General features: G+C 41.1%; 1 protein-coding gene and 2 non-coding genes across 3 annotated transcripts; 1 reads left to right on the top strand and 2 right to left on the bottom strand.

Moving 5' to 3' along the window:
• Positions 1–3,400: 3,400 nt before the first annotated feature.
• Positions 3,401–116,136, bottom strand: Susd1 (sushi domain containing 1). The gene is made up of 17 exons (XM_027942975.2): positions 116,024–116,136; positions 105,255–105,368; positions 102,266–102,421; positions 93,132–93,284; positions 91,980–92,159; positions 74,850–75,029; positions 65,021–65,118; positions 64,271–64,457; positions 57,310–57,419; positions 54,728–54,920; positions 33,857–33,948; positions 32,812–32,998; positions 20,481–20,577; positions 16,829–17,087; positions 13,969–14,008; positions 3,811–3,904; positions 3,401–3,488 (listed from the first exon to the last, which is right to left on the bottom strand). Coding segments are annotated over exons 1-17 (2,247 nt in total). The 5' UTR covers positions 116,130–116,136; the 3' UTR covers positions 3,401–3,487.
• Positions 47,226–47,338, bottom strand: LOC114098825 (small nucleolar RNA SNORA36 family). Its single transcript, XR_003583795.2, has one exon. It is a non-coding gene; the product is annotated as a small nucleolar RNA SNORA36 family (small nucleolar RNA).
• LOC114098831 (U6 spliceosomal RNA) lies at positions 50,805–50,909 on the top strand. The gene has a single exon (XR_003583800.1). It is a non-coding gene; the product is annotated as a U6 spliceosomal RNA (small nuclear RNA).
• Positions 116,137–135,388: the final 19,252 nt, after the last annotated feature.

The raw sequence follows: 135,388 nt of genomic DNA on the forward strand, positions 1-135,388 counted from the left end.
AACAAATAAGTAACTTTATTCCATAGTAATGTGGAACTTTGAAATCATTATTGCTGTTCTGGTCTCAAGCCCTCAGCAGCAATCCTGGGTCTTAGATCACAGAAAAAACTGTTAACCTGCTTGGTTGTTCGTTGTGCCTTCTAGAAGTGATGGGTGAAGGTACCTTACAGTGAAAAGATAGTTATAAAAGACACATATGCTATATACAAAGGAAATAGTTTAAATATATAAATTGATGCCCATTTACGCTATCAGGAGCAGAAAGCCTCAACACCAAGGTGCATATTGTTTGGAAATTTAAAGGTCTGACAACCCTCAGATCCAAAAAGTCTGTATAAATATTAGTTCAGTAGCTAATTCAAGGGCCCGCAAATGCCAAGAAAGAAAACTAGACCTGGCCTACAACTCAAGTCATGGATCTGTCTGAACCTATTTCCCCATTCTTAAACGGGGACCAACAACCCCAACCTTCCTACCACACAAAACCATTGTGAGGATGGAATGAAAGACCATGAGGAAGTGCCTTTTGTACCGTTGATAGAAACATAAACTATGGACACAAAAGAAATCAGCCCGGGCACATCCCCATGCCTGGGCAACCCTACAGTTTTGAGTCCTGATCTAGAAGGGAGCTCATGTATCACCAGCTGGCCAGACTGGCAATATGAACTGGGTTCAAAGAGCTGGCTGTATCAATAACTAAGAAAACGGTGAAGAAACCACGCAGCACACGAATATGTTTCTAAGGCAGGATGGCTCGGCTCGGTGACCCCAAGGGTCAGCTCCAGCGCTGGAAGAAGCAAGACAGCAAGCACACCAGAAACCTTCAATTTATTGGGGAAAAGACATTCCAGAAAATTCCACCCAAATAAGGCAAGGGAATCAGGTTTCAAGGGGCTGCCCATCCCCATTAGGTAACGCTCACGTAGGGCTTGAAGGAGGCTCGGAGGCCACTTGCCCTGCACAGCTTTTGCATGCGTGCTAGACCAGTACCCCCATCATTCCAGGCAGGGGGAGCAAGCTCAGCCTGGGGCAACAGGTGGCTCCCCACACTCATGGGCTCATGTGTTCCCCTTCCCACTGTCCTCAGACAGTTGTGGACACCTCAGGACCTAGCTGACTCTCAAGCCAGGTTCAATGCCTCAGTCCACAGGGTGCTACCTGCTCAAAGGACCCTGCACTCTCCCCTTTAAGAACCCATGTAAAAAAACAACAAAAGTATTATTGTAAAGCTACCAGACAAGTTTACAGACCTGGTAATAAACAAAGCAAGGAAGAGAGTAAGGGCTCAGATTCTGTCTTTTGATAGAGATGGCCTCTGAGAAAAACCCTTTCTCATCAAGGCCCTGCCCTACACTAACCACAGTAACTTGTAATGATTACAAATTGAGATTGGAAGCAGCAAAAATAGTGCAAGTTTGAATGGTTGCACTAAAAATCAAAAGTAGAAAGCTATTTGGGAGTTCTACTCTATAATTCACCTTAGATGAAGGGGAAAGGGTTTTAAACATTGATCTTACGTTGGAGTCTGGGGCAGTACCTCACAGGACACAGATGAATTTTTCCTAATACTGCCTAATACTGGCAGGGGCCAGGGGCCAGGGGCTAGCAGCTGACATTGAATATCCAAGTATCAGAATATTATCTCCAACTCTCTGTCTTTTCACAATTGAGTGGAACACTTTTCCCTCTTCTGCCATACTATGGAGCAGCTTTTATGGACAATTTCTGCCTATTCCTATTGTCTCCTCATCTGCTCACAAGCCCAGGTGTCTTAGTCTGTTTTCTCTTACTATCACCATATACCTGAGACTGGGTGATTTATAAAGAATAGAAAGGTTTATGTTGGATCATGATTCTGGAGACTGACAAATCCAAGAGCATGGTCCCGGCATCTGCTTGGTTTCAGGTGAGGGCCTCCTGCTGCATTAAAGCATGGTGGTACCCATGGAAGGGTAAGTGGGAGTATGCAGGAAGAGACAAAATACGAGGTGTGGCCTCACTTTATAACAATCTACTCTCATAGTAACTAATCCAGTCTCACAAGAGTGAAAACTCAATCCTGAAAGCAAGTCATTAATCCCTCTTAACGATCTAATCAGCTCTTAAAGATCTCATCCCTTCCAACACCACCACAAATGGCAATCACATTTCAACATGAATTTTGGTGGGGACCAACCATACCCAAACCATAACACCAAACCACTCAGATTTACCCACCAATTCTGCAGAGGACACCCCAGCCTCTATATTAGAAAGACTGTCCCTTTTCCTCAGGACCAAAATGGAGCACAATTCCAGAGACACAATTCTGTATGGTCCACCCTGTGATTGTGCAATGTAACTGTCATCTATGCTGTTCATTCTCCAGGAATAGCAAGGGAGGGAGAATCCACAAGCCTCTATTTCTTCTTCACTCATTTCTTACTGAGCCTTGGAGTTGAGTTACCTGATAACTCAATGAAGAAAGCTAAAGAATATTGATTAAAAACTTTAAAAATCAAATTTACTATGCTCCATCTGTAAATTCAGCACCCTCCCAATAAGTCTAGGACTGCTAATATGTAATGTTTCGTGGTCCACGACACAGTAACTGTCATGGCTACTGAGGCTGTAGATAAGGCACATTACCTGCTGTCCCCTCCATTCCTGGACTCTGCTGGCCAAGGGCTTGATAGTGCATCAACCTGTTCTTACTACACTACCACCAGATCCAGACTCTAAAAGGAAGCATGTTTATGAAATGCTCTGTAATTTAAAAAAAAAATTAACTAGGGGAAAATAACCTAAATTACAGAATATTTTCACTGGCATGTAGATATTACTTTTGAGCACATACAGGACAAATTGGAATTGTATCAAAGAAATGCTAACTGTCAGATATTGCAGGGAACTTCCTGGATTTGAGAGGCTAGTATATTTTGTCGTTAGTATATATCAATTAATTGGAAAAAGGACTGATTCTTCAATGCTTGAAACATATGCCCATGTCAATATTCTCCATCCCTCTCAATGACCTCCTTTGTAAAGTCAAATTCTAGCCCAAATGTAAGCCCTATCTCATTACATATTGTAAAAATATATATACATATATCTGTTCTGAATTAATTAAGCGATGCTGTAAAGGAGAGTACAGAGACTCTCTTGCATCCAGTGTCTATAGAAGCTGACTCACAGGCATCACTCAGACCAGACTCTCATGATCTGTAGCCTGTGATCAATATGGCATTGGACATCAGGGGTCTCAAGTTCATAAGACACAGAACTGGTCCTGAAGCAGGAGAGACGTCAACAGTTCCTGAGTTTTCTCCCTTTGGGGGATTCCACAGAGATAGCCACCATAGTGAATCCAGGAATGGAGAAAGGTGCAGGTCCACACACCCGTCTGGGTGGAAGCCACACAGGGCCTTCATGCAGACACCTGAGAAGCAGTTAGAACATCTGCCCCAGCAGCAGGGCATCGATTCCATGGAGCACCCATCTGCAATCTAGATATGGAGGAAAAAAAGAGAAGAGACAAATAATGAACACCCTTTGGTTTTCCCACTGTGCATCTCTGCATGCACCACACACACACACACACACACACTCAGGGGAGGTGGGGAAAAGCAGCTTCAAGGCAGGCCGGCCACCCCACTCTGTGAGCTACAGGGTAGGTCATACCTTTCACCCAATGACTGCTCTGCTGAGCCCGGGACAACCTCCACCCACATCCCCTCTGACCCTCCTCATCCCCAGCTGTTCTGCATGACTCCCACCTCACCCTCCCCTCCATTCCACTCATTTCTCAAAAACGACAGTCCCACATACCACACTGCTGAGAAGGAGAGGAATGCAAGAAGGATCACAAAAGCTATGGAGCCCAGTCCAACACCCACCATCTGCTGCAGTGTGAGTGACGAATCTGTGGGATAAAACCACACACTGAGCCCGCAGCACATCACAGCCCTCCCAGGAGGGGCACAACCCAGAGTCGGGCCCCCTTTAAGGAAGAATCCCAAGAATGCCCCACCATGGCTTTGTGGCCCCTGAAATGGTCCTGCAGACGTAGGGCTTTGGGAAACCACAATTTCAGGGCATTTCTGAAAATCAAGTGTAAGATAGACTATATTAAAGTGACAAGGGAAAAAAAGGCTGATCTAGTGAGCATATAAATTCTACACTTTGTATCAGACCTCTCTCAGGAGAATTACACTGGATAAATTTTTATGCACAGTTATCCTTTGTATGGAGGAAGAAGTCATTCTGACATCATCTGAATTTTTGGACCAAAAATGTTAGCTCCAGTGGTCAAAGAGAACAGAAAAATATCTTGTGTTAAATAGAAGATATTTAACATGTCATTTTCCCTATACCTCAACAAGGATAATACCACTCCACTCTGCTCAGAAAGTTGCTGTGTGGATAAAATAAGAAAAATTGATATAAAAGCATTTTGAAAGACATTCATTCTATTTGGGGAACATTACATGCCAACTCCAAGGAGATTACTGGTTTCAAACTCTAAAACACCCACATTTGAGTTGCATATTTGGGCCAAGTGACTGAATCAGAGCTTCATGTCCCAGACCACAGTGAAAACTCTGGTTGAATTTTCAAACATTTATTTAGTACCTACTATGTGCCAGACACTGTTCTAAGCTTCTCACAAATGTTAAATCATGTAGACAGCCTTCTAACCTCATTTTACACTGGATACTATTATTATTCCCTTTTTATAGATAAGGCAGGGAGTGGTTAAACACAATTCTTATCTCTACAGCTGGGTTAAGAGCAGTTTGATTCTACTATAAACTCTGTAAGGTACCTGCACCAGCAAGAGCAAGCATAGAACTCACCTCTTGCTAAAGAGGCTTACAAAACCTACTGCCTCCAAAAGTATTGTCAGAGACTTTCTAGAAAAACATGGACTACACTGTCTGGTTGCTTTTAGTATTCAGAAGAAAAAGACCTTGCCACTTTTAGAAGCTAGATTGTAAAAAGGAAGGAAGAACAGTGATTAAATTTGAAATTAGGAAAATGACTGGAATTACCAGATATGAAGGCAGTACAGACAGGCGCCATGGTATATGCCTATAATCCCAGCAACTGAGAAGGCTGAGACAGGAGGATTACAAACTTGAGGCCAGCCTCAGCAACTTAGTGAAGCCCTAAGCAACCTGGCAACATCCTGTCTCAAAATAAAAAGAATTGAGGATGTAGTTCAGTGGAATAGCATCCCTGGGTTCAATCCCCACTACCAAAAAAAAAAAAAAAAGAAAAGAAAAAAAAAGAGTCCAAGTGCAATATGCAGTGGGGTTAGGGCTGGGTGTAGCAGCACACTCCTGTAATCCCAGCTGCTCAAGGGCCTGATGCAGGAAGATGATGAGTTCAAAACCAGCCTCAGCAACTTAGCAAGGCCCTAAGCAACCAGAGAGAACCTGTTTCTAAAAAAATACAAAGGGCTGGTGATGTGGCTCAGTGGTTAAGACCACTGGATTCAGTCCCCCTACCAAAAAAAACATTGTTAGGGTTTAGATCCAGAATATCCCCTGATGATTGATGTGTTAAGGGTTGGTGCCCACAGCAGCAATGTTCAGAGGTGGGACTTTTAGAAAGTGATCGGATCATGAGAGTACTGACCTCATCAATGAATTAGTTCATAACTGAATGGGCTATTAGGAGGTAGGTCCCAGCTGGAGGAAGTAGGTCACTGGGGACGTGCCTTTGAAGGGTATATCTTATCTATGGCCCCTCCTTCTCTCTCTCTCTCTCTCTCTCTCTCTCTCTCTCTCTATATATATATATATATATATACACACACACACACACATACATATATGTATGTATATATATACACACACATGTATGTATGTATATATATACACACACATATATATCATACACATATGTATGTATGAGATATATGTGTGTGTGTGTGTGTGTGTGTGTGTGTATGTATGTATGTATGTATATCACCCCTTTCTGGCCACCACGAGGTGTGCGGCTATACTCCATCATATCCTCCCTGCTATGATGTTCTGCCTCACCATAGGCCCAGAAATAAAGGAGATATTTAGTCATGGACTGAAACCACTGAAACTGTCAGGCAAAATAAGTCTTTCCTCCTTGAAGCTCATTTCTTCCAGTATTTTGTCATAGCAACAAAAAGCTGACTAATACAACCAGCATAGAAATGAATACACTGGAACAAAAAAAGAACACCTAGAAACAAAGTCAACTATATCAAATCATTGCAAAGATGGAATACTGAAGTCAGATTGTCCAAATTTTTTCTGAACATCATACCTCACAGTGTGACTTTGGGCAAGTTATTCAGCCATTTTGTGTCTCAGTTTCCATACTGAAGAATGTTATAATGACATAGAAATGACAACAAAATATCCACCAGAGAAATAAATGAGGTAATACATGTTAGAATAGTGCCTAGCACAGAGAAAGCAAAAACCAAAGTTATATTATTAATTATTGTTGTAACTATTGTTTTGTTACTATTGCAAATCAATGAGAAATGATAAATTATTCATAATTAGTGTGGAGAATGTTCATTAACCATTTAGAATAAAGAAATTTTGATCATTAGAATTTATACCTTATACCAAAATAAGATCCAAAAGGATTAAAAACTTGAATTGAAATCTGAGTTAGAAAATGTTGGCAAATATTTATATAATATTAAACTGTGTAAGAATTTTCAAAGTATACCTATTAATGCATGAGCCTTAAAGAGAAGGAGAGATTTAACCACATTAAAAGGTATACACTTCATTTACCAAAACTTACCATAAGCAAAATTAAAAGATAAATGGCAAACTGGGCAAAATATCTGGGATTATAGTCAAGAGGTTAATACATAAAGAGAATTACAAACTAAAAAGGAAAACACAAATACTCCAATAGTAAAATAAGCAAATTATATGAAAAAGTAAATCATACATAAAACATGATCACAACATCAATAAACCTTTGGTTAAATGCTCTCTTGCAAGTAATGAAAAGGTAAAGAAAAAAACTGAGATACCATTTTTCTGAGATAGCATCTCACAAAGTTATTCAGGCTGGCCTCAAATTTGTGATCCTCCTGCTCATTCTCCCAAATCACTGGAATTACAGGCATGCATCACTGAACTGGGCTTGATTTGTTATTTTAAGAGAAAATATAGCATTGGATATGGAGGGTGTGCAATGGGGGAGCTGGTACTTTCCTGCTCTACATGTTTCATTCAATCTACCCAGTTTTTGTCCTAACTTTCACACATTTTTAAATTTTGATTTTATTTTTTTGTGGTGCTGGGCATTATGCACCCTAGGCAAGTGCTCTACCAATAAGCTACATCCCAAACCTCCTATTTTTTTTCCTTTATACTTTTTATTCCATATATTTCTAACTTTTGATTGATGAAAATATTGAACTGACGATGATTTCGAGATCCAAGTCATGCATATTCCTGGATTTGATAACTATTAACTATTAAGGAATTGATGGCCAAATCTGCAGTCATTCAGTTTGTCCCTATACCTATATATGACCCCATGTCCCCACACCATCCCCAATGGGGTTGTTAAGTGTTTGCTGAAGTCAAAATACATATGCCTGCCATATTCCCCTGATCAGTGAGGAACTCCATGCAAGAAGGAGAATGACCCAGCCTCATCTCTCGGAACTCGCATGCTGCCTTGCGGAGGAGACTGCTGTTGCCTCTCCCAGAAAGTCAGCTCTCCCTTGAAGACCTGACCCAGCCTTGACTTCAAGTTATCATCATCTATATTTTTGGTGGCTCCTTCTTTATACAGAGATTCTTGTTCTTTGCTTATCTCTAATCTTGTTACATCTCTTCTCTTCTTCCAGATTTCTCCAAGATCACTGCAATGGTTTATTCATCCCATTTGAAAGTTGCATGAGCCTGCTAGAACGTGCATCATCTACATTAGGAGACTTTAATCTATGTACAGCAGTTAGATCTTCCCTTGCTTTCAAATATCCTCCCACAAACCAACAGGATGAAAGTCAGGTTCCTCTTGACCATCCCTCAGCAGGATTTATCCTAAGTCATAAAAACAACTATTCCTTACTCTAGATATAAATATAGAAAAAAAATGACCTTTATATATTTTGCATAACATGATTTAGATTTTGGCTCCCAGTATGATTCTTGCTGGTGGGACAGTTCTTGGTTGTATGTCGTTTTTGTCTCCATTGCTTAGCACTCTAAAAATCTGCAAGAACACTTGTTTGTGTAGTCACACAGGCTTCTTTAGGGACTCACTCCACGAATTCCTTACTAAAAAAAAAATTTGCAACAGGCCAATTTGAATTGTTTTTCATAGCTTTGCCACACTGGGGTGACCCTCCCTTCCATGGTCTCATGCCATGGAATCAGGCTCATTTTTCTTTTGAATCACCTGTAGAATATTATTTTAGAAACCCAAGTGAGTGACTCATGCAATATGTCCCAGATTGATTACTCCTTCTTGGAGAAAGCAAATCCATTAGAACTATACTTCACCATTTCGGCTTATTTTAGTTCTTCCACTGGTGGAAACATCACAGGTACTGAAGAGTAAGTTAGAAAGGACTTAATAAAAAAGAAATTTAAAAATTAAAAAAAAAAGAAAGGACTTAATCCTACTCTCAGAATTTGTGATAACTTGAGGACTTCCAATCCTACTCTCAGAATTTGTGATAACTTGAGGACTTCCAGTGGGTGAGGACATTTCTTTTTTCCCACAAATTTACACAGGCCTGGACATTTATCAAAAGCAGCAATTCTGTTGACCAACTAGGACAAATAATTAGCACCATTAGTGTGTTCAATTTTTCTTTGTATTTTAGGGTCTTCTCCCTTCAATTTCCTGCACCGCGGGACACAGCAAAGGAGATCAAAGGAGAAAACCAATTTCGACATAAGTAAGCAGTGCTTGGTAAGTCAGCAATACTGCTGTCTGCATTCATTTTTTATTGCAGCTTAAATTACCAGACATTTAGGGAGCGATAACTCATTTATTAGCTCACAATCCTGTGGTTTGAAAGTTCAGGCACACTGTAACTGCTTCTCTGTTCCGAGGTGGGACTTTTGGACGGCTGAAATCAAGGTATCAGGGGGTTTCATTTCCTTTCTGGAGGTTCTGGGGAAGTGTCAGCTTCCAAACTCATTCAGGACATCAGCTAAGTTCAGTTCCTTGCATTTGGAGGACTGAGGTCCCCATTTTCTCATTGGCTGTCAGCTGGGGTGGGTGGTGAGGCACTCTCAGCTTTTACAGGCCACTTGCATTCCTTGCCACATGACCCTCTCTGACTTCAAAGATAGCAGGACAATGTCTCTGTGTCAAATCCATCTTACCCTCTGAATCTCTAACTTCCCCTGTCTCTGACCTCTGCACTCAGATTTAAAGGGCTCATGTGACCAGTCGGCCCCATTGGGATAATCTCCCTACTGGGGACTTTAATTACTTCTTCAAAATACCTCATCAGCAACATGTAGAAGAATGTAAATGAATAACTGAGAGAAGGTGGGTATACAGCAGGGTCCAAGAATTCTAGGGAGCTACCTTAAAATTCTGACTGCCACAACTGTGAAGGCTTAAAATTAGTCTCTCTCTCTCTCTCTCTCTCTCTCTGTCTGTGTGTGTGTCTACATAAACAGTATATACAGTTGTCCCTCAGTATCTGCAGGGGATTGGTTCCAGGACCCCTTGAGAATACCAAAATCCACAGATGCTCAAGTCCCTTATCTAAAATGGTGCAGTAATTGCATGTAATCCATGCACAACCTCCCATATACTTTAAATCATCTCTAGATTATTTGTAATACCTAAATGTACATGCTGTGCAAATAGTTCTTATAATGTATAGTTTGTATAGAATAATGACAAGGGGAAAAGTCTCTACATGTTCAGTTACAGATGTAATTTTGTTCCCCAAATATTTTTTTATCTGCAGTGGTTTGAATCCATGATGTGGAACCTGCAGGTCCAGTGAGCCAACTCTACATGTGTACACATAGACTCTTATATCTTGATGCGAATCTTCTCTGGCTTGTTTAATAAGTATTGCACTTACTATGCTTCACTTCCCATAAAACTGCAGGATCCCCAGTAACCACTGACTCTAATTCAGTACGTTCTGAGAACCAAACCTGTGCCACAGTGTCCCAGCTCTTCAAATGCTCTCCCTGAAGGGTTTGAAATTATTAAGAAAAGAAGAGCTCACCAGTTGCTCTAAGGTATACCAGAATGGCTAAAGAGAAGGAGAGAGGGAGATCTTCTCCTGTTGAGGAAACTCAAAAAGCTTCAGGAAGGAGATGCCTTTTGGTTTTAAACTTGAAGAGAAGTGGGACTGTAATAAGAAGAGTCACAGACAGGGTATAGGGCAATCCAGGTGGAATTCATCAAGGCACCATGCAAGCAAAGACATTAAGGAGAGAACTCTTGGGCCATATCCAGAAAACAGCAGCAGGTCAGTCTGGATGGAGAATGAGAGAAGCAATTAGAGAAAACGCTGATATCAGACTGAGAGGTCTCAGAAGCCAGGCTAAAAATTAATGGAGGGCCAGAGAATAATTATCAGAGGAAACAATAAAACTAGTGCTGCTGTTTAGAAATATGAGTCAGGTGGGGGCATGCAGGCTGGAGGAAGAGGGAAATTCTGAGCTCTTCTGATGGAAGATGAGCAAGGAGGCTTTGGCAGCCATCTACAGGATGAAGGCTTGGGCTGTGCGTGAAGGCCATGCGCGCAGCGTGTGGATTGGGAGAATGAGGAGTGGTCACTAATGACTCAGAGGACTTCATGCCTGTGATGGAGAATGCTCCCTGATTACACCTTATTATCATCTCCATGACTCAAGAAACCAAAGCCTTTGTGGCTAGAAGGGATTTCAAAGGCCCAGACAGAGGCAACTGAGGACTAGCCAAGTTAAATATCATTTCAAAGACCCTTGGCTGACTCAAGCAAGGAAGCCCAGGTCTCTGTATTTGCTATTGGATGAACTACTCCCTGGTAATCATCTCAAAGTTCTTTTAGTGGCAATATATAAAAAGTAAATTATACAACCTGTCACTGGGTAAAAGGCCAGAATGGGGCTAAGGGTTGACACGGTGAATTGGAACATTTTCGGCACTAATTTGGATCCCACTTCTCTCCAAACTACTTTATGAAAGTCTCCAAAATTTTTTGAAAAACACTTCCAGAGAACAGTACACACACATGTGAATTTTATACACAGATAAATACATACTAGAATTGCCTTTAGAAGTTCAACATAACAGTGGGTTTTCTATTACCTTCTAGAGCTTTCCAGTGGTTTGAATTCAAAGGATCAAATTCTCTTTCAATATTAGTTCTTAAGTTGAGGAGAAAAGGGCATTGCCAAAAGCCACTTGGATATTCTCACAGTGAAATCCTTCCCATTAGCTAACCCACAGCCGAATGCCTACAGCAGCTCTCTGGTTATTTCTTCTACCCAGTTTGAATGTTTTCCAATCATATCAAACAGTTGCTGAGTGGATTCTGGAAGCTATTGTTTCTGTGACCACTCCTCATTCTCCCAATCCACACGCTGCGCGCATGGCCTTCACGCACAGCCCAAGCCTTCATCCTGTAGATGGCTGGCAGAGCCTCCTTCTCATCTTCCTTCAGAAGAGCTCAGAATTTCCCTCTTTCTCAGCCTGCATGCCCCCACTTGACTCTTATTTCTAAAAAGCCACACTAATTTTATTCCCATCCCTAGAATTTCAGGGAATGGACTGACAGCAGTTTTTCCAAAAGTTGGAATGTGTGACTGCTTCCTGTGTCCTGCATTAAATACCTGCAGGAAAGGGAGGTTGGCCCATCTTCATACAAACAGAAAAACAGTCATCTTAATATAGTGTCCCACACTGCCAGCAGCCAGCAATCCAAGACTGCTTGCCCAGCAGTCTTGGATTCACCTTGCCCAGCTCACGAGCCAACACCTTCACTTTTGTTGAAGTTTGAGCAGAGATTTTTTTTTTAAGGAAAATAAGATTGGGGAGTGGGGGAGCAGACCAATGAAGGAAGCCTAATTCCCTGGGCCCCTCCTAAACATTTCCTGAAAAATACACTCGACCTACAGGATAACAGACACCACTGAAAAGTGCCATCTTTTCAAATCCTCCTGAAAGCAAAAGGATTATGCTGCTCTGAGGCAGGGGACAGGCCACAAGGGGTTAAACTGATACTGTGGGCTGAGGGCAGAATTCTTTAGCCTGTTGTGAGGACTCATAAACCATGAGGAAAAGGTCCAGATTCCAAGGTCATAAACTTGTCAAGATTTCTGGTTTTAACTACAAACTAATGGAATTCCTGGGAATCAAATCCACTGGCCCGCTGCCTGGTGGTTTTAAAGAGATGTACTGCCTGGGAAGTCCCGAGCCTGGCAAACAGGAAACCTGCAATTGCTCAGTCCCTGAGGCAATCTGCCTCCCTTCCCCGGTAACTCTGCCAATGTGCAGAAGGCTAAAGCTGTACAGCACCCAGCCTAGCAGAGACCCTTCCCACTGCATCCCTTAGGAAGGTTCGGGAGGAAATGTACAAGGGGCACTCTCCCATCAGGCAGACCCTAAGGTAGCCAAACTGACCAAGTGTCCCATTCTGCTACCATGGCAGGAGATGCCTGCTTTACCTGTCCAGCAGGAGGTGGGCCACTGTCATGGCCCCCAACCACTACATATTGCTTTATCGTTTCCTCCTTTCTAAGTGAGAGTATGTATTGTGGTTACCCAGTTTTCCCTATCGTGTTATACACTGCTATTTGAGAATGGTTAAACTTTCCATTTAATCACAGATGATTAAGTGGATCATGAGAAGCACATCTGGATCTGATCAAAAAGAAAATATCATCCCCAAGATTCCTGGTCTTGGAACTGGATGCATAACCAGCCTTTGAGTTGTATTCCCCTAGGGTTCCATTGTTTTTTTATGGTAGGTGGGATAGTTCCATTCTGTTAATAGAGGACATTTTTCTTAATATTACAATGATGCATGGCATATTGACAGAGATACATTATGAGAAATGCACCACTAGGTGATACCACTATTATACAAGCATCCTAGAATACGTTTGCACAGACTAAGATGGTTATGCTATCTCAGGTGATAAAAGCTTATGGGACCACCATTGTATATGTGGACCATTTTGACCAAAATGTCATTATGTGGTATGTGAGTGTAAATGTATATGTGCACATGCCACACAAACAGTAGTAGTTAAGAGACAGCTGTAGCTATTGTTTTGGTCTGTAAACATGTTTTTTCTTGTGCCCCCTTTTATTCCCTAAATATTTATTTTTTAGTTGTAGTTGGACACAATGCCTTTACTTTATTTATTTATTTTTATGTGGTGCTGAGGATCAAACCCAGGGCCTCACACATGTTAGGCGAGCGCTCTGCCACTGAGCCACAACCCCAGCCCCTTGTGCCCCTTTTCTAGGTGGGAATTTCATCCCCGTCTTAGTACAACCCAAACAGAGCTACGGATCACATTGCTCTGCCCCCAAGAAGCCACAGGAGTAAACACAAAACACAAGAAAAGCCAATCATAGCTCCCTATCTTCTATCAACAGTGACTTATCCAACAGATAGATACCCTCCCTGAATTAAAAACCTTTCCGTTCTCACTGAAGTTGTTCAGCTGGGGCAGCAGGGACCCATCTCTCCTACAGTGGGGAAAACTAAGACCACTGACATGGAGATCAGGGACAAGAGGCAGAAAGAAAGGAGGAGCCCCACTCATGGTGTCCCTGGAGGCCTGGGCTTAGAGCTCTTTTTACAATGCTATAAACTGCCCCACACACACATGCATTCTTTTCAATTGTGGTTTTTTGCTTAAGATAGTAGGAGCTGGGTTTCTGTCATCTGTGACCATTTAAAAAGAGATCTTAACATAAACTTGATGCTACAAATTGAATAGGGAAAAAATCAGGACAGCGTTCATAGGCAGAAAATAGTTTTACCTTTCACCTGAGCCCAAACTGCACAGGAGTATCTTCTCACCTGTAAGCAAAAAACAAAGTAGCACATTTAACTAGGTGGCACATAGTGTCTGTTTAAACAACAGAGCTGGGAGGCTGAAACCTTTGGACCCTCAGCTTTTTTATATCTCAATTTGAACTGGAAGATCTCTAGAGTCCCGTCTAGCTTTTCTACTTTATGATTCAGCCATATATCACCATTGTTCAGGGGACTAATATGGGTAGCAGGCACAGAAGTAATCCAGAAGATCACTTCTATAGGTTTCCAAAAGATCTCAGGAAGGACATGCTACTGTAAACACGAGAATGACAAGAGCTTCATTTCGCCACCAGCTCCAAGCTCCTGGTTTTAACTGCCTTGAAGAACTATGTTGAGGATTCTGAGGTCACAACCAAGTTCAGCAGAACTAGTGATGCATGTTATAAGCAAGGTTATGACAAGTCCTGATACATAATAATTCCTCGCCTGTCTGAATGACACATGGCAACATCAGTTACCCAAAATGAATTCAAGAACAAGGAAGAAAGCCACAGGAACACACATGGAAACTCATCCATGGTAGAAGAAACCTACAAACCACTGGAATGGAATGCCTTCCCTTCTCTTCATCATTATTAGTGCATATTTGTCAATCAGGACTGCTGGGATTACTGAGTATGATAAAACTCTAACATGATAGACCCCAGAGGAAGTTGAACAGCAGGAGTTAGAGAAGGAGTCCTCCAACCTCTTTAGGAGATTCAAGTGTCAACGGCTGGCATTCTTGTTTTCATTTTATTAGAATATTTTAAAAATATATTTAAACTGAAAATTTTCTTGGAAAAGCTGAAAACAGTTGTACGGTTTTGAATGTGATTAAATTTCACCTTGAGGCTAAGTACAAAGTTAGGAAGGAAGGACAAGAATAAGTAGAGAAGGATGTATTTCAAGACACTGGAGAAGCAAAGGAACTGCAAATAGCAAGCTAGTTACTAGGGAAGTAAAAAATGTTCAAGCAAAGAAATGGGTGGAAGAGGAGAGCTCTTTACATTGAGAGCCTTGATCAGATGTGCATTTTAGCACTCGTCTTGACAGCAGTGTGGGGCACAGAGATGAGTAGAAATAAGAGGCAGGAAATGTGAGTTAGAAAAGAGATGTACAGAGAAGACAACGGCTGAACAATGATGGTGGAAAAGGAGAAGACTGCACGATTTCAAGCAGCGTTCAGGTGACAGAGGTGATAGACTGATGTGATGTCATGAGAGACTGGACAAGAGGTAAGAAGGAGAAAGAAGAATTACTCCTAGTTTTCTGCCTCAGTGACTAAAAGTATAGTGATGCTACTTTTTAGAACAAATCCATAGAAGAAAAAACAAAATGGGAGATTTCAAAATGCACTGTAAAGCTACAGTAATCAGGACAGTGTGATATTGCTCCATGTGGTGGCATATGCCTGTAATCCCAGGGGCCTGGGAGACTGAGGCAGGAGGAGTGCAAGTTCAAAGCCAGCCTCAGCAACTTAGCGAGGCCCTAAGTAACTTAGCAAGACCTTGTCTCAAAATATAAAACAAAAAAGGGCTGGGGATGTGACTCAGTGTGTTCTTGGGTTAAATCTCCAGTACCAAAAAAACCCAAAGCAAACAAACAAACAAACAAAAAAACACTGTGATACTAGCATAAAGACAGATGTATGGATCAGAATACAGAGCTCAGAAATGAATATTTACATATATGCCAAATGATTTTTTTAAGTTATAGGTGAACGCAATGTCTTTATTTTACTTTATGTGGTGCTGAGGATTGAACCCAGTGCCTCATACATGCTAGGCAAGCATTCTACGTCTGAGCCACAATCTCAGCCCTCTGCCAAATGTTTTTTGACAAGAGTGTCAAGAACATTCACTGGTAAAAAGACAGCCTTTTTAATAAGTCGTGTGGGAAAACTGGATATCCATAGCAAAAAATAATAATAATAATCGGTTGGATCCTTACCTAATACCATACGCAAAAAGTAACTCAAAATGGATCAAGGTACCCCCAGATTTCTTTGCTAGTTGGACATAGTCTTAAAAGTAACCATTGGTTTAATATCTTGTCCATTGCACATTAGACTTGTATTCTATCTAGAATTTAATAAAGTGTCTCTGTTTTAAATATGTATTAAACCTTACACTTGAGATGGCTACATATTTTGGCCTCAAATTTACCAGTCAAGAGATGTTTCACTAGCATTAATATAACTTTGTTTAGTTTCCACTACTAACCCATGTGCATTTACACCAAGCTTAGGGTCTCTAGGTCCTTCCAGATCCTCTGTCCCTGACTGATACTGAATAGTTCTTGCTATTCTGCTAGTCCACCTCCTTACATTTACTAATTATCTAATGAATATTTACTTCTCTGTCTCATGACAGAAACACTGCTGGAAGAGCAGAGCCTTCCTGAGGACAGGGGACGGGAGAGTGGAGCCCACTCTATAGCCAAGGAAACAAGGGTAAGGATAAAGTGGGGCAGGGCTGTGCTTAACTGCCCCTCCCTCCTTCTTTGCAGGATGAGTGGAGGTAGCAACACAGGAGCGGTATGGGGAAGTTGACAGAGAGATCTAGATGGTCCTCCCGACTTCTCAGATGTCAGCAAGGCAATAGAATGCAGTTATTCATGAAGCTTAGGAATAACCAAGCCAGATCAACCCAAATGCAGATCCATCAAGGTCTCAAATGCAATGTAATCCTCCTGGTGCATTTCAGTGGTCATTACATGGACTATACACCTCAAATACTGGGAAGACACGTATTCAACCAAGTAAACTTCATATGAAGAAGAACATTTAGAGTTAACAAGAGATTTTTTAAAGAACTATACCTTATTCCATTCACTTGTGATTCGTAATATAATGCAGTAATCGTTCCCTATTTTCAAGGGTGCATTATAATATTTGCCATAGTATAGCCTGTCTCCAATAGAAATATCCATGGTATCATCTGCAACATCTCTGGCCAGCAGTTCTGCAGCCACATATCCATTAGCATCAGAGGTGTTGTTAAAGAACAAGGTAGCACCTTCGGAATCACAAGAAAATGTGTTTTGGAGAGCCAGAGGAAGCACCACCACCTGATAAGTACTGGAAGGAAAAAGAAAGCAGAGAAATTGGCAGGGACTCATTACACTGGAGTGCCTTGATCAGATGTGCATTTTATAAAACTCACCTATTGGACCCTTGCCTGGAGGACTCATGCATTCATTCATTCATATACATTGAAATCCTACTATAAGATGAAGTACTTTTCAAGGCACTGGGGACACAATGCCAGAAAAGAAAAAGCTCTGGCCCACATGGGATTTACTATCTGAGGGCTCAAACAGTTGTGGAGCACCAAATTGACCTTGAGTGCGAATGCCAGATAACACTGGCTGATAACCTCTCCAAGCTCCAGCCAAGGACATCTTCTTTAGCTGGGAGAAGTCTTTGGCATGTACAACTGCCCTGCCGTGTCTGCCATAAAGTTGATCTAATCAGTGATTTTTCACATGGGCAAGTAAAGAACAGCAGTAGAAAGGGTTTAGCAATCACATGGAGGCCAACTGCCCAAAACAGTTAATGTCCTAAGTCTGAGCAAAGGCTCCAGACAATCATGTGGCAACTTAAAACAGAACTCATGTGATTTATATTCCCTACAGTTCACAGGCTGATACCAAAGTTCATGTGAAATAAACAAGAAGCCAGGAGTGCAAAGTCACCATGAGTTAATCTAGGCTCATAAGGTCTCAAAATGGGAAGAAAGGTAAAAATGACATTTTTGCATTCTAAAACTGTTCCCTAAGTGTGCACACAGAGACACGCTAACAGTCAGGGATCATTGTGTCATGTATTTTGTTATTATTTATCCCACCACATAGAAAACCTACCAGGAAGGAAATAGAACATAAAAATGCACCACGGGTGAGTCACACGATCCTTTCCATTTCCATCTACTCTGTGCTTCTCTCCCGCCTCTGGTGCGGTGCATGTTTGAACATCTGCTTCCTTGATCAGACGCAAGAGCAGGGATTTGAACACCTTACTCTTGTATCCTTGTAAATCCTTGCACATTTCTTTGGCTATGATCAGCCCCCATTAATGTTTCATGAGCTGAACTTTCAGTAAAGAGGAAGAGACTGTATCATCACCAAATGTAATTAGTGTAATTTCCAAAACTCGTTTAAGCCACATAATTCTATTTTACCACCAAATCTGCATTTCCCTCTCCATATTCCTAGTGACATCTCCCGTTTCCTAAAAGTTCATGGATCACTAAATTAAGAAGAGGGAGCCAGGCTGGGATTGTGGCTCAGTGGTAGAGCGCTCGCCTAGCACGTGCGGGGCCCAGGGTTCGATCCTCAGCACCACATATAAATAAATAAAGGTATTATGTCCAACTACAACTAAATAAATAAATAAATACTTTAAAAAGAAAAGAAAAGAAGAGGGAGCCCTCCCTAGCAGCAGGTGTTGTATTTGGAAAGTCTCCAGCCACCCATCAGGTTCAAAAATATTTTAGGTGTCCTCACGGCTCTGATTTCCACAAAGTCTGGGCTCACTTTCAACAAAAGGCTTTCTACAAAAGAAACAAAATAAAACCTGCAGGGCAGTAAGTAGTAGTCATCTCCACCACCAGTAAACATTTGCTGAGCATCCACTCCTACAGGCAACCCCTCTAATAACAAATTTCCCGGAGATCTGAAATCATCCCTATGAATCATGGCTGCAAGTGAGAAAGGAAACGAGGCTGCACCATGCTGTCCATAAGCACATCTTCACATCCCTCGCATCTTTCCGTGCAGGTGGTGGTGGTCATGTACAAGTTCAAGTCTCACCTGCACCCATTTGGTTTTGTACATTGCCTACTAAAGGCATCATTCACAGGACAGGAAGCAGCTCCCCACTCAGCTTGAGGATTATACAAATACTCAGACTCCATCCCAGACCTACTAAATTGAAACCTCCAGAAGAGCTGGGAATTCCTATTGCTAATAAACCAGCCCAGTCAGGTGATTCCTATAACCTGGCAAAAGTGAAGACAGTAGAACTAAGGGAGCCTAGCTACAGAACGAATCTTTGGCCTAAGATCAGCAAATTCAACAAGGGGGATTTGGTGCCAGGGTCCTTGCTCCACTATGTACCCCAAGTCCCACTGCTCCCAAACAATGCACCAAGCAGACTCAGGCCTTGCAAAAGTGCTAGCCCCAGCTCAAAGCAGGTGGTCAGGTTGAGGAAATCAGCCCACTGGCCTGAAGTAATGGGCCCTGATGACGTCAGGGAAGCAGTTGTGGTGGCCTGAAACCCAACCCTTCTGGAAGAACTTCTCCCCTGTGTCTCACCACCACCCTCCCCTGAATGACTCACAGACCTCCACTTCCTGTTTTGGAAGCCCTGACCAACCCAGAGCCACAAGGGTAAATGGTCATTTGGCTTTTCTTTTTGCTTTACGTAATTATTTGGCTGAAGTCACATTAACTCTTGCAAATTCACTCAGCCAGTGATGTCATAAGTTCTGCCTTCCTTGCAGCAACAGAATTACAGTGCCTTCCAGTAACTTGTCAGGAATCAAAAAACAGCAACATTTATGCAATGTCCATCCTGGAAAGACCCTGAACTTAAACTAATATAGAAGCAGGAAAGCTCTAAGTTTCATTATAAATGGACCCACAGATAATAACTCCAGACTTTCTTTTTCATAAATTTACAGTATCTCATATTTATTTTTACCTTGCTGGCACTGAGGGGTCACTAGACTGAAGAGTCAAGAGAGACATGAAGTTACATGGGTCAGGCCACACACATTGTCATCTCGACCTGGTGCTGTGGGCAAGCTGCTCCTCTCTCCAGGCCAACCTAATCTTCCTCTCTATCCTAACTTGACCTTTGCAAATAAAATGCAAAATTGAACACAATGTAGTCTTCCAACAGAAGTCAATTAATGCCATCCTAATTACATCTGGAATTTAGCAGCAGTCATTAACTACACAGTATTTACCCATAACTCAATTCAAAAGTAGATAAAAAAAAAAATTACCCAAATGACCTTTTCACGACACAGTCTTACATGAAGACAAACATGTTCTGTCTCTGGCAAATGAAAGGATGCTCCTGACCCACTGTCACTAAAGGATGCACTACAGGATGTGAGTACAAAGGGCCAGTGCCTGATATGGCCAGCCAAAGCTTAATATCTGGAGCTAAGCTGCCCAAGTGTTTGAGCCTGGTCACTTAAAATCTCTCTCTTGCTGGGGTGATACCATATACCTGTAATCCCGGTGACTCAGGAGGCTGAGGCAGGAGGATCATGAGTTCAAGGGTCAGCCTATCTGGAGGGCTCTTTCGGACTAAAGGCCAGTCTGTGCCCAGGGAAGCAAAACATTGCATGGTCCCAATGACTCCAGTCTACTGACAGAGTCTTCTCACCCAAACCAGGGCTTCCGGAACACTCTATGGGATTCCCTGAACAACCCCCAAAGACAAAAGACAACTACTGACCTGATAGGTCCATTTTTATCTTTGACTTTCCTCAGTCTGAGGCGCGGCAGAGGCCCTCCATGCACCATGAAAAACTCTACTTCTGGAAGTGGAGGCTCTAAAAATGTTGAAAAGAAGGAAAGAGATACGATCAGAACAAGGAAAAAGCACAAAGTGGTCCTCATGGAAGCCGTTAAAGTTTTAATTTAAAAAGTGATCAGCTTATTCTGATGCATCCTATGACATGGATAAAGCTTGAAAACATGATGCTCAGGGAAATGACCAGAGGCAAAAGGACAATAGTACATGTCTCCACTTTTATGAAATTCCTAGAATAGAACAATTTCTAGAATAGACAAATTTCATAAAGACATTAATCAATGAGAGTTTGCAAGTGGGAACTTCTTGCTCAGTGACCAGAGGTTCTGTCTGGGGTGACGAAAAGTTTCGGAAACAGTAGTGATGGTTGCACAACACTGTGGATATATTTAGTTCTGGTAAACTGTATACTTAAAAAGGGTTAAAATGCATATATGTATGTATGTGTGTATATATATATATATATATATATATATGTGTGTGTGTGTGTGTGTATATATATATATATATATATATATATATATATATATATATGCAATTTTTTTTAAGAGTGATGAGCACGCTCCATCGCTGACAGGATGGACACTATGGGCATTACCATTTGCTTAGTGAGCAGATCCTTGTTCGGTGGGTGCTATGATTTGGATATGGTTTCAGTGTGTCCCCAACAGATTCATGTGTTGAAAGCCTGGTCCCCAATGTGCTGACGTGAGATGTAGTAGAACCTCTAAGAGGTGGGGTCTAGTGAAGGTAATTAGGTCACTGTGGAGGGAAGGGATTGACACTGATCTCATGAAGTCAGTTCCCAAGAGAGTGGGTTATCCTAAGAAGAAGACTGGACCCATCTCATCTCTGCCTCCTGCCTCACCATGTGGCCTCTTCCACAAGCACCATATTATGGATGCTGTCTGCCATGAGGACCTTAACACAGGAAAAACTGATGGGGCAGTTTCATCTTGGACTTTCATTCTCTAGAACTGTGAACTAAATAAACCTCTTTTTTTATACAAAGTACCTAGTCCTAGGTATTTTGTTATAGCAATAGAAAATGGACTAATACAGTGGGAAAAACCAACATATCAGACTTCTAGATCCTTTAAAATCACAGAGCTATCTGTTCTTATTTTGTCCTCCCCTTCAACCAGATTTCCCAAATAGGTTTTTCCCTGGGAGAGAAATATTATGGCTCGCTGATACCAATGTTCCAACATCTCACTAGGAGTTACATTCACAGCACCAATGCATCAGCTGCCAGTCTGCCTGCGTGTGCCATGGTGACGACATACTAGGCATTAACCATACACTAGATGTGTCCTGTACATGCCTCGCCTCATTTAATCTCTCCATTGCTATCAAGTGGATGGTATTTATGGAAGCAGTCATCTTCTCCCTCTCTTGGTATTCCTACCTTTGCCTGTGCACTACAAACTTCTTTCCTCTCAACTAATTGGAAAAGAGCTCCCAGCTGCCCTTCTGTATATTTGATTTGTGGGAGAGCTAGAGTTTGCCTGTTGTGGCCACATGCCCCACATTTTTTCTTCTTCTTTTTCTTTTGTGGGATGGGGGCAGCCTGAACACAGGGCAGATGTCCCCACCTCCTGTTCCCATAACTAGTGCACCAGGCAAACCCTGAGTCCAGACAGGTCTGAAGCCAGGTCTGCACATGGCCTACAGATTCAACTTCCCCACAGCTGGGTTGCAAGGTTCAGATGTGAGAGGAAGTTCAGGAAGCTTTCTTTTAGCCCTGGGCCCAAGCCAGTTTCAGCAGCAACCAAAGTGATAACTGGATCCTTACCTTACTCTTGTGTATATTTCTCAATTTTCCTAAACTTGCAGGTAGAACAAGTATGATTCTTACTTTCCAAAATCTCATCTTATAATTAAGGTTACAGATTCATGGAGAAGCGAAATTTTTGTCCAACAGCACACACAGTGTAGCACAGCTAGGATTTGAACTCATTCTCTACTCTACACCTTTCTCATTCACTTTGGGGTGACTTGAATGTTTGGTTCCACCAAATGGATCTAGCAGGGTTTCCTCACCTTTGAGCGAACTAATAAATCCACTTATTACTTTTATACACTGAATCTGCAAAGACTTTAGAAACATGTTAACTCCAGGGGAATAATCCATTTGCTACAATCAGTGTGGAGTCACAGGTCTGTCCAGTGTGGCTCACATCAGAGGGGCTGGACTCCAGGTAAGACGCAGAAATAAACACTTGTCGTGTTGTGGGTAAGACCAGGGGCTCTGGGTTAGTATGCTGGTTCTAACACATGCCTCCAACTGCCTCATCTATAAAATGGGAGTAGAAATAACCCCCAACTCATAAGCATGTTGAGGAAACTCATGAGTCTATTAATGATAATTAACAATTATAGTTCACTATTCAGCATACACACAGAGAATAGAACAGAGCCTGTAACACAGAAGCCCTCGGTGTATGCTGGCCATTTTCAAAATTCACTGGAGTTACAACTACTGGGTGCTGATACTGTGCTAGGCATTTTGCCCCTGCTCTTTCAAGTCCTCACAGCAGCCCAAGTGACCATCACCTTTATTTGATCAATAAGAAAAAAACGAAACTCAGTGTTTGAGACACAGCACTGAATACAGCGCTGCATAGAACCCAGGTTAATTTGACTCCAAAGTCAATTTTGTCATATTGCCATGTGAGGACAATGCTTTTGTTCACTTTGCCTGAGATTCAATAATGGCCCAGGAATAGAAACCTAGAACCACAAATTCCTGACACATGGGGACTGGGGTTGTGGCTCAGTGGTAGAGCGCTTGCCTAGCACATGTGAGGCTCTGGGTTTGATCCTCAGCACCACATAAATAAAACAAATTCTTGACAAATAAGAAGCCCCTGTGCCTTCTCTAGCCGGAGACTATAAGGAACAGAGGTTGAGAGGCTTAGGGATAGGAAACCCCAAGGATCTCTTAATTAGCACAAGTTCAAAGGGAAGAGGTGAGTGGAAAAAATCACTTGGGAATGACCCCAGAAAGGGAAGCTATAATTCAGCTCTTTCCCAGCTCTGGCACAAGGGAAATGTCATTCAGGCCACTGTAAATGAGGTATTTAATATAGTAAGGGGTCCCCCAGTGGAAACATAAGCCAGAAGGAGAGGCAGGATCCCTAAATCAGGGCTGGAGAGGATTCTGCAGAATGAACAGGGGGCTGAAAGAAACCAAGCCTGGAAGAGACTGAGGAAAGCTATAAACCTGCAATTGCAAAACTCCCAGAAGATGGGACACTTATGTCTGAGATTCTCCAAGTCTATATATGTTATCTTTTCAAATCTTATATACTCTGTTGATTGTGTGTTCAGTGTCTCTTTTTCTATGGAGAACAGCCCTCTCCCTCCATATGGTTCTTATGGGGCTGTCACAGTGTCCCAAACCCCCTCTGGACTAGGCTTTGATGATCATGGATGCCATGCCCCAATGACAGGACTGGTCAGGGAGCAATTCATTTAAGAGATTATAGGGCCTTATTTTTCCTCTTAAATTATAGCTATGAGCCAGAAATATGATGCCTATCCCAGAAAGAGCTCAGCAGAAAGCAGGCAGATGGGCTGACAGAGAGAGCCACAGGGCTCTGGAGGACCACTTGTGGCTGGATCTCGTTGTGCTCTAAGCAAGATCCACTTGTGTTCTTCCTAGTTTTGATTTAACGAATTCCACATACTCAAACTGGTTTGAATTGGATTTCCATCCCTTGCAACCCCCAAAGCCCTAACTAATTATAGAATGCACCTAGCATCCTGATGGTCTGCTGAAGGGCAGATCGCACAGCTGTGCGCTTGAGGGAACCCTGGCACTGGGCCAGATGGAAGCGATTCTTAAGCATCTGTGTGAAAAGAATGCTATGAATCCCAGGAACATCCCCGGACCCTCTGGTGGCAGACACAGTGAGGACAGCAGGAAGAAGAGCCCTAATTAGACCCTACACTAAGCCATCTCTTCTTTAGATTCTACCCCTGCATCAACTCAGTAGAAGGGAGAAAGGGGGACATGGTGGGAAAGAGAAAAAGAAAAATACACACATGAATGTCTCCCTGCTGCTGCCCTCCCCCAAACCCCAAACCCTGCTACAGTGAAATTTAAGATTAGGAAGCCAAATAGACACTCAAGACTCTATTTACTGGATTAGAAAATAGTTTGGGGGTCGAAACCATCAGATCCTAAATTATAATAAACTTAGGCCTATCTGAACCTTCTCAGTTTTTGAAGCCCTATGGCATGTGTTATTCCTACATCAACAGACACTTTTCGGCTACCTGATGCAATAGGCTCCATGCTAGGCTAGGGGAGACAGCCAGGGAAGACAGACTTTCTGCTCTCTAGGAGCTCAGAGCCTAATAGTGGGGACAGTTTTGCAAACAGGTAGCACTTAGAGCTACAATAAAGTTAGATGCAGGGTGCTCTGCGGTGCAGAGGAACACCCGACCAAGGACAGGAGGATGAGCCCATCAAATACAGAAATACATTCATGCAGAGGCATGGGGTGGGGTGGGCAGTGATGGAACTACTTGGAGCTCATGACTGACAGGATGAGTTCTGGCGGCAAAGAGGCAGATGATAAGGTTAGAGAGGGTAGGTGTAGGTCAGATCTGAGGACCTGGAAATAATAAGTCACTTAAAGATTTTTGACAGATTCATATGTCAGAAATATGATTTAAAGAGCTATTTGGAGGATGACTAGAAAAAGAACAGAAGATGGGTCATCCCCTAATCTAGATGAGGAATGCTTGAGGTCTGAGGCAAGCAATGGCACTGAGAGCAGAGAGGGGACAGACAGAAGGGCTCCTTGGGGAGAGGAGGAACACAATGTACTGGGAGAGGAGCAAGGGGAGAAACCTGGATTTGGGTTTTGTCACCTAGCAGGTAACGATGCCCTTCGCCAGGTCTGGAGGGAAGATGGGAGCAGCTCACTTATGGACCTGCCTAGGTGGAGTGCATGTGGAATGTTCCAGAAGTGGCTGGAAACCCAGCTCCAGGCCTAGAAGCAAATTCTATGGGGGAGATTTGGAGTCAGCTCTTAAGTAGGAGTGGGCATGGCTGCCGGGGACACCGGATAAAAGAAAAGAGGAGGGCAGAGGGTGGCCAGGGAACAGCCAGGTGTAAGTGAGAGAACCCTATAGTTTCTATGAAACAGGGTTAAATCTAGAATTTCTTCCAAAGTCACCCAGATTGGTGACACAGATCCACATATCCTGTTTTTCATAAACCTGCAGGACTGTCAGGGACCCTGGAGCATCACCTGGAACAGCCCCAGCTTATGGGCAAGGCCTCACATAACACCCTTGTTGAAGGTCTATGTTACTTTGAAGAGGCGCCCAGAAGAGATTCCATGACACACCTGAGGAAAATCTGGCTAGGTTCCTGCAACAGTGCCCCAGGGAAGAAGGATGCCTGACCAGGACAATGCACCCCTCCAATCTGAGAATTACTGCCCTCGGGCCTTTCCGCCATTGTGTCATTTTTGATGCTTTGTTGTGACAAAGACAGAGATGAACTGTCATTCTTCTGTGTGAGAACCCTTAGGCTCTTTTAGATTATTCGGTTGTTCTTCTCCAAAATACATATTTCTAGTTTCTCTAATCTTTTGACTAACCCTCTGAAACCCACTTAGTTTTTTGCTATCCTCAGTAACAGAACAAAAATGCTCGCTCAGTGGGGAGAAGGCAGGTCCAGGCCACTCAGGACATCCCCTGCTTGCTCCAAGCCACACTGCCCTTTTCCAGTCCCATGTGGTTCTCATACTTTTAAAGGTGCCATTGTCACCTGGTTGATTCAATCAACTTGGGATCTCTAGGCTTCTTTCTGCCCTGCTTCCTGAAGCCTTGCCCGCTTTATATATTTTTCTCTTGAATGTAGAAGCTTAAACCTCAGTAAACTGGTTCTCAGCCACAATCTGAAGTGAAATGACCTTGACTTCTTCTTCTGTTTCCCAAGGTGCTGTTCCTTGTCTCCCAAGCTGCTGTCCCCGGGCAAATCTGCAGTCCTTTCCCGGAACCTTGTGACTTGACTCAGGCAAGACCTCAGGCAAGAAATGGGTCATGACTAGGCTAGAAAATGTAGCTCTTTTACCCTGAGCATATGACAACCAGAAGGCATACCATTTCTATGCGTCAACGATTTCAATTCTCCATAACAGCAAATGACAAAAGAAAATCCAAGGTCACCATATAAGAAAACTTTGAAGAATAAGGAGAAAATATTAAATATGTTATAAAATTACAATAATTGAAATAGTAAGGTACAAACAGCAGAGAGGCAAAGCAATGGAAGGTACTAGGCAGCCCAGAAAGAGACCAAAGAAATGGAGAAAATACTGTATGACATGGCCAGTATTGTGAAAGGTAATAGGGAACTTGCTTATCAAAGTTGGGGAAAATATTAGCACGTAAGTTGAGGCTCATGTAACACATCCAAATGAATTTCAAATGGGCCTACATTTTAAATGCAAAAGGCAAAACTATTAAGAAGCATAAGAAAATATTGAAGAACAAGAATCGATCTGATTTCAGGGTGGGGAAGGCTTCTCTTGGCATGATCAGAGACAGAAATTTTAAAGCCATGAATAAAAGTGATGACATAGAAAATTCAAATAAAATGTCTAAATATCAAAATAACACTGAAAAGAAAATTAAATAATAAATAACCTTGAGGTAGGAATTTGTACTATGTATAATAAAAGATTAATTTTGTTAATATAGGCAAAGTATTACAAATAATCCCAAAAAGGAAGAAAATTAAGGAGTAAATAAACTTAAGGCAGTAAAAATAAGATGAACATTATTAATATTGGCAAATTATTAAAGATGAACAAAAAAGAAAATTTTATCTACCAAAATTAAGCAAAGATCCCAAGTTTATACCATCAATTGCATGTAAGTACAGGAGCTGAATTGAAATATAATTCTGCTGTCTGAGAAACTGGTATCATCTACTTTTCTGAATTTTCTATAATAAAAAGCAGGAAGAAAATTGAAGTCACCAAGATAGTTTTTCCCTAAACCTCAAGCACCTCTCCAGATATATCATACAACCCAAAGGAAGAAAAATTGAAATTGATAGAACAAAAGAAATGGGACCTTCCACCATGAGTCATCAGCTATATCAAGGTCAGACAGGTCTTCCCAGTCAATGAAATCATGAAAGTTGACTTCATGGTCATCAATAAATATTTGCTGAGTTAGGTTGTTAAATCTCAGCATGACCCTCCCTGGCTCCTACCCCCAACACAAACTCCAGTTTTTAGGTTTCTGATCTAAGGAAGCTTTTTATACATATTTTTAAAAAGCTAAAGTTAATATAAGGAAATGACCCAGCCAGTCCATTTCCCTCTATGGTGGATCACCCATCTCAGTGATGACTGACTGGGGTTCAGATGGCTTTAGTGAGAGGATACAATCCACACACAGCCATTTACCTGGGGACCTGGGATTAGAAAGTAGTCAGGAAATTTCTAGAAATGGAAGAAATGTGTGGATCATAGAAGTTTGGAGGGGATTATGAGCCACTCCTGGCCTGACCCAGTGTTAGGTCTCCTGATACCAAAGAGCCTTTAACCACAAAAGGCTTGGAAAGGAAACAACTGGGGTGAAGGCCAACCTCTATGGACCCCTGATGCAGCTTCAGCCCCCCCAGGAATGCCTGTGAGGTCCTGGAACCAGCTACAGGGCACAGGGATCTCACCAAGGCCCTAAGGATGTCTTTAGATGACTTGTGAGTAGCCAACCATGAAAGGAAAGCCTACAGCAGAAGAAATCAAGAGAACCAGTCCTGCACCGTTCTCCCCAGGGACACCCAGCAGAAAGAGAGGAGGCAGGGAGAAGCAAGGCAACCCTGGCTGACAAAGTGACAGTCCGATGATGCTTGAGACATACCTGTGTTTTCCTAACCATCTGAAAAGCACTCTCCCTTCTCTTCTTGTTATGAATGCAATTAGAGATGAGAAAGGCCCCAAGCAAGCTGCCAGCCCCGGTACTGAGCGTAGAGATGGGATAATTTCCTTTCCGTCTCTTCTTCCCTTTTTACCTCCAGCATTCTCCATTCCACATACTCATTTGACCTCAAGTGACCACGACGTTTGTGTAGTACACATTTACACACACATCACATGTTTTCTTCCTCCCTCCCCACCCCTGCCCCAACACCACCCTCCCTTTCTCCTCTCCAGTTACCTTCTTTCCTTATGAAAAGAAAAGTTTGCCTACAAGCTTTTAGACTATGCCAGAAAATAGTATAATCAATTCATGAAAGCTCTTCATACTCTTTGGGGTTTATATCAAGGATGAAAGTTTGTTCTCTACCCTGCCCTAAAGGGATATGAATGCTGGGAATACTCTGAAGAACTCAGTTCCATGGCCACCCAAGCCAGCACATTAGCAACCAGCCAGGAACACTGGGACAGAACCTCCACCTCCCCACCCCCTCTCCAGCACCCTCTTCCCAGCTCACTGAAACACTTGCCTCTGTCCCTCAACATTCCTACAACTTTCACTCTCCTCTGAGGTCAGCAATATATTTAAAGCATTTGCTTTCATCCTGTTCCCATCTGTAAGACTGAGTTTAATGGAAGATACACAGAAGGGAAATTCCACTCGCTTTTCTTCTGGGAAGTCAGCCGGTGCATTTCCAAACCCAAATCCTTAACTAACATTTCTGGTAAGATTCAAAAGTTCATGATTTTACTGAAATAAAGCCACATGCATGTTAGGTGAGGAGGAGGAGTATCTCTTTACATCAACACATGAGGATCTTTCTTGCCCCTTTTATAAAATGAAAGAGGGGTCTTTTAAACTCTTTAATAAAGTCTTAACAACTTGAATTTTTATGCTTTTTTAAAAATGGCGAATTCTCCAAGTTAGGAAACAGTCACAATCTCAAAGACCTTGAGCAGCCTCCTGGTCTCAATGAACTTGAGCAGCTCAACAGCGTCCCCTGGTGGCCTTGAATGCAGACACTGGGAGCTTGAGTGACTAGAGCTATGTTTAGTCTACAAAACAAGGTAGAAATGTGTCTCATCAAGAGGAAGCCCCTACCTCTTACTCAAAAAGTATGAAATATTAATTCAAATCAGAAAAGTAGTCTACCCAAATATGACAAGAACAAAAGAGTAGGAGACTAAATAGCTATTCATTTTAATAAGTCACCTTGGGAAGGAATAGCCAGATGGAATACTACTTGTCCCTCCAGCCCAAACTGTAATGAATTCTTTTTTGGTGTAAAATATTTATTGACTGACCAGGAAGGTCCCCAACACCAATACCACCCACCCACAAAATCATGAGGCCACTGTTCAAAAAAGTATTTGTTGTGGTCTATCAGTACTGTCCTTATAAGCTGTTCATTCAATTAAAAAAAAAAAAAAACACAGACAAAACCTTTGCCTTGAAGAGTGCTATTTTAGTAGGAGAGAAAGAAAATAAGCAAACCAAATTTTTCTCAGAAAACAAGTTCTTTGAAAAAAATGTAGGCAGGGTAAATGAATGGAGAATAATAGAGTGGACGTTGAGGAGGATACTTTTGAAGAGGCTTCTCGGCTTCTTCAGGAATTCCATGGTTTGAGTGTGTCCCCCAGTTTTCATGTCTTAGAAACCTACTCCCAAAATCATATGTGAATGGTATTTGAGAGGCAGGATCTTTGAGGTGAGTGGGTCAAGACAGCTCTGCCCTGACGAACAGATTAATCATTCTAGGACGATGGGCTCTGGAGGGAGTGGCTTCAAATAACAGCAAGCTCCCACCGGGTCACTCTGCTCTGCCTTGCTGCTCTTTCATGTCCGGACCCAGCAGAAAGGCCCTGACCAGATCTGAGCAGATGCTGGCCCCGGGCTCTTGGACTTAGCAGCACTCAAACCCACAAGCTAACTAATGCTGTATTCTTTTACAAATGATCCAGTCTGTGATGTCCAGGTTTAGCAACACAAAATGGACAAAGGCAAGAGTGATGGTGTTTGACTAAGATACCTGCATGATTGTGTCCCAGGAAGCACTGACATAGCAAATGAAAACATTCAAGAGCCTGGATGCAAAATAAGTGTGACCTATTCAGGGACTATCAAGAAGGCCAGGGAGAGAGCTGGTGCTTGATCAGAGAGGAGGAAAGCAGGGGAGAGGAATTCAATGAGGTAGGCAGGGGCCAGTTCACATGCTCCATGCTAAGGAACTTGGCTTCTATTCTACCTTTAATGAAAACTCACTGGAAGGTTTAGAGCGGCGCTGACATAGTCTAGTACTTATATTTAAAAGCATGCTCTGGCTGATGACCAATCTTTTTAAAGGTACGGTGAAGATGAAGACTGTGTCGGGGTGGAGTGGAACAGGCAAGAGTGAAAGAGGAAAACAGGAAACAACTGCAGCTGGTTGTTGCTGGATCAGGATGCTAGTGGCAAAGGCAAAGGAGAAGATACATGGCTTCATGCAGAATACATTTTGAACAGCAAACCAATAGGCTTTCCAATAGATTAGAAATTCGGGAGTGGAATACAGTCAATTAGTTCTCCTTTTTTTTTTTTTTTTTGGTCTTACCAGTCAACTGGGTGAATGTCAATAACCCAGGTAGAGAAGTCTAGGTGGAAAACAGATTTAGGGGTAAGGGAAAAGGCGAGAAATCAAAAAACTTGTTTGATTTACCTGTTAGGTGTTCAACAGGGTATGTGTAGAAGATGGGGGGATATATGAGTTTGGGGCCCAGAAGAGGTTGAGACTAGAAATACATATTTGGAGATCATCAGCCTGGAGTCATTACAGCTCTGAGATTGGTGGTGATCACCTAAGAAGAGTAGATAGTGAAGAAAAGGGAAGAGGAGGAAGCCAAAGAGGGATCAATAAAAGCAGATGAGCTTATCAAAGTAGATGAGAAGGTATCGCCAGTTAAACAGAAGAACCCAAAAGCAAGGGGAAAGATGTCTTGAGAAGAAGCATCAAATACCATAGAGAAAATCAGAGAACAAAATTACCCACTGGAGCTGGCAAGATGGAGGCTGAATGGAGACCCTTTCTGTAAAGCAGTAAGTCAGATGCCTCCCAAGTGGGGTGAGTGAAAGGAGAACAGGAGATAAGGATGCAGAGCCCATAAACCAGATATTCCTTTAGGGAATTTTAATACAAAGGGAGGTTGAGAAGGCAGAACAGTTGGAGGGGAACATGGGCTCTGTGGGAGTGTGTGGACTTGTTCCATTATTTTCTTTAATAAAGGAGATAGTTGGCTGTGCTGGGAATACTTCTATACTGGGGGAAGGGACGACTAGACAAGAACGGATGGGATCCAACACCTAGCGGAGGGAATGGGAGCTTTACATAGGAGCAGAGACAGGAGGGAAGGCAAAATATATGGGTGACAGGTAGGAATGGGAGATTTGAACTGGAAAGTCCTCACCTGATGACTTCTAATTTCTCAGTGAGACAAGAAGCAAGAAGCTAATACTTAGCCTGGTACTCAGGAGGCTGAGGTAGGAGGATCCCAAGTTCAAAGCCAGACAAGGCAATTTAGTGACTTTTTTTTAATAGTCTTGGGATGCAGCTCAGTGATAGAGAGCTTGCCAGGCATGTGTGAGACCCTATGTTCAATCCCCCGTAGTACAAAGAAGGAAGGAAAGGAAGAAAGAAAGAAATGGAGGGAGGGAGAAACGGGCTAATAATCTTAGTAATAGCTTTGGCAGCAGGGAAGCAGGATTCACAGATTTAAAGACAGTAGAGAAAATGAAAAGAAAGTTAATTTACTAGGTGTCTGTGGTGACACTGCTGATCACTCTCCCCTGATAGTAACCTACTCTTAAGGTGCTTGCAGCAGAATTCCAACTGAATATGTTACTAAGAAAGAGTAACAGGAAATCTTTAGTAGGACATATTTTAAACATTCCCCATATAATTTAACCAATACTCATGAATACACTACCTGGATTTAAATCACACTAACATTTTGTTTGAAATAGATTTTTAGGAAATAAAACATGTGGTCAACAGTTTCAAGCTGCTTAACATCTCTCTCCAAGTCCATGTCCTTCTTCCTCCCTCTCTCTCTCTCTCTCTCTCTCTCTCAGTTCACTGTATAATGAGAGAAAGCAACAGTGTTCCTCCTTTTTTTAAATTTGTTTATTTATTTATTTTAATTAAGTATATATGACAGCAGAATGCATTTTGATTCATTGTACACTACAGTGTTCCTCTTTACCTAGGCCTATCAACAACTCTATGGTGACTTGGTTAATCCAAATGCTGTTATTCAAGATTTACCTGCTATCTGGGTTGTCAGGGAGATGACCACAGGAAGTTCTGAAGACAAAGCCCAGAGGCTGACATTGTAGTTGGTACCCGGATACAGGTCCAGGCACATCTCAGGAGCTTGGCTGCTGGTAGTGGTATTAAAGATCATTTCCTGAGAAAATTCCTTCTGATACCATCTCTGGCCCCAAATGTGAAACTAAAACATAAAAAAAGTTCACCGGGTAAACTGCTGGATTGAAAGGCTCTGGGTGCCTTGATACCTGATATCTGGCATGAGCTTCCTTCCTCTCCCACCCTCCCAACTGTGCTTCTTCAAAACATAAAATGTAATAGTAAGCAAACAGTAAAGCTGCAATACTGTATATACTGTGCTTACAATATGAGGATTATACATCAGTATTTAAATAAAAATGCACAAGACTGAAGCCTCAGTGCTGGCAACGTGCTGTTTCTTGGCCTCACATATCTAGTGTGCATGCCTGACACGGAAGCCTGTTGGTAAAACAAGAGCAAGGCCAAAAACATTTTCCTGGAAATCAAATTAAGAATCTGAACTAAGCAGAACCTGACTTAAGATACACCTAGCAGGTAAAAATCAGGAGAAAATTTTCTCCTCTGCTCACCCCTTTATGGTGACCCTACACTTTCCAGTGGTATCCAAGCACGTAGGCCAAAGGACCTTTTTCTTCCTAATTTCTTCTAGTAGCAGCTTATCCCATGGTTTCTCAGGTTCTTACTCACTACCATGTCTAGCTTCAAAGGTTCCCTCTGAGTCTCCAGGCAATGCATCTAGATTCTGCTCAGACACACTGGTTTGAATAGACACAACTGGATGCTTTTCAAGGACAGTCACTGCCTGAGCATCTACACCAGGATGTATGGACAGAGGAGCACATGATTTTTCTCACCATCCTGCAAGGGTTTCTGCCTTTCAGGAGAAGTGCTGTTTTCTTGCTTCTTGGTGCAACTATTTCTATTGATGATGGAAGCTATAGAAGTAGTTTTTAGGTTTACAGGACAAGCATCTATAAACAAGTAACATTCAGTAACTTACTAAATACATCTCTTCTGCATCATCTGTCTTCAAACTTCTCCATCTCAAACAGGTTTCATTAAATACTGAAATATTACTGATGATCTGTTTTTCTGCAAGTGGAAAGGTGAGAGAAATCAGTTTACACCCTATACAAAAAAAATACTAACTTTTTAATTGAAGCATTTTCCAAGAATAAACATTTGCATAGGATGAATTCAACAGTATTTTAATTTATAAATTAGTGGTAGAAATATTCAAGAGACACTACTTTTATATTTAGGTAAATCAGTCCTGATAAAAGAGTTAAGATCTGAAGATAACCAATTAGAGAAAATAGCTCTATTCACTGCAGATTCCCTTGGTTTACTAAGTTTAAATTACAACTTACTGTCCTGGGTTTTGGACATCTTTATTTATTCAAATAAGCATCAATTTGAAATCCTGAGATGAGAGGTACATCTAAGCAGAGAATTGCTCCTTGAGGAATTGAAAACACTGTATTTGGGGCAGTTGGGCTTTTCATGATGAAAGGGCAGTTCTCTTGAAGAGAGGCTTCCACCTCTCTTATGATCATAGAAGGACTTCCTGGCTTCTGCTCAGTTTCATGGCAATCAACATACAGCTTAGTCCAAATTTGGTACAGTTTATTGTAGCGGCACACTCTTCAAATTTTTTTTTTGTTATTGTTGTTTTGTTTGCTTTTTGCCATTTTTTAAAATTCTAATTTGTTATATATGACAGCAGATTGCATTACAATTCATATTATACATATAGAGCACAATTTTTCATATCTCCGGTTGTATACAAAGTATATTCACACCATTTGTGTCTTCATACATGTACTTAGGATAATGATGCCCATCTCATTCCACTGTCTTTTCTACCCCCATGCCTCCTTCATTTCCCTCCCACCCCTTTGCCCTATCTAGAATTCATCTAATATTCCCATGCTCCACCCCCAATCCCACTATGAATCAGCCTCCTTATATCAGAGAAAACATTCAGCATTTGGTTTTTTGGGATTGGCTAACTGCACTTAGCATTACATTCTCCAACTCCATCCATTTATCTGCAAAAGCCATGGTTTTATTCTCTTTAATTGCTGAGTAATATTCCATTGTGTATATATGCCACATTTTCTTTATCCATTCATCCACTGAAGAACATCTAGGTTGGCTCCACAGTTTAGCTATTGTGAACTGTGCTGCTATAAACATTGATGTGGCTGTGTCCCTGCAGTACGCTGTTTTTAAGTCCTTCGGGTATACATGGAGGAGTGGGATAGCTGGGTCAAAAGGTGGTTCCATTCCCAGTTTTCCAAGGAATCACCATACTGCTGGCACCATTTTGCAATCCCACCAGCACTGTAAGAGTGTGCCTTTTCCCCCATATCCTCGCCAACATTTATTGTTGTTTGTATTCTTAATAGCTGCCATTCTGACTGGAGTGAGATAAAATCTTAGAGTAGTTTTTATTTGAATTTCTTTAATTGCTAGAGATATTGAACATTTTTTCATATATTTGTTGATTGATTATATGTCCTCTTCTGAGAAGTGTCTGTTCATGTCCTTGGCCCATTTATTGATTGGGTTATTTGTTGTTTTTTGTTTTGTTTTGTTTTGTTTTGGGGTTTTTTGTTTGTTTGTTTGTTTGTTTGTTTGTTTTGGTGCTTCGCTTTTTGAGTTCTTTATATACCCTAGAGATTAGTGCCCTATCTGATGCATGAGGGGTAAAAATTTTCTCCCAAGCTGTAGGCTCTCTATTCACTGATTGTTTCTTTTGCTGAGAAGAAGCTTTTTAGTTTGAATCCATCCCATTTATTAATTCTTGATTTTAATTCTTGTGCTATAGGAGTCTTATTAAAGAAGTTGGGGCCTACTCCAATATGATGGAGATTTGAGCCTACTTTTATTTTCTATTAAACACAGGGTCTATGGTTTAATTCCTAGGTCCTTGATCCACTTTGAGTTGAGCTTTGTGCATGGTGAGAGATAGGGGTTTAATTTCATTTTGCTGCATAGGGGTTTCCAGTTTTCCCAGCACCATTTGTTGAAGAGGCTATCTTTTCTCCAGTATATGTTTTTGGCACCTTTATGTAATATAAGATAACTGTAGTTATTTGGGTTAGTCTCTGTGTCCTCTATTCTGTACTATTGGTCTACCAGTCTATTTTGGTGACAATACCAGGCTGTTTTTGTTACTATAGCTCTGTAGTACAGTTTAAGGTCTGGTATAGTAATGCCACTTGCATCACTCTTCTGCTAAGGATTGCTTTAGTTATTCTGGGTCTCTTATTTTTCCAGATGAATTTCTTGACTGCCTTTTCTATTTCTGTGAGGGATGTCATTGGGATTTTGATTTAAATTGCATTAAATCTGTATAATGCTTTGGTAGTAAGGTCATTTTGATAATATTAATTCTGCCTATCCAAGAACAAGGGAGATCTTTCCATCTTCTAAAGTCTTCTTTACTTCTTTCTTTAGCTTTCTGTAGTTTTCATTGTAGAGGTCTTTCACCTCTTGTGTTAGGTTGATTCCCAAGTATTTTATTTTGTTTGGGCTATTGTAAATAGGTTAGTTTTCCTCATTTCCCTTTCAGAGGATTTGTCACTGATATATAGAAATTCCTTTGATTTATTGGTGTTGGTTTTGTATCCTGCTACTTTGCTGAATTCATTTATTAGTTCTAGAAGTTTTCTGGTGGAATTTTTTGGGTCTTCTAGGTATAGAATCATATCATTGGCAAATAGTGCTAATTTGAGTTCTTCTTTTCCTATCTGTATCCCTTTAATTTCTTTCATCTGTCTAATTGCTCTGGCTAGTGTTTCAATAGAAATGATGAAAGAGGGCATCCCTATCTTGTTCCAGTTCTTAGAGGGAATGCTTTCAATTTTTCTCCATTTAGAATGATGCTGACCTGGGGCTTAGCATAAATAGCTTTTACAATTTTGAGATATGTTCCTGTTATCCCTATTTTTTCTAGTGTTTTGAACATGAAGGAGTGTTATATTTTGTCAAATGCTTTTTCTGCATCTTTTGAGATGATCATGTGGTTCTTATCTTTAAGTCTATTGAAGTGATGAATTACATTTATTGACTTTCTCAAGTTTTTTTAAACAAAGACTACCTATTCCAAACTGATATCAGAGGTTACTTCTGTTAACAATGATCTCTGCCCCTAAACTAGAAATAATATAGCAGACCTGCTAGGAAGTTTCATAGGAACACTGAGATGATTAATGCTTAATAAAGACAATATCCAAACCACCTAAAAGTAAGTCCCATGGGAGGCAAGGCTATACTGTATACCTCTCTGGCCTGACAGGTTTCTATTAATGAAGCTAAGTTGGTAGATGTGACTCCCTATCTGTGCATTGAGCAGTTCTGCACAGAGAAAACCTATTGCCCAGGTCACAACTATATTTAAAGTGTTCCAGGGCAGAGCAGGTGAAGAAGTATAGACGATCCAGGGCAATGAAACCACTGCTGGGTATAAAAGATGGTTGTAGAAATGAGTGGTGGTCCATGAGCCCCCGTGTTTTGGAAACATTCAAACACATAATGTTTAATATTATTAATACTATTATTATCAATATTATTTAAACAGTTTCAGATAATACAAGAAGTGGAAAGTTTCCCAATTCATTCAATATGACTAGATCATTCACAATGCCCAAGAGATACAGAATAGCACAATCAATCACTGAACTCACTATGCCAGACTCACTTGTCAATATACACACAAAAATCCAAAACAAAATATGAGCAAAGGGAAGTCAGCAGTCCTTTCAAAGAACAATGTTCCATGACCAAGGAAGACTTATTCCCAGAATACAAAAGGAACATTATTGGAAAAGCTATTAATAAGCTAAAAGAAACCATATGGTTACTTTTATAATCATAAGGGTTAATACATTCCTGATTTAAAATCTCAATTAACTTGGACTTGATTTGATAAAAACTCCTTAATTTAATAATGTTTATTAGAAATTTCCATACTCAGTGGTAAAATAATGAAGCAATTTCTTATACAGTTAAGAACAATGTAAGTTAGAATATGTGATAAAGAAATCATCCCTAGTATGCACATTTGATATAAGGTTTAATTACCAAAGAATAAACCTGGACCTTAAAGGACAGAACTTTCTCTTGTTTAGCCTTATTCCATTAAAAAAAAAAAAAGAAAAAGAAAGAAAGAAAATGAGAAAAAACAATTCAAGGATGCCTGGTCTCAGCTGTTATCTAGCATTAGTCAGGAGATTCCAGGCAATGTAGAAAAAGTAGCAAGAAAACTGAGCCACAAATACCAAAAACAAAGGGACAAATGATGTCACTGCCAGTAAGTCTAAGAGAATCACTGGAAACCAAACATGGAATCGTTTGAAAATAATTGAAAAACAAATACAAAATAACAGGAGTTTGGCAAGTACACCCCGCTCAAAGAAATATACAAAACCAAATCATTTTCTACATACCTACAAAAACAAGTATGGAATTCTGAATGATGAATCCCCAGTCCCTGGAACCTATAAATTTGTTCCTTTATGTGGCAGAAGGATTGGTAGAGATGATTAAGATATGGAGGTTACTTTGGATTAGCCAGATAGGCTCAAGGTAATTTCAGGGATCCTCACAGGAAGGTTAGGACAAAGAAGAGGTTCACCTGCTGAGATTTAAAGACGGAAGTCAGGGCTACAAGTCAGGAATGTAGGCAGACCCTGGAAACCGGAAGCACAAAGGAAAAGGCTTCTCCCCTGGAGCCCTAAAAGGAACACAGGCCTGTGAACACCATCCCAGTATCCAGAGACTGACTCCAGACTTCTGACCTCCAAAACTATAAGACAGTCAATATGTGTTGTTTTAATCCACTAAGTTTGCACTAATTTGTCAAACCAGCAACAGGAAACTAATATACATAACAAAATACAACAGAAGAATTAAAAGAGCTCCATTCAAGAGAAGTCGCCATAAACTTCAAATAGTTAGAAATAAATCGAACTAGCGATGTCAAAAACAAACATGAAGGTTTTACTTTTTTTTTTTTTAATGTTTCTAAAGGACATAAAAGAAAATAATACAGAGAGAAATGCCATGTCCTTGAATGGAAAGACTTAAAAACGAAAAAATATCAACTCTCTATCAATTCATCAAATGTAAAATATTTCCACAGGCAATGACAGTGGGCCTTCTGGGGATTCATTCATTCACTGAATATTTTAGAAGTTCTTACTGTGTGCCAGACGTGCTCTAGGGGCTGAATATCTAAGTGATGAGAAAAGAAAGTCCCTGCCTTGATAGGATTCATTCTAGCAAAGGAGGCAAAAACTAAGTCAAAAGTTTTATACATGTATTAATATCATATGTGGAATTTTGTGCACTGGTAAAGGCTGTGAAGAGATGCAGGGAGCAGGAGACACAGGATGGCTGGGGAAGGCCCTCTGTGGAGGTGACAGATAGGAGTGAGTGAGTCACCATGGTCTCCCTCCCTCCAGGAGGAGGAGGAGGAGGAAGAGGAGAGGTCAGGGAGAGAGAACCGCAGGGCAAAGTCCCTAAAGCAGAAACCAGTGTGACACACTCAACAAACAGCAAAACAAGACTGCTAAGTTTCTTTGAGAAGATTAATGAAAAAAATCAAGAGGAAAAAAACTAGAAAGAAAACTATTGAGAGGGAAGGTAACCAGACACCCGTATGTACCTACTATTAAACCTGCGCAGTGTTGCTCTACTCTCTTTTGTTTTGGCCCCTACAGGGGACCTTCTGAGAATGTTTTGTTTTGTTTTTTCCTGATTGCTCTTCTCATCCCCTGTAAAACTGTAATACCACAGACATGCTGTATGTCCCCTAGGCACTGCACATTAACCTAGACTTCACGCACACAAAACAAATTTCCTTTACCCCTCAAGAAGCAATTTTTGCCTCTTTGTGGGTGATTCTGCCCCCTACCCCCAGTGATACCCCCCCCCATGGGGAATGCTAGAGTGATTAAACATTGTGTTATACAAGCAAAGGAAATAATAGATCAATGGAGTAGAATCCAGAAATAGACCTAACTCTTTGTGGGAATATATAAGAATGACACTTCAGTGGGGAAATAAGTTGGAACATAGCTAAAAGGATTCCAGCTGGATCAAACTTTTGGGGTGTTTTTTGCAGATTTTACAATAAAGTTTTATTAACTGTTCTCCTCTTTCTCATATATGGAATGGATAGTGTGGCTACTTCTTTACAAACCAGTACCCATTCAAGAAATTCTAATGAGGAGGTTGTCAAAAACCTCATATTTTAATAAACAACTCCAAAGAGCAATGGGAAACCAAATGATATTAATAAGAAAAAGGACCAGAGAAATTGATTTCTGAAGTGATTTCTACCTTTCACTAATATGTCTTGAAATTGCTCACCATGACGATCTGGGCAGCTCTAGTGCAGAGCAGCTACATAGGATGAAAGGTGTCTGAGGAGAAAACTCACACATAGATTAGGGGTTTTGCCTGTTTTCTTATTCATAAAAGGAGGAGAACTGGAAGGAAAGGCAGAGGACCAAAATCCAACCCAATGACAAGAAAAATGACAAAACAAAAACAAACACCCCCTTCCCCTGGGAACCTTTTGCAAACTTCTGTACAAGAGGAGAACATGCTCATACTTTTACTTACAGTCTAATTTTCCTAGAGGCTTCTCCTCACAACCACTGTACTCCTGCTTTCAGTTCCCATGACTAAGGAAGATAAGTTTGATCAATTTATATTTAATTTAAAAGCCAAACAAAAAGTTAGGATTAGGTGGCAAAAGAAAGATATATTTTAAATATACATGTTTGTATGTGTGCGCAACTATATAAAGAAAATAATTCCCATAGTTACTGTTTAGTTAAAGAAAGTTATATATATATATATATATATATATATATATATATATATATATACTTTATTATAACAAAATAGGCAGTTATTGTGGGTAAAATATTCATTAAAATCGACCCTTAAGAATACATTTAAAGTTTTTGGACTATGAATTGGACTCCTTTTCCATCACCCATAATGATTACTACATCTCCACTGTAAGGTCTTGTCTGCATTTACATCTACGATGTTTTCTCAACCTTCTGTACGGTAAAAGGTGAGCTCCCCTAGCACCTAAACATGGCCTTAATTCAGAAAATGTGATGATCATTATGTATGAACAATTTCTGTAAGAAACTAAATAGTGTTGCACAAGTAGATTAAAAACATTTGAACATGGTTATTCCTAGCAAATGTACTGGGAAAAAAAAAAAAAAAGAAAGCCTCAAACAATAAAAGACGTTAAAGACTTATATAAAATGAATATCCCTTGTGAAATTATGAAAGTCAACTCAGACATTTATTTTGAAATTTAAAAAAAAATTTCTTATTTATCTATAATGAAATAATTACTTTGATGACAGAAGTCAATTGAGAAAAGGACTTGAGAGCTAATAACATTGGCCTGGATCCAACTTTTAAGTATAAGAATATACTACAAAAGGGCAGGAAGAATAGTTCAATAATCTTGGGAAGGAAAAAATAATAAGAAAAAAACCTATGTTTTAAAATTTCACTAAATAAAGTCTTAAAGAGGCTGGGGATGTGGCTCAAGCGGTAGCGCGCTCGCCTGGCATGCGTGTGGCCCAGGTTCGATCCTCAGCACCACATACAAACAAAGATGTTGTGTCCGCCGAAAACTAAAAAATAAATATTAAAATTCTCTCTCTCTCTCTCTCTCTCTCTCTCTTTCTCAAAAAAAAAGGCTACATATCTCAGAATTCTTACTGAATTTCCACTGTTTAAAAAAAAAGTCTTAAATTTTCTCTACAGCAAAAAGAAATGTGTGTATGTACATATATGTATATATGTGTGTGTGTGTATATATATATATATATATACACATATATAATATATATAACCAATTTTGAAAGACAAATCACAAACCATGGGACAAGGTGGGGGAGTTAACATATTGAAAAGTCAATTGTCCTGATAGCTAGAGTATCTATGATGAAGAAAAAATACCAGTGACAAAATCTTAAAACAATGGGCATGAAGTAGAATAAGTGATTCATAGGAGAACTATAACAGATAGGCCTTTAAATAGTCAAAGAGTTATATATTAAAACAAAATGAAATGTGTTTTTATTAGACTCTCAAACATTAAAAATGACCATATCGGTGTTTGTAAAGGTTGGTAAAGGGAACTGGCCTTTATACACCATTGGGGTGTGTGTAGGCTGATGTAATCTTTGCAGAAAGGAATTTATGAGAATCCTTCTCTTGGCAGTTTCACTCCCAAGGCTTAATTTTATAGAAATACACTCCCCAAGGATGCAAAGGTACAGCATATTTCATTAAATCTTATACGATAACACCAATATCTTATGAATTATTAAGAAAGAAAAAATTCTGCCACAGAGACTATGTCACACAATAATTTTTTATCTCATAGAATTATTTTATATTGGTTGAAAGAGTTTTTTAGACCCATGTGGACACTAAATTTTTATCACGTATCCTAAAACAAAAATGTAATAAAAGTTGATTGAGACATTCTGAAAATGTCTTCATATTCTGTATCTAACACTTCTCAAACACTTTTTTTTCCTTAGTACCAGGAATTGAACCCAGGGGCACTTAACAATTGAATCACCTCCCCAGACTTTTTTTATATTTTATTTAGAGATAGGGTCTCACTGAGTTGCTTAGGGCCTCAATAAGTTGCTGAGGCTGGCTTTGAACTCACAATTCTCCTGCCTCAGCCCCCCAAGCCTCTGGGATTACAGGCGTGCACCACCACGCCCCAATCAATCACTTTTTAATTGAGTTACTAGTGTCTATATTTTTCCACACAGCATCCTGTGTGCCTTTCACAGTCTTGATGAGGCAGTGTTTCTTTAAAAGGTACCCTACTAGGCTTTGGAAGTAGCTCAATGGTAGAGCATCTGCCTAGCAAGACAGAGGCCCCAGGTTTGGATTCCCAGATCTTCTTCCAAAAGCCACCGTAGCTATTCTGGTGCTGACACTTGATCTTACACCTTGCTATTGTTTTCTACAGACATGATAACTTTCTGTCTCAATGTCAAATCACAGTATAATCTTTTCTGAAAAACGTTGTACCAGGCACAGTGGCGCACACCTGTAAACCCAGCAGCTTGGGAGGCTGAGGCAGGAAGATTGCAAGTTCAAAGCCAGCCTCAGTAGCTTCATGAGGCCCTAAGCAACTTAACAAGACCCTGCCTCTAAATGAAATATAAAGAGGGCTGGGGATGTGGCTCAGTGGTTAAGCGCCCCTGGGTTTAATCCCTCCTACCAAACAACAAAAAAGTTGTAATGGGCAATTGAACCCAAGTAATAAACAGAACCACAAAACTCCATAACTAAATAGATATGATGGCGCATTAGGTAGCTATGACCAGTACGGTACATACATGGGCGATGACAATTATATTCATGAAAGTCACCTGACTCTACAACAATTGTAAGATTTCCTATCAAAATGTGAAAAGATGAGCACCTGAGAATCAACGAAACATAATAATATATTCATCTATATTAACAGCTTCGTTGTTAACAAAAACTTTAAGGGGAAAAAAGCGCAAATATCCTTCCACAGTGAAGTTAATAAATTAGTGTACCTTCATACAATGGAATACTATGCTTCCCTCAAAAAGAACTACATGACATTACATGAATTGGTATGAAAGTATGTCCTTAGAATATTGTAAAGCCAAAAATTAAACATTTTTTTTTAAAAAAGCAAGATGAAGAATGGTTCAACATATAATGACTGCATTTAACACGTAACTTGACAGTAGTGGTGGGTCTGTGGTGCTTCCTCAGAGATGTCCCTCCGCTTCTTGATTGGGGAATGACATTCTCACTCCAGGTCACCTTCCTCCATTCAAGGGGCTTTACAGTTTGAACCACAGGTATCATGGACCCAGGATTCTGAGTCTTTTCCTCCTGCTTTCGGATCCTTTGCTATAAAAACCCTTTAAATGCCCTTGTCTCTCATCCTTCACTGGCTCACTTGCAGTGGCCACTCTTTCTCTACCTCCCCCACCCACTGGGCTAACCCTAAAGTTGAAAAAACAAACCTGCAAGAAAGTCTCAGAGAAAATTGGGCTCCTAGTTAATCAAATTATTTGGCACTTTGTTTCTGCTTCATTTTGTGGGAGAGTAACTCTGAACAAATTCAGTCATTACTTCCTCTCTGCCCCTGAAGTATCCTGCAAATACCACTTTATGCATTGTATTATTGTTATTATCATTATTGTTTTGGTACTGAACTGAACCCAGGGGTACTTTACCACTGAGCTACATCCCTGGTTCTTAAATTTTTTTTTTTTTGAGACAGGGTCTCACTAAGTTACTCAGGGCCTTGCCAATTTGCTGAGGCTGGCCTCAAATTGGGATCCTCCTGCCTCAACCTCCCAAGTCACTTGGGACTGTGGGTATGCATCATCACACTTGGCCTATGCATTGTATTACTGACCCTTGTCTATCATCTCCATTGAACTAATCTTTGTGTTCCCAGTGTCTAGGACAGTGGCAGTCACAGCATTCCTCACTGTTTAAATGCAAACAATGAGCAGTAAGAGGAAAGCAAAAGGCTGGGGTTGTAGCTCAGTAGTAGAGCACACATGCCCCGCATGTGTGAGATACTGGGTTCGATCCTCAGCACCACATATAAATAAACAAATAAAATAAAGACATGCTGTCCATCTACAACTACAAAAAAATTTAAAAAGAGGGAAGCTAAGCAACTGATATTGTATTAACCCAATGGAATAAAGGTACTTGAATAACACAATTTCGGCCCTTAAGGTGCATTTAATCTAGAAGAGAGTCCTACCCTATACTCTGAGTACAGAGAAATGGAAAAAAGTCAATGGTCATCAGGTAGCATTTTGAGAAAGTCATTGCTTTTGTAGAAAAAAGGGCAAGAAGAAAGGACTATGTGTCTCTGGAGACCAAGTGGTGATGGAGAAAGAAGCAAAGGTCACTGCAAGACCCTATAAGGTAAAAAGAGAACCCAAAGCTACATGAATACACAATGCACCCCCAACCTTACACCAAAACAAAACAACAAACCCTTTAAAGAAGCTGTACTTTCCTCAATGACAGAAGAGGGCAGTCTTAACCCAGAAATCCTGTTAGTCACCTAAACCACAAATTCTGCCCAGAGGCAATAGACAAAAGCAGTCTTCCTTTACAGACCCAAAATCAGACTCAAAACCTCTCAGCTTGTGAAAAGCTCTACACTTTTTAAAACCCACAGAACTAGGGGGAACAATCTATAACAAAATAAACATCTGCCAATAAGCATCTGAGGGTATGAAAGAAATACCTTTAGTCAGAAAATTAAAAACTAAGAAGAAATGGACACAAAGCAAAAGGAAATGGAACAGAAATGACTAAATTCAGGAAAGAAATGAAAGGAAAAGAGAACTCAGGTCAGAAATAAAAACTAAATTTTTTGATGCCTTAAAAAAAGATTACAAGGAAACTGAATAAAGGACATTTAAGAAATACAGAAAAAAACAATAAAAAAACATGAAATTAAAACAACTAAAAAAAATAATAAAGTGATTGAAATGAACTATACACAAAGATCCAACATATGTATAATTAAAGTCTCTGAAGAATAAGAAACATTGAAACAGAATTAATATTTAAAATATAATTCAAGATAACTTTACAAAAATAAGACCGAAGAGTAAATTATAAAAGGGGACACCAGATACCTAAGAAAGCAGATCCGGAATAATCATCCCTAAAACCTTTCTAAGTAAAACTAGGTTAAAAATCCTCAGGAGCTCCACTCAAAGAAATAAATAAACAAAAATCCAAAGACAAAAAAAAAAAAAAATCAACCTTCGTCTGATTTCTCAAAAGCTACATAAAAAGCAAGAAGGAAAATCTGAACATTTAAAAAAAAAAAAAACTCAAACCAAGTACATGGGAACTAGGATTTTTACATCCAGCTACACTATCTTTCTAGCCTCAAGCCTGGGTTCACTTGATGCTTTGACTATATCCCTTGTGGCTTTGAAACTTCACTTTTTATTTTTTTTCTTTTCTTTTTCCCAATCTTCCTCTTCCTGATCTTCTCTTCCCTGGTCTTCTTTTCTCTAACCTTTTCCTGATTTTCCCTGATCTCTCCTCCCTAATCTCATTTTCTCTGAATCACCTGTTTAAACACCCCCCTACCACCCCATTCTTGCTGATGGGCAGAATCACAGCCTTTGGGACAGGAGCACCCTGTGTTTCTCCTTTGCTAGCAAAGCAATAAATCTTCTTTTTCTTTTCTCTGGAAACCATGTCCTCATCATTGGATTGGCACTGGGGCAAGAACTGAGCTTTCAGCAACATTAAGGCAACAGAGAACTGTCTAAACATGAGAGAACTCAGGCAATACTCCTGAGAAGTTTCTAGATGATCTTCATCCAAGAAATAACTGAGGAATTTCAGTAAAAGGAATGATGGTAAACATTAGATACAATGAACTATGACTCTTAGACTAAAATAAAGATAGGGCAGGGTGGAGGAATAATATATAAATGGTATATGTTCTGATATTGATGCAACTGGAAAACAGAGAAGGGACAGCAGAAAACGGAAGTAGAATAAACTAATTGAATGTCATAAGAGCAACAAATGAGAGTTAAATATGCCATTAAAACCAGTAAATCATGAGCTGGGATTGTAGCTCAGTGGTAGAGCACTTGCCTTGCACGCATAAGGCACTGGGTTTGATCCTCAGCACCCATAAAATAAATAAATAAATATATTGGGTCCATCTACAACTAAAAAGAAATATTTAAAAAAAAAAAAAAAAACCTGGCAAATCAGCTGGGCATCACTTGCCTATAATCCCATCAACTTGAGGAGGCTAAGGCAAGAGAAGCACAGTTTGAGGCCAGCCTGGACAATTTAGTGAGACCCTATATCCAAAAAAAAAAAAAAAAAATTTAAGGAGCTGAGGGTGTGGCTCAGTGATAGAGCACCCCCAAGCTCAATCTCTAGTACCACTCTCCAACCTTCCCCGGACACACACACACACACACACACACACCAAAAAAAAAAAAAAAAACTGGCAATCCAGATGTTTAAAAAGTTAAAGGGGGTGTGGGGACAGGAAAGATGCTGGAATGAGGTGGACATCATTACTCTAGGTATATGTATGACTGCACATAGAGTGTGATGCTACACCGTGTACAACCAGAGAAATGAAACGTTGTGTACAATGAATCAAAATGCATTCTGTCATATATATCTAATTAAAATAAATTAATTAATTTTTTTTAAAGTTAAATGATATAACAAGAGATAGGTGTTTTGTTCTGTTTTGTTCATTTTTTGTCTTTTTTTTTTTTTGTAGGCTGGGAGATAAATAAATAGTATAATACTTTTTATCCAATAATCTCTCCTGGCCTATTTCAGTGTCCCAAAGTTTATTTAAAAAAACAGACAGGGCATTTTAAAATGGCACAAATACAAAACAACAAAGAAGCCACAGAAAAAGAAATACAAGAACTGTAACATAATACACACAGTAATTATAATATAAAGTAATAGAACAGAGTTGAGGCCAAACATATCAGTCTATCAGTAGTAACTAAAAATGGGTTTAATTTACTAATTTAAAGGTTTAAAAGATTTTCAATTTGTCTTACAATGGAAGATACAACATTAAGCTATAGATAAGAGGGATACTTAGAATGAAGAGATTCAGAAAGGCTAAGGATGAAAGCAGTGGCAACAATTTATCAAGACAAACAGAAACCATAAGAAAGTTGCAATCCTGCAACTGAGTTGCAATCCTGATACAAGACAAAGCACAATTTAACCTGAAATCATTAAATAAAACAAAGGACCCATTTTAATGCTAAAAGCCACAATTCACAATGAAGATATACTGCAATCACCTTTATAAAGCAAACAAAAACAGCAGTTTAAGAAAGAATATAATAATTGTAGCCAGATAACATGGCATACACCTGTAATCCCAGTGGCTCAAGAGGCTGAGACAGGAGAATGGTGAGTTCAAAGCCAACTTCAGCAACTTAGTGAGTCCCTAAGCAATTCAGAGAGACCCTGTCTCTATATAAAATATAAAAAAGGTGCCCCCCCCGGGGGGGGGGGGGGCAGGGTATGTGGCTCAATGGTTAAACCCCCCTGGCTTCAATCCCTGGTACTTTAAAAAGAAAAAAAAAAAAGAATATAATAATTATGAAAGTAGAAATTAATGACATAAAACAAGAATCAAGATTTTTTTTTCCTATAGTAGACCAGATAATTAAATATATTTGGCTTTCAAGGCCAGACCAGTCTGTCACAACTACTCAACTGTGCCTTTGTTCCAATAAAACTGCTTTTATGGAAAAAGGCAAAAGACCTGATTTGGCCTGCAGGCCGTAGTTTGCTAATTCCTAATGTTGAAAGAGCAGAGAGAAAAAGAGAGGAGATCCAATTAACTAACCTAACTCTTGGACAGTCAGGCCTTTGTATCCATGGACTCCAAATCCATGGATTCAACCAACCTGGGATCAAAACTATTTGGGGGGGAAAATTAGGTCAGTACTGAACATATTCAGACTTTTGTTCTTGTCTTTGTTCCCTAAACAATATAGTACAAAACTATTTTCACAGAACTTGCATTATGTTAGGTGTTATATTGTTAAGCTAGAGAAGACTTAAAACATACAGGAGGCTGTGGGTAGGTTATATGCAAATCTACACATTTTCCATAAAAGACTTCAGCATCTTCAGATCCTGGTATCAGTGGAGTGCTGGAACAAATCCCCTATGGATACTAAGGGACAACTGTATTAACAAAATAGACCACTAGCTAATTTAATCCAGAAAAAAAAGAAAGAAAATAAAAATACAAGGAAAGATAATCTTCGAGAAAGAAGAAAATCCAAACAGTTAAACAGAACCACTTTGTAGGCCATTATGCAAATAAGTTTTAAAATTTAGATGAAACAGGTAATTCTTAGGAAAATCCAATTTACCAAAATGGACCCCATTCAAAAAGTTTAAACAGGGCTGGGGCTATAGCTCAGTGGCAGAGCACTTGCCTTGAATGTGTGAGGTACTGGGTTTGATCCTTAGCACCACATAAAAATGAACAAATAAAATAAAGGCATTCTGTCCATCTACAACTACAAAAAAAAAAGACCAGTTTCCATAAAAGGTGCCCCATGCCCAGATTACTGCATAAAATTTGATGAATTCTACCAAACCATTCATTAATTTGGATAGACCAAATGAAACATGAATTGTCCCAGGGCATAACCAATAAAGAAAGCCTTTCAAATTATTATTAAGAAGCAAGGAAAATATTGATCTTTAAATCTGATAAAGATAGCACCAAAAAAAAGAGAAAATTTTAGACTAACATTATTTATGAATATTAGTGCAAAAATACAAATATATAATATATTTATTTATTTATTTATTACTAAAGAGGACCTGGGGTTGTGGCTCAGTGGTAAAGCACTTGCCTAGCATGTATGAGGCACTGGGTTCGATTCTCAGCACCACATATAAATAAATAAAATAAAGGTCCATTGACAACTAAAAAAATACTTTTTAAAAAATATTACTGAAGAGAATTTTCAACACCACATAAGGAACAATGCACCACAACCAAATGGGATATATTTAAGGGAGAGAGAACAAGAGTAAGAGGGATAGAGTTCATGCAAGTGAAAATGGAAATTTTTTGAAATTACAATAAAATTTAAAAGTTACAAGTGAAATTTTAAAAGAATATCTTATAGTTACGGTTCCTCTGCATTGCATTAATGGCTATTGAATTTGTCTGTTTTCTGTTGCTATAGCTGACTAACATAAGCTAGATAATTCCTAAGGAAAAGAGGGTTTACTCGACTCGGGGTTCTGAAGCATGGCACTGCATCTGCTGAGCATCTGGTGAGGGCCTTCCTGTGGTCATGGTGTGGAGATCAATGGCACCACAAAATGAGATACAGCAAGCATGCTAACTGGGTCTCTCTTCCTCCTCTTATAAAGCCACTAATCTAATCATGGGCTCCCCACCCTTATGATCTCTTGTATTACTAATTATTCTCAAAGGTCCCACCACCAAACACCATTAAGATGGGACTTAAGTTGGGAATTAAGTTTCAGCGTGAGTTTGTGAGGGAAAAAACACTGAGACGCATGTTCAGTCTTGGAGCCTCGTGTTTATACAGATGATTAAGAATGAGATGAACTTGTTGCCTTCACAGCAGTTAGGACCATTTAGTGGAGGGCTCCAATTCTAAATAACTTATTCATCTTTATGAGTAAAGATAATATTTTTAAAATGCCAATTTCTGTCTTGACCAATTGCAGGTACGATTTTTCTCAAGCTAATGGGTCCTAAGAGAAACAAGTAGACTGCAGATGTGACTCTTTCATCACAGATTACTGGTATACCATCTTTCAATTTATGGAAAAATATCAAAAACAATGTTAAATTATTGATGGTCTTTATTATCTATTGTTTGAACCTGGATAATGAGCACAGAAATCAGTCACCAGGAAAGATTTTTCAGGTCAACATGGATCTTAAACTGCACATTTATTAGAAACCCTGTATCATAAATCCACTTTAAGAGTTATGATTGTGGGGCCAGGGACATTGTGGTAAAGGTTTGCCTGGTATACATGAGGCTCTGGGTTCAAACCCCAGCACTGGAAAGAAAAAAAAAAGAGTTATGATTATGCCAGAAGTGGTGGCAGACACCTATGATCTCAGCAATTTGGGAGACTGAGGCAGGAGGGTAGCAAGTTCAAGGATAGCCTCCGCAACTTAGCAAGACCCTAGGACTTAATGAGACCCTGACTCAAAATAAAAATAAAAAGGGCTGGGGATGCAGATCATAGAAAAGCACTCCTGGATTAAATCCCTGGTACTCCCCCCTCAAAAAAAAATTATGGTTGTGCTTACTTTGGCAGCACATATGCTACAGTTGGAATAATAGAGAATATTAGCACAGCTGCTGTATAAGAATGACATGAAAATTCATGAAATAATCCATATTTTATTATAGTTAGAAGAAATAAGTTCTGGTGTTCTCCAGCACAGCAGGATGAATATAATTAAAATGCATTAAATACCTCAAAATAGCTAGAAAAGAGAACTCTAAATGTACTCAACCTAAAGACATAATAAAATTTTAAGGTGATAGATATATTAATTACCCCAGGTGGATCAATCATTACTCAATTATTACATGAATCAAAACATCAAATTGTAGTTCATAAATTTGTACAAATATGTGTCAATCAAAAAAAATGAAAAGAGTGTGGGATTTCTAGGGCTTTATTCCCTTGGAAAAGTATTATGTTCTCTCTTTTCATTTTTTTTTAATTTATGAAAATTATTTTAGAAATATCTAATTGCATGCAAACCTTTGCTAAAAGGAGCTAAAAAACAAACATGGTTTTATATATAAATGATAAGGTTCTAAAATCCCTAATTAGAAATAGTCTAAATAGAGAGTTGGCTTTGCAATCTAAATATTATCAGAAAGAATGGCTATAAATCCACTATTCTGAAAGCAAAGTTACTATTTTTATTTCTGCTCTATAAATAGCAGTTATCATTTTGGTTATCCTCGATGTACATTTTGGGAGCAGTTTATCTTAGAAAGAACAAGAAGATAGAACACTGTCAGAGACTGGGAGTTTGTTATTTTTTAAAAACTCTTCTTTAGACAAATTTGGTATCTGGTTAGAACCACTATGAAATTTTTCAAGCTAAAATTACGTGACTACATTATTATATGGAGACGAATTTGGGGGGCTCAATCATCCATTCACTGGAAGATAATGCCCTGGGCTCAACCTTCCAACACAAGCAGGTAGCCTTCTACTCAAGCTCAAGTTCTTGCTATTCTTGTGCCACACAGAATAATGCTCCCTGGGGATTGTGAGAGGGAACAGAATGACTCAACTTCAAATCTCAATTAAGAGAAACAATATTTAGGGAACACTGATTGAAAGAAATGGCTTCCAATCATACCCTCCAGTAGTCTAAAAGCCCTGGAACTGGTCCTGGGTCAAGCCGGATCTGTAGGGGGCAGGCATTCCCAGCGCATCTTTCCTTGAACACCCACGCTGAACTGTGCTTTCCCATAATATAATGAGCTATGTGGGCGGGCAACATAGAAATCAGACATATAAACCCCTCACAAAATGCTGTTCATGCATCGTCCTATTTATGAGACCCCCTGAAATCAGAAACGCCTATCTGATCTTCGTGTTAGGAAAAAATATATATACTTGTGAAAAACACTGCCATGTTATAACATTATGGACAAGGTAGCAGCTCTCTTTCTGACCAGACTGGTAGAAAGCTTACATCCAAATATGTGAACCACCAATGAACAAGCAAATGGGTTATAAGGATATAAATTATTCTTAACTTGTTCTTACTTCTTTTATGTTCCTGCCATTTTTTACCTTTTTTTCTTTAGCTTAGACTTATAACCTATTATCTTTTATGTTATATACTCATACGAGTCACTTAAAGTTTTTCTTATAAGTAGATGGGATTTAATTATTCTTTTATTTTTAAAAATTACACATTTAATATTAATGTAATAAATCACAAAGGAAAAGATTAGTAGATTTGATTACATAGAAAACTAAATGATTGGGGCTGGGGTTGTGACTTAGTGGTGGAGTGCTTTCCTAGCATGCATAAGACACTGGGTTCGATCCTCAGCACCATATAAATGTAAAATAAGGATATTGTGTCCATCTAAAACTTAAGAATAAATATTTTTAAAAAAGAAAGAAATCTAAATGATTTATATAAAAAGTATTGTTTATCAAAATTAAAAGAAACTGTAAAACAGTGTTTGACATATAAATAATAAAAGATTGATGTTTTAGTACATGAATAAATAGTATGTTACAATAAGAATACAACATTTGATAAATGAAATAAATACAGTAAACAGATCAATCAAGAAGTCTGGATGTTGAAAGAAATGAATTGAAGGAACCTAAAAATAATTTGAATTGCTTTCCTAACGTAGACTCCTGGGACTAAAATGGATCCTTCCTGGTCCAACCTCCACATCACAGAGGTCAATTACCTTGCTCCAGTGTGCTCAAGGTCGCTTACTTAACCTGTCTTCTCATTTCCATAAAGGAAAGGAAAATTCCCTACTCATTAAACCTCAAGGAAGGAACAGTAAATATGTAAGCTGACTGATAGGAGGCTATCAGTGGGTAGAGTCCATATATCACAAATCACTGCCCAAACAAGACACAGACTCTTGCTCTCTAGAACTTGCCTTTTCCCAAGTACAAGGGGCACTGCATGTATCTCCAGTCTCCAGGAAGTAACAGTCTGCCCACTGTCCCTCTCTCTGTTGTTCAGCCTAAGGCTGGGTGGGAAACCTAGCCAAGGCTCCCTTGCAGATTCAATTGCCCATGTACTTAAACCTCCTCCTTCTCCAATGTAGCTTTTACCTGAAATCTGTATTGGGGTAGTTCTTGAGAACTCTCCCAGATCAATGAAGCGGATGCTTTACTTCTCATCTGTCTGTCTGTTCATCCTGTGTAACCTCAGTGAAAGGAGGGTTAAGACTCAGTTTCTCCCTGTAAAAATGTGGATATTCTGACCAGTATGTGGAATGTAAGGACAAGAGATGCCACGGGAGAGTGGAACACCCTGGGAAGAATTGGGGACTCTCGGTCTCTGCAGCTGGAATGCAGGAACTGATGAGGTACATATCTGACTATCAGGAAAACTTCATCAATCAGGCAACACAGTTATAACATGCAGGCCTCTTATACATGAGCAGGTAGAATTATTTAACTACCACTTTTCCCCCTGCCTTTTTTTTTTTTTTCATCATGTTCCTGCCCATGAAGGCCTTTAAATTGCCCAGAAGGAGCTAAGATCTATGTGGTTAGTTCAATGTTGCTCAAAATGTGGGCTAGCAGTCTCAGCAAGGTCTGGAAGCTTGCTAGAAATGAAAATTGGGGGTTCCCACCCCAGACCTGCTGAATCAGAACTTCTGTAATGGATCCTGGGAACCAGTATCTTAATAAGCTACTCAGACAACTCTGCTTACTAACACATGAGACCCCCATGGAGAACATTCGTGTCTCATGCCTTTCAGAGTCTTCTGAGTGCAAAGACCAAACTGTCCACCCGAGAGCCATCCAGAGCTGTGGCAAATATGAGAGAAGGATTCAGGATCAGAGCTGGTCCTGCACTATACTGCTGTTTTCCTTCAAAGGGACAGGCTCTTGTGGCTACCTGGAAATTTATTTGTTATACCCCAAGATTCAAGAACAGGAGAAATGGTAGAGATTCTTTGTCCCACTAGGGGGAGCTGTGCAGTTAACACAGCCGGCCTCCAAGCAGCTTCCTCAAAAGGCCACAAAAGAAGTTTCCAAGGTGCCTGACCTTCAGGATCTCTATCTATGTTGAGTAAATGTGCTCACTTATGGCCCAATAAGGGAGCCTCTTGGTTCTGCTGGTGCCAGGCACAGTAAGCTCACATTTTTATCTCCTGGAGGTTGGTTCTAGTTATACACCCCTGAGGTGAGGATCATCTTAAAGTTAGGGTGAGTCATAAAAGGCTTTACAGAATTCTCAATCGAGGACTACCAGGGATCCCTGGATAAAGTAGTCTGTTCCTCTATAAGCCAGAACCCTGTGGGGAAAGGGCTAAGTGGTAGGGTTAAGGTATCCTGAACCCCAGCCAAAGCTGGTAGCTTGTTAGAACTAGAACACAAGTCTCCTGACCCCCACCTCCAAGCTCCCCAACACTGTACAGTTCAATTTACATATTTACCTTGTCCTGAGGTACAAAAACAGGAAGTCATCTCCACCTACCTGTTGGTGCAGTTGTTATCATTATCTGTACTGAGTGCTGCTCAGGAGAGCTCAGGAGGGTGATATTCACTGTATACTGGGTTGCCGGGTACAAATCCAAACACACTTCCAGAACTCGTTCCTTCGTTGTGAGGTTAAAAGATGTTGCATGATAAAAGTTATCCAGATACCATCTTTGACCCAGAACTTTAAACTGCCATGAGAATAAAAGAAAGCGCTGCATTAAATTTTCTGTTGGCTTGCAGATGTCTAGACTATACGCAAAATGGAGACAAAACATGAAAGTTTCATTTATCTTTACCTATTGAGAATTATTTTTAATACTACAGTGAGCTAAACTGGGAATGTACTTACTAGAGTTATCTTACCTTACCCATTGAATTTCTCTCTCAACCAGGTATAAGACTACGACTAAATTGCATGACAGACAGACAAATCTTGGATGAATAAATACATTGCAGAATAATAAAATCCCTTGATGCCCACTCAAGTGAAAAGGACTGCACTGGAGCTATTGGGCAAAAGTCTTTTGCTTTCTTTTCACTGTAAGGAATCCATAGATGAGCTTCACAGTCCACAGTACTTAAACTTTTTCAGGATACCTCAGATTTTGCAGTAACTGTACAATGGGACTTCAGCTGCTCCTTCCCATTAGAGCTCTAGTGAAAAGCTTTTCATCCACAGAGTCACCACACATACTGCTAACCAATCACACTCGACCCACCACCACTCAAGCAACAGATACAGAGAGTTACAGGGGAAGATCCCAGAAGTCAGATGATTGGCCCCGGATCAACCAGTGCATTTTATCTGGTGGAGACCATGGGTTTAGTGTTGGCATTGATGCCAATATTCCTGGCTATCCTACCCTTCATCCCTCCCCATCCCTGTCAATCACTCTCTTACCCATCAGTCTTCCAGGTCATCTAAGACCTTGACCCTTGGTTCATAAGGATTCCTCTCTCCCCCAACTCCTTGAATTCTCCTAAATAACTTAAGTGTCCTCATAGATAAGCCATCAAAATGTGGTCTCAGAGTTCCTTGAACTTGATGCTATGAACTTCCTCCACTCCACTTCAGTCACCCATATCCATGGCCAACCCCTAGACTAGGTCATCCTCAGAGCTGCTCCCCCAAGATCTCACAGAACCCTTCTGGACCATTACTGGTGACATATAACATGTATTTATGTGTGTTTTGACAATAAGTATATTGTCTTGTGCAAATTGCTTGTGAATGTTTACTTTTTTCCTTTGGACTTAGACTGTTTCACATATTACATAAGTTAATCTTTGTCTAACACATTAAAAACAATCTTGAAAAAATTTTACTTTTCAAGGGCTGGGGTTGTGGCTCAGGAATAGAGCGCTCAACTAGCACATGTGAGGCACTGGGTTCGTTCTTCAGCACCACATAAAAATAAAGATATTGTGTCCAACTACAACTAAAACAAAATATTTTTTTAAAAATTTTTACTCTTCAGTCACTTTGATAAAAGTCATTTATTTTCTTAACCAAGTAGTTGGTTAATGGTCCCAGTCCATTCATTTAATAAGCTTTGCTTTCTCAACTGATTTGAAAAGAAAAAAATCACTTTCATCATATATTAAGTTATTTGGGTGCTAGAATATGTTTCTAGGTTCAGGGTTCTTTCTAATGTGGAAATTTGAATGTTTCACTTGCCATTTTAAAATTCTTTGCATAGACATCAAAATAAAATTCAAATACAGAAGCACAGCATACAGGGCTTCTCACATGGGGCCACTGCTTAGACTTTTGTCTCATTTCTTCTTACTGCCCTTTGCTTTCTCTATTACCCAATATGCTACTCGACTCACCACAGCACCCTCTTCACCCTCACCCCAGTTCTTGTAACTGTCTAATTCCTGTTCATTTTTTATGACTCAGCATAGTCTTTGCTTCTTGCTAAAAAATTTTTCCTAGAGACACACGTGTGCATACACACACACACACACACAGATATCCCATTTCATTCTTTATTTTTTTATCAAAGTCCTCATTATACCATGATGTAGTTGCCTGTTTATTTACATTTTTGTTTGAATTGGAACTTCCAGATCCTAATAGATGATATTCTTGGAGTAATCATTATAGAATAAATACTTAACTTTAACTTAATACTTACTACTCTCTGCCAGATGATTTGCTAGTCACTAAAAATGATAGAAAAGTAAAGCTTAATTCCTGTCTGAATCAACTTATAATTTGACTTATGTTGTTTAAAAAAATCAAGTTAAATGAGGTCCAATAATCATGCAACGAGTTCCTTAAATATCCTTGTCCAAATATGAATTTGATAGTAAAATAACCTGTAATTTTTAAATGCAATAAAATAAGAGTGTGAAATATTCAGGCAGGGGAAATAATAAGTCACTAAATACAGTGTCTTTCTTTCAATTCAGTCCCTCCCATCCATCTCATATCCATCTCTAAAAAGAAAAAGCACAAACTGTCTAAAACTTTATTCCAGTAGTAGTTTTTAAATGCTATGGATCATCACTTGGAGATCACCCACATTTTTAAGACCATTCTTTGACAGATAGCATAAGAGATCTTCTTACTTGGTACATTCTTTCTGATCCAACTTTCCTAGAATGCCTGTTCAATTTCAAACAAGTTTCATTAAATACTGAAATATTGAAAATTCCATCATCTTCTAAGAGATCATCTTCTAAAAGACAAGAGAGAACACAGGGAAAGGTTGCATCATTTTAGCAAAACATATCATGGCTAAGGACAGGTGAGACTCCAACACCTTCAGAGAGCTGGGAGGGCGTATAAAACCAAGAAGGCCATTCACTCCGGCGTCAGCATGCTTAGCTTCAAGTCCTGGCTCTACAACTTCCTAGTTGTATGAAAAGCCAAGTCCCTGAACCCTTCTGAACCTGTTTCTCATTGGTGAAATCCAATAATCCAGCTTGCTTTCTTATATCATAGGCTGTTGAGAGAATCAAATGAAATATTTAAATATCACTGTAAATTAATAAAGCTGTGCCCTTTTTAGAAAGTTAATCGGATCACTTGGATACTCCAGAGTAAAATGTCATAAGCAGACAAGTAAGTAGCCAGAAAGTCTGAGAATGAGGAAAACGGTAAATAAAAATCAAAGATCCTGGATTCAAAGTCTCAGGGCAGGTGCTTTTCAACCTAGGAAATGACCAGAGTAGATAACCTGACAGGAAGTACTTGTTCTCAGAGAAGTCGGTATATCAAGAGCTACTCAGCTGTGTTCCCCAAAGGCCATAAAATAATCAGAAGGCAGACTTGTTCAACCATTGTTCAGAAAAAGTCATTCCACCCCTCTGGCAGTTGAATCCATTCCTGCAATGTATTAATTTATTAATGTAGAAAAAAAAATACAGGTTTCTTATAACAAACTAAAGAACTCACAGAGAGTCCAGGAGTAACATGGTAATTTTTAAGAAAAGCAAATTTCCTAGTACACAAGTCTCTATATTTTCTGTCAATGAGAAAAATATGTTTGGTTTTTATTTTTTTTAATTTTTGTTTTGTGGTTCTGGGGATCAAACCCAGGGCCTCACACATACTCTCACCCAAACTTCATTGCCAGCCCCCAAGAAAAAGTTGAAATGTCTATTAGGCAGAAACTATTTTATAGCTACCTTTAATATGTATTTTTCACATGGGGAATCTCTGCCACCTAAAGAGGTATCAATGATAACAATAAGTTATCCTAGTCAAAATAGGGACTGTCCACAATATTTTCAATATCACCAACATACTCAGCAAAAGGCAATCAGCTGAGAGAAAATATTCCTGACTATTACTGAAAAATATATAAATTTGGTTATGAGAAAGAATTTGAAGACCTATCATATATGCGCTCCCTTACCTTCACAACTTTTCTTTTAAAGATTTCATAAGGACAACAGAGAAAAAATAGCCACATGTATGCATATGATTTTGAAGGATACCAGATGTATATATGAAAGAAATATATGTTCGTACGTAAAAAAATACCACATAAAGTCTGTGCACAAACAGTACGTAAGCAGTTCTGTCTGCAGAGCTCCCACTCAGGATGATGCTCACATTATACAGCCATTACAGTCTGAATTCAGGGGAAGATGGAAGCATGAAGAAAGGTTTCCACTTCCCACACCCACTCCTAACAGAAATGACTGAGAATAAGTAAAAATGGGTCAAAATTTGCATTCAAGTTGGGAAGAAAGGCCAGTCGTCATGTGTAAGGGTAGCAATTGGACAAATATATATATATATATATATATATACATATATATATATATATATATATATATATATATATATTTTTTTTTTTTTTTTTTTTTTTTTAAGTTTACTAGACAATTCAGATAGGCAGTCAGGGCAAAAAAAAAAAAGTACATAGACTACTATTATTATTGCTAGTAATAATTCCTTAGCACACTGGAGATCAGTAACAAGGAAGAAATTCCAAGCAGAGCCCTGGGGACCTGCAGGTTCCACTGACAGAAAGCCAGGGTTGACAAAAGAGATGGGCCTTCTTCCTGCCTCAGTGATTATAGCACCATAATGAAGCCAGGCAATGCGGAGCTGGCCCAAGGCCAACAGTTTACCAATTAAGATAGCAAGTTGCTCAGATTAAAGCTCTGGCTGTGGGCTTTCATGCTGCTGCTCCCCAAAGGAGGCTGGCTCACCCAACCAACAGTGAATTCTTCAGGAGGGGATCCGAGATAAGCACACTAATATTATCCAGGGAAAGGTGAGATCAAAAGGAATGCCATCCATCTTATTATGAGGGAAATATCAGACCTAGACAGAACTTTCATCTTCCCCAGACGAGTAATCTAGAAGCCACTCCCCCTGCAAAAAAAAAAAATTTTAAAAGGTGGGGAGTACTATGAAATGATTCTACTGAGGACAGGGAAGGAGGGAAAATCATGTTTAGGGGGGCAAAGAGTGAACATACTTCTGGGGAAAAAAAATAAGGAAAGTGATGATAAAATTAGGCAGCAACCATTTTGTACTTTCCGTTAAAACATTTAAAAATGGATTTCAACAAGAGAAAAGGATGACACAGAAAAAGAATATGACAGCAAAGGAAAAACTAGTTGAAAGAGGCAGAAATAAAAGGGGAACAAGATGAGATCAAGGGAAAAAAAAAGAGGAAATGAAAGTGCGACAACAGAATTCAAAGTGCATTAGAAATGGCAATGATGAGAAATGCCAATCCATAAATGCACTGAGTATACAAATGTATAGAGAAAACAAGCTTGCTGCATATTCCCGGAAGGCAGAGGAAAAACAACAGACGTTACAAAGGAGGAAATGGGAAACCAACGTGGACAGACAGAAATTCCACATAGTTAGCTGGAAGAGCCGAAAACAAAACTTAAAAAAACAAACGATAATCAGAAATTAAATGAAAGAAAATGTTCCTAGTATATGGATAAGCCAAAATTAAGATTAAAAAATCTAACAGGGTAGTAGGAAAACTCAGTAAAAAAAAAAAAAAATATATATATATATATATATATGAACATTTATGTTCCCCATAGACTAACATTTCATGAGGAAAGAGATTCCTGTCTCTTCCCTATGGAACTCCCAGTGCCTACAACGATGTCAGACACAAAATAAGTAGTCAATAAACACTTACCAGGTGCATGCATAAACAATTAATGTCTTGAATTTTACTGCTAATGTACTGCTAATTATGATATCCAAACTGAAAATCAGATTGCTTACATAGGATTAAAAAAAAGACAGAGAGACTGGGAATGTAGCTCAGTAGCAGAGCTCACGCTTAGCATGTACAAGGCCCTGGGTTTCATCCTTAGCACCAGGAAAAATAAAAAGCTTCCTTTTCAAAGCTTTAAATTCCCAAAGCCAATGTGAACTGCTTTCAGAATTCTGAAAACAAAGGTTTATGTCTGGAGAATTTTATCTTCAATCAGGCCTTATTCACATGCGAAGGCAACAACAACAAAAAACAACATTCTCAGATAATTATGGGCTCTGAAAGTATCCTATTCCCTCAGTGAGGAAAAGACAAAAATCACCGTTCAGATAGATATATAAAAATAGAGGAAAAATACAAAAAAGTGGCATTAAAAGATTGGCAGTAAGCACTGAAACTATTAAAATACATACCTAGGGGCTGGGATTGTGGCTCAGAGGTAGAGCGCTCTCCTAGCACAGGCAAGGCCCTGGGTTCATTCACCATATAAAAATAAATAAATGAAGATATTGTGTCCCACTACAACTAAAAAATAAATATTAAAAAAAAACCCACATACCTAAGCTTAGATAACTGCTGTATTGCTATAAGTCAATATAGACTAAGAAGCTGAAAATAAAATGCCATAATAGACCAAAAAAATAATTACAACAAAAGGGAGAGGGGAAGGAATAAAAGCAGAGAGGCTGACTTCCCTGTCTCCTTCAGGGAGAAGTTAATAATATTTTCAGTCTTAACATTAGTAATCAGAAACATGCACCCAATTAGGGTGTTCTTAAAAGTGTGGTCAATTGTAAAGTAGAAGCAAAAATTTGTACTACCTGACTCATTGAAAAAGAAATTTGTGTAGCAAAAAAGAAAACAACACATAAAAAGGTAGCCTTAAAAAAGAAAATAATAATTAAAAAAAAGAAAAGAAAAATAAGATGATAGAAGAAAAGGAAATCAGGTCACAAGTAACAATAATGCGAATTAACTGATCGACTCAAACAAAAGCTTTTCTGGAAAGATTCCCAGCATGTGCTAACTCCTAGAGTTCAGCTATATCAATGTGATCCATGAGCCATTTGCTACTAGTGAAAGAATCTGTAATTAAGGTAGGTCACAAACACAAATATCATAACATCAATATTGTGCAACAAATCAATTAGAATCTCTAAGAGAAACTGAGAAAAATGGCCGTGTAAGAAAAAAACAAAAACAGAAGTCCTGAATAACCTTATTAATAAAGTTGACATAAAACTAGATCTTCTCCACCCTCCACTTTATCAACCAGCAACTACTGAAATGACAAAACTTGGCCAAATAGTGAGGCCCAAGAAAATGTCAATCAATCCCCCAAAGCATATCAAAATGTAATAAAACTAGAAATTAACAATGAAGTGTAAAAATTAAAAAGGGAAAAAACTACCACTTGTATGACATAATTATAATTAATTCTTCAATCAAAGGAGAAAAATCAAAATAGCAATTATATAATGCTTTGAAAGTAAGGGTAAAGAGAATATATATTAACATTCTCATAAATAATTCTTCAACCAAAAGGAAAATCAGAATAACAATTACATCAAGCTTTGAAAGTAAGGATAAACAGAATATGAATCAATGCCTCAGGGATTCTGCAAAAGCTCAAATCCAGAAAGGAGAAAAAAATATTAAGGACTTTTATCATCAAATAGGAAAGAATGGGGATAAATTGAATTATGTATTCAACTCAAGAATTTAGAAATAGAACAATATAATCAACTTAAGGGAAGCATGGAGATGAAAATAATCAAGGTAAGAGAAATTAACAAGTTTGAAAAGGAAAAGACAATTTTCTTCCAGAAAAGACAAGTGTAACAAGACAACCCAAGAAAATCAACTTTTAAAGAGAGAGAAAAAAATTAAGAATCAGTGTAACCTGGAATTATATAACCTATAGCCCCAAAGGAGTTGTAAACAAATATTCCATATGCCATTCTGCCAATATATTTAAAAATCTCTACCAAATGAACATTTTTTGTGTTGGGGGGGTGGTAACTGGGGATTGAACTAGGGGTGCTTAATCACTAAGTCACATCCCCAGTCTTTTTGTTTTTAATATTTTAGTTGTAGATGGACATATTACCTTTATTTTTATATTTTTTTATTTTCACGTGGTGCTGAGGATCAAACCCTCATACTTGCAAGGCAAGTGCTCTACCACTGAGCTACAATCCCAGCCCCAGCCCCAGAACTTTTTATATTTTTATTTTGAGACAGGGTCTCACTACATTGCTTATGGTCTCACTAAATTGATTACAACCTCGCTAAGGTGCTAAGACTGGCTTGGAACTCACGATCCTCCTGCCTCGGCCTCTGGAGGCACTGGGATTATAGGCATGGCACCACCGCGCCCAGCCTGAATGGACATTTTGAAAGAAAATTAAAATTATGGAAATGGACTCAAGAAAATCTAGGAAACATAAACTGACCAAAAATCTTGGGAAAAACTGACAAAGCTGTCAAAGAAACATTTTCTTAACGAGGTGAAACTTTTATGAGCAAATGTGTCCAACTTTAACCAAAGGGAATCAAACAATGGAATGTGCAGGACTGAAGGGCAGAGAATGACAAATTTATAGAACAGACATAAACAGAGAAAGATGGGAAATGTTGAATGACGATAGAGACGTACCTTTCTCCCAGCTGGGACGCCCCAGTATAAATGCTAATTCTCACTAGATGAACTTGCACATTTAATCCAATTCCATTTAAAATTTCAGACAGAGGAAAGCAGTCCAAAGACATTAAATAACTCAGCTATAATTGTGCTTGTTCTTCAATGGTTGCAGAGTTAAGATGCAAAATCAGGTCTATCTGACCCAAAAAACCATGTTTTCCCCAGCGAAAGTCACTAAAAGAGGTAATCAGATATTTGTAAACAAGCTGACTGAACAGCCAACTGTTACTCTGACTCACAGTGACAGGTAAGTTTCAAGTCCTGTGATGACCTTTTAAAGACATCCCTGTAAATTCATAGCAGTTCATTAATTTTTTAGTTTCTCTAGGTACATATTAATTTTATGATATCTTTCCTATTATTTACTTAAAAAGAAATTATTTTATTTTATTTCTCTATAGATATTGAGAGGTCTAGTTTATGTGATTTCATAGTTGCTTTTACATTATTTAGGTTGACAGACTTTCAATGTCACCTCCCAGTACCTAGCAATATCTGAGGGTTGAGGTAGTTTTTTTTTAATGAGTTTGTAGGGATTGATTGATTGATTGATTTTACAGTAGAATGCATTTTGACATATTGTACACAAATGGAGCATAGCTTCTTATTCCGAGGTAGATTTTCTTAAGTGGGACATCAAACAGCTAGTTAACTTCCCCAAAAATAATAAATGATACCAATGGTTTCTCAAGGTATGTTATAAACCTGTCTTAATATTAAGAATTCTTTAAAAAAAAAAAAAAAGCTTACTGTAATTGTCACAGTGCTGTTTTTAAAAAATCCATGTGACAAGTATGTGCAGTGAAGTTTATACTCACTTCTGAAAGCTCCCTTTGGTCTACTCCTCTCTTCTGCTAACAGTGATATGTTATGGCTGCCTTCACTTTTCAACTCTGTAGAAACTGAATAGGAATCTTCCTACTAGACCTGTTCTAGCTCTGACCCCTGAAGTAACTATACACACACACACACACACACACACACACACACAAACACACACACACACACATCTCAGAAAACCAACAGAAACTCTCCTGCCCAGTACATGCTAAAGCACATTCCCAGCACCCTACACTTAGCATTTTTCTAGAGGAAATGAGACTTTGCCTCCACCTACCAGCTGTCTGGAAACCAAGGATGGCAGGCACAGAGCGCCTGGGAGGGGCTGTGGAAATGCTCACGGTGTAGTTGGTGCCTTGGTACAGGTCAAGGCACGTTTCTGGGGTCCTGCTGTCTGTAGTCAAGTTGACTATCTCCTCATGAACTGATCCCACAGGGTCCAGCCGTTGCCCTTTTATGTGTATCTTTGAGAGAGAGGAAAAGACAAGAGACCCCACTAGGACGCTGGTCTGATCAACTAAGACTCAAGCAGGGAGGACAAATGGTCAGCCTCGGCCATCAGGTCTCTGATGATGAGGTCCGATCAGTCCAGTAATCAATAAACCCTAAGAAGCAACATAAATGAGGAATCTGTCTAGGGAGTGCCACGCTGCCTGCAAATAATCACTGGTAAAGGGAGGAAGTCACAACCCCAGGGCCACTGGCTGCATTCTGTCACCAACTCAGCAGATGTTTCCAGGCTTGCTCTGGAGAGAGAACCCAAGTGCTTGGAAACAGCAATAAGGATGACACCAACTATAAAAGCAGCCCCCATGTTTACATCCTGTTGAATGGCAAACAGATCAAACCCAAAGTACAAAATAACAAAACAATCGAGATATCTTAAAAATTCCAGTCACCTTTTAAAAATGGCAATGGGATTGGAAAGCAATTAGACTGAGATGTTCTTACAGAACCAAGTCCTTCTGAGTCATATTTCCCTGGGTTACTGTTCCTGCCGTAGCAGGAAAATGATCATTTAACTTACCACGTACACGATCTTGGAGTTTACTCTTCCTGAGCTTGTTTGCCACCTCACACAAGTGTTATTAAACACTGACACTTCATTAATCTCTGTGTGTTTTTCTAGAATAGAAAAAGAGAGTCAACTCAAAAAACGCATCAACAGATTTCAGGAAAATCCTAGTTGTAGATAGTTTATCCGTCCAGCTCGTATGTCTGCCCATCACCATTCAGGCTCTGACTCTGATCCCGTATCAGCGATCTAAGCCGCCCCAGACCGGTCACCCAACTTCTCTTCATCAGGAATGAGTCTGGCCCAGGAGAAGATTCCTGCTTGAGGATGGAGAAGAGTTCCAACCTGCGATTAGTCCCACGGGCCACTGGATGCCACTGTCGTTCCACTCAGGTAGGATGGAACAAGGCCCAGAGCTGTCCTGACCGGAGTCTCCCCTACACCTGCACAGGTCAGATCCACTTCCACTTGCTCATCCCAACTGAGTGGTGGAACCATTCACAGGGGGCAATGACAGTCACCACCGATCCTTAGGAGCAGCTTGGGGTGAACTAAAATGAATTCTACACAAGGTTCTGGTTACTCCTGGGACTCCTTCAACTGGAGCCAAGTAATCCTGGTCTGTTAAGAAGCCATGATTTCTTTGGGTTCTGCTTCTCTTAAGTACTCTGAAAATTTTCCATCTAACAAATCTGGCAATGTGGGGAAACATATTAGGGAATTGGTTCTCTGAGGGAACAGTTTCCAGTGGACCGGGTCAACCAATGACCTAGGAAGTAGTTCGGATAGGGGTTAAGGGACATCCAAATTTTCATTTCTTTAAAATCAAAGTTCCTGAAGATAAGCAAAACTATCACTACTGTACATGATGTCATCTTTCTTATACAGAGAGAACCCTAAGGACTCAACTGTTCTTAGACAGAACCATAAGGCAACCTTACCGTTGGCTCTCCTTCTTACCCTTCCTTATCCTCTCGGTCTACACTCCTGGTCCCTTGGGATGTATTTCCAATTACATAATAAATATCAGCCCTCTACCTCTGGCTTTGTTTTCCAGGAAACTAAGGCAAGATCCCAATCATGAAGAGTGAGAAAGGTAATTCTTCATTCCAAAAAAATTAACCCTTCACTCGGCTCTTATTCCTTCCTTCTAGTAAATTTCTTCTCAGTCTCCAAAGAAAGCCTGAACCTCTGGCATGCATAGGGTCAATTCATTTTTCCCATACTCAGAACCAGTGCCCAGTGTGGATTGCCCGAGTCTAGTGATCTCTCTGCCCGTTAACTATTTTATATCTCTACTGAATAATTCCATCCCAGCACTACCTGGATTCTATGCTCCACATTATCTGTTCATGGGTTAATGAGAATAAATGGAGTCTGAGAGAGATGATAACAGGCAAACTCCTACAGAGATACCAAAGGATCACGTATGGTTGTTAGAGTTGGGTTCTGGAACATCTCCCAAAGACTCATGTATCTTGGCTTGGTCCCCAGCTGGTGGCACTATTGGGAGGTGGTGGAAACTTCAGAACATGGGGCCTAGTTAGAGGAAGCAGGATGTGGCCTTAAAGAATTTATTTTGTTCCCAGACCACCTTCCTTTCTCTGCCCACCCCAACCTCTCATTTATCCGCCTCCCACTCTCTCCCCTCCGACTTACTGGCCACCATGAGGTGAGCAGGTTTGCTTCACCATGCTCTCCTCCATGACGTACAGCCTTACCACAGGTTCCCCACAAACAGCAAAGTCACATGATCATGGATTGAAGCCTCTAAAACTATGAACCTAAATAACCTTTCTTTAAGTTGATTTTCTCAGGTATTTTGTCACAGTGACAGAAAGCTGACTAATAGCTGTCTAAAGAATTCCTGGGTCTCTACATAAGTGTTTCTCCCCAAAACACAGATTATGTAAAATCAAAGAAATACTCCAGTTATGGAGATGGGTAACGTAAGGATACAATGACCTTATCAGTTCACCTCTGTGGGTAACATAAAGATCATGTTGGCACCAGTCTTTTGTCAGCCTGAACAAGCCCTAAATGTTCCTGGCTCCTTCCTCTCTGCTGCCCTTCAAAACCCCAGAGCCCTAAACTTTAACTGTGCTTCCTCAAAACCCTCTAATGCTAATCACCACCTGATCTAGAAGGAAAAGAAAGTATCTCACCCCTCACCTTCTCTCTGAGTTGCCAGTAAAGCAAATTTCCTTCTCACTTTGGGTCCCTTGGTCACCCACACAGAGATAAGGAAGGAGTTTTCTTCCTTGTCCTTCCTTTTTGTTCATTCATTATGACAACTGAAGATGACATCTCAAAGACGCCATCTGCCTCCACCTGTGCCACACTCTGCACAGACGGGACCCAGATATGATCGTAGAGATGTCAGATACTTCATCCTAAGGAGCAGTTTAACAAAATTGAATGGAGTTTCTCTTCATGCATCTATAAATCAGTTGGAAACACCTCTTTACAAACATGTCAGATACTAAACCTCTATATTAATGTTCCCCCTTTAAAAGAGAACACTTGAGGAGATTTGCCCTTATTCCTATAGTACTAATAAAAACATTTCTGGAAGTCTCCTTTGGAACTGCCTCTAGGGCTCTTCATTCACTATTCACCACTAACAAAATGGCCACCAAATGTGCAGCATCCTACCATGCCAACCACTGGACTGTGAACAATGACCTAAACACAAGTCCTTCCCTTGAGGATCACAGTGCCTCATGGAGGAAGAAAACACAAAAGTAGGTAAGTTGCAACTCAGAAGTATTATTACAAAGCTGCACACAAGTAACACAGGCGTAGAGAAAAAGGAAATCAACTCTCAGTGGAGGACCTGAGAGACGAGCCTCCTGGAGCTCATGACCCTAATGAGAAGATGAAATAGCAAGTCTGAAGCCTGGGACAGCAAAAGGGCATGGCATATTCAGAGTGAGAAAGGGAGGTCACATAACTGAGGAGGAGGAAAGATGGGAAGATAGGCTGCCCAGGGAGCACAGGATCACTCTGGGAAGACGTTGCTTGCCAAGTTAAGAGCAGACTCACTTCTCTGAGCAATAGCGAGCTAAAAGCAGGAGAATGACAGGAACATATGTTTCTTAGATGACTCGAGTGCATTTTGAAGGAAGCACTAGAGCACAGAAGAACTGGAGGTCACAGAGAAGGAATATAATGCTATTTACTCAGTGATTCCCATACATCACAGATAGCTCTTGATAGACTTGATCTCACATTCTCAGCAGTCAAAAGAAGCAATAGTTAAAAACCAGAACAGAGAATATACATCGAGTATTACTATGAACCAGATACTATGCAAAGTATTTCAATTTTCGAAGCAACCCCATGAGCTAGACATTGTTGTGCCATTTTATAGACCTGAGGTTTAGGGATGTTAAGTAACCAGCCAAAGGTCCTAAAGCTAGGAAGCAGGCGAGTCAAGATTCTTAATTAGATGTCTCAGACATCACAGCTAAGAGCCTTGACTTTGAAGCTGCTCGGCCAAGAGGTCAAGAGATGGAAGGAGGGCACTTATTACAAAAACAAGAGGCAATTCTGAATGAGAATCAATATGAGGTGAGAAAGAAGGAAGAGCAGGGAGGCTAGGCTGCCGGCCAGTCTTAAGCTCGAGCATCTGAATGGACCTCCTTTTACTGCTCTCCTAAGAAATAGAAGAGGGGGCAGACTGGGCCTGTGAGAAAGAGAGGAAGGAGCCCTGGTGAGGACGTGCTAAATCTGAGGTAGCTGCTGACTGTTCAGTCTCAAGAGCTGGGGGTCTGCAGGTGGTAGCTGAAGGCAGAGGTGCAGGTGGGACATCGAGGCAATCCAGAGAGGAGAGTAGCAAACAAACACCAAGACCCAAGGGAGCCAGGGGAGAAAGGGCAATGCAGAAGAGATGAAGGGGCTGGCCATGCAAAAGCGGTGTCCAGGAAGTGGAGGAGAGAGAGGATGAAGGAGTGTCCCTCCCTTGAGGGTATCTCCCTTCCCACCCCACAACCTCCTCATCCCAACCTGAGACAGGTTGTCACAGTCTTGGAGGCAAGCTCTACCTCTCTGTCCCTTTACCTATGGCTTTCTCCCCTGCTGGCGTGCCCACAGTGTCATGACCAGATCTGAGGTTTGACCTTGGGTAGAGGCAGGTAGAGCAGGCCTGTCCACCTGGAAGACATTCAGGTCTCAATGGCTTGAAAAATGAAGGCCCTTACAGCCTCCAATGGAACCCTCATGGAATTGGGGGAAATGAAGCCTCAAAGGGTGAACAAATATGCACTTTGGTTTTTCTTTACTCTTGTGTTTGGGGAGGGGGTGTATAAACATACAATGCACCTACATAAAATAAGTATTTTGATATTCTGTTAGAGTCTAATGTTGCTCTGTGTGTGGTACTTATCACATTTGTAACTAAATTATAATGTAGTTCATTTTTTTAAATGTCTATCGCTCCTGAGCGAGGCTTTATAATGACGAGACCATGCTTAGCTCTCCATCCCCTGACCCTAGCACCTTCCTTAGACATAGACAATCAAAAAATATATGTCGTCTGGTTGGGTGAATGAATAGATGAATGGATGGGTGGATAATCAACAATACAAAAGTTCTGGAAAGGTTAAGAGGAACAAGGACTGAAACTAGAACATGGATTTGGCAGTTAGGTGGTCATTAGGAACCTTGAAGCGAGAAGTGGGTTTCCTGGATGCCCTTGTGTCCCTTCAGTAAACTGAGAAGAGGAGAGGAGGACACAGAGATGGTGGGCATCGACCACTCTTTCAGAAGTCCCCCTGGAAAGTCAGGGATTCCATTCTATATTCATTTTTCTTTATTTTTGGAAATACGAATTGGTCATTCAGAATTCACATGACTCAAAAAGATGGTCAAGCTCAGTGCCATCTCTAGTTGAAACAGTACCTGATTGTAAAGGTAATATGGTGATCTTCTAATATGACTCACAGACCACTTCCAAAGGCCATCCCCACACAGAGAATCCAATGCATTTTGATAATGGCAACAACACTGAAATCAGGGTACAATTTTCCAAGGTGATTACCTCGAATAAATGCCTGTTTGGCCATACATGTCTTAACGTGTCTTTTCTTTGAGTCTTAATTTAAAGTTAGATAAAAAGAGTAGACATAACATGGCTTAGAGTAGGGTTTTCCAGAAATGCATTACACACACTCTAGAATGATTTTTGGTGGCACATGAATAAATTTTTATATGTTCACTATGTATTGATTTTCATGAATACTAGAGAAAATATACCTCATTCATCAAACACATGACATCACAAACACCAGAAAGTACCCTTTACCTACACATTTAAGTTTAAAATATAAGTTCTTTTGCTGGATGTGATGGTACGTAACTGCAATCCCAGCTACTCGGGAGGCTAAAGTAGGAGGAGACATTATCCAAGTGAGCTCAAGACCAGTCTGGGCAACACAGCCAGACCCCATCTCAAAAAGAAAAAAAAATACACACACACACAAATATATTTAAAAGTCAAACCTATCAAGTAAATGATGGTCTTACTATGGAAAACATGATCAGGATGGTATGAAAATAATTCAAGCTTGGGAGACCCAAGTATAGGAGAGAGAAAGAGAGCGGGCTTTCAGGGTTTATAGACCTGAGTTCAAATCCTTGACCATTTGCTAGTTATTGAATAACCCTGTGAAAACTGCCTGACCCTTTATGAGTCTCAGATTACTCATCTGTGAAACCAAACGAATACTTCACAGGGTTTGTCTGAGGATGAAACAAAATCAAGCATTAAGGCCCCCAGGAGAGCCCCAGGCATGTGAGCTGGTGCTCAGTCAGCAATGCCAATAATGTTTGATGGTCCAAACACTCTTCACATAGTCAGACACAATCAGCCATGTGGCTACTTATAGGCACATCCCCATTTATTCCAGCTGACCTTTCTTTTCCATCTGAAATGTGCAAGGTTGCAGGTGAGCGTTCCCTGGGCTAGAGAGGAGGGTCAACAACCAAACAGAAAGAACAAAGGCCAACAAAGGTCTGCCAGCCTTGGCAGCAGCACCCAGAGCAGGTTAGGGGCCACAGAGGGGATCCTGGCAGAGGAACAGTCTGTGTTCCAGGGGAGACATCACTCTCTTGAGAGCATGGAGTGAGTAGCGTCAACCTTGTAATTATTAACTCAGGCTCTAAACAAAAAAACCAAATGACCTGTGCAGAATGGAAGTCAGGGACAGCCTTATCAAGAATGAATCAGCCTTTTTGATCCTGAGGTAAACCGACTCACTGACATCAAGCTGGGGTTTTTCCAGACACTAATGTGGCTGCCTAATTCCCAGCTGTCTGGAGTTTCCAGTCCAAACTGGCCGAGAAAAAAGTCCCACCACCTCGTTAGAGTTCACACTCCATTAAAAACACATTACGGATCTGGGCGGCTAATCCTAAGGAACAAGGGCTCCAAAAATCTTTTTCAGGTGATTTTTAAAAATCCATATAAAATGAAGATAAATTATTCCACTCGGTTTGGAACTCGACACTCAAGTATAGGAGAGAGACAAGTATGGGAAGGTGGGAGTGGGGAGCCAAAAGTGAACACTGAGGAAGGCAAACACAAAATGCACAGAGGGAGGCGGGATGGGCGGGAAGCAGGGTAAAGACATGGGTGAAAGGCAGGGGAAAGAAGAAAGAAGGGGCCGCTAGGCAAGAGCCACGGTAATCAGCATCTCACTACATTTCTAGAAACCTCTCCTACCTACCCACCCAGAGATCATCTACACTGCACCATGAATTAATCAGCATGTAAATCATTCCCTTTATCTGTGGAAATTGAATTTAGCTGCCAATCCAGTCTGAAGGCACAGAGGCCTCGTCACAGGAAGCTCTCAGCTCACAGGGAGAAGGCCTTTCTTTCCCCTTAGATCAGAGCTAGCACGGGCCCACAGAAACAGCTGCAGCTGGAGCCACCGGCTTTGTGAAAGGTGGCAGGCAGGCTGAGGATGGTAATTATAATTAGCAGTTACATAACATGTTTGTTCTTCAAAGTGCTCTGCAAGGATGAGCTAATTAATAGCTTACTATGCCCCATGCAGATCCACTGTTTTTTCATGTAGTGACTCATTCTTGGGCCTCACTGAGTTCTGAATGGCGGAGGCAGAGAAGCTGGGGCCATGAAGCAAATGGCTGATGGTCCAAAAGCTATACCCAGCTCTCTTATCCAGTGACTCCATGAGACGCTCTGGGTGCTAGGAATGCTGTCAGGAGGCAGCTGCCTTGTTTCCTCCAAATAACGCTCAGAGATGCTGCTAGAGATTCAACGAAAGGTTGGCGTGACCATCAGTCTAGTCCAGCACCAGTTCTTCTCCATTTTCTCAAAGAGTTAGACTGAGACCCTGGAATCTCTGATGTTCATTACAGGTTTGCCCTTGCTTCTCTGGTGAGTCAATGAGACCTGTCTCAAAGGTTGAGCTCTGTCTTAGGATTCTTATCCTTTTTGTTTCTAAGATTTCAGTGTATGGCCTGTATCGTTTTGCATTGATGATGGAGATGACTGAACATAGAAATTTCAAGGCAGAATTGAACGTAGAAATTTCACACAGGTCCCAAGAAGCAAAGCTGCACTTTGCAGCTATTCCAAGGATGCTCTACCCAAGGACTCCAGAGGTCTTGAATTTCTTTGCAAAATATTACCTGTACATGTGTGCATGCATTTTTTTTTTGGTGGGGGGGTCTGTTTCCCCTATTGCCCCATAAATTCCTAGAGGGTAGTACCTCCTAAAGAACCACATACATAACGCATACTAAAAATGTCTATTGAGTGAATGGATGATTACATCAAATTCCTATCCCCGAAATTAGGAACAATCACTCTATGGATAAATAATCACCAGAAGTCTACAAGTTTTACTTGCTCTGACTAGACTTTCCCATGGAAATTTTTGGCAAGACTCTCTATCACAATTCTGCTGCTAATCAATCCAGAGACCCAAACCAAAGCCATCTTGAGATTTCACTCCTTAGAGACCTGTCTTCGGAACTAACCAAGTTGCAATGCAGAAATATATTCCAAGAGCCACTGAAGACTATGTGACAACTTTTTGTCACACTCCCTGACCAACCATCACAAATGGTAAGAATGACTGCCTTTACCCACTTTGTCTCTTGGGGACTGAGGGTAAATTGAAGAATGCAGGGGTACACACTTCTGATTCATGAGAAGATCTTCACACAAAGCTCATAATTCAGAAAAAGACTGGCATGTGCATGGTGCTTTGAACTTTTCAAAATGCCCCCATAGATTATCTCATTGGATTCCCTCTCAGCACTCTTTGAAAAAGGATGGGCACACTTTTTTAATGTTGTCCCTTTTATAGATGAGGAAACTGGGGCTCTTAATTGTTGAGAGCCATCGTGGGTTGTGTGTGGACTATCGCACATCGAAGCCTAATGAATAGGAGAATCTGGTGTCTGGGAACTTCCAGTGGACATTTCCTCTGTGTAAGACTGCTCAGACACATTGTAGCCCTATTCAAGCTCTGCCAAAGGTCCCACACAGCACCAGAGATGGGGTGACCTGCTGTAGCCACACAGCCCCTCTGAGATGGGTATGACCTACAAAATGCCAATCAACCTGCTGACTGAAAGATGTCACAAAGCAAGACTCCGCCCCTATAACATTATCCCTGCCGTTGGTTTACCTCCTTAAATAAGCTAATTGCCTAGCTCCAGCTTCTGTGTGGACTGGACCTACCAGGGGCTCCAACTTTTTGAAACTATCTTTCTGATTTTGTCTTTTGTTCTTCACTAATTTATTTTAGACTTTAATTTTCTTAGGAGGCTTATCCCTCCAAGCAAGCAAGAACTCCCTGGTGAGGTACTGGCCACCCCGTGATACAGAATGCCTTGCCTAGTGACACACACCTAATAGATGCCAATGCTGGAATTTGAAAAGAAATCTCAAAACTCCTTTTTACCAGCAAATCCACTTTTGGACATGTATCCAAAATAACTGAAAGCAAGATCTAAAAGATATATTTGTACACCCATGTTCATAGCAGCATTGTTCACAATAGCCAAAAAGTAGAAGCAACCCAAGCGTCCATTGACAGATGAATAAATAAAATGTATACACATACATACAACAGAATATTATTCTGCCTTTAAAAGGAAAGAAATTCTGATGTGTGGCTATACAACATAGATGTACCTTGAAAATATCATGTTAAGTGAAATAAGCCAGTCTCAAATAGAAAATGCCATAAGACACCCAAAGTAATCAAATCCATAAGAGACAGATAGTGGGATGGCAGGGTGCCAAGGGAGGCCTGGGGAGCTGTAATGAGCATAAAGTTTCAGTTTTGAAAGATAAATTTAAAATGCTGGCAATTGGTGTTCAATAATGTGAATATGCATGACACTACTGAATTATACACTTAAATATAATTAAGATGGTAATTTTGTATCTTTACCACAATTAATAAAAGAAAAAAATTTTAAGCCTGTTTCCCATCATGTCATCTCTTCTCTGAAAAGCTACCATGCCAACATATGCTAAGTTGGGAGTATGTCCCTCTGAGAAAATGGCTCATGGTGTAAAATTTCTTAGCCCACAAAGCCAAGGAGACAGGAATCATAGTGATTTAAGGTATTTCAAGAGATGCATAAAATCTTCTATCCAATTTATCTTCCCAATCCAACTTCTAAATCTTCAGGATTTGGCTGACAAATGTAAAGCCAGGCAGCCACCCGGGTAAATGGCAGAACCAGGCACAGTAGGGAGTGAGGCTGTAATCAGGCCTCACATTTTACATTCCCTGTTCCCCCTGGCTGTTCTGTTCCCAGATAACAGGAGTCCAGCAGATGGAATCTCTACCTGTACAGGTGAAAGTACTTTCTTTCCAAGTGCCTTTCGATGTGCAAACAGAAGTGATCTTTCCTCCAGGGCTCTCAAAGCCCTCTTGACAGACATAGTGAGCTACACCACCCAGGCTGGACCTGTGATTCTCCACCAAGATGGCATTCCGCACTTCCGGAGGGCTGCCACAGTCGATCTCTGCAAAGGGAAGCAAAACGTCACTAGTGATGAGCCCCAACTTCTAATCCTAGATCAGCATTTTGTAAATACACATTTAATAATCATAAAGGTCACACACCTGGGAAAAGAAAATCCTAACTATCAAATAATTGTAGGTTTATAAAATACAGTTGTCAAGAAATACAGCAAATAGGTATGTCTGAAATTTTCAAAACATGCACACCTAGAGAATGGTCAAATTATAAGATTATTTACTTATAAAGAATTCCTCAGTCTATGAAATAATACATTGTAGGGTTCTTTAAATATTAAATTGTCTAGAACCTTTTACTATGTATCTTTAGGTCATTAACTTCTGAGTAGATGATAATGCAATTGTAGCAACTCTTGCCAACTGAATATTAAATGAAATATGTAAGAAATCTCTGAACTTTTTAAGGCAAAGTAATGGAGAAAGCATTTATCTTCGAAACATTCAATTCATATGAACCTTTCAGAGAAAAAAAAATATTAGCAAAGAGGGAGATAGAATTATAAAATTGACATAAAATTTCTTTTCTACAACTCTATCTACTAACAGTCAAGGGACTATTTACAGAGAACTATCTGAAGAAGAAAGATTACGATACTACCATTTTAGACCCAACCAAACTATACTTCACACAAGAGCATAATAAAATCATTTTCTGACATTTTAGAATTTTTAAAAATCCAAATGTGTGTCATTCTTTTTTAAAATGTCAAAAATAACTATAGTCCAGTCAGGCTTGGTGGCACATGCCTATAATCCCAGTGCCTAGGGAGGCCAAGGCATGAGGATCCCAAGTTCAAAGTCAGCCTCAGCAACTTAATGAGGCCTAAGCAACTTAGCAAGACCCTATCTCTAAATAAAATACCAAATAGGACTGGGGATATGGCTCAGTGGTTAAGCACTGCTGGTTTCAATTTTTGGTAACAACAACAACAACAAAAAATCCTCTAGTCCAACAAGAAAATGAATTGGAACAAATAACCTAAGAGGGGCTAGGGTTGTGGCTCAGCGGTAAAGCGCTCGCCTAGCAAATGCGAGACACTGGGTTCAACTCAGCACCACATTAAAAAAAAATAAAATAAAGGTATTGTGACCAATTACAACTAAAAAAATATTTTTTAAAAAATAACCTAAGAAAGGGGTGAAGGCAGACACGTCTTAGAAGAAATACTAATGAACTATGAAATTAGCAAGATGTACAAATAAATTTCCAGAATCATTTAAATTGGAATCATAGAGCTTGATGTAACTATTAGTAAAGTATTTTAGAACTAAAGGCCAAGCAATGTAAAAAATAACAACTTGGAAATAAACTTCCAAACTATCTCAATAAAACCTGAGCAATGAGATGTAGGGAAGGAGAAAAGCATACTAATTTTCTCATGTTGTGCAATTGTAGGGAGCTAGTGGATACAAGAAAGAATATAAATATAATGTAAAAGGTAGTAATGGTTCCAAATGTAACCAATAGTCTCCATTAGGCCTGAAAACAGAAGGGGAAAAAACTTATGGCGTTCATTCTGATTTTTTGTTTTCTCCTCAATTTATAGAAAGAGCCAAGAAAACAAAGCACTCCTGACTTCCAGGCTTTTAAAACAGAAGCATTCCAAATAGAGAAAGTGATAAAATATGTTCCCGCCTCTCCATCAACCATGCTTGGCCTTAGGAACAGGTGGCTTCTCTGAAGCCTTGATTCAGAGTTAGTGATTTTAGTGGAATTGCTCTCCTCTGTCTCATTATGGATGCTTGTTTGGTCTGTTCCAGAACCTCAGTTATTTCCCTAAAGGGATTTTCCCAGATCAAGGTCTCATCTGTTGGCACTGTCGTTATCCCAAAAAAAAAAAAAAGAAAAAAGAAAAAAATAATAACCCTCAATACAACAGCCCAACTCACTTGTGGCTGAGATTAAAAGAAAAGGAGGCTAGTTTCCAGTCGATAGAAACTGAAGTCATGAGCAGTTACAGGACCAGGATGTGGCAGTCATTTCATAAATCTCCAGTTCTGTCTACTCTCTCATCCCGTGTTTGCTTGCAGGGTTTGTTCTCTTTTCACACATATTTACCAGACACAGGACCCCCTGCTTTCTTGATGTTTTCCCACATCAAACTTTGTACATATTTACTACTAGCCCCAAACATTCCAAGACATGAGTTTATTTGTGTGTACATAAGCCAAGAAGGCAGGTGGTTAATAATTTATAAGACTGCCCAGTCATTGTTGACATCCAAAACATCTTCTAGTTTAAGCCAGGGTTCAGTTACCGCAGGAAGCAGAGTGGACATTATGAAGAATGCCATAGTATAGGTTTATGTAGGTGTGTGTACCCTGAAGCTGGAATCCTAAAGAGCTCAGTGGAGAGACTGTGGAGGTATCCCAGCAACAGGTAGTTGCATTAGGGAAGAACGATAGAGCCTAAAAGAATGAGAGTGTGAAAGCCAATCAGCCTGGCTTCCATCTTGGACGTGTCCAAAAATAATGGAAGGTACAATGACTTTAGTTGTGACTACAAGAATTTTTTTATTTAGTAGCAAAAATATTTTTCTTTTAAAAATCATCAGATTAGTAAAAAATCATTGACTTGATCTCCAGGAACTAAGCTGAGAAGCTAAAGGAGATGGCCCTGTGGGGCCCTGAACTTGTGACTCTGAATTCCCATCACAGAGTTAGTCAAGTTGGACAGTCCCATAGCAAGAGATGTTTAGAGAGAATCCCAGCCCACCCTGGATTAAACACACAGTTCTAAACAACAGCTGTACACCTAGGGAACTTAGGATAAGTACTTGAATTGAAATTCTACCCTACCCCTACTCAGAACTCTTCTGATTCAGTAGAACTGAGTTAAAGTCTTGGCATCCACATTTCTACAAACTTCCAATCTGAATTAAATACTAGTAGGAATGACTACCAATTATCATTGTGTATTCCAAAGAACCCCAAGTATACATCATTACTATTCACGTATAACCCTTCATAGTAAGGACTGTTTTCCCCTTAACTTTTACAGGCGAAGATGGCTCAAATGGTCCAATGACACCCAAAGTCACATAAGCAGTTATGGGTGCCCAATAGTGGAATCAAGAGCTGCTCCATCTCTGAAAACCTACGGTATCTGCCCTCCCACCTCAGTTCATTTCCCTCCACCTGGGCTCACTCTCTTTCTCTTCCCCAAGCACTCCTTCTCCCGTAGACCTGGCAAAACCCTTCTCAATGCCTAATGTCCTCCATGATTAACAGAGTCATGGCTTAAAGTCCTCTAACCTTTTGTGGTCCATGCTAATTTGTTCACTTACTCACGTACTTATCAAGAAACTAGTACGTGCCAGTCACTATCCCAGTGAACAAAATGGACAAGATCACTGCCCTCATGGAACTTAGGGAAAGAGTCAAGAGACAAAAGAGTAAATCAGGAAGATAATTTCAGATTGTGGTAAAAGTTACATAGGAAGATAAAGTGAGAGGATAGGAAAGACTTTTCAAATAGAGTGATTGGAAATGCTTTGATCTCTTTGAAGAGGTAGCATCTGAGTTAAGATCTGAAGGACGAGAATGATCCAGTCATGTTTAGGACCAGAGAACATGTCAATCCAGTGAAGTATCCAATCCAAAGACCCTGAGAGAGAAAGAGAGACAGAGACAGAGACAGAGACAGCTTTTGCTCTGTTCCGAAAAGGGCAAAGTGACTGGAGCCTAGTGAGAGAGAGAGGAGCATGAGATGAAGGTGGAGAGAAAAGCTGAGCCAAACAGCCCTGTCAGTTTGGGGGGAAAAGCCTGGCTGGATCTTATTTTAAAATCAACAGAATTCTCTGGGAGAGTTTTGAGCAAAGGAACGAAATGATCTGACTTAGGTTCTTGAAAGAACACTTGGACTAGCAGGTATAGAAAGTATGAAGAAAGAACAGGAGTAAAAGGAGAGAGATACTGGGATGTAGCTCAGTGGTACAGCACTTTCCTAACATGTGTGAGGTCCTGGGTTCAATCCCTAGTATTGAAGGACAAAATGAAACAAGATAAAAGAAAAGAAAGAGAGAGATCAGTCAGGGTCCATAGCAATAGTCAAACAGAGATGATGATGCACATAGACTTCCAAGATGGTGATGGAGATGGAAAGAAAATAATCGATTTGAGATGTATTCCAGAAGCAGAACTGGTGAACTGGATGTGAAGGTCAGGGAGGGGGTGGAATCAAGAATAAGTGTATTATCTATGTTGAGGAGTGATACTGGCCAAATTATACTGTTATGTTGTGTGTATGGATATGTAATAACAAATCCCATCATTATAATGATGCTGCACCAACAAAAAAAATGTGGAAAAAAATAAGTATGTACTTGAAGATACAATAAGTAAATATCATTTTATTTATTTACACAAAGATTATCTATGCTCTTCATTTGGCCTTTATTTCCTACCTTGAGGATTTAGTGTTTTATGAATATTATGTCTTCCCAAATATATGGACAGTTCCTAAAACACAGAAACTTTGCTTATAATTCTTGTACCCCAGAATGCCTACTTAAAACAACGTTTTACATAGTAAAAACTCAGTGCACAGTTATTTGTTGATAGCTTGCTACGACTTTATCATTATTCAAGTTGCAATAAGTGCGACTTTGATATGATAATAGCCCCTTAGGAAAGGAAACAGATATCACTAAATTACAAGTATAAATAACAAGACAGACATTACTTCTGTGTCTGTTATCCAGCAGAGGTAACTCACACCTACCAACACCAAGTAGCTGAGAAGGAGACCCACAAAAACTTAGCATCAGCCTTGTACCAGGGAATTGTAGGAAACCTGCTCAAGCCTCAGTGATTTTAAAAACAATAGCACTTACTGAAATCTTATTACACTCAAAGAAGCCTGCTAGATATATACTATCTTGTTTTATTTCCCAGAGAAAATATGGGAAATAGGGTTTTTTTTTTCCTCAAGTAGTTTACAGATATGAAGACAGAGGCCCTACGGAGCTTATGACACATTCAAAAGTCATAACACTAGTAAGAGTTAATATTCAAACTGTGGTTTGTGGGACCCTGAAATCCAGGTCCATTCAATCTGGGCAGCCTCACAATGAAAGGGTCCGTTCTATGCCCCAAGTAGGGCTGAACTTTAGGTTAGCTAACACCTGTAGAGCAAAGGTAGCAGGCAGGAACATTAGATCTAGTCTAGAAGGGTTCCATGACAACTCCCCCTACCCACTGTTGTCTCTGAAAACTTTCCCAGAGCAGGAGAGCTTCTGGAATCAGACTCCCCCTGTAGTTGTATGATCCCATAAAATCTTTCTGGCACTGAGATTTAAAACCATGATATGAGGGTCCGGCCTGGAACATGGCTCTAACACAGACACTCCCACTGTGCTTAAAAGAGATGGTAGCCACTACCACTTCTACACAGACCAATTGGAAAGTAGCTGATTCCTATTAGGAAACATAAGTCAATCCAACAGAGGCCACAGTAGTTAATAAAAAATATAATTCTACGTGAAACTCCCCCATGTTACAAGGAAATGAAATTATAAATAAAACAGTTTATATGCAAAGCAAAGAAAAAATAAGCAGCACAAATTTGCATGGCATATGCATAGAGGTGTTCATTAAAGCTACATGTTTCTCTGGCTAATTATATTATTAAGTAACAGGGTTTGAATCTGCATCAGGAATACAGTCAACTAATTATAAGCATGGCTGGGAATTTTTCCTTACTCTCCCATTATCTATGATTTTATTCAAAGAGTCAACTTCAAAATAGGTCTCCCTGGGGGGAAAATGGGTTTTCAAAGTTTCGAGGACCAAATGTATCACATAATGTTTATCTCCTATCTTGAAGATAAAAAGAGTATCCACTCTGCTAGCTTTAATACGCTACCCAAGAAAATAATCCTTCTGGAATATTTTCATTTCATCTACTCCGACAGATGAAAGGTTTAGGCAATTTATGGCATCTAATCAACAACTGACTGTGTCACAAATGTCACTACACTGGCTGCTGTTTATTATGAACATCAGCACAATAACATCGACTGATGACAGAAATAATGCAGCAATAGGAGGCTTCATCTAAGACTGTTTAGAGATCAATAAATAACAAGCTAAGAAAGAAAACTGACCAATAACGCCTATAAATTGGGGCACACATTTGGCCAACTGCCAGGGGAATGAATAATAAAGCTATTCCACTTCTTGATGTCGATCCATCCTCAAATCTTCCCAGAAAAATAAAAAAAATCACAAGATGTAAAGTTCGTCAGAAGAACAGAAACAAGAGCAAAAACTGAACAAAATCACATGAAAGTCAAGTTTTCATCTTTACCCAACAATAGGAATAAGTGTCTATCATGCCTCAGAATCAAATCCAAAGTCTACCTGTCATCAGGAAACCAGCGGAATGTAGATGTTTGTAAAGGGCCAAGTGGTCGAGTCAGATTAACACCAGAATCAACACTACACTCAGACTCCAAATCAGATAATCCAGTACCATACCTGTACTTTCCTCATTGCTTCATTTGTGAAAGCATCCTCACTAAATGTGCTGTGCCTGTATCCCATATTATTAAAATGCCACCGGCAGTCATGTGAGTGACTGAAGACACTCATCTTGTGATGTTCCCTGTAAGATGACCCAAAAATTGGGCTGGCAGACTCTGATAACCAAGGGTCAAATGTTTTCTCTCATATGTGGAAGCTAGAGCAAAATAAGGGAAAGAAAGAGGTGGGGTCGGATACCATAAATGGGGAAGATCAGTGGAGTAGAAGAAGGAGATCAAGAGGGAGGGAGAAGGAGCAGGAAATGGTAGGAAATGTGGAAAGATGGAATGAATTTAACAAAATCACATTATATGCATATATAAATATGCTCCAGGGAATTTTACCTTTAGTACATGTAGAAAGTACCAATCAAAAATAAATAAGTGGGGGGCTGGGGTTGTGGCTCAGTGGTAGAGTGCTTGCCTAGCACGTGTGAGTAAACCAGTGAAAGGAAAATCAGTAGAATACAGGGAAGAAAATAGGAGGAGGAAGGAGAGAAGGGAAAGCAGGGGGAGCAGGGGGTTGAACTCAAATTCCACGCATGTATGATTTTGTCAAAAGAACCCAACTACTATGTATAACTATAATGCTATAATTTTAAAAAAAGAATTGGGCTGAAAACTGTAAAAAAGTGTCATATATCTTATAGCACGTTCTGAATTTGGCTACACATAATTAGACCCTCATTCCAGAGTAATTTGGGACTAAATTTGTATATGTCATATAAAGTACATATATGTGTATAAGTTTGTATATTTCATATATATATATAATTAATGTTGGAGGTTGGACTGTAACTTCTCAATATGTGGCAAGTTGAATTTTGTAACCACCAAAGGAAAAAGGGGTTATAGTATGCTATGAAGTTCATTGTCTACAGCAGCTTATTAGGTGCTCTCAGCTAATGAGCTCATTAGGACCAAAAAGTCCACTTGTACTCAAGGCAGTAGAAGGATAAAAAAAAATTATTTTTGATGTATTTTATAAACCAAAATCTTACTTAAGTTTTATCCTTGACTAACAATGCATTGTCTTCAAATCGGACTCATTTGGAGGAAAATTTCCCTTTCACATCACAACACTGTCAATAAATAATGTCTAGTGAGGAAACAGCTAGAACCTGAACATTTCAGAACCTGCAGAGGAGGTGGGTAAAGGCGAAAGCATGAGGAAGGGCAAGGGGTTACTAGCGTGTTCCCTACAAGAATCTGTTGAGGTGATCTTTTGAGCTTTGAGCTGCATATGAATGTTTCTTTTTTCAAACAAGAACATTGAAGCCGTTCATTTTAATGTTCTAGTTGTACATGGAATATCTGAACTTAAATGTATAAGGTAAAGTGAAAGCTGAAGAATTTTAGACCCGCCCACTTAATGACAGGACCTTTTGAACAGATCTTAAGTTTTTATTAAAAACACACCTGCCACTCCCCACTTGTTTATCATAGCAACACTGATCCAGCAGCTACTCTGAATTGGGCCCAGTGCCCAGGGCTTTACACTTATTCTCTCATTAAAGCTTCATAAGAACCAAAGGATGAAACACATTTTATTCCTTCCAGAAGGAAAGAAGTTGAGAGAGTTTTAGAGGCAGTTACACAACTAGCAAGTGGCTCAGCCAAAACTCATACAGGTTTTCCTGACTCTAACGCTCTTGTTTCCCATTCTGGTGGTCTTACAACCAATGTCCTCAGTCACTGTGCCCCATCCAGTGAATCCAAACACAGAGACACATGTTGATGACATCTGCTTAGCAAAAGGGTCACCCAAGAGATCTGTCGCATGCAGCAAGTAAGTCAATACAGTTTTATAAACTATACTGTGAATAAGTCGATATGGTTTAAAATTGATTTTTAAAGCAAGCAAGTCAATATAATTTATTAAAGTGCTTTAAAAGATCAGTATATAATGAGGTACCAGAAGACGTAATTTCAAATGAACAAAACCTCCCATCACCTGAAACAAAGGTGTTAAACACAAGATGGGCTTGCTGCCACTCCATCCTCTGTCACCCACAGTGGACACCATGAGTCAACCACAGCATTCTTCTATGCTAAGTTCAGATGTGGTCTCAGAATCCTTTCCAGGGCCAGGAATAGTGACACACACCATAGTCCCAGCCTCTAGGGAGGCTGAGGCAGGAAGATCATTTGAGCCCAGGAGTTTGGGATCAGCCTGGGAGATAGAGTGTCCCCATCTCAAAAAAAAAAAAAAATCCTTCCTACTTCATTACTAAAAATTCAGAGATTCAGAGGCAGTGTGCAATGACACTTACCTGCCACCCCTTTACCTGAATGCATTTTCCAATTTATGTGCAAATTTTTTCAGACCCTTCTGAACTTTGCAAAGATGAGATCTGGTTCGACTAAGAAAGATGAAGAGTTGATTGAGTACCATCAACACCCTTCAGGGTGAGTCCTAGACTATGCTGCACATAAAGGAATCCTTGTCCCAGTATCTCTCTTTCTAGGGCCTCCAGCTTCTTCATCATGGCCTTCCATCTCCAGGGCTCACACAGAATCTGCACTTGGGAAAAGTGCTTTGGGTTCTCATCTTGGTACACAGCTAGTGGCCTAAGGTAAACTCCTCTGTGAAATGGGAAATAAATCCAACCTATTAACCTCATTCATCTTCAGATGCTGGCCACCTCTACAGAACCAGACTCTGCTATCAGTGGACATTAACAATCCTGTCCCATCCTTGTTGACCAACTGAAGGGAGAAGCTCTGCCTCTGTAATCAGCCACAGTGCTGGGTCTCTGGGGGCCACATGCACAAGCAGGGGAAGCCAGGAGTCAGTGCTGAGGCCTCTCTGCTCCTGCTTGATCAAAGCAGAGATGCCATGCCAAGTGAGAGAAGCAAGCATGAAGGTCCAGAAGACAAAGGAAGAAGACACAGAATCAGGAAAGGACATGGAGCTTGAGGATAAAACGAAACAGGAGGCCACGGTCTCCACAAGGCCTGGCCAATCCCACAATGCCTGCCATGGTCTGTGGCACCTTTTGAGGGGATCCAGGGCTCCACAGGCCACACACTGGCCAGGTGCTAGAGAGACCCTGTGGAAGAATCCCACCTGGTTGCTGAGCTCCCAGATTTATAGTCTAGCAGGGGAGACTGACAAAAGCCATGAGAATCATAAATAATATAGGAACATATTGGTATGAAGACACAATAATGTCAGAGGTGACATTTAAGCTGAAACTTGAAAGACAAGATGGTGCTGGCTTATAGGAAGGCTCCATCAACTGATGAACGGATAAACAAGATGTGTGTATAAAGACAACGGAATATTATTCAGATTTGAAGAGATAAAGTTCTGATACACACTGCAACGTGGCTGAACCTTAGAAATATTATGCTAAGTGAAAGAAGACATTAAAAGACAAATATTGTACCACACAATATGAAGTACCTAGAATAGGCAAATTCTTAGATTCAGAAAACAGAAGAGAGGTTACAAGAGGCTGCAGGGACAGGGAAATGGAAAGCTATTACTGTTTACTGGGTACAGCGTTTCTTTTCCTTTTTTTAATACATTTGTTTGTTTTTATGTGGTGCTGAGGATCGAACCCTGAGCCTCACATGTGCTAGGCAAGCAGTCTACCACTGAGCCACAGCCCCCACCCCTGAGTACAGGGTTTCTGTTTGGGATGATGAAGGAGTTCTGGAGATGGATGGTGTTTGTGTTCATTGTATATGAAATTAATGCCACGGAGTTGTGCACTTAACAAGTGTTGAAATGGTAAACTTTATAGTATATATATTTTTATCAAGATTTTTTAAAAATTTAAAGCAGGGAGATGAGTATTTCAAAAAGAGAGACAAGCATGTGCAAAGCCCCTGCAGTTGACAAGTTTGACATGTTGGCTGGGGGAGAATAACGGGGGATTTGACCTAGACAGAAGCCAAAGGGCCAAACCTTTCTCGTCTTACAAGGCGACATTTAGCAGTTTGGGCTTAGCTCTCAATACATGGCTATTTTAATACTTCAGTGGAGTTTTAAGTACATTTCAAGACGTTCATTCTTGCTGCTATGTGAAGAGCAGGCTGGAGTGCGAGCTGAGAGGTGGATTTTTTTTTTTTTTTAAGATAGGGCCTTGCTAAGTTGCCCAGGCTGGCCTCAAAATTGCCATCCTCCTGCTTCAGTCACCCAAGTTGCTGGGCTTACAGGTGCATACCACCAGGCCCCATCATAAATGGATTCTTAAAGGGACTGTTTAGTATCAGAACACTGACAATAAAAATTACCAGCCCAAAAGGATCGTCAGGCACTGTAAGGGAAGCGAGCATATATAAAGACAGATGCTCCCAGAGCCCTGCAGTTGGCCCACCAACACCACAACCAGTCCTCACTAGACTCTTCTATGTGGGCAAACTCCTCCATGCTCAACAGAAAGAGCACAGATGTCTGTTCCACGTAACCACCCACTTCCCCACCTGACCTCTCTTGGTCATTCACACATCTTCCCACAGAATACTGGGATCCCACCCCATCTAATAGATAATGCTATACCTGTCTTTGTCCCCTCTCAGACTCTAGGTTTTCTTTTTTTAATGTTTTTATCAGCACATTATAGTTATACCCAAAGGTAGAGTTCATGTGGACGTCATCTTACATGCATAGAATATAATCTGCTCCATTTCAGTCCCCAGTGCTACTTTCTTTACCTCCCTCTCTTCCCTCCCCCTACTCTACTGATCTTCCTTCTGTGTATTTATTGTTTTTTAATTGGTGCTTTATAGATGTGCATAAAGGTGAAATTCACTGTGGAATATCCATCTGTGTACATAGCTTAATTTGGTCAATACCCTTCTGCGATTCCTCCTTTTCCTTTCCCTCCTCCCTCCCCTTCGGTCCCTTTCCTCTACTCCACCAATCTCTTTCTATTTCTGGGATCCGCTCTCCCGACCCCACACCCCATTTTTCCCCTTCTTTTACTCTAGCTTCTGCATATGAGAGGAAACATGTGACCCTTGACTTTCTGACAGACTCTACACTTTCTTAGCCCAGTTTCTACCATAGAGAGCATTAGATCTGAACTCTGGATTATCAACTCTGTTGATAATAATGATAAGAGAGACAGATGAGGATGGTGGGAACAGGAGGCTAAGAAAATAATCCTACAAAATGGGCCCACTGTGCTTACTTTCTTTTCTAAGAAGCAATTTACCTGCAGCCCTGCCCAGCCTAAGTAGACAGGATATGTCACATTCCTCAGCAAACTACCTATCTGCAAGAGAAATGCAGGCCCAAAATAATGTTGATAAGAGGAACCCAAGTTACCCTGAAGGGGGAGACTTTTGTGACCAGATCCTGAAACTCTAGGAGATAAGGATAGTTCCTCCTAACCATAAAATCTGTAAGAACATATGGTTAAGAATACAATTAGAACCTGTCAGCAGGGGCCAAAGTGACCCAGAGTTGCCATGGCAGTGGGTACTTGAAAATCTGATGTCATCTTACTGTCAGTCAAGAGATGGACCTGGGAAGGACTCTCTGGAAACTTCTCTGGGATCCCCAATAAAAATGGAATAAAGGACAGGCATATTGTCCCTCTCTTTTCTGAGAGGACCTACTCTCTCCCTTGAGAGTGTCCCCTTTCCTAGTGACTATCCCTTCAGTAAACTCATTCCTGTTATTCTGAGCAACATGTCTGAAATATTTCTGACTTGATCACAAGAATGGAGGTGTGAAGGGGGGGGGGTCTTCGCTCTGCCTCAATTTCTCAGAAGGCATCAGCTCTGTAACAATAACAGTTAAAGTGATTCCCTCCCCTTGCTCCTGGCTTGGTTGAAATTCAAAAATATAAGTTCTTTTAAACTGCCACTGTCAACTAGCATATTTTCTGAAAATTTTTTAGAAAATAATAATAGGAAATGAAAGCTAGAAATTCCACCTTTCCCAGAGAGTTAATGGAAACGTCTGACTGGCATTTCAATACATTCCTACCCAAACAGGAAGTGGGGCCCCTGTGGCCCCACTGGAAGTTTCCAAGATTCTCTTCCAGCTGCATCTCTGAGGCCTGGTAGGATGGGGCCCCATGTTCCAGGCACCCCTACCCAAGGCGGCAGAGCCTTCAGGGACACAATGATCTGGGAGAAGGCAAACATCATGGTCCACCAACTGTGCCTTCTCTGATGGGAAAGCCCGTCATCAGACACAAAAGCTGTGCTCTGTGTCACAGCTGTCCCTTTCACAAGCCTGCTGCTCCTCAGCAGCAACCGAGTTCACAGTTTGTAAGTGTGTTTTGTGAAATTCCCAATTCCTGTGGCTTCATAACACTGAGCTAAAAATACAGTGTCAACTGGCACATGGCCCAGATTCTGGAGCCCCAAAGAAGGCTGAAGCGTAAATTAGAAGGGGTGTGTGTGTGCTCCAAGAGGAGCAGACAAGAGGCAGTGAGAAGCCCAGGCCATGTGGTGACGGGGGAGGAGGAGAAGGAGGGTGTCAGCACGCAAGGGAACAGGTAATAGAGGAGGGAAACAGAAGCATGATTTTAAAATATCCGTTCCTGGGGGAATGGAGCAAGCACTCGCCTCTAAATTAACTCTGCATTCTCCATCCAAATGACTACTGATTTTCAAAGTAATAAGTTATTTTACAAGGATTTTCCTATATAAGTTATTAGAGGGCTCTTTGATGTGTATTATAGTCTATTTTATTTTTTTAATTGACTCATAATAATTGTACATATATATGAATTGCAGTGTGATAAAACTGATACATGTATACAATGTGTAAAGGCCACATCAGAGTAACTAGTATTTCCATCTTAAGCATTTATCCCCTCTTTGTGTTGGAAGTTCTTCTTTTCTAGTTCATTATAAAATATATAAACAATTGTTGTCAACTACAGTCATCCTCTTGTGCATAAAGAACTTATTTTTCCTACCTAACTATACTTTGGTACCTGTTATCTTACCTCCATTTCCTTTCCCTCCTATCCTTCCAAGCTCTAGTGACCACTATTTTAATTTCCAGTCCTATGACATCAACTTTTTTTAGATTCCACATACAAGTGAGATCATACAGTATTTGTCTTTCTGTGTCTGGCTTATTTCACTCAATATAATGTCTTCCAGTTGGTTCCATGTTACTACAAATGACAGGATTTCATTCTTTTTCATCACAGAATAATACTTCATTGTGTATATATATTACATTTTCTTTACCCATTCATCTGTTGATGGACACCTGGATTGATTCCATATCTTGGCTATTGTGGATGGTGCTGCAATAAACAGAGGTATGCAGGAATCTCTTTTGTGTGCTGACTTCATTTTCTTTGCATATGTACCCATTAGTAGGAAAACTAGATAATATGACAGTACCGTTTTTAGTTTTCGAGGAACCTCCTTACTGTTTTTCATAATGACTACACTAATTTTAATCCCATCAAAAGTTCCCCATCTTCCTCATACTCATTCAAATTTTTTTGTTTTGTTTTTGTCTTTCTGATAATAGCTAGTCTAACTGGGGTAAAATGAGACATCACTGTGGTTTTGATTTGTACTTCCCTGATAACTAATGATGTTAGGCATTATTTCATATATTTATTGACTACCTGAATATTATCCTTTGAGAAAGGTCTGTTCAGATCATTTGACCATTTTTAATTCAATATTTTTGTTTTTTGTTCCTTATATATTCTAAATATTAATCCCTTGTCAAATGAATAGTTTGCAAATATTTTTCCCATTCTGTAGATTCTCTTTACCCTGTTCATTGTCCCCTTTGTTGTTATAGCACATTTCATCTAAGGTCTTCATTTGATCTGAATCATTGAAAGCTCTTAAAATTAAAATGTACCTTTAAAATTCCTTAACCTTGAGGATGATAATTAACTATAGAATATGTTTAAGAACCTGAATGGCAACTCAGAATATCCAGAGGACTAACTTGCCATGCATATGACTATTTCTTAGCTATGCAATGAATTCAGTGAAAATTGGTTTTTTTTTCTTTTCTCCAAAAGGGAAACTGTTTTATTACTTTGTCTAGTATATAAAAATTCCTTCAATACAGAAATTACATAAAAAATTTTTTAAAAATTATCTAGAATCTCCCAGTAAAAATATCACCATTGGGCTGGGGTTGTGGCTCAGTGGTAGAGCACTCGCCTAGCACATGCGAGGCCCTGGGTTCGATCCTCAGCACCACATGAAAATAAATAAATAAAGATATTGAGTCCAACTACAACTAAAAAATAAATGTTAAAAAAAGAAAAGAAAATATCACAATTACCAATATGATGAATAGTTCTCTAAATCTTTTTCTAAGTATATCTGTATATAGAAATTTTTTCAAAATCAAAATCATAGTATTAATAGAGTATAACTCAAACTATTAATATTTGTGTGTTAATAATATTTTATAACATAACTTTTATTGGCTATATTCCATGTTATGGATATACTATCATTTATTTAACCAATCTCCAATCAATAGGCACTTGGAATCATTTCCAATATTTTACTACTATAAGTAATTACAAACAGATACAATTACAGAATATTAGAACTATGAGTGCTTACACTTCTCTCTATAAATATATCTGAAATTCGGAGGAAATAGATGATTTCCTATATAAATTACCAACAATGATCCCAAAGGAAAAAAATTAAGAAAATTAAACGTACCAGTAAGTATAGGAAGTTTAAGGTTTTGTTTTGCTTTGGTTTTTGTTTGTTTATTTATTGTGGTTTTGATTTGTACTTCCCTGATAACTAATGATCAACCAGGATTGAACCCAGGGGCACTTAACCACTAAGCTATATCCCCAGTATTTTATTTATTTATTTTTTTTTTCAGACAAGGTCTTGCTAAGCCACTTAGGGCCTTGATAAGTTGCTGAAGCTCGCTTGGAAATTGCAAACCTCCTGACTCAGCCTTCTGAGCCACTGGGATTACAGGCTTTTGACACTGCGCCCGGCCAAGTATAGGAAGTTTTGAAACTACTCCAAGAGCTACCTCTTCTGAAACGGGATGTCCAGATTGTTTCCCAAGTGAAATTTCCCAAATCTTTAAAAATTCCATTTTAGAGTTCCAGAAAACAGAGAAAGAAAGAAACAGTTTGATGTTTTTTTTTTTTTTTTTTAATTCTCAGTACCATTGATACCAAATACAACAAAAATGGCAGAGGAAAAGAAAACAGACCAATCACGCTTGTGAATACGAGTGGAAGAATCTAAGTACAACTTAGCAAATAAAACCCAGATTAAAGGAATAACACACCTAAAACCAAGGATAATTTATAATAGCAATTAGTACTATCATTACCAGGAAGGTGACTACTAAAACCCACCATATTACTGGGTTTTTGTTTTTTAGGTCTTTACTTTATTTATTTATATGCAGAGCTGAGAATCAAACCCAGTGCCTCACACATGCTAGGCAAGCACCGAGCCACAACCCCAACCCTCACAATACTGTTTAATAGAAGAAAATAAATATATAATCACCTTCAGTAACTCATTTTTAAAAAATATATTTTAGTTGCCAATGGAACTTTATTTATTTATTAATATGTGTGGAGCTGAGAATCAAACCCAGGGCCTCACACATGCTAGGCAAGAGCTCTACCATTGGACGACCACCCCAGCCAAAGTAACTCATTTCTAACTAAAATGAGAATGAATGAAAGTTTCCCTGAGATTATATACAGCCCCAAACTACTAAAATAGTAGTAGCTAGTGACAGAAAGAGAAAGCAAAATAACAACAACAAAGCCACCATCATAAAAACAGACTCAGTGTAACAGAGTGATTGAAAATCCAACCTGTGACACTAGGATCTCTGGGTACAAATTTCGTCTCTACCACTAGTTATCCAGCTTTAAACAAATCACTTAGCCTCTCCATTACATTATTCATTTTCAGAGGACTCTTTTCATCTGTAAATTGTGATAAAAGTATCTTCTCACAGGGATTCTGTAAGGATTAAACGAGCTGAAAACAGTAATGGGCTCAAGGTTCTAAGTAGATACACACAGCATCAAAAAGCCAAGATCACAAAACAAACGGTGAAACGCCCCAACAATTTCCATGGAAGTCAGGAACGAGAAGAGAACAAAGTCAACACTACTATTTAAGTTTTCGTCCTAAAAACATTAGCCAAGTGACCCATCAAGAGAAAAACATATCTCAAAAGAGAGAGAGAGAGAGAGAGAGAGAGAGAGAGAGAGAAAAGAAACATAACTTTCACAAATACAGAAAGCTAGAAGATAGAATTATCATCTGCACTTGACAAGACACTATTCCTAAAGTACCAAGAGAACCAACTGAAAACTTACTAGTAACAAACAGGGACATACTGGACTTACTTTATTTACAAGCCCAAAGTAGAACTGAGAGAGAAATATGAAACAATCTCAAAATGGTATAACTGAAATCCTGGACCTTTTGAAAACTCACCTTGACAATATAATTTTGGGGACTCCCACGTGCCCAGGGCTGTGCAGTTTGAAACTGTATGTTCCGGAACACTGAAAAATCCTTCTTTGCAACCATAACGGACCTGGCTGCCCAGCCTAGAGGTATAATTTCCTATGATGTAGCCATGTGGGACATCAGGAGGGGTGCCACAGTCTATTTCTGAAAACAAATTCATTACCATGTGAATGTAAAGTTTTAAAATTCACAATCTCGCTCCACATTTACCCCATTCCTCACACACATACCCCAATCCCTATTTTAGATACACTGATTTGACTTTTTTTTTTTGGTACTAGGGATTAAACACAGGGCTACTTAACCACTGAGCCACATCCCCAGTCATTTTTATTTTTTATTTTGAGACAGGGTCTCACTAAGTTGCTTAGGTCCTCGCTAGGTTGCTGAGGCTGGCTTTGAACTTTCGATCTTCCTGCCTCGGCCTCCTGAGTCGCTGGGATCAGGGGCCTGTGCCACTGTGCTCAGCTTTTTCCATATGAGTGTGGCCATGTTTCTAATGATCATCTTAATTCAATCTTCTGTCCTTCCCTAGGTAATAGCATCTATACGTGCACAAAGATGAAATAATCTAGAGATCAGTCCTCATTAATTTATACTAACTTAAAAAACTCCTAGTCTGGGGCCAGGGTTGTGGCTCAGCAGTCGAGCGCTTACCTAGCACATGTGGGCACTGGGTTTGATCCTCAGCACCACATAAAAATAAATAAAGGCATTGTGTCCATCTACAACTTAAAAAAAAAAATTGAACACCTAATCCCATGAAGTAAAAACTGAATTGCAAAATGCCTTAAAATATATGTACCTTTTTAATTTTCAACATCACTTTTGAGATGCTAGGTCTTTACCAGATTGGCTAAACTACTCTCTAACATCACAACTGATGTCAAATGTCTGTTAACCACTAAAATACCTCGTTTGCTAGTTTTAACTTTTTTAACACAGCCCCCTCTATGGTGATCAGATCACTATCTGCTTTAATTCATAGGTTGTACAAAAGTACAAAGGAACAGATAGTCTCCACCCACAGCCTCAACACAGACCTAGGAACATCAGCATGTGCGAGTCACACCACAGATCTCACCTCGAGGGCCTGCATTCATTGGCAATACCCACCTGTGCATACCGTGGCATCTCTGGCCGGGTGGAAAGGCTCAGATCCATTCTTCGGCAAGTATCCATCCTTACAGTAGCATTTGAAGCTCCCGGGAGTGTTGACACACTGTCCTCCAGGCCGGCACACGCTGGAAACTTCACACTCATTTATGTCTTCAGACCCACCCCAGATACAGGAAAAAGAAAAACAGAAAGAAAAAAAAGAGGGTGGCGGGGGGGACATTGTAACAGCTGTTTTCTCACTTTTTCCATCTGTCCTTACAAATGGACATGTGTTTGCAATTGTATCATGAATTTTCTGTTACTCTTTAAGGGTTCTTCTCATATAGTCTTCACATAATAAAGCACTGAAAACATGAAGTGCTCAATAAATACTTGTAAGTGTGTTCTGGAAATTAATAGAAACCAATGACCATCCCCAGTTCCCTAACACCCAATAAAAAGAACACATTCAATTGCTATAAATAAAGATAGTCCTAACCTTATACTAACAAGGAGCTCCAAATCTAAAACAATTTGCACAAGAGTGAAAAATGCTAGCAACTGACAAACAGCGTCTCAGTTCCTGAGTACAGGATGATGTGGCAGGTAGAAGTGGGTAATTAAGAAGGGACTCACTAATTTTCCCCAGAGTAGAGGCCTTAAAATAAGCTTCAAGAAGAACAAGATATGCTCCTTGGAGTCTTCTCCATTTGACTGAAGATTGCTGTTTTGGATTGGATGTGAGGTGTCCCCCAAAAGCTCATGTGCGGGGCAATGCAAGGAGGTTCAGAAAAGAAATGATTGGGTTATAAGACCCTTAATCCATTCAATGAATTAATCACCCGATTGGATTAGTTGAGTGGTAAATGAAGGTAGGTGGGGTAACCAGAGGAAGTGGTTCATTGGGGGTGTGGCTATGGGGTATATATTTGCATCCAGTGAGTAGAGTCTCTCTCTGCTTCCTGATCATGATGTGAGCTGCTTCCCTCTGCCACACTCTTCCACCGTGATGTTCAGCCTCACCTCAAGCCCTGAGGAATGGAGCCAGACTTCTATGGACTGAGACCTCTGAAACTGTGAGCCCCCAAATAAACACTTCTTCTACTAAAATTGTTCTTGTCAGGTCTTTCAGCAGTGGAAAAGCTGACTAAAACAATTGCCAAAGACAGCAGGTACAAGGGTAAACACTGTATAGCATTTAAGAGGCTGGAGAAGAAACCTCTGTAGAGTAAGCAGAGTTTTTTCCCCCAGAACAGCTTAAAAACTTAAAGAATTCCACTAGGTGTGGTGGCACACACCTGTAATCCCAGCAAGTGTGGAGGCTGAGGCAGGAGGATTGCAAGTTTGAGGCCAGCCTTAGCAACTTAGTGAAATACTGTCTCAAAGTATAATAATAATAATAATAATAATAATAATAATAATAAAGGCCTGGGGATGTATCTCAATGCTAAAGTGCCCCTGGGTTTAACCCCCAGTACCAAAAAAGAGAGAGAGTGAAGAAGAAGAAAAGAAAGGAAGGAAGAAAAAAAAAATAAAAGCTCCCTGATTGAAATGATAATCTTCCTAGGACACCTACAAGAACCACAGGAGTGAGTGGTGGGCAGTGGACAGGAAACATCATGAATAAAGAAAGTCTGGTTGCACCTAGGCTCTGGGATTTCAAAGACCTGTAACTTCAGAAGGACTGATATAAAATGGCCAATATTCTATTCTGCCAGGCAAGATCTTTTTTTATCCCCCCCAAAAAATTACTAACACCATAATTTCATAAAAAAAGGACAGGGGCTGGGGATGTGGCTCAAGCGGTAGCGCGCTCGCTTGGCATGCGTGCGATCCGGGTTCGATCCTCAGCACCACATACAAACAAAGATGTTGTATCTGCTGAAAACTAAAAAATAAAAAATAAAAAAAATTTTAAAAAATAAATAAATAAATAAAAATTTAAAAAGGACAGATTGGGGCTGGGGTCATGGCTCAGCAGTAGAGTGCTCACCTAGCACATGTGGGGCTCTAGGTTTGATCCTCAGCACCACACAAAAATGAATAAATAAAATAAAGGTATTGTGTCCAACTACAACTAAAAAAAAATTTTTTAAATAAAGAGAGGACAGATTAGCACCCCAAAACAGAGAAGAAAACTACTTCAGAATCCTTATAAATTTGTTTAATATAATCTTGTAAAAATTCACTCTAGTCTCTCTCTCTTTGGTCTTGGTCCAGTGCACACCTGTCAGTCACACTGATCCCTGTTTGGGAGCCAGCAGTTCACTCAGTTGCTGAAGGAGCTCACGCAAGCTACCTATTCTGATGAACCTATCTGTTCCTTCACTGGAGCAAACTTTGGGAAAATCTGTGGAAAATGGTCTCCAAAGACAGCTACCAACAATTCCTCCCCTTGTGTGCTATATCTCAAGAATCTGATTCAATTTCAAAAAAAAAAAAAAACAGTGGAATCAGTTCCCCCTCCTCTTAGGTTGGTCTCAAGACTTGCTTTGCCCAACAGAACAGAGCAGAAGTAACAGTAGACTGTTGGACCCAGCTCATAAGAAGCGTGGCAGTGGGGGCTGGGGCTGTAGCTCGGTGGTAGAGCGCTTGCCTGGCATGTGTGAGGCACTGGGTTCCATCCTTAGCACTACATAAAAATAAATAAAACAAAGAAGAAGCATGGCAGCCTCCCCTTTCCTTCGCTTGGAATTTGGTGGCCATTCTGTAAAGAAGTCCAAGCTATTGTGCTTGGGAGAAAGGCCACTCAAAAGGGCCCCCAAAATGAGACACCATGTGAAGATAGAGGCCATGCGAAAGATAACTGAAGTCCCCTGGCCTCTAGTCAGCATGGAGGCCCTAGACATGTGGGCAAGGCCTGCTATCCCTGCTATTACCTGCAGCTCAGCCCAGCCACCGGCTAAATGTACCACAGCAGAGGAAGCAGAAGCACCCTGCCAGTCTGTGGGATGGGACAGCACAGGTGCCGGTGGGCTGTGCAGCAATACATAACCAAGACCCCTTGACATATGAAGAGTCAGCAAAGTCCAAATAAGTGAGATTAAGAGAATAACACATCAATTTTAAAAGGGGACCTCTGAGAAGACAATTAATCTTAGAAACTAAGCAAAATATGAATGCTAAAAATAAAAACTCGGTGGAAGCATTGAATATAGGTTACTTGCCGATGAAAAAAATTATTGCAAATCCCAACTTGAGGAATTCTCCAAAAATAGATAGAAAAAAAAATTGTGAGACAGAAATAACAGAACAAACGCCAAACGTTATGGAGACGGATCCAAAATATTCAATATCCACTTAAGAGGAACTACCAAAGAGAAGGGAGTGAATATACAAAAACTAGTCTCAAAGGGGAAAAAACAAAAACAAAACTTCAGCTTATGCTTCAAATCCGAATAGACTTTTAAGGCAACAGGCATGTCATTCTCCTGAGGATGACATAAGGCACTGGCTGAAAAATAAATCTTGAACGTGGCCAGCAGGCTACGGGCTGACCACACCTGCTGCCTCCCTTTGGGGCTCTCACCCCTACCTCCAGGATTGGGATCCCTTGGGACCACCCCTAATTTTTCTACACCCTAAGTGCAGGACTCCTACCCTCCTCTTTTCCCCACCATGAGCTAGAAAAGACAAAGGTGTGGCATCTAGGGAAGGTAGTCTTTGATAGAAATATATGAACCACTTCAACACCTCACTCTAACACACAGGCCACATATTGCCTGATCCAGTTCACAGGAAGTCTCCAGAACATGCAAATCTACAGAGACAGAAAGTGAAGCTGTGGTTGTCTAGGTCAGCGGGAAGTGGGAAGCAGAGAGACAATGGGCATGGGGTTTCTTTTGGGGGAGACAAAAATCTAAAATAGGTGGTAATGGTTGTGTAATTCTGTGAATATATTAACCACCACTGAATTGTTCACTTTCACTTTAAATGGGTATATTTTAGGGCATGCAAATTATATCTCAATGAAGCTGTTACTTAAAATGAAGGGGCTGTGGTGTAGCCCAGTGGTAGAACACTTGCCTGGCACATGTGAGGCCCCAGGTACAATCCCCATCATTGCAAAAATAAATAAAAAATTAGAGCCATTCCAAACCCCACAGAATAAGAGAAAAAATATACCTTCTGAGAAAAAGGAATGGTAACCTATGAAGAGGAGACCCCTTCTGACCTAGGACTTCTTGTCTGAAACACTAAATGCTACATGGCAATGAAGTAGTATTTATAGTCCTAAGGAAAGGGGAATGAAACATCATGCTCTATTTAAGAAAAGAAATGACATTTTAGAACATGAATGATCTCGAGAATTATACCACTGACATTTCTTTTCTGAAAATAATTTTGAGAAAATACTCCAGCCAGTGAAACATCAGAATAAATAAGGTCAAGTAAGGCGAGAGGCTGCTTAGAGATGCAGGGGTCATGAAAAAGCTGAACAATTTCTTCAGTTTTCTCCATATTCATCATTTGTTTAGGAAAACCGGTTTTGTAGATGGTTTGAGGATAAATCTGAGTCCTTACACCAATGGAGTCTTAGAAAAGAACCCTGTGTACATATTTCACCATATTCAAGAGGGACTTGGAAAGGAACCCAGAAAATTGATATCCCGGGCTTGAGCAAGTAACAGAAGGCAAGAGTAAGATGTGGGAGACATTAACCTGGAAGGGGCGCTCAGGCATTTCCTGCTCACGCCAAAGAGGAGCAGTGGTGTCTTGGTCTGGACCTCGGGTACTTGGGGGGATGGAATTTTGCTTCAATCTCCTTTGATCCAGAATCTTTGCCCTCTCTCTCCTTCCTGGGAGCTGGAGAAGTATCATGGCCCCATGTCTAAAGCAGAGTCAGCAAGACTCTAGGGAGACGTCAAGGAGCCACACAGCTCTGGACAGGAGAAAGCAACACACTCCAGGGAATGTACTTGCCCTTGGATTTATATTTCCTTGCTTCCTCCTTCTTCCAGAGTAATAGAACACAACTCTTTAAGAATAAAATCCAAAAAGCCAGGTGCAAAAGTGCACTCCTGTAATCCCAGAGACTTGGGAGGCTGAGGCAGGAGGATTGCAAGGCTCGACAACTTAGCAAGGCCCTAAGCAATTTAGTGATATCCTACTTCAACAAATAAAAAGGGCTGGGGATATGGCTCAATGGCAAAGCAACTCTGAGCTCAACCTCTAGTAGCAAGAAAAGAAGAGGAAGAGGAAAAAGATAGGGGGAAGGGGGAGGGGAAGAAGAGGGGAGGGGGTGGAGAAGATCCAGCTAAAACAAAGGAGTGGCAGGGAAGTTCCATTTGGAGAAATCACTGGGGGAAACCTGAAGACAGCTACAAGTTAACTGGGCAATTCCCCAAAGAGAGCAAGCAGAGTCTCAGCGGGCCCGCATGTTTATGTCTGAGGCCACATCAGGCTGCTCCAGAACCCACAATAGCAAGAGCTGAAAAGCTTGAAGTGATGGCTCACGTCAGGGACAAGCCTCCTGCCCTGGGATCTCTAGCCTCATCTCCAAGGGGGTAGGACTAATGTCTAGGAATGACCTCACCACAGGCAAACCTACAGGATCCAGGCTTTGAGCAGGAGGTTCTGGGAACTGATGAGTGGCAAACATGTGTTCCCTAAATTATTTTCCTGCCTTTACCCCCTTTCTTAGCCAGGGCTTAGTGCTGCTACATTTCACAGCAGCAACAGCATCAGGCCCTAATGCTGCAAGAGATGAACTGATGAAAAAGAAGGTTGCTCCTGTAATCCCAGCAGCTCGGGAGGCTAAAGCAAGAGGATCATGAGTTCAAAGCCAGCCTTAGCAAAATCAAGGCACTAAGCAACTCAGGGAGACCCTGTCTCTAAATAAAATACAAAATAGGGCTGGGGATGTGGCTCAGTGATCCAGCGCCCCTGAGTTCAATCCTCGGTACCAAAAAAGAAATAAAAGAAGAAGGTTGCTGCTGCCATCAGGTTGGGACGCATCCTCAGGATCTGGAGAATTCAATGGCACATAGAAGCTAGTTTGTAGTTTGCAGGTTTTGCTGTAGAGCCTGGCCTCCTTAGAGTCCTATTGGTAGGGAGATGACTGCCGTAGGCCTCGCCCCTACGTCAGTCTCATTTCTCTAGCCCACCCCAGCACACCACCCTCACACAGAATTGCCACAGAGCTTCTTCCTGTGCCTCATGACAAAGCTTCCGTGATTCCCAGGAGGCATTCAGTTCTGGAGCCAGAACATCTTCCGGTTCTCCAGAACTGGCTGGAATTATCTCCCTACTAGAACCCCTGCAACTCATTCCTTGTCTATTTTTGGTGGCCTCCCAAGAGGGCTACCCACAACCAGCTCTTAAGCTTGACTGTCACTCTATGAATCACAGCAAACATCTGGCAGCAGGATTCTTCGGAATCTAGGAACCAGGCAAACACCAGATAATGGCTAATACCCCCAAATTTGCTGAGCTCCACTAATGTTTCCCTGGCAAATGTGATTTTGAAAGAAACTCAGTACCAACAAGAAAAGTCACCCATCAGTGGGCTAATCAGAGGCCTCAACCAGAAAGGCCATGGGAATGACTGCCAACGGATGCAGGGTTTCATTTTGGGATGATGAAAACACCTAAAATGAAATAGTAGTGATAGTAGCATAACTCAAAACCACCGAATTGTATACTTCAAAAGGGTGAATTTGGGGCTGGTGTTGTGGCTCAGTGGTAGAGCGCTTGTCTAACAAGCGTGAGGCCCTAGGTTCGATCCTCAGCACCACATAAAAACAAATAAAGGTATTATGTCCAACTACAACTAAAAAAATAAATATTTTTTTTTTAAAAAGGGTGAATTTTGTGGAATGTGAAGTATATCCCAATTTTCCTAAAGGGGAAGATCACTAAATAATTGCAAAAAGTAGAACACATAGCAGCAGATCCTGGATCAGGATTCCTTCTTTTGGCTGACACCTATTGGACCTTTGCAAAAAAATATTTTCTTCTTCCTGCTCCTCTGTCTTTCCTTCTCTCTCCCCTTCCCCCAAGTCCTCTTCTCCCTCCTCTTCTTCCTCTTCCTTCTTCCTAACTTTCAAAAGTTGACTAAATCCCTTGGAACGATACTAATAAATAAACAGTTATAAAAGGTCTTCCCAGCAAACTCCCATAGCCTTGAAAACACAATTTCAGGTGTCACATCCTCCAGAACATTTCCCTTCCTCGTTGCCAAGATAAGTGTCCCCCCTGGATCCCAGTCATCACCTTTGCTTTCCGGTGACTAACACCTATGAGGGTAAAATTAGCTGTCTGCCTGTCACCTCTCACTAGCCCAGCCTAGTCAGGGAAGAAGTGCATGAGAAACGTGTGATGAGTGAACTGAATCCTAGATCGTCATCTTATAAGGTTTCCATTAATCACTATCTTTTCTTGTTAACGTGCCTAATTTAATCTGTCAACACTGGACTTCTGCAACCATGTAGCTGGTAATTTCCTATCTGAAACCAAGAGGATATTATAATATGTTTACTCAGAATGCATTCATTCATAAATCAGCCATATCCTCTGAGGGTTTTGCCTTGGTGCAGGTCAAGAGGGAGAATGGAGCAGAGCATCAGAAGCTGGCAGGAGGGAAACAAAGCATGTTCCCTCCTCCCTCTTTCTTTTCCCTGAAAACCTTGAAGTAACTCAGAGCTTTTCAGCAGTCACAAAGTCTATGCGATCCATCTCAGGACCAGGAGTACTTTTCTGCCTCTCCTTCTTAAGGCCATTCAAAGATTTTCTTAGAAAGTCAGAGAGCCAGGGAACACAACGAAAAGATTCTCATCTAGGAAGGAGATCCTCATCAGACACAAAATTTGTCTTGATTTTGGACTTCCCAGCCTCCCGAACCATGAGAAGGTTGAATTCATGTTGCAAGAAACTGGAAGAGTTCTGCCCAACCTAAGAGCTGCGTGACAAGAGGCTGGCAGTCCCTGAGCGATGTGTCCCCATCATGGGGCGTGTTCACAGACGGTCAGGGTGAAGCAGCTTAATGTGGACACTGGGGCAAGTGAAAAATCAAGATGTCCTCTGCACCAGCTGTGTTCCCTGTCACTTCCTGATGCCTGAATGACAGTAATATTCTTTCTTCACAGTTTATTCATCAGTGAGCTGAAAATAATGCATGGTACATGCCACATATGAAATAAAAAGACAGCAAAATGATGAAAATAAATTAATACTCGTCAAGTACAATGCAAACTTATTTCTCAGCGCTTCCTTATTTAATATCTACCTCCCCTCATGAAATATATGTTCCTTAACTTAGGATCTGTGTCTTTCTGGTATTTTACTATATCCCTGGACCAGGCACAAATATTTTTATTCATGAATTGAAATATAGGTGGTTTTTCTTTGTTTTAATAAAAATTTAAAAAGAAAGCTAAAGAGCTATATTATTATAACATGCTGTGAATAGAGCTCAGATAATAGAAGAGCCACTGAACTTTTTGGAGTTTTTTTTTTTTCACCTTTACATGCAACCAACAGATGACCAGAAATTTGACCAACAAAGCTATTGTGATTCCAAAAGTTGCACACTTCTCTCTCTCAGCTTGTTCCTACAGCAGGCCAGCCTACATCACAGGGACAATGTTCTGACCCGCTGTGAACTCACAGTTCAGTCCATCCCCATGTCCTTAACGGGTGGTATGCTCAGAGCTGGTGAGTGCCAGAGCCACCCCAAGGACACCCCATTTGTAGTTATAAGAATTTGCAGCTGGCACAGCTCTCAGAGAGTCCCCCCTCAGGGTTCATGATAAAAGTGTTCCAACACACAGAACCAGAAAAATAATATTACAATAACTCCCACAGACCACCTGTCACCATCAAAAATTCAAGAGATTTTCCAGATTCTGCAACTTAAAGTATCTTACAGGCATCATAACACTAGATACTTCATAATAACATCGCTGGACACTTCAGCATGCATCTCCCAAAATAAGAATATTATTATCCTATCTACCCCCACACCATTAACCCACCTCACAAAATTAACATTGATTCCCTCATAATCACTAACACTTAGTCCATCGTTACTCATAAAGGACAATCCCTCCCTTAAGTCACACTGAGTCTGGGATGGTCCTCCGCCCGCCCCTCCACAGCCCACAAGGCTGTTCTGCCTCACCAGGTGGCCAACAGCGCAGCCCCCTGAGTACCTGTGCAGAAGGTGCCATCATTGGGAATGAATGTCTCGTTGTTGTTGGTGGCTCGATATCCTTCCAGACAAATGCAGTAGAAGCCTCCCAGGGTGTTGTGGCAAGATGTGTGTTTCCCACAGACCACCATGGCTCCAAACTGGCACTCGTTTTTATCTGTTGATACATGGAAACAACACACAGAAAGGCCACCGTCCACACAGCGTTCAGTAGCCCAGACTGTCTCTCTACAAACCCGGGGGGGGGGGGGGGTAGCTGTGCCGTGACAAAGCTCACTGATCTAGTTTCACACCTCTTCTCCTTTCATATGCTTCCCAGATTAGAGGACCCAGGACTCTCTTGGTTGTGCAGCAGGTGTATCCAAAAACCAGCAGAGAAACCCCAAAGCCCAACTGGGCATCCATCTTATAAGAAGATTGGGAGAAGGGGACTCTTTTGAAACTTTTTCACACTTAAAAAATCAAATCAAATCAAGGGCTGAAGATGTAGTAAGGGGTAGAGCATGTGCTTAGCATGCACATGTGCTTAGCATGCACATGTGCTTAGCATGCTAGGTTCAACTCTCAGCATAATAACAACAAGATTATCGCTGTTGGTGTCGTTATGTCATCAGCTTGGGGAAACAAACCCAGCAGAATCACATTTTTTTCAGCTCAGCCATTCTCTTGGTTTTTCATGAAAGCCACAGGACAAAAATATTATATCCAATGATTGAAATGGAAATTTTTTAACATCTGAGCTGCCAGGAAACACAATGGTATCAGCACTGAAACCTCATCCCGGAACAGGGCTAAGATTGTGTCAGGAACAGCTCATGCTAATAGGGACTGTGAGTAACGTCAGTGAGGAGGGGCTGGAATGTGGATGCCTGTGAGGTCACAGATGCCTGCCCTGTGAGTTTTTCATTAAACAATTTAAAAATTGAAAGAATAAAATGAAAGTAAATCTCCATCCCACCTCCGTCCTCTCGCCCAGGGGTCAGCAAACTTTATCGCAATCTCTATTACATCTACTCACCCATGCTTGTAGAGCTCCGAAGCAGATATAAAAAATAGATAAACTAATAAGCAATGCTGTGTTCCAATAAAATTCTATTTACAAAAACAAGCAGCAGGTCAGATGTGGCTCGTGGGCCATAGTTTGTCAACTCTGCTCCAGCCTCTATCTTCAAAGCGAACTCCTGGAACCAATTTCTTGTGTTCCTTTTAGAGCTGTTCTGTCCAGCTAGGTTTTCATTTGTTTGTTTGTTTGGAGGGGGGAGCTCATCAACTTGAACATAAACTAGTAGTTTGGCTTTTTGTTCTTTAGTGTTTGATTTCACTATGGGTTCTCTTGAATCTGTTTCATAATCTCTCACAACTTGCATTCAATTCTTGCTAACTCAAAAATGCCCTCCAAGAGATCTGGGTTCTTTAACTTTTTCTTGTGTTACCATTTTAAAATTTAATGAAATCTGGAACACAATTCACAGGTAAAACTAGTGCTAGTAAAACTAGAGATGTTTGGCCCAAGGATCAAAAAGGTACACAGTGCTTTCAGATAAAAGTCCAGCTGTTCATAAAACAGGAGATTCTTGTCCTATGTCACTGTTTTGGTGACACTGGGTTGGTAAAGGATTCCAGAATTCTGAAGTCCCTTGGCTAAATACCATGGTATAGTGCTTTTGACACATGTATAACCTCACCTGTAACTGCTGACCAAGTACTGTGATGTGCAGCATTCAGTGTTAGGGAACAGGTACCACATACATTAATGAGGCCCCCTCCTTCCATTAAGAAAAGTGTCTATTGTTTAAAAGTAAAGGGACATTGAGAGTACAGCCAGCCTCCTTAAGAGAGAGAATTCATCTAGAGAAGGGGGCAGGAAAGCTCATCCATGCTCCTCAACTCCAAGTACAAAAATTTCTGATTTTTGCATGTCTCTGCTAGCAAGGGGTCTGCAGAGTGAAGAAGGTTAGTAGGATAAATTCCCTCAGGAGCCCCAGACTGCCAAGCAGCCACACCTTGCGTGGGTAGAACCCTAAAAAGCAAGGGTCAAAGAAGATGCAACTTCAGGGTGCAGGAGGGTGATGATGGGTAACTGACAGCTCCTTTCAGCCTTCCCAATAGCTGAGACCAGCAGCATAGCACCACAGCTTTTGAAATATGACTTTTTCAATGCAGGACTGATTGTTATTTTTCTTTAAAAATGAAACACACATACATACACACACACATACACACACACACAAAGATATCACAAGGCTGAATACATTGTCTATCTACAATTGCATGGCAAAATTATCAATATTTTTACTGCATGTGACAAGGTTGCAGAGAGGAAACTAGGTGATTATTGTCACATTTACTATTACAATACTGTTGTGAAACTCTCTCTGAATTGGACTTAAATCTGGATATCGTCCATCTGTTGTGGCTTCTTATGGAAGCCACAAGGCAAAAAAATAATCTCAGATGCTTCCAACCTGAAAGACTTTGTATTCAAGTCATCCAAGTCCCCCAAAGGGTCACATCTACAAAAATTTCAGAGGATGGATTTTGATAGACATAAGACCAAAACCAAGTTAACTATTTTGCTAATTAACCAAAAAAGTACAATAGGAAATTATGGTTTGTTTTTCCCCATGGTATTAACATAAATATTTATATATTTTTTAAAAATACAGAAATCTAGAAATGCAATATTCACTTGAGTTGTTAAATTAACTCAAAACCTAAAACAGATTTCAAATTTCGGTTAGGTCAGAGAGTCAAGAGTCAAGTTTCCAGAGTCAAGTTCAATGACCTCTAACAGGAGGGATACTTCCTGGAAAACATCAGAAAAAGGACAGATCAAACACTAAAACAAAGATCTATTATAATAGATAAAATTTCACATCATAAAAACATGTGAACAAAATGTTTTCCCCCCAAGGACATCAACTCTTTTACACTAGAGAATCCTATTTCTTGATTAAATGATTCAATCTAACCCACCAGTCAGAACTTACCAACACAGGTAGTCATCCCATTGCCCACAAAGCCATAGTTACAAATGCAGATCTTCTTCCCTTCTCTTTGCTGGCAAGTAGCATGTTCGTGGCAAGTGGCACAGACATCAACACCTGAATCATAATTTGTACATTTCAAAAAAAGGAAAGCTCAAGGTGGGATACATTTAGTTAATATATTTTAAGACACCAAATTTTCTCCCTCTCTCTCCCCCTCTGGTACTGGGGATTCAACACAGCGGAGCTTTACTACTGAACTACATCCCAGTCCTTTATTATTATTATTATTATTATTTTGAGACAGGGTCTCCATAAGTTGCTTAGACTCTCCCTATATTGCTTAGGTTGGTTTCAAACTTGCAATCCTCCTGCCTCAGTCTCCCAAATCTCTAGGAGTATAGGCATGAGCCACTGCACCTGGCGGGAACCAAGGATTGAATTCCAAAATAAACAGGATAGATCTAATCTCACCTTTAAAGACCTTCAAGGGCGACTTATTGCCCACGAATACCGGGCAGATTCCTCCATGTGTCAATCACCACTCTCATTCACCTAACTCCTGACAGACATTTCCTGCCTCCATGGTTCACAAATCCCAAACATGTGGTACTCTCTGGGCAGAAGAGGCCAATCTTTCCTAACAGACCATCTACTGTCCAATTTCCATGCCACGGTCCTGACAATCCTTCACTTAGAATGCCTGCCTCCCTGTACACCTAGCTGGCACCTACTCCAATTTCAAGACCCAGCCTGAGGATCTCATTCTGTCTCAGTCTCCCCCATTCCTCCATTTGTAAGAAAAAGGGAGTGTCTCGTCCTCTGTGCTGACCTAACACCTGCACATTCCCAAATCAATCACTTTAATTTCTTGTCATATCTGATCCCAGCTCTGTCTTCCCAGTTTGGTTTTATATGAGCCACTCAAAGACAGCAATTATGACCTTTGTCCAAACCTTATTATGGCCCAGCATAGACACTCACTGTATTTTTATTGACTGGCTGGCTAAAGGGATCTGAAATCCAACTTGCTACAACTCAAAAAGTAAACCCAGGGGAGAGGAACACAGCCGCCTGTTACTCTATCCATTTTCCTTTTAGGGGCAAAAAAAAGGAATGTGTTTAAGATGTCAGGGAGATAACAGCCATTTACTCACAGGGTAACCACACCCCAATTACTTAGATAAACAGCAGAAATGTTTGAGGCTAAAACTCCTAAAACATCCAGATTTACCAGATGGTGATATATGGCCTAAGATCAAACAAGAATTTCTACCTGAGGCCATGGGGGATACTGTTTCAGCTCAGTGTCTCTGTAATTTCAGAAGTGGCCCAGTTAAGGAAGAGTCCAGCATGGAATTTTATCTGTGTCTTGGCCCCATTATTAACCAGGCAATACAGGCCAGCCCTCAGGCTGCTCCAGGCACAAACCAACAGACACTAGGAGATTTCTAAATATTCTGCGTCCTGTTTTTCTTCTTCTTCTTCTTCTTTTTTTTTAATGAATGATAACATAAAAATAAAACAAATTAATCATTACTAACTAATAACAAATTAATCATTACTAATACCAAATTAACCATGGAATATTTACAAAATATATCTCAGACCAGGAAAAAAATGCAAGCTAATTTCCAAAAAGTAAAAAAAAAAAATTAAAGGTATTATCTTCCCGCCACAGAATAGTAAATAATAAAGCTACAAAACATAATTCCAGTATCCCCTAAACGAAACTACTTGGAAAACTACAAAACATTCTCTCAAATCACTTTCAGGATAGAGAAGATATCCAAAAATGAAATGTTTAATACTTGCTATAAAACTTATATACTCCAGAAAATTCTAGTTTAATGTGTCTTTATGGGCTGGGGATGTGGCTCAAGCGGTAGCGCGCTCTCGGGGCATGCGTGCAGCCCCGGTTCGATCCTCAGCACCACATACAAACAAAGATGTTGTGTCCGCCAAAAAACTAAAAAAAAAAAAATAACTATTAATGTGTCTTTATACTTTAGCTTTGACTTTTTTTTTTTTTTTTTTTTTTTTTTTTTTTTGGGTGGGCAGGGATCAAACCTAGGGCCTTGGGCATGCAAGACAAGCACTCTATATCACCAGCCCCTTGTCTTTATACTTTAAAATAAGGGGAGAAACCTTGACATATTAGCACATTACCCATCTGATGACATGGAAAAAAATCAAAAAGAAAGAAGGGGAAATAAAATACATAAAACTCATAGACACTATAAATTTGTAATCACATAATACAACCAAAATTTTGGAAATTCTTTTTAAATAATGGTTCTTGGGTGCTACGGTTTGGATACCGTCTAAGGTTGTCCTCCAGGGGTTCCTGTGTTGGAAGCCTGGTCCCTAGTGTGGCAATGTGAGAGGCCATGGAACCTCTGACAGGTTGGGCATCAGGGGAAATAATTGGGTCATTTGGAACATCACCCTCCCAAGGGATTAATTAGTTCTCATGATACCCCATTTACTTTCCACAAGAGATGGGAGTTAAAAAGAGCAAGTCAGGCCGACTCCACCCTGTGGTTTCCTGTCTTGCCAAGTGATCTCTCCCTCAAGTGGTGCTTACACCATGATGCCAGCTCCCATCAGGCCCTCACTGGAGGAAAACCAAAGGGGCCACCCATTCTTGGCCTTCTGGCCTCTAAAACTGTAGATTAAATAAAACTTCTTCCTTCTTTTCTTCTTTTCTCTTTCCTTCTTTCTTTCCCTTCTTTACTAAGTATCTCACTTCAGGTATTTCATAATAGCAACTGAAACAGACTAATAATATACTGGGTCAAGTCAAAATCTTCAGTTGTGCTCCACCACACAATGATGAATATTCACTCCAATTTAATGGGTAGATAGAATGCAATCCTATTAAAAACCTCAAATCTTGGGTGTGGAGTTTCAGTTTGGTATGATGAAAAAGTTCTAGGGATGGATGGTGGTGGCAGCTGCACGACAAAGTGAATGTACTTGATGCCGCTCGGTTGCACCCTCTGAGATGGTAAATGATACCATGGTATGTCTGTTTTACCACAATGATAAAAAAATACAGAAAGTTACATTTTAAAATAACTTTATTGGTACATTATACATGTACAAGAAAAGGGACCCTGGCTTAAGTGTACAGTTCAATGAGTTTGACAATGTATACAACCATGAAACAGTTGCCTCAACCAGGATACAAAATATGTGAATGGATAAACACAATTTCGTGTATCCATTTGACAGTGCAGAATGAAGCTCAATAAATGTTTGTTCCCCACAGCAACACAAAGGACGAGACAACTGAAGGCTTCTCAGACCACCTGTAGAACAGAAAGTGCTGGGGTAGGGATGGAGGTGAAGCTTATTATCCAGCCAGGAGGACCCTAGTTTGCAAGGCCTTGTAGAATAGTCCTCTGAATTCTGGTGATTTGAGAGACCAAATGGTCTCCTGAAGAAAGAAACTTTATACTGAATAAAGAGGAAGGGAGCACAACTCCCACCCAAGGACAGACTGTGGGGACTGCTTCTGACCACACATCAGAGTTCCTTGTTCAACACCTTCAAGCTCAGTTAAGAATCACCAGGAGATAAGAGTGACCAATTCATCCCATTTTAATACTAAGTCCTGTGTCCTAGGAACCCCTCGTCTGAGTACAAACCAAGATGGCCAGTCACCCTGAAAAGAGAGGCTTGTTAAAAATACAGAATTCGGGGACTGGGGTTGTGGCTCAGCGGTAGAGCACTCGCCTAGCACGTGTGAGGCCCTGGGTTCGACCCTCAGCACCACATATAAATAAATGAATAAAATAAAGGTTCATCAACAACTAAAACATATTATTAAAAAAAAAAAACATAATTCACAGAGACTCTGATTTGGTGAGTGTAGGTAGGGCCTGAGACTCTGCCCTTCCAAGAAGCTCCCAGGTGGACCACACCATGAGTAGCACTGTAAGTCTAGCTCAACCTCAAGGACATCAGCCAGAATTCTGGAAGGCTAGGGGGAGGCAATAATGAGAGAAGTCTTCCACCAGTCTAGACTGACACTTTGCATAGCTACGGGAACAATGTGACAGGGAGAACAAGCCACGGGAAGGGGATTCTCCAGGCCAACAGAAAGGTCACCAGGCCTCTGCTACAGCCTGCAGGAGGGCTATGTCAGGGGTAACTGCATCCACGCCAAACACAACTTTAGCTGAGTGTGGTGGCACATGCCTGTGATCCCAGCTATTGGGAGGTTGAGGCAAGATGATCACAAGTTCAAGGCCAGCCTGGGCAACTTAGTAAGACCCTATCTGGAAATAAAATAGAAAGGACTGTGGGGTGTAGTTCAGTGGTAGAAGACTTGCCGGGCACGTGTAAGACCCTGGGTCAATCCCCAGGACTGCAAAAAATAAAAAGATGACGTCAGCTCTGTCATCAGCAGACTCAGTACCTGAGAGCAGAGAGGTGGCCGCCACATAACTGAAGGGTGGGGTCCCCCAGGGACACCTAGAATTCCTGGCAGAGAAACAGGAAAGAGATTCCAAAATCTCAAAGGAAGAAAAGCCTGACAAGTACTTTCTGTAACTATCACCTTATCCTCCTGCTACGCTACCACCCCAGGTTCCCTCCCACTCTCCGCTCTGCAGAGACCAAGCCAGCCAAGCCCAATTCACATCCAATGATGAAAGGCTGAGAGGGGTTTAGAGGTCTCACCAAGACTAGAGTTGTCTCTCTTGCTCCCCAGTTATGTGATCTTAGGTAACTGTCAGCCCTCCAGCTTTAATCCTCAAGGAGGAAATGGTGTTGTCAAAACTAAATGAGAAATAAGGCCGGGGATATAGCTCAGGTGGTAGGGTTCTTGCCTCGCATGGACAAGGCCCTGGGTTCAATCCCCAGCACCACACACACACATACACACACACACACACACAAAAAAAAAAGATTAAATGAGAAATAGAAACACTGAAAAAACTTCTAAAGCACTATGCAAATTATATGAATCATATGCCTGTTTCCATAGACTGTTATTTTTGCTAGAAACAGTCATACAAGATGCAGGACTTGGGAGCTGGGGTTGTGGCTCAGTGGAAGGGTACTTGCCTAGCAAGTGTGAAGCACTGGGTTCGATTCTCAGCACCACATATAAATAAATTAAAATAAATATCCATTACCAATTAAAAAAAAAAAAAAGATGCAGAGCTTGGTATGTGGCAAAGTGGCAAGGAAAATGGGAGTTATCATCTTGCCACTTACTAGACATGTAACCTTGACAATCTCCGTGCTTCAGTTTCCTGTAAGTCTGTGAAATGCAAAAAATACCAAACCTACTTCATACAGTTTTTGTGAGAATTAAAGAGTAAATAAGTTAATACACACAAGGCAATTAGAATATGTTATGCATAGTTACACCACCACTCAACTCAACAACCCTGTTAGTGAAGGTATTAACTCCCATATTAGCTACTCAGCTCCCAATTATGCTAATGGAAGCACAATGGATACTCTTGACATAGAAATCCAATGCAATATCTTTGCTTGGACAAAGGCCTACCTATTCCCTAGCATTCATTATAGAAATCATAATATTCTAATTTACATAATCACTCCCTGCTTTCCCCACATCCTCCCAGCCTCCTGGGTAATACCTGGCTCACAATTTAAAGGTCAGCTTTGTCATCCTCTCAGCCTGCTCACCTGTCCCTCCTCTGCACAGCAATTAAGAAAACCTGTATCTCAGGATGGGCTGGGGCTGTCGCCTCCCTCTTTGCCTCAATATGCAAGCAAGCATTTAACTGCACTTCTGAGATATCAGCTGATGGACTTTAACAGTAAGATGAAGAGATGCTGCTCACACTCAAGGGAAGAAGGGTGTGTAAAAGCACAATGGGAGTGCCTGAACTTACATCTGTCCTCATCTAACCCCCAGTCATTCACAGCGAGACCAAACCAACCCACTGCACCACCTGCCTGAGATTCTGTCTCTCAAACTTGTGGACACAGGTAGGACCATCTAATAACCTCAGGGGAAAGCCAAAGGGGCCCAAAACTCAAGAAGAAAGGCCATTCCCAAGTCTTCTGTGACATTGCATAACATTGCATCGCTCTTAAGAAAGTGCACTAAATTCCAGAGATGGAAGGAACCTGAGAACACTTATTGTCTCTCCTCTCCAACATCCTTGACAGGAAAAAGAAAGAAAGAAAGAAAGAAACAGAAACAGAAATAAAATGTAGCCTCTGCTTTAAACACCCCCTGCCAAGAGGGAGGGCAGCGCTACTCCCTCAAGCAATGTCAACGATCACATATGCCCCCACCTGACCAGGCCCAGGACTGACATCATCCTGCTAGAACCCTGAACCTTTCCTGGAGTACAGTGGTTTTCAGAACCTGCAGCTTCCATTTGTCACCAAGATCAACCAGCAGTGGGCCCCACACCAGGCCTCCAGACCAGAAATTAACCCACCAGAGTGCCCCAATCTCAACTCTGAGTCTTGAGTTAACTTACTAGACATGTAACCTTGCCACTCACTAGACATGTAACCATTACTTCAGGCCCTACCCCAAGGTTCATGACCTGTGGTCACTCACTTCTCCCACGCTGCTTCACTCCTGACATTCTTAAGCCAGCTGTGCACCTTTTTTCTTTTTTCTTCATTATTTTATTTATTTATTTTTATGCAGTGCTAAGGATTGAACCCTGTGCCCCACACCTGCTAGGCAAGCTCCACCCCTGAGCACAGCCCCAGCCCTGTACATTTAAAAAAAAAAAAAAAAAAAAAAATCCCTGCTTCTCATTTCCCTTTCCCCTCTGCAGGGCTGAGTCCAACAGAGGACTCTGCTACCTTGAGCTACCGACACACAGACACTAAGGAGCTCAGTTTTAGATTTGAAAAAAGAAGATGAAGATGTGCCCAGGGCCAGGTCCCTGGAGGTGGAACACGGGCCACAGTAGGGAGCTTCATCAATTCTGATCTTGCTCCCTTATTTAAAGCAACTTTGAATCACTCCAAAACCATTCACTCTCTCCATTTGTCCTCCTGTGCCCTCACCTCCACTCTGAGGAGTAAATATGCTGCTGTAATTCACAGAGAAGGAGCGAAGACCAAGCCAGTGAAAGAATGATTAGTGAGGACAGGGGGCACCTCAGACAGAGAGGACAACTTCCCTGACCCTGTCTACCTTTGCTCCCCCGTGCTCCTCAAGGCCTCTGCCTGTCCTTTCTGGCCTTCCCCAGCCAGGCCTGACCCAACAAGTCCCAGAGCCACTCCCAGACTCAGAGCAATGCCAGAGAAAGGTTAAGAAACAGGACAGACTGGTTCCACCCCTCCTCACCCATTCCTAACCTCTGGATTCCTCTGGGGCCTGGATCCCCACCCAACCACCAACACCCTACTGCTTTCCCAACTATGTTTCTTGAACTTTCCTCACAGCCTAGCCCCATCCCCCAAACATCCTCCATACCAATTAAATGTAATTCAGCTCATGTGAGGGACTGAACAGACAAATGGACCATGGCCAGACATACATAAAAATAGAACTCAGGCCCCCACGGCAGCCATCCATCCAGGAACTCAAACCTCAACCTCTGTTGCAATCGCCCGAAATGGACTTACTCAATAATAGCCAGCTTCCGTAATCTTTGCCCCCATTTCTAACTTAGGACCAACCAGAGAAAGCCAAATAAGTCCCCCTCACAGTCACACAGGATATCTGCTGCCAGTCAGCAGCCTCCAGCCGCCCCAGGCTGGACACACCTGCTGCCCTCCCTCAAGTCTCTTAAACTCTCCCGCCCCCTTGCCTGGTTTTGAGACTTTGCCAAACGCAAGTGTCCTGGCTGACTCCCTTCTACAGCAAGCGCTGAATCAATAGCTTTTACATGAAGAGGCTTTCTTTGCATGAGAACAAGAACTCCTTGGAGTGATCTTTATTTCCAGTCACATTCCCAGCTCAAGCCACAAGCCCGACCCCCAAGGCTCTTAGCCTAATCAAGGTCCCAAGGCCTGGCATGGGATCTCTGCTGTAGCAGAGAGAAGTGGGTAACTCTGGTGGGCCTCCCGGAAGCCAGGACAACTGGGCTGGTTTTGAAATATGAACAGCGCTGAGGAGATGGTTTCAGGAGAAGGAAACAGCAGTTCTCTTCCATTCTCCTCCTCCTTCCTTCCCCTTCCAGAGAGAAACCTCTCCTGCTTAGAGTCCAGCTTTCCTTGGTCTTCATTAAATATCTCATTGATTTCTGCATTTTCAACTTCTCTCCCTCTCTACTGAATAATTCCTCTGTGTAAAATATGCTTAAGTTGGCTTTATTCCACCCTGACCTGGCCAGCCCAATCAAATGGTGCCCTCCTTTTCCTTTTCCTTTTTTGAAGAGTGCCCTGTAGCCGCAGTCTCTGCCCTCACTCTAGTGCCTCTGCATCTGGTTCTCACCCGCTCTGCTCTGCTAGCTCTGGGTTGCTGCTGGCCAGACTCTCAAATCCAAAGCCCTTCCTGAGTCTGCAGCCCCTGGCTTCCCCGGCTCTGGTTTCCTCCATACTCTGCGAGTCCTGTCCTCCTTACCTACCCCGACCCACCTTGGCTGCCGCTCCTTCTCCTCTCCTTACATCCACATCTAAACTTGGTCTTCCCCAAGAACCTGTCCAGGGTCTTCTTAATCTGGTCAACCTCAAGGCTTCAAATGACCTTCAAGCTTATGCATGCCACTTGCACCTACCTAGTGGCCAGTTGTGACTCCCTATTGATTTCATCTGTCCAAAATCCATATTAGCACCCCAAATTTAGGATGTTCAAAACAATCATCTCTCTTCCCAGTCTTTTTTCTCCTCCCACAGAACCACAGACCCAAGTCACCCAGTCCCAAAACCTTAGTGTCATCTTCTTCCAGTGCCACTCCCTCTTTCTCACCCACATCCAGTGCTCTTGCTGTCATTACTATGGATTCCATCCTCAGAACTGCCAGGCCAGAAACCCTAACAACTGCCTCAGTGAGCTCTAAGCCCCAAGGCTTTCTCCCCCATATTGTCCACTATCGAAAAACCAGTCACACATAAAACCAGATTCTCCAAGACTGCAAAAGGAAGGGAGGCTTGCTTCATAAAGAGAGGAGCCTCCATCAGGCAGTCCTGCTTTCCATTTCCTGGAATTCACCCCACAGCCTTTACGAAGTTGCAGGTGGACTGGGGTGTAGCTCAGGGGTAGAGCACATGCCTAGCATGGCCTAGGTTCAAACCCCAGCACACACATACAGAAAAAGTTACAGGTGACCTTGGGTACCTACTGGCTCTACCCAGCCATCTTAGCCTAGCAATTCAACAGGACGCTGGACAATTTCCTAGGCTAGAGACTTCACAGGAAGATCCTGAAATGAGTTCCAAGTCTCTACAAGCTTTCATGGGCACTGCTTTAGGAGACCAAGTCCGGAAAGGAAGGAAGAAAGATTACCAGAGGGTCCGATATTACAAAACCAGTCACTCCAGAAAGTTGAGCCATCAAGACAAACACCCACCAATGAAGGCAAATGTCCCAAAGAGAACTCAGGGGACAGGAATCTGAGCCACAAAGTCTCCTTACATGGAAATTCCCATCATTTCAAGTTTAGTGTTTGGTAGTTATTAAGGAAAGGTGTATGTGTGTGTGGGGGGGTGGTCCTTATACACACTTTTCATATCACTTCCTGTACAAAAACCCACAATGGCTCCCAGTGGCTTCCCACTACCCAGGAACAGCTACTCCAAATGCAGAGGTCTGCCAATCAAGGTACTTGGCCTCCTGGTGAGATCCAGTCTGTTTCCATTCCCATTCCCATCTATCTGCTACTGACCAAGGGAACCACGGGCCCCATCCTGGGTGCCTCTGTGTGTGCTTCCTACCCTTGTCCCTCATCTGGAATTCACTCACACATGTGCGGAGAGCTGTTTGCCCTCTCTGCTAAGAGTTAGCCTTTTTCTCGTTTTCCCAAATCCAATATTACCAATCCTCAATGGCCCAGCTCATGGGGCATTCGTGATGTCCACACCCCGCTCCCCTCCCCACTAGACGTGATTCTCCTATCTTCTGACCACCCACCCCTTCTCAGAGCACTCCCGTCCTTCTGCCTTCCATTACAGTTCCTCCCCTACTTGTCTGAATCCTCTCTGGTACAGTAACTCCCTCCACGCTCGGTGTTGCGTTTTGCAGAGGAGGAAAAACAACACCTACAACACCAATTGCCTGCTTGTCTGCCTCCTCCAGATTATGAGCTCAAAGGCGGCCAGCCCTGCACACTCCTATCTGGGGCGGAGAAGCTATTCAAGGACCTTGTAGTCAAGGAATGAATGATCGGTCTTCCAGTAAACTTCCTCACCAAATTTAGCATCCAGTTCTTCAGGAAGGTGAAAAAATTAAAGAGTAAAAAGTCAAGTGCTTGGTGTCAAGAATTTGTCATGCAAAAGCCACCGCAGGGCCGGAAGCCCCACAGTGCAGCGGAACTCCCTCCCAGGCCCTCCTACTCCGGGTGCGGCTCCCCGATCGCGCCCAGCCCCCACCTCGCCACACGCCCCGGGGCAGCGGCCGGTTCCCTAGGGCGCCGGTAAGGCCGCCTCCAAAACCGCTTCCCCCGGCGGCCTGGAGCTGGCGTGGGGCGCCCCTCGTGTCTCTTCCAGCTCCGCCTTCGTGATTCCAAAACGCTGGAGCAAGCTCCACCTGCGCTCCACGCCCCGGCTGCACGCTGGCCGGCGCAGGGGCGGGGAAGCGTCCAGACGCGGACGCGTCCTCCAGCGCCCAGCTGGGGGGCCCCAGCGCCGCACGTGAGCCCGCCCACACTCACCGGGGGCGCTCGGGGCTCCAGTAGTGCCGCGGGCCAGGCAGAGCAGCAGCAGCAGCTGCACCAAGCAGGCAGGCGGGCGACCCGCGCCCCAGGGCCCCCGGCCCATGCCGCCGCGTCCCTCCTGGCGCGCCCGCGACTCCCCCTGCGGCCCTGGAAGCGCCGAGATAAGGCGGCGGGTGCCGCGGAGAGGGGGCCGGCCCAGTGGCTTCCGGCGCCGCGCGGGGAAGCGGAGGGCGCCTCGGGGTCCCCAGGAGGCCGTGGAGCCTGGGAGCCCGAGGACGCTGGCCGGAGTTCTCAGTCGCGCACCTCCTGGGTCCCGGGGGCACAGGACAGGGTCCGGCCCTCTGGCCTTTACTTTGGGAAAGGGGGACAGACATTTAAAGAGGAGCCCCAGACTGTGCTAGGGAGGAAACGTCCGCAGTGCGTGCACGACAGGGACAAAGGGAGGCGCCCCCCGCCCCGGGAGGCCAAAGGAGAGGGGCGAGGGGGGGGCACCGGGAAAGGACTCTTCCAGGACGTGGAAGGGCTGGGATGAGGTTGCTGCGGCTCCAAGGGAGAGGCGAGAGGGCGGGAAGCCGCGGGGCCCAGGCACCCAGAGATAGAGACGTGACCAGGTGACAGGACCTAAAGAGCCCAGCTGTGATGGCCCGAGGACAGGCAGGAGTTCCCGCTGCTCCGAGGACGTCCAGCCTGGGGCGTTAGGGAGGAAGGAAATAAGCCGCCTGAATGATGAGATGGACGTGAGGAAGGCATCTTGGCGGCGAGAAAGCTGTGCTGTGAAGGGACAGGGACAGTCAGTGTGTTCTAGAAATGGGGTCGTGGTGCCGGGGATGGTGGCGTACGCCTGTGATCCCAGCGACTCCGGAGGCTGAGGCAGGAGGATCGAAAGTTCAACGCCAGCCTCAACAGTTTAGCAAGACGCTGTCTCAAAATATAAAAAGGGCTAGGAATGTGGCTCAATGATTAAGTGCCTCTGGGTTCAATCCCTGGTACCAGAAAAAGAAAAAGAAACGGAGTGGGGGTCTCCTTAGTGTGGGGAGCGGATATCTGGAAAGAGACATTAAACGGCAGCCGTAAACAAATCCACATAAGCCAAGTAAAGGAGGCTGCTGAGAAACTGTAACAACAGGGAGTCACTCTATCAAGAAGGTTTTCTGTGCCTGCACTGTGGGGTTGGGAGGCCTGGGGGCAGTCCCCTCCAGAGCTGCTGCAGGAATTAAGGCAATACAAGAAAAGCTCTGGTAAAAAGAAAAAAAAAAAAGACATGTTGACATGCTTTGGAGTCCTGCATTGGCAAGTGAGTGAAGAAGTAGAGAAAATGGAGTCCACTGGATTTTATGTCCGGAAAAGAGACATTTAAGTAGAATGTCCAGAAAAGAGAAGGAAAGAGAAATTACAGATGTCATTTAGATTTATGGTTTGGACAACTGGGGTGGATAGTGGTGGAAGCCACTGAGATCAAAAAGAGATGCAGCTGGGGTAGAGCAGGCTGCAGGAAAAGAAAGATGATCTGGAGTGAAGGCTTTGAGCTTGTAATGCCCATGGGGCCATCCAAGTGCCAGAGCACCCACGACTTCAACCCATATCCACACTTGCTTTCTCTACCATGAGCTTGCCTTAAATCTTAACCACAGGAGAACACAGCCATATAAGGGCTGAACTTGTGCAGCCTTAAAAAGAAATTGTTAAAAATAAACTTCTAGACTCTTTTGTAGCAGACTTTCTTGCAAATTATTTTTGTTCAACAAAGATAGGGCCCTGCTTTGGAAAGTAGTAGATAGACAGTGTGAGTTTTGCAATTATTTAGGCCATTTTTTTTTTTTTTTTTTTTGCTAAACTCAGCTCACCATGAACTTTGAAATTATGAAATATTGCAACAAATTTGCCATTTATTTGAGACATTTCTTAACCAACCTATATCTCCATCTCCCACATACTCCTCTGTAAAATAAATTCAAATATTTATGCAGGTATATACATTTTCAAAATATTTTTTAGTTGTAGATGGACACAATACCTTTATTTTATTTATTCGCTTTTATGTAGTGCTGAGGATCAAACCCAGTGCCTCACATGTGCCAGGCAAGTGCTCTACCACTGAGCCACACCCCCAACCCCTACTTTTTTAAAATTAGTGATGTCAGGAAAAATTCTCCAAAACTTGAGAATGGGCAAGAGAAATTACTGAGTGTCCTTTCCGGGTGTTGCATCGGTTACTGTCTAGTAGCCATTCAGAAATGCTCGCACCTTCTCGGGCTTGCTGCTGATAATTCTGTTTCTACTCTGTAAGGGTAGAAGTTAACTTGTAGAAAACTGATGATAAAACAAAAAGTTCTTATCTATAACAATGAAGATGAATGTTTTCCAGAAGAAATATGAGTGCCTCCTTCTTTTGTCCTACATATCATATCAGCTGGTTAACCAGTTTGGAATCTACCAGCACATCCATTTCATCATTCTCTACTTCAGATTTTCCTTTGAACCTTAATATCTTACTAGTTCTTCTTTGAAGTCACTATCTTACTGAGTTCCTCATTAATTAATTAGTTGAACAGAATCTCAGGTTTTAATTTTGTATTTGCATGAGTCATGTTTTTAACTTTTTAAATTACACTTTAGCACAAAACATGTTCTATATTCTATATTAGATTGAATTATTTTTATGGGCTTTTTTGGCTTTTAAACAAAATTTTTTTGAAAAGTAGGACAAAAGCATCACTGAGCTTTCTGTCTGTCTGTTTGTTTGTTGTTGTTGCTGGAGATTGACCCCAAGGGCACCTTACCATTGCCATTGGGTACTTCTTACCCAATGGTAAGTTCATTGAATCACAAGATGAAAGATTATCTCCTTATAAGTATTTGTCAGAAACATTAAAGCAATATTGAACGAATGTAAACTTGGAGCAGTGAGATTATTGCTGAGAAAAATTGTTCTCTTTTTGGGAGAGAGTGGCCAATACACCATCTTTTAAAAGAGAATCTGTAGCGAGTTCTTTCCTCCACAACATCTGGATTTTAATGCTTCATTAGAGAATTACAAGTTTGGGTTTCAAGATGGCATCTTCAGTTCTGAAAGTTCTTTCTCCTTCCTTCCTGATCCTGCTGAAATGGGGAAAGATACACTGTGTGCATACAGTATTTGTTGTTTGTCCCAGCTTCCTATCTCAGAACTCTTAACATCCTGGGAGTTTCCTTAGTGTGGGAGTATCTTCTGTTATTCATAATGACTCCTTTTTATAACACCTGAGTTTATGCTAATAAGATTGAAACAGTTGGGGGACTCCCATGAAAAATAGGACCTCTTAAATTTAAAGGAGTAAAATCTCTCGCCAAGGTGTGTGTGTGGGGGGGGGCAGTGAGAAAGCCAGACTAGTTCTTTATCTTATGAAAATGAGGAGTTTAAAAGTGGACCAGTTTTCAAGGCTATGGAGTTAAGATAACCCTGCTTGAGAATTCAGCTCAGCCTCCTGAGATGATGTGCTCAGAAGAAATGCCAAGAACTAGAGCCAGACAAGACAAGGTCACTGAAATCAAAGCCACTGAGACAGGGTAAGCATTTGTCCTGTTCTGAAAATAATATTAGGAACTCTTCCAGATGATAAGAAGCAAATTCCAAATGATGCGGGACAGAAATGTGCATAGAGTAGTCACTGAAGCAACCTATAAAGTCTACTTTAATAACATCCTATAAAACAATCCCAGTGGGGCTGGGGTCATAGTGCAGTGGTAGAGCACTTGCCCAGCATATGTAAGACACTGGGTTCAGTTCTCAGCACCACTTATAAATAAAGATTCAGTGAAAACTTAAAAAAAATTGAAAATGAATAAATAAAATGAAAAAAAAAATCCCAGTGATTCCAGAGGAGGGTCGCAAGTATGAGGGCAGCGTCAGCAACATAAGCAATCTAACGAGACCCTGTCTCAAAATATAAAATAAAGGGGGCTTGGGTTGTGGTTCAGTGGTAGAGTGCTCATCTAGCATGCAGGAGGCACTGGGTTCAATCCTCAGCACCACATAAATATAAAATAAAGATATTGTGTCCACCTAAAACTTAAAAGTAAATTTTATATATATACATATATATATGTGTGTGTGTGTGTGTATAAAAATTTTTATAAAAATCATACATATAAAAGAGTTGGAGATATGGATCAGTGGTTTAACACCCTGGGTTCAGTCCCCAGGGAAGGAAGGAAGGGAGGGAAGGGAAAGGAAAGAGAAAGGAAAATACAGTCTTGCTCCTGTCCTCTGTGTACCCTTATCTGATTCTTTTAATAGTGTAAAAACCCATTGAGCAGGTGACAAATGACTTACTTGGGGTCTCTAGAAAGCTCAAAGATGGGGCTCATCACCAGAAAGACCAAGTGATTAAAGAGTTTGAATGTTCAGCCCTCCCCTCCAACCTTCAGGAATGAGGGGCTGAAGGTTAAGCTCCATAAAACGTTTTTTTTTTTTTCCCTTGGTACTGGGGATTGAACCCAGGGGTACTTTGCCACTGAGCTACACTCTTGGCCCTTTTTATTTTTTTTTAAATAAAAAAATAAAAGTTGCACAGGCTGGCCGGAACTTGCAAACCTTCTGCCTCAGGCTCCCCAGGATTATAGAGTGTACCGGGCTCTAAACTTCACAAAAAATCTTGAACAAGGACATTTGGTAGGCTGGGTGTAGTGGCCCACACCTATAATCCCCGCACCTTGGGAGGCTGAGGCAGGAGGATTGGAAGTTCAAGCCAGTGTCAGCAATTTAACTAGACCCCGGCCCCAAATTAAAAAAAAAATTATAAGGACTGAGGATGTGGCTCAGTGATTAAGCATCTCTGGTTTCAATCCCTGGTACAGAAAAAAAAAAAAAAAAAAAAAGAGAGAGAGAGAAATTTGGTAAATGTAGGGTAGATGGCTAAACTAGTTGGAGGGGCTGGGGAGGTGGTATGCCCAGAGAGGACAGGGAAGCTCTGCTTCCCGACCATACCTTCCCCTGTGCGTCTCTTCATCTGACCATTCATCTGTATTCTTCACAATATCTTTTATAATAAACATTAGTGTTTTCTGGGTTCTGTAAACCATCCTACCTACCAAGTCAATGACCCCATAATGGGAACATGGGAAACCCAATTTGTAGCTGCCAGGCAGAAGTACAGGTCACAGCTTGGGGCTTGAAATTGTCATCTGAGTTGGGGGACACAGGCTAGTGGGCAGTCTGTCTCCAGTAGCTAGTGTCACAATTGAATTCAATAATAGGACACCCAACTGGGGTCTGCTGGAGAACAAGGTTTGGGTTTTAGAAGCCTCTGAACCAGCCAGTCCTACTACGGAGGATACTGCAGCCTAATTTAGATGTAAATAACTGAAAACCTCATTGAGGAATTTGCTTTTGAGACACATAATTGAGTCTCAGCTGATCACAGCTGAGTGTCAGTCATTTGCAGGTGGCCAACCATTCAAGCCACGCTCACACAGGCAACCACCAACCTGGAACCAATCCAGCTGTCCCTGCGCCTCACTTCCCTTTTCCTTCCTATAAATGTTACCCAGCCCTGGCTGCCCTGGAGCTCTCAGTCGCTTCTGGTTCTGAGGGCTGCCCAATTCTTGGTTCTTTGCTCAATTAAACTTAATTGGTCTAAAATTCTTCTTTTAATAGTATGTGAACTATTAAAAGTAGATGTGGCTTGCACGCATCTGGACACACAATTATTCTGTGTCGAGTGTGAGGAAATAGAGTTTTGTTTTATTTTCGGACACACACACACAAAAAAAAAAATTTTTTTTTTAAATGCAACAGTGTTTTTAAAAAGGAAACATGCCATCAATGACCAGAAATCTTTGAAGAATACATTGAATTAGCTTGTCTCATGTCCTTCACAAAAATAATCTATAGTGTGGGGAGTTAGGGTTAAAAAACAAATAGTGTAACTTAAAATATATACATATGCGCACTTCCAATTTGTTATTTGTATATATTAATGTAATGTACATATTTTATTATAATATTTAAAATTTTTTTGTTTGGTATCAGGGATTGAACTTAACCACTCAGCTACATCCTTGCTTCGGCCTTGTTAACTTGCTGAGGCTGGCTTTGAATTTGCAATCGATCCTCCTGCCTCAACCTCCCAACCACTGGGATTATAGGTGTGCACCACCATGCCCGGCTTAAATTTTAATTCAGAAGCACCATGTAAGAATTGTTGAAGAAAATGCAAAGTAAACTGTTTATTAATTCAAACATTTTATTTTGCTCCTATCTACACATTGTTTACTAAAATCAGTCCTTTCTTCAGCCACACAAATATCAGTTTCCTGGCCTCACAAGAAAAACTATTAACTTTCACACCATTAAAAAATCATTTTTGCCAGGTGTGGTGGTGCACGCCTATAATCCTAGTGACTTGGGAGGCTGAGTCAGGAAGATCAGAAGTTCAAGGCCAGCCCTAGCAACTTAGTAAGGCCCTAAGCAATATAGTGAAACCCTGTCTCAAAATATAAAAAAAAAGAGAGCTAGGAATGTGGCTCAGTTGTTAAGTGGCCCTGGGTTCAATCCCTAGTACCAAAAAAATAATTTTCAACTTCATTTTTTTTAAAGGGGGGGGGGAGAGAGAGAGAGAGAGAGAGAGAGAATTTTAATATTTATTTATTTATTTTTTTTTAGTTTTCAGCGGACACAACATCTTTGTATGTGGTGCTGAGTATCGAACCCGGGCCGCATGCATGCCAGGCGAGCGCGCTACTGCTTGAGCCACATCCCCAGCCCCAATTTTCAAACTTCATTTTTAAAAAAGCTTTCTTATACTAATTTACTCATCAGACAACCTTCATATGGTTAGATAAAATACTTAAATCCCACCTAAAATATTGAAATTACTGAATATCTGAAGCAATCTTAAAGATCTAGAACAGGTACTTGTTGTCAAGAGAATCTCCCAAAGAGACCCCTTCCAGATCTCTTGGAGGCCCAGGAAGGAAGCTTTTGATAGTTGTAGAATTGGCAGTTTATTTCAAACTCTGTCCTCGAAGGTTCAGAAATATTGCAGGTTAGTTTAATGCATCTTGCTATGCCATCAAAGCATTCTTTCACAACAGATACTGGTACATCTATGTTCATAACAGCGTCATCCACAATAGGCAAAATATAGAAGTAAACCTAGGTCCATTGATAGATGAACAGATAAGCAAATGTGGTTTTTACCTACAATGGGATATTATTCAGCCTTAAGAGGGAAGGAAATTCTGACTCATGCTACAACATGGAGGCACCTTGAAGACATTTTGCTAAATTAAGGAGTACAATCACAAAAGGGAAATACTGTATGATCCTATAAATATGAGATATTTAGAGTAGTGAAATCCATAAAGACAGAAAGTAGAATGCTGGTTGCCAGGGAGTCAAGGGCAGGAGGAACTCTGCTCTAATGGGTGTAGAGTTTTAGTTCTGCAAGGTGAAAAATGCTCTGTGGATGGTTAGTAGGAATGGTCACACTACAATGTGAATGTACCTGATATAGAAATGTATATTTAAAAATGGTTAAAATAGCTGGGTCTGGTGTTGCACACCTGTAATCCCAGCGGCTCAGGAAGCTGTGGCAAGAGGATTGCAAATTCAAAGCCAGGCTCAACAATTTAGCAAGGCACTTAGCAACTCAGTGAGACCCTGTCTCTAAATAAAATATTAAAAAAGGGCTGGGGCCGATGCAGTGGAGCTTGCCTGTAATCCCAGCAGCTTGGGAGGCTGAGACAGGAGAATCTTGAGTTCAAAGCCAGCCTCAAAAATAGCAAGGTGCTAAGCAACTCAGTGAGACCCTGTCTCTAAATAAAATACAAAAAAGGGCTGGGGAGTGGCTCAGTAGTTGAGCACCCCTTGGTTCAATCCTCAATACAAAAAAAAAAAAGGTTAAAATAGTAAGAAAAAAAGAAAAAGAAATCTACATACTAATTTTTTATTATCATTTGATCAGCAGGCACTAATATATAGAACTTTCCAAATCAATTCTGGATCCTGACAAATCCATATGGGATCAGATTCACAGGACCCCACAATTCCTAAGATAAAAGTGGATGGAATTCCAGAAGAACCCTGAGTTAGGCTGTGGGAGCCAGCAGCATGGGAAGGAGCAGGCAGGCAAACAGAAGAACTTCCTTCTGAACACTGGTCCACTCTCTCCATAGCTTCCCCCACAGCGTCTGCATCCAACATAAAATTTGGAGTTTTCCTGGTGCATTCCAATAAGGCCAAAGGAGAAGGAGGTAGGGAGTCTGTGTACCAAATACCCTGGGTCCCTCTTGGAGAAGTCCATTGCTTTGTTACCCACTCCTGACTTGAAACGATGCCCTGCCTTTTCCAGAGACTGGTTTGAGAAGCTGTTCAACCCCAGGGCTGCAAAGGCCCCAGTGCACTGTGTTCTGATCCCAGTGAAAGAGCTTGGAGGGCTCAATGGAGAGGGTGTGGACATTTTATTACTCCTGCCCTTCGCAGCTTTGGCCGGCCAGGATACAATACAGGGCTGCACTACATCCACAAGCAGGGGTAATATGTAGGATAAGTTGTGTGCCCACTACACAGGTGATTTATCCAGATGTTTATGAGTACATTCTTTTACTTTACAACCAAGGTCACCCTGCTTTGATCCTCCCCTAAAGATTGGAGACAAGGGAGGTAGCGAGTTCCCCCCTCGTGATCACATTCTTTAGAGTCCCTCTTATCTGACCGCCAGGAACCACAAGCTTTCCTAGGCACTGACCAGTGTTTACCCCAACAGCAGGCGGGTGGCCGGCTTGTAAATCATGCATAGTTTATACATGGGTGTTGGGGAGTGGCGAGACTATCCCACTGCAATGAGCTTGGTATTTCTGATGTTCCACTCCTTGCTTGAAGTTGGTGCTAACAGGAATGGTTCACATGTTTGAAGCTTTTGAATTACATTGGCTAAAGCCTTGTGTTTTTGAAACATGAAAGAAACAGTCCCTCTGTAACGGCCCGCCCCACCCCACATACATTTATCCCTAGAAGAAAACATCTGAGGAAAGCAAGAGGGTCACCTTGAAAGGAGTCACGCCACCCCTCCCAGAATAAAATCAGATTTGTAAAGGTTGACAACAGGGACCTTTCCCCCTGGAGAAATACCCCTGCTGCCACCTCTGTGTAATAAAGGTAGACTTCTCATTCCTGGGACCTCAATAACGCTCAGACACAGTTGCCATCGGAGGAAGAGCAGGATTACTCTATTTTCTCCAACATGCCTCTCCCTCGCCACAAACACACCCAAACAAAACAACTTCCCTGTGATTAGTTTGTGGACTTTGGCTGCAGTGTGTGGCTGTGTTACAATCAATTGATTTGACTTGTAGCCCACTGTCTTAGTCCCTTTTAACACAATTCCATAGAGTGAGTAAATTATTAAGAAAAGACATGTATTTAGGCTCATGGTTCTGATCCAGGGTTGAGGCCCTGCATCTGGTGAAGGCCTTCTTGCTGGCAGAGTCCTGAAGTAGCATGGGCATCACATCACGTGTGTGTGTATGTGTGTGTGTGTGTGTGTGTGTGTGTGTTAGTCTCCCTCTCTCTTCTTACAAAGCCACCCTTATTCAATCATGGCCGCTCCACTCGATTCTAATTCTAACCACCTCCCCAAGGTCCCACCTGGAAACACCAGTTAGATTAAATTTCCAACTTCCTAACACCTCACAAGGGGAGTTAAAGTCCAACATGAGTTTCAAAGTGATAAACCTTAGCACCCACCCAAAACACCAGCATTCTCAGAAGAGCAAAATAAATCCCAGTGGGAAGGGACAGCTCAGAACAGCAGGCAGGCACCCTCAGCTCCCTGTTCTGACAATGGTGCCCTCCTCCTCAGGGAACACTGGCAGGCACACTGTACAGGGCTCCGACACTCCAAGCCTCCACAGCAGCACCTGGGGAACATTTGTGAGAGCACATTTCAGACCCCAATAGATAAATTTAGTAGCAGCTAGTGTAGGGTTTACCTGACCTCTGGTGATGGGGAGGTCACACCAAGTGAAAATGGGCTCTATCACCCAGTCCCCCACACACACATACACACATACAGAATCACCAGCCTCACTCGAGGAAGCCTCAGCTGTTGGTCTGTTTGCTCCACACCCTGCAAGGAAGCCACTGACAGCCCACTTCCGGACCCAGGATCTGCTAAGGAGCCTCACAGCTACCCAGTGCCCTGAAGAGAAACCAGCCAGGCTGCAGAAGTGAATCAGCAATGACCAGCGCAATTGCTGAGGAAGCCCAGCAGCTGAGAAAGCTGATCATTCTAGATCTTCACTGATGAAGGCCAGCAGACAGTGAAGAGGCCTATCCCTGACCTTGCCAAAGCTTCAGAACATAAATGCTTTATTCTGTTATCTTGCAGTGGACTTGCTACAGGTTCTACTGGGTCCTTTGCGCACCACTAATTTTGAGGCATATGTCTTCCTCTTTCCTTTCCACTTCCTCCTTCATCTTTGAGTTTGGAGCATCTTTGAGTTTCTCTCACAGAAAATGTTCCTGGATGGTAAACTTTCTGAATCTTTGCACCTGTTGATTTTGCCCTCGTAATTAAACTGTACATGAACCAAGTATAGAATTCTGGATTCAAAATATTGAAGTGATATTTAATGGAGTCCAGAATTCTGGGGTCCAGGGTTCAAAATATTTTTCCCAGAACTTTGTCTTCTAGAATTACTGTTGCAAGCCCGGCATGGTGGCACAGGCCTGTAATCCCAGCAACTTTGGAGGCTGAGGCAGCAGGATTGTGAGCTCAACAACCTAGCAAGTCTAGTCTCAACAACCTAGTAGGGCACTAAGTAACTCAGCGAGACCCTGTCTGTAAATAAAATATAAAAAAGGACTGGAGATATGGCTCAGTAGTTAAATGCCCCTGTTTCAATCCCTGGTACCAAAAAAATAAAAATAAAAAAATTACTGTTGCAGATGAGAATCGCAAGCTAATTTGGTTATCAATCCTTTCCCAGAGATGTGTCTCTCCATCCTGCCGCTTCTGGGATTTTTTTTTTTTTTTGTGTATCACAGGAATCCAGAAATTTCATGAGGTTGCAGTATTTCATTATTCTTGCTCAGCACCCATTGGGTCCTTTCAATATGTAGACTAGAGACTTTGAACAGAGACATTTAAAAAAATTATCGTGTTATTTTTATTCTCTCAAATCTTTCTATTTATTCCTTCTGGGACTTGTGATAAGCAACTTTAAAAAACAATTTGTCTCTAGCCTCCATGACTCTTACTATATATATTTTTACTTCATTTTCTTGCCTTTATTTACTGAATGTGGGAAACCGCCCTGACTCAATTTAGTGAACTTCCTGTTTACAAATTTGAGCTTCATCTATACCCATCCTGCTCTTCAATTCATCTGTAAAAAGATTTGTTTTTCTTTCCTTGCTTTCTTTTCCCTCCTCCTTTCTTCCTTTCTTTCCTATGTGTGTGTGTTTTGCTGAGGATGGACCCCAGGGCCTCGGGCATGCTAGGCAAGCACTCTACCACTGAGCCATATCCTCAGATCTGACAGATTCTTTTGTATCAGCAATCATCAGCAATCATGATTCTTCCAGTGTCTAAGAATTCTGCTTAAAAAAAAAAGCTTTATTTATTTATTTTACTTCTATAGTTGTGATAACTTCTAAGTTGTCAAGAGATTGTTCAATTATTTGTTGAGTTCTACGATTCCATCTCTGAACTGGTTTTCTTCAGTTGTGTGATTTACCATTGTTCTTATTTCTACATAAGTGTCTTGTCCATTTGGAATCAGTAGTTTGGACATATTTCTCCTGCTTTCTCTGGAATCAGTGGAGATTGTCTGCAGTGGTTCTGGGTCTCAGGGTTGTGTAAAGCAGGACATGAGAGGTGCAAGCAGGGAGCAGAGGGGCTTATGGCCTCCCTCATAGCTGCTACAGCAAATCTGGGGCAGTGATCACTTTCTGTGGCCCCAGTATCTTCTCAGGAGCCTCTTGAATCATGATTCTCATCTTATTTGGTAAGCAATAAGTTTCATTTAAAATATTCACTTAGGGAAAAAAAAATCAAAACTAGTGACTTTTTTTTTTCTAGTGATGCTGGGTATAGTTGCTTAGTGCCTTGATAAATTGCTGAGGCTGGTTTTGAACTCGCAATCCTCTTGCCTCCACCTCCTGAGCTGCTGGGTTTACAGGCGTGCGCCAAGTGTCTCGTCCATTTGGAATCAGTAGTTTGGACATCCAGTGTTACTTTCTTTCTTTTAATTTTTTTTTTTAGTTGTAGATGGACACAATTTGTTTATTTATTTTTTTTAATGTGGTGCTGAGGATCAAACCCAAGTTCAGAATGAACTTAGGCGAGGGCTCTATCTCTGAGCAACCCCAGCCCCCATCCAGTGTTGCTTTCTTCTGAAACTTTTTTTCATAACTTTTTAAAAAATTGAGGTATAACTTACTAAGTAGAAAACACAAATGAAAACTTGGTTTCTCCCGTTATACACTCACCACACAGAGCACTTAAGTGACCCCAAAAGGTGTTGGGGATTTCTCCCCACCAGCAAGCAACCAAGCAGTCCTGCTGCAGATACTAGCTGGGTGTCCCCCAACCCAATTCAGCTTGGACCCAGTCTCCTCAGAGTTCTGACACTATCTACCTAGACTTCACTTCAGACGCAGCTGGAAGTCTGAGCTCTGGAACTTCTGCCCAACTGACTGTAATTTGGGGTTCCCATAACCTGCTCCTAGGTTTGATTAAATTAGCTAGAGAAGCTCACAGAAACTCAGCAAGATGCCATTCTTATATTTAGCAGTTCATTTTACAGGATATTTTAAGGGATACAAATAACTAGCCAGATGAAGAGATGCATATGGTGAGGTCTGGAAGGGTCCCCATGGAGTCGAGGATGTGGTAGGTCTTGTTCTCCTTCCTGTGAGCGCCACATGGTCAGCTGTCTAGAAGCTCTTAGAATGCAGTCCTTCTGGTTTTTTACGAAGACTTCATTGCCCAGGCATGGTTATTAAAAGACGGGTGGGGAAACCCAGCAAAACCTGTCGGCTTAGTTTTTCAGCCTTCCTTCCTTCTGGGTATGGTGCAGGGACCCTCTGGAATGCGGAAGGTCTTGTGACTTACTATTGAAGGCAGGTTAGAGAAAGCTTTTATGTCTAACTGAAGGCAGGGAAAATTAGAATTTCTTTGACCCATCTTGGAGAAGATAATTTTTTTTCCAGTACTGGGGATTGAGCCCAGGGGTGTTTTACCACTGAGCTATACCCCCAACCTTTTTAAATTTTTTATTTTGATACAAGGACTCTCTAAGTTGCTGAGGGTGGTCTTGGAACTATTGATTCTCCTGCCTCAGCCTCCTGAGTTGCTGGGATTACAGGCTAGGGCCACAATGCTTGGTATATAGCAACTATGAATTTTTACATATATACATACCATATACCCACCGCCTGGGCCAAGATACATAACATTTCATGCTCCCAGAAAGCTACCTCATATATTTTACCAGTCAGTCCCCTAATAGTAATCAAGGTTCTGACATATATTGCTTTAGATTAGTTTTGCCTGCTTTTGAATTTCTCATAAAAGAAATTATACACTATTTACTTTCTTGTTTGTGACTTTTTAAACTCAGCATTATGTCCAGTAGAGTTATCCATGTTTTTACGAGTTGAAGTTTATTTTCTTCTTTGATCCATAATACTCTATTGCATGAATATGCAATAATTTCCCTACCTATTCTGTTGTGGATGGATGTGTGGACTATTGTCAACTTTTAACCCCAAATATAGCTGCCATGAATATTCTTGTACATATTTTGGGCTTTTTGGGTTTTGGTATTGTTGGGTAAATAGCCAGGATCATGAGATTTACATATGGCTAACTTTAGGAGCACTGCCAGTCTTCCAAAGTTATTTCTACTACTTTTGTGACTGAAGCATGAGAGTTTCAGCCATTCCACATCCTTGTCAACATTTGGTTATGTCAGTCATTTTAATTTTAGCAATGCTGATGGGTGTGCAGGGGCATCTCATTGTGGTTTTAATTTTCAGTCTTAACAATATGATTTAAGGTTTGACCCAAGTCCCCAAGGCAAACAGACTCCCTTGTCAGGCAGAATGTTCCAAGAGTGCAGAAATTAACTCCCAAAAGTCAACAACAAAGACTAGATCTTTCTCTTTGGGCAAGGCCAACTTCTCTACGTATTCCATTGTATGAACAGGCCACATTTTGTTTATCTATTTCATTTGTTGGTGAACACTTGGGTTGCTTCAACTTTTTGGTACTAGTAAATAATTCTGCTGTGAAAATTCATGTACAAGTTTTTATGTGGCTAGTACTTTGCAATTTTCACTTGTTTGATATGTAACTGCATCTTATTTTTATATTTTTCTGTTATTGCATAAGAACTAGAAAGAGAGACAGGAAAACATGTATTCCAATCATCCTTCTTAAGCCGGAATTACTTTAAGTGATTTGTCTAATATATGAATCTGCTAATAATCTTTCAATTGCAAGAATGGGAACCCATTTCAACTAACTTAAGCAAAAGGAATAATTCTTTTTTTTTTTTAAGAGAGAGTGAGAGACAGAGAGAGAGAGAGATAGTGAGAGAGATTTTTTTTTTTAATATTTATTTTTTAGTTTTCGGCGGGCACAACATCTTTGTTTGTATGTGGTGCTGAGGATCGAACCCGGGCCGCACGCATGCCAGGCGAGCGCGCTACCACTTGAGCCACATCCCCAGCCCCAGGAATAATTCTTTTAGAGGTTTTCATGAAACCTAAGGAAATAAATAAAGGACTCAAGGACAGATTGCAGTCTGGAATTGGGACACCACTGGGGCTGTGTTCTATCACTTTTCCATTGTATCTGCTATATCTGCTTTTTTCTTATCTGTCTGTAAGCTCCTGGGTTTCCTCTTTTTCCTCTGCTTCACCCCTGCACCTGGCTGAAAGATGATCACCAGTAGCCTATAAGATTTCCTATTGCAGGCCCACATACCTGGAAGAATCTGGTCTTTTTTTTTTTTTTTTTTTAAAGCAGGGGCAGTAACATGTGGAGCAGACTTGATGGGTCTGACTCCTAGCAAAGAGAAAAAACCTGAGCTTGCTTTATTTATAGCAGTACAGACCAAAGGGGATTGGTAGGAGATCCTTCATAAAAAAACAGGATCAAGACTGGTCTTTTGGGCCCTTTTTGGGGGGGCGGGTAGTGGGGATTGAACCCAGGGTGCTCTACCAGCCCTTTTTACTCTTTATTTTGAGTCAGGGTCTCACTAAATTGCTGTGACTTGCCTCAAACTTTTGATCCTCCTGCCTCAGCCTCCTGAGTTGCTGGGATTACAGGTGTGCGCCTTTTTTAACCATCTTAACATGTTTATCCTTCACCAGGAGTAGACCTGGGAGAGGGTCTTGAGTGGCCAGCTTTGATCAAGTGCAGATTAGAGAAACATGAGTGACACAGAGTGATTAATGAGGAGTCATCACTCCTACAATGTAACTGGCAGGGAGGGCTCTCATAGAGATGGTGGTCAACCAACAGATAAATAAACTCTCCGTTACATCTTTGCTAAGCATTCCCTGCTCCCCACAACCTTTATTCTATCCTGTGCTGGGAATTGAACCTGACACATGGCTAGGCAAGTGCCATACCATTGAGCTAAGCCCCTAATCCTACATCCCTTCTAAGACTCCTTTTACCCACCTCCTGAGTTTCATCATCTCTGACATGCCGCACTAGACCCTTTGTGATCTGCTCCCTGCTAAACTCTCTACCCACTTCCCTCTTTTTCTCTTTGCTAGGAGCCATCAGTCACATTTAGCACTTACTACCTGTTCTGAATGGTCCTCTTGTGTGTTTTTGCATTAGACTGTAAGTTTCACAAGGGTATGGAGTATGCCGTATATACTAGCTATCCCTGTATCTAGCCAATTCCCGGGCACCTAGTGTTCTGTGTACTAAGGGAAGGAAGGATTGGAGTCAGTTACTGTCAGTCCTGGGTTGCTGGCATCTCAGCTGTGCATGGTTGGAGCAAAAAAGCTTGAGATTAGTCATCGCCCTACATGTCTCATTTCCTGTTCATTCAAAGGCTTGGTGCTTCCCAGATGATATATCCCCAGGTGACTGTCTCCCACGGAACTGTCTCTAGGACTCAGATCAGCCCCACGTTGTACCAACTTGCTCACACACTTGTTTTACAATGGATATGAGTGAGAAACTTTGAATCTGTGCCAAAGTGGGTAATGGAAAAGGAAGCACGTATTAGCCAGTTCAAAAGACTTCTTATGCTTTGATTTTCTCTGGCAGGTTTGTAGAATAAACCCTAAGTACCCACAGGTAATTTTAAAATCAAATTATTCTTTTGCATCATGGTAGCTACTTCATAAATACAATTTGCTAATATTGGCCACAATATTGGGATGACAAGCTACAAAGCTTATATCCTCACATCAAACATAGGTTGTCATGTGCTATTTAAATCAAGCCACCTGCACCTGTCCAAACAGGCCTACTCTTGCCAGGTGCTGTCAAAGTTCCTCTTTCCTGGATCCCTCTCCATCATCGCTCTTCTGGGCACTGCTCAGGGGAATTTTGGTTTAAGTGATATAAAACATGAAATGAAGTATTGAAAGAAAACCTGGGATTTATTGGCCCCCACAATTCAAATGTTTCAGTGACAGATTGGACTTGACCAGAGACTCAAAGCCACTAGAATCCAGTCTTCCCTGCCAGCTCTGCTTACTCCATTCCCAGGTTCTCCTCTCCAGACCATAAAATGGCCTGAGCAGTGGTTCTTACATCCTCTCAGCTTCAAATCCAGTGGACAGAGAAAGAGTGACACAAAAGCTTTCAGCCTACCTCTCCCTGGGACAAGGGCCCACAGCTAAACTAAGCATACCACCGTACTACATAATAGGACCAATAGTTCACCCACAGCCACCAGGGCTCAACCCATATGGGTGCAGCCTCCTTCAAACCCTCAGACTGAGCTGGGGAGAAGCAGTTCCTGATGGAAATTTGGGGTAATGTTTTATCTGACAGGTAAAGGGGTGCTGGGCAGCAAATCAGCAGATCTCACAGTAACTGTGAGCTTGCTGGCTCTTTAGAATCGTTCCCATCCCAGTTTAACTAAGGTGCATTTTTACAAAGAATAACTTACTTGAGTTGGAAATATTTAGCCCCTTCTCCATGTGGTATTCTAGGACTTGGCTTTGGGTCTCTAAAGAGACCCAAATGATGTAAACATCATTCTGGGTACCCCAAAGTGAACACAACACTCTGGGATAGTCTGATCAGTGTGGAATCAAGTGGATCTTTTCCCCCAGGTCCCGATATGTAAGCTCCAAAAATACACTAAAAAAGTTTTTTTTTTTTTTGGGGGGGGTGGATAATTCAAGTACAAATCCTTAAATGGCTACCCATTACATTGTACATTATTAATTTCAATACAGTGCATCTTCCCTGTTTGAGCACATGATTATTCCAGAATATACTTTAAATGGCTTTCTGGAGATCAATTCTGCACCTAATGTCACCCCGGGATAGCTCCCATGATCTCTCCAGCGCATGTGAAAGGAAAGGTACTGGGCGAGGAGATTCACGGCTCATTGAAATTACGCGCATTTATAACCTCAGCAAACATACAGGAACGACGATGCCTTCCAAGTTAATCTAGTTTCTCAGAATCATTCCTGTCTGACTCAAACAAATGCCCATGGAGCCCCAGAAAAAGGAAAGACCCTTTCAGCTGCTCTGCCCAGGAAATGCCATTAAGGAGGAGGCCTTCAGTCTTCAGTGAGTGAAATAGGAACCCAGGAGGGAAAACAAGACAAAAAGAAAAGAGCTTTTCTCTGAAATAACTGCACATGAAGAATTTTTAAAATTATTTTTATTAACTTTATTTCATTTATTTATATGTGGTGCTGAGGATTGAACCCAGGGCCTCACACATGCTAGGTGAGTGCTGAGTGCTTTTACTGCTGAGCCTCAACCCCAGCCCCCATACGAAGAAATTTTAGGGGAGGGAGGTGTCTTATTTGTCATGGATACATAGAGAAGAAAGTAGAGCTAGGGATGTAGCTTAGTGGTAGAGTGCTTGCCTAGCATGTATGAAGCACTGGGTTCAAGCCCCAGCACGGAAGGAAGGGAGGGAGGAAGGAAGGAAGGCCCTGTTTGTGCCTAGCCCTGAACTCTGCTTTTTTTCTTCATGTGCAGTTATTTCAGAGAAAAGCTCTTTTCTTTTTGTCTTGTTTTCCCTCCTGGGTTCCTATTTCACTCACTGAAGACTGAAGGCCTCCTCCTTAATGGCATTTCCTGGGCAGAGCAGCTGAAAGGGTCTTTCCTTTTTCTGGGTGGCCTATTACAAACATATTTTTTAAAAATAAATTGTTTTATTTATTTTTATAAGTTGTGGCTCAGTGGTAGAGCGCTTGCCTAGCACATGTGAGGCACAGAGTTCAATACTTAGCACCACATTTAAAAAATAAATAAAAAATAGGGGCTGGGGATGTGGCTCAAGCGGTAGCGCGCTCGCCTGGCATGCGTGCGGCCCAGGTCCGGTCCTCAGCACCACATACAAACAAAGATGTTGTGTCTGCCAAAAACTAAAAAAAAAATATTAAAAAAAAATTCTCTCTCTCACTCTATCTTTAAAAAATAAATAAAAAATAAAGTTTTTAAAAATAAATGTATTTACATATAAAATAACACATTTTAATAGAAAAAAAGTAAAGAAAAAACAAAGACTTGGCATAAACATAAAAAATTAATTTATCAAAAATCATATACTCAGGGCTGGGGCTGGGGCTCAGAGGTAGAGCACTCACCTGGCACGTGCAAGGCCCTGGGTTCGATCCTCAGCACCACATAAAAATAAATAAATAAAATAAAGGTATTAGGTCCAACTACAACTAAAATAAATAAGTTGCAACACAGTGGGAGTAAAAACTATTAAAAAAAAAATCACATGTGTACCCTGTCTCTCAAGGTCCTGTTCTTATCATCTTCCATCACTGTAAACATCCACCCATATCACAACGCCCCCCTGGCCCAGGAGATGCTTCTCCATGTCTCTTGCCCTGCATTCTCAAAATTAAAAGTGCAAAAAGTGATGGCTTCCAAATGCCTGGGAAGTGTCTCACTGAATCACTGCCAACATTAGAAAGAGAGAAAGAGATGCTTCAAAGTGTGTGTGTGGGGGGGGGGGAGCCGCGGGGAGTGGAAAAGTAAAAATACATAAAAAAGAAAAGATAGGTTTAATTAAATTATTCAACCCTCCTCTGACACAGAACAGATGAAACAGATTCTGGCATGATAAAATATTGGTTCCTGGTAGCGTTGAATGGCTGTTGTTGTTGGTTTTTTTCTTTGTATTCTAATTGGTGGC

Source organism: Marmota flaviventris, chromosome 13 (genome assembly GCF_047511675.1).
Source record: "Marmota flaviventris isolate mMarFla1 chromosome 13, mMarFla1.hap1, whole genome shotgun sequence".
Taxonomy (NCBI): domain Eukaryota; kingdom Metazoa; phylum Chordata; class Mammalia; order Rodentia; family Sciuridae; genus Marmota; species Marmota flaviventris.

Bases quoted from the DNA above. Each gene is read 5' to 3' on its own strand.
- Susd1 (XM_027942975.2), bottom strand. From the start codon at position 116,129: ATGGGCCGGGGGCCCTGGGGCGCGGGTCGCCCGCCTGCCTGCTTGGTG. The intron at 92,160-93,131 runs GTGGGTATTGCC...ATTTGTTTTCAG, and splicing joins AGATGCCACGGTATGCACAG to AAATAGACTGTGGCACCCCT. The intron at 64,458-65,020 runs GTAAGTTAAATG...TCTCTCTCAAAG, and splicing joins ACTCCAAGATCGTGTACGTG to ATACACATAAAAGGGCAACG.